Below are 124130 nucleotides of genomic sequence, written 5' to 3' on the forward strand. Positions count from 1 at the left end.
ACTATGAGTTGGTTCACAACCCGTTGCCCCTCTGAGGTCCTGTAGACTGCTGCTTGAGGTGGCAGTCCCAGGTCACCACATGGTAAGGGTGCCCCCGTGTGGCAGCAGAACTAGATGTTAGTGGTTACGTGACAAAGGGTCGGAGCAGCATTCCTAAAACTGCACCTTTACATGATGGGCTGCAATTCTGCTGTTGGAGACTTTGATACAACTTCTTAGGTGAGCGGACAATCCCTTTAACCCTCCTTCTGGTCCCGTCAGAGGGGATGGCTAATTACACTCAAAAAAGGAAAGTTGCAGGACATTATTCACATTTACATCACATCTTCTCACATGTGAGATAATCTGCTCAGCAAGTTCCAAAGCAGATATTTACTAATCCAGACATACCAAACATAGATCGGACATATTAATCAATTAGCCCGATATTGAGTTCTGCAAGGCTGAAGCCATGTTTTATGGTCCCTGAATTAGTGTGTGTGTGTGTGTGTGTGTGTGTGTGTGAGGGGGGGGGGGGGGGGTCACCAGGCCAGCAGTGTTATCTGTGCTAAAGATTTCTCATACTTCCCATTCACGTATGAATCCTCATGAAGAAGTTAGCCCCAAACTTTTGACACTTTTAATAGAGGGCTAAATTCTTCATGAGGATTCATGCGCGAATGGGAAGTATGAGAACTTTACACAGGCCTGGTGACCCTCTAAAACTAATTCAGGGACCATAAAACCTTCACTGTCATTTAAAGATGCTTGTATCTCTTTTGTAGTATTCTTTTAAGTGCAAATTATTCACATCCATGTCTGTGCCTTGTTAGAAGTATGTGTGTATATATATGTATGCCTCTTCGGATCTATTTCATTTGAGCCTGAAGCAGAACCCTGCATTGGTTTTAAAGCTCACATTAGCATCATGTATTTCTGTTGGCCATTAAAAGTTATCATATCTACAAAAAGCATGGTTTCTCTTGTTGAGAACAATCACAGTTGTTTTATGATAAACAGTGTTAGAAAACAGAAGTCAAGGGGAATATGGAGTGAGTAGGGAATGAGATCAGTCAGAGAGGAGCTGAGATGGACATGGAGGAAGCGGACAGCCATGTGAAGCCCTTCGTCCTCTCCTCTGTCCTGCTGTAATTAGAGATGCGTTATGTAAGCTTGAAAGCAATCCTGCATGCAGCAGCTAATAAATCACCGTGAGGCTGAGAAACGTCAAAAGAAAAAGTTTGTTCGAGTGAGCTTTGCTTTCTACCGGACGGCAAAACAGACACAAAGCTTCAGACAAGCAGTAGAGAATCTTCAGAGGAATTTTGTGAATACTAAAGAAAACTTAAGCACAGTGTTTCATGGTGGGCAATTTACTGTTAGTCAGAAGAAAGGGGTATTTTCTCATCAGTTTTCTCTGTATAGCTCTCGCTTATCTCAGATGCTGCCTGCTCAAAGTTTGTTTATCTGTGTAAAAAGTGTTAAACTGTATATATGTAATTTCTGATGCTTAATATTAAGGCAGACAACCACGTGCCTGAAAGAAAATGGTGTGCCTGTCATTTACCTACATACGTGTGTTAGTCTTATTTTGCTACCAAGTGCTTTTAATCCAGGCACTGGCGTCACAATCACCTAATTCCACTAGTCATTCAGATCCTGTTGTATAACTTAGATGGTGCACGAGATTACAAAGAGCGTGCTGCCCTAATCGCCACCATGACACGGCTCCTCAGCCACATCTTAGAAACCGCTCAGAGAGTGCAGGCCTCTTCCTGCTTGTCGCCCGTTGCACATCTCTTTATCTCTGTATCTCTTCCAAGTCATTTCTATATCTTTTCCCTGTCTTTTACTTCTAAGTCCTTTGTCCCATTCCTGCCTTTATCTTTCATGTCCCACCCATATAAGCTCAGACCCCCTTCCATTGTTCTGTTCCCAGCCACTTAGGCCGGGCTCACATGAGTATATGTGTAAAATGCTACATGTATAACACAATGTTTTACCGCTGCGTCAGTTGGCGTATTGTTGTGCAGGGCAGCGATTTTGCACTCTGCATGACAGGGTAACTCACACACGCCGTAATGCGCGGTCTGACTAGTTTCCTTTCTTTTTTTATTTCCTGATCTGTCGCTTAGCAACGTTCCGTATTAATGCCGCACATACAGCAAACTTGCATATGTACAGCGTTTATTACATGCCTATACAGAACAATAGGGCTCGAACTTGTGTAATACACAATAAAATAGAACATGAGGCCTTCTTTTTTTAACATGCGTATTCTATGCATTGTATATACGAATTACATTCAAATGTGAAATGAACAATGACAATCAATGTACTTTCATTGACTCCATTCACTGCGTAATATGCGATGAAATTAGGATCGTGTGAGCCTGCTCTAAATCACATAGCGCTGCTATAGTGTTATTACAGAGACACACATTGCTCTGCACTCCCCCTATCGCCCGGCATGCACCCCTCCTAGTCGCTAGCTTTCCTAACCTCCGCCCCAAACTATTCTAGTACATAAATAGTTCTTTGTAACACGTCTCACATGTGCAACTGTCTGACAGCCCGACTGTCCCCCCCTATGCATCCCCGGCAGCAGCACTAAGTTTATACTCTCTCTCTGCTTCATTCCTCCCTTCCATTCGCCGTGCTATACCCCATGGCTCTCTTTCCATAGGTGTCTTCCCTGTGGAGTTCCTATGCATGGCCAAGTATCCTCCTACAGCTAGGGTTGGTAAGTTGCTATTCTCCCAATCCTTTCACATATTGCCCTTCTGAACGCCCCCCTTACCCCCCCCACATATTTTCCCCATTTTTCCCATCAGTTCTGTACATTATAATATAATTTTGTTGCATTAGTCTCTGTTTCATTCACATTTCTAATTCTTGGAGCTTCGTACTGTTGTTTTCACTCACCACTATTATTATTGTCATGCGTTAAATGTTTATGGCCGGCTGCACACGAACGGGCCAGATACCACATGTGGGAACCGTCACCAAAATCCGTCCCTCACCATAGGTGGCGTCCGCGCATACCTATCACTTTTCTATCTGTACTGCGTTGAGCCGCCGCCAGTCATGCGCAGTACAGATTTTTTTAAAAATGTTTCTTTTTCCGTATTGTTGCTAGGCGATGGTGCGGGTACTCGCATCAACCAGGAATGTCATTTGCGGATGGGCCGCGGGTCGGATGACTTCCCTTGACTTCAATGGGAGCCGTCTGTGCGGAATCTGCACTGCAGTAGAACATGCTGCGATTTTTCCTCCTCTCGTGGAAATCGCATCAAGTCTTCTTTCTTTAGAATCCCTTTTCCTCTGTGTGGCGTTTTACATTTGTTTTCGCCAAACTCCACGAGTATCGGGCCATTTACATGGGACGAGTATCGCTCAAAATTCATTCACTTCTCAATGTAAAGACAAACTAAACCTCTAACTTTAACCCTTTGCAATCCAATTTTGGATTTAGGGTTTCCTAGGGGGCTTTCTCTTTCTGACATTATACAATGGCACCATCTGCTGGCTAGAGCCAGTAATGCGGTATGGGACATCCAGGAGAGGCCCCCAACAACAGAGTGGCCAGTAATCTACAGTAAGAATACCCTGCCGGACGTCTTCTGACATCGGAGCTGTACAGCCTTCAAATCAGAATGTCTTTAGATGTCAGACAGTGGATTGGAAAGGGTTTACTTCCCCCACAGCGCTATCGCCAGTACGCCGGACCTTTAGTCTTTATGCAAGTATCAAAACTCGATCAAAAGAGAAAGAACTTTAAATTCCCTGAATGAATTAGTCAGCCATGTTTGATGTAGTGTTAGGGCATTCAGTCCACCGCCACATATCTTATTAAATTTAGCAGGGCAACCTCGACCATGTACGTCAGTTCATATAAGAGGGTAACACTGTTTATTTCACGCAGCCAGGCAGTCTTAGGGTTTTTTTTGGGATGCTTCCAGTTGAGTAATATTACTTATTTGCGTAGAAAAGCAGTAGTTTGTATAGAGTGCGTGTTGATGCGTCAACCAGGATGTCCTCCACAAGGCCAAAGAGACAAACTTTAGGGTGCAAAATACGCGGGGTTCCCAAATTTTTTTCTAGAAACTCGAGAATATCACACCAGTAAGTCTGTAAGACATGACACTCCCAGAATATATGCATGATTCTGCCCACATCTGTCAGGCATCTTGGACAGACCACCTCAGGGGATAGCCCCATAGCATACAGCCACATAGGGGCTATTCCCTGAGTCCCTAGCACTAATCAGGAGGGGAAAGTCCAGAGGTGGCCAAGAGGCCACTCTGGTCATCCGAGTCCAGGTCTCGTATATCTGAGCCCCATTTCTCAAGAATCTTATCCTTCAGCGGAGTGAGGTTACGTGTCAGTTGCTTATAAAAACTAAAGAGAGGTTTCAGAAGGTGCCAGGAATTCCAGCCTGGTCAAAGGAAGGAGGATGTTCAAGCCCCCAAATTGGGCTCTAAGGGCATGTATCCACAGTTGTAAGAAGGAGCAGAGATCGTCCCCTTCCAATATATCCGAGAGGGTAGTGATTCCATGACGTCTCCAGAAGACGGTATCTGGTATGCACTGTAAGTGAGAAAGATTGGGATTGTTCCATAGGGGAGTGTGTGGTGACCATTTGGCTGCTTTATCAGGTATCAGATGGAGGGCAATATTCCAGACCTTGAGAGTAACATAGTTTGTAAGGCCGAATGAAGACAATGTCCATCTAGTCCAACCTGTTTATCCTCCTTTGTTGTTGATCCAGAGGAAGGCAAAAAAAAACCCAAAGAGGCAGGAGCCAATTAGACCTTTTGGGGAAAAAAATCCTTCCTGACTCCCTAATGGCAATCAGACTGTTCCCTGGATCAACCCCTAATAGTTCCTACCTGCCTGTATACCCGGATTAACAATTAACCTAAGATTTATATCCTGTAATATCCTTCAGCTGCAGAAAGACATCAAGTCCCCTTAAACTCTTCTATGGATTTTGCCATTACCACGTTCCCAGGCAGAGAGTTCCACAGTCTCACTGCTCTTACAGTAAAGAACCCTTTTCTGTGTTGGCGATGAAACCTGCTTTCTTCTAGACATAGCGGATGCCCTCTTGTTACCGTTGCAGTCCTGGGTATAAACAGATCATGGGAGAGATCCTTGTATTGTCCCCTCATGTATTTATACAGAGATATTTGATCACACCTTAGCCGTCTTTTTCTGGGGTAAATAATCCCAATTTGGGTAGCCTATCTGGGTATTCCAGTCCTTTCATTCCGTTTACTAGTTTAGTTGTCCTCCTTTGAACCCCCTCCAGAACTGTAACATCTTTCCTGGGCACCGAGTCCAGAACTGTACGCAGTATTCCATGTGAGGCCTGACAAGTGCCTTATATAGTGGGAGGATAATGTTCTCGCCCTTCGCCCCTATACCTCTTTTAATGCACCCCAGGACTTTATTAGCCTTTGCAGCAGCTGACTGGCATTGGTTACTCCAGTTTAATCTACAATCCTCTAGTACCCCCAGGTCTCTTTTAATATCACTTTTCCCTAGTAGAACCCCATTTAGTGTATATTGGTGACATCCGTTTCTCCTGCCCATGTGCAGAACCTTACATTTATCCACATTGACCTTCATTTGCCATTTTTCTGCCCAAGCCCCCACATAGGTGTAGGTAGAGTACTTACACACAAGGTAGGTCCCCTTAGCAGCAAGCCTCTCAGGCTTTGTTCAGGACCTATTATTCTGTGTTCAAGTCCTATCACTGGGGTATCATCAGTGAATGACAGCCAATACCCGGCGTACACCAACTGGCTAGCTAAGTAATAGTGAAAGTAGAGGAGAGACAGTCCCCCCTCTTCCGTGGATAAGCAGAGGATCTCCATTTTAATTTTTGGAGTGGAGCCTCGCCCCATATGCGAAGGAGTATCTTGTGCATTGTTGTGTAGAATCTTTTAGGGATTAAGATGCGGGTATTCTGGAATATGTACAAGAATTTGGGCAGTAGTTTCATTTTAATTAAATTTATACGACCCACTAGCATCAATGGGAGTGAAGTCCAACGCGTTTCCATATCTCCTGCCCATTCCAAAAGTGGAGCTAGATTGTCTGCGTAAAAGCAGTCAGTGGATCTCGGTACCACTATGCCCAAGTAGGTGACACTGTCTGTCCATCCCAGGGGGGCAGGGAGGGTTAGAGAGGCTGCAGGGCTGCCAACTGTCATCAGTCCAGTCTTATCCCAGTTAACCTTCACTCCGGAGTATACTTCAAAGGCATCGAAAATAGAAAGGACTGAGGTCTCTATTAATACGCATCGCCAATACTTTGGCTAGATTTTAATATCATTGTTGAGGAGAGAGATAGGGCAGTATGAGTCACAGTTCTCTGGGTCTTTCCCGGGCTTGGGAATTAAGACTATCAGACTTTCGGGGCTATGAATTCTACATTCTTCTTGTACCACTCCATTGGAAGCCCATCGGGTCCCGGGGATTTCCTGTTCGGGAAAGACTGAATAGCCTCCACAATCTCCTCCTGCTCCAAATCTCCATCTAGCATATCCGCACTACTTTGGGGGCAATTTTGGAAAAGTTGTATTGTCTAGATAAACAGCTAAGGCTCCCTCGGGACAAGTGAGTTTAGAAGTATACAGGTTTGTTTAAAAATTGGCAAATATATTGTTAATGAGCTCAGGGTCAGTACCCTTAGCTCCAGATACATCTCGAACTGTTACAATTGGAGGTTGAACACTGTCTTTGCTAGCAAGATCGGCCAGTAATTGACCATTTTTATCTCCGTTTACTTTATTTTGGGCGCACATTGGAAAAACTTTCGTTTTTTTTTAACCATTTAGGAGACGTACAAATGTAACATTACTTTTCAGCATTTTGAGGAACACTTTGTTTTCCTAGACCAAGCCAAGATTGGAAAGGCTCATAGGAGTCAAAATGATAGATACCCCCACAAGTGACCCTATTTTAAAAACTACACCCTTTAACGTATTCACTGAGGGGTGTCATGAGTATTTTAACCCCACAGTTTTTTCTCAGGAGTCAATGCAATTTAGAAGAGAAAAACAAAAATTTCATATTTTTGCAAATATGTCATTTTAAAGACAGGACTTTTTTCTATAGTACACATGAAAATTAGGATTTGCACCCCAGAATGGATACCCGTTTGTCCCGTGCTCAGAAACATACCCATTGTGGCCCTAATCTTACGTTTGGATGCACAATGGGGCCCAAAATGAAAGGAGCAACCGGTGGCTTTCGGAACAGAAATTTTGCTTGAAGGAGATTTAGGCCCCATTGCCCACTTGTAGAGCCATTGAGTGACCAAAACTATGGAGAACGCCCACAAGTGACCCCATTTTGAAAAGTAGACCCCTTAATGAATTTATCTAGGGGTACGATGACTTTTTTGACTTAACAGTTTTTGAATGAATCTAAGCCAAGCCGAAGGAAAAAAATTACGATTTTCATTTTTTTGGTAATTCTGTCATTTTAAAAGCAGTTTTTTTGTACAGCACATATATGAATGAAGACTTGCACCCCAAAATGGATACCCCTGTTTCTCCCGTGCTCAGAAACATACCCATTGTGGCCCTAATCATATGTCTGGATGCACAATGGGGCCCAAAATGAAAGGAGCAACCGGTGGCTTTCAGAACAGAAATTTTGCTTGAAGGAGATTTAGTCCCCATTGCCCGCTTGTAGAGCCCTTGAGTGACCAAAACGATGAAGAACGCCCACAAGTTACCCCATTTTGAAAAGTAGACCCCTTAACGAATTTATCTAGGGGTACGATGACTTTTTTGACTTCACAGTTTTTGAATGAATCTAAGCCAAGCCGAAGGAAAAAAAATACGATTTTCATTTTTTTGGTAATTTTGAAATGACAAGCAGTTTTTTTTGTACCGCACATATATGAATGAAGACTTGCACCAAAAATGGATACCCCTGTTTGTCCTGTGCTCAGAAACATACCCATTGTGGCCCTAGTATTACGTCTATGTGCACAATGGGGCCCAAAATGAAAGGAGCAACCGGTGGCTTTCGGAACAGAAATTTTGCTTGAAGGAGATTTAGTCCCCATTGCCCACTTGTAGAGCCATTGAGTGACCAAAACGATGGAGAAACCCCACAAGTAACCCCATTTTGAAAAGTAGACCCCTTAACGAATTTATCTAGGGGTAGGATGACTTTTTTGACTTCACAGTTTTTGAATGAATCTAAGCCAAGCAGAAGGAAAAAATTATGATTTTCATTTTTTTGGCAATTGTGTCAATTTAAAAACTGTTTTTTTTGGAAAGTGTAGATAGGAATGAAGATGTTCACCCCAAAATGGATACCCCCGTTTGTCCCGTGTTCAGAAACATACCCATTGTGGCCCTAATCTACTTAAAGGAAACATAGCTAGGCCTATAATGGAAGGAGCACCTGTTGGATTTCAGGGTACAACGGAATAAATTTCAGGCCCCATTGCCCACTTCTAGAGCCATTGAGCGTCCAAAACAAGAGAGAACCCCCACAAATGACCCCATTTTAAAAACTAGACCCCTTAACAAATCCATCTGGGGGTGTACTGCGTATTTTGACCCCAAAGTATTTGAATGAATCTAAGCAAAGCAAAAGGAAAAAATTACGATTTTCATTTGTTTGGCAATTTTGTCAATTTAAAAACTGTTTTTTTTGTACAGTGAACAAAGGAATGAAGACTTTCACCCCAAAATGGATACCCCTGTTTGTCCCGAGTTCAGAAACATACCCATTGTGGCCCTAATCTACTTACAGGACACATGGCTAGGCCCATAATGGAGGGAATGCCCGCTGGATTTCAGGGCAGAACTGAATAAATTCCAGGCCCCACTGCCCACTTATACAGAAAAAAATTTGACATCCTAAAAATAATCCCTCCCCCCCCCCGCCATCCCCATTTTTTGGCATTCCCTAAATATTAGATAAAGGTAATAATATAAACTGCGTTTTATGTCCGAAGACAGGGGTAATTACGGAGGCTGCTTGGGATGGGCACATGGGGCAAGAAAACCGGGTATCCCCCCCCTCCTCTCATGTATTTTGGGGGGTATTTCGTAACCTCAGCGGCGGGGATGGGGTGTAGAAAGTGGTGCTGTGAGGCTTTGTAATCTTGCTGCGGTGCAGCGGTCTCACAGAGAAGGCGCTCAACAAGCTGCTCCTGGAACTGCAGGAAGGCGAACGTTCCCGGGGCTTCTTGTAAATTACGGATTACTGGTAGCGGTCTGAATAATGCCGGGCTCACGCAGCCGTATGTGGAATCTGCTTGCGGAGGCGCGCAGCGGATTCCAGCTGTGAGCCCGGCTGTGACCCTGCGTACGGCCGTGTAATGTACTGCACATAACTGCCTACTCACACAGGCGGTTTTTTGTTTGCATTTCCCGCACCGTCGCTTAGAGATGACCCGGGTACCCGCAGCCCGTACACAATGTGTTTGTATATGGGCTGCGGGTATATCCGCGGTCATAGAGCACAATGGGCTCTAGGTCGCAGATATTCGTGGTAAAATATAGCATGCCGTGTTCTGTTTCTACGAGTGGATTACGTAATTCCGACCCGCTAATTGGGGGGAATTGTGTAATCCAATGCATGCGGTTGATCCGTGGATTACCGTTGATCAAGCGCATGCAGAACCCGTAATTTCTCTCCGGTCATGTGTGACCGGCCTAATGTTAGATCGCTACTTTATCACATGACCGGGGACCGCTCAACGAGGCCTCCGGTCACTGCTCCAAGCACTCAGCGACCGTTGGTCGCTGGGAGCAAGGAGATTTAAAATTTCCTGGGCTTCCCGGCTCCTGCAAATGTGTCCGGCATTTTGCCGGCGGGCGCATGCGCAGCAGCCGGAAGGGTCCATGGAGGATAATCGCATCTGGATTCAAATGCGGAAGCCTCCGAGAAGATGTTTCATCTTCCCCAACCGATCGCATCGGTGAGGGGAAATGAAACTGCCACTTTTTAAAGAACTTTTACGTGATCGCCATTATGCATTGGATAACGGCGATCACGTGACCAGTAACCGCCCCGTGACATCTCCAGGCTCTTGGCTACCTTTGGTAGCCAGCAGCAGGGAGATTTTATATTTCTTGGGCAATATTTCCCTTTTTTGCGCATGCGTCCGCCATCATGCTGACGGGCGCATGCGCCGAAGCTGGGGTAAGATCCACGGATCAACATCCCACCAGGGAACAAATCCGGGACCTTGGGTACGTAATTTCATCCCCCCTTACGGATACGATCCATAAGGGGAGATGAAACTTTAACTTTTTAAACTTTTTTTTACTTTTAACTTTTTTTTTTTTTTTTTTTACTTTTTAACTTTATATGATCACCGTTTTCCGATGGATAACGGTGATCATATGACTGGAAACCGCATACAGCGGTCCCTAGTCATATCTCCCTGCACTCGGCTATCTGTGACAGCCGGGTGCAGGGAGATTTTGAATTTGCCGGGCTCGCCGGCTTCTGCGCATGCGCGCCACATCGGCACATCGCAGAAGCCAGCGGGGGGTCCTGACACCGGCCGGAGGACATCGGCGAACCTGAGGTGAGTATTTTCACCTCCCCTCATGGATCCGATCCATGAGGGGAGGTGAAACTTTTCTTTTTTTACACTTTTTTTCACTTTTCCGCGATCGTCGTTATCCGCACGGTCCCCGCTGACATCTCCTGCCTCCTGGCTACCTATAAGTCTCCCGCACCGCCGAGCCTTCTGCGCATGCGGCTGACGTAATGCCGCCTGGCGCGCATGCGCAGAAGGACGGCTACGGCGCCCGGAGCATCGGGACAGCGGGGAGTCGTGCGGCGGACCTCGGTGAGTAATTTCAGCTGCTTCGATGGATCCGATCCATCGGAGCAGCTGAATCTTTAACTTTTATTGCACTTTTATTTACTTTTTTGCGATCGGCGCTATCCATTGCATAGCGCCGATCGCAATGCCGGGGGGGGGGCTCCGAACAGCCCGGGATGACAGCGCCATGCTGTCAGCTACCTGCGGACACCGACAGCATGGAGCTGACACATCCACAGCCTGAGGGGCTTTATTCTCTGCAGGACACATGTTTTTACGTCCTCAGAGAATAAAGCCCACTTCGGGAGGACGTAAAAAGGCTATGGGCTGGTCGTTAAGGGGTTAAAAGCAAAGAAGTGCCTGCGAGTAGAGATGAGCGAGCATACTCACTAAGGGCAATTACTCGATCGAGCATTGTCCTTAGCGAGTACCTGCCCGCTCGGGAGCAAAGATTCGGCTGCCGGCAGCGGGGAAGAGCGGGGAGGAACGGAGGGGAGATCTCTCTGCCCCTCTCTTCCCTCTGCTCAGTGCCGCAACTCACCTCTCACCCGCACCGGTAGCCGAACCTTCTCTGCCGAGCGGGCAGGTACTCGCTAAGGACAATGCTCAATTGAGTAATTGTCCTTAGCGTGTATGCTTGCTCATCTCTACCTGCGAGTGTTCGCCGAATTCCGGGGTCTCCATTAATGCCATATTTAGCATTAATGGAGACGCCTCCCGTGGCGTAAATCCGTGGCAAATAGACCATGCTGCGATTTATTTCCCGCTGCAGAAGTCCGAGGTAGAATTCCACATGTGGCAATCCCAACACCACCGGTGTAGGGAGAGACTCCATGACAAACAAAACTATTTTCTCCATATGAAATAATCAAAATTTTAAACGAACTTCAAAAACAAAAAAATGTTAAGACTTTTGGGACCGGTGGACGGAATCAATGGCTGACAAAGGTATCGGACAGTCCAAAGGTCGAAGATTAGGGCCAGACGTTTGGCCACCTAATAATGTGTTAAATTCATGGTAGCTCCACTATCAAAAACGACTGTTACCGGACAACTACGCCCAGTGAGAAGTATTTCTGTGGTCCCAGTTGTAATAGTGACCCTGTTAGTGGCCCAAGTACAGACAGCATCCCTGTTGGCCCCAGAAATAATTGGACCCCAGTAGTATTAGCCTCATAGTTGTCCTAGTACTAATATAGTTCATTCTATTGGCATCTTGCCCGGCAGCAACTTAACAGGCATTTCCCTCACCCAGCCCGCCACTCCGGGGCAGTGGCGGCAGCCGCTGCCGAGTCTGTGACAGATGACCTTTTCCCCCTTCCACCAGCGCCTGTGCTGTATACAGCATGTTGCATGCAGACACCAGTGAGTAGAGGTCAGACGAAACAGACCGAACAGCGGCTGCCACCACTGGTCCAAAATGTCAGGCTGGGTGAGTGAAATGCCTGTTGGGTTGGTGCCCGGCCGGCTCACAGCAGGCGGTTATTTTTTAGCGGCCATTAATGGCTGTAGGAAAAATAACTACCAGCTGGGTAGCAACCTGTTGCCCCTCTGAGGTCTGTAGACTGCTGCTTGAGGCGGCGGTCTCAGGTCACGGCATGGTAGGGGCACCCCATGTGGCAACACCTCTGGATGTAAGTGGTTACATGACAAGGGTTGGAGCAGCATTCCTAAAACTGCGCCTATAGATGACAGGCTGCAGTCCCGCCACTGGAGACTGTAAACAACTTCTTAGGTGAGAGTATAATCAGGCACGCATACAGCACGGACGCGCACTATCTCCATGGAGAATCCGTAGCGGGCCTGATTTTCCCCGTGGACATGAGGCCTTATTGGTTCATCAAGCGCTGCATTGATTGGCTGAGCACAGCACTTAAGAACCAATCACAGCCATTGCTTACAGGAGGCGGGATTTATGAATCCTGTCACCTGGAAGTGATGATATATATGAGTGGCTAGGACTGCGGGAACAGCATGGACCTCCAGAGAGTGTCATGAGGAACCTGGACCGTGCCTACTAGTTAATGTATTCCTTTTTTTATGTACTAGGGCTTATCTTTGGGGTAGGGCTTATATTTTAAGCCCAGCCTCAAATCCTGAAAAATCAGGTTAGGTCTAATTTTCAGGGGAAGGTCTTATTTTGGTGAAAACACAGTAACTGGGTTACTAAAACTTATGACACTGACCTGTGTCATGACAGCTGCCTACGGCTGACTGAGTTCCTTGCCATCTGCCGTCATTTATGGTCATTACCAAGGTCTTGGATACTGTCACCAGCTGGCTTGTCACTGCTGCCCTTAGGGTGTGTGTGCGTGGCTACCCCACCTCTTCACGAGGCAGCGTGTGCACCCAACTTTCCTGTCCCTGCCTTTCCGGACAATTGTTTTGGATATTGAAAGCACCCTTTCACACTGGAAGGAGCAATTGGTTCAATTTGGTATGCAAAGGTGCTTCTTGATTTGGACTCCCAGTTTGACCTGTGCCCTTAGCACTCAACTTTCCTGTCTTCTCCATTCCTGACCTCAGCTTGTTTTTGGACTTATGTATGTATATGTCTGCTGCCTACCCTGATCTTCGTCTAGTCGTCTTATCGTTAACAAAGAATTCCACCTGTTCTTTCTATCTTAACCATGTCCCTACCTGCTCTTACGATACTGCGCTACAGCTACCCTGACTAGCTTGCATAAGCTGCCACAGCGCTGAGACCACTCCTGGGGTAATGGCCTGGGGGTCCCTACAGCAAAGACTAGATCCCAATTCATGGTGTTTAAGGGTGAATATTGGTGGACTCCAGAGGCTGCCCATAGCAGTAGCCCCCAACCAAATCAGTGTGTGGTGCGGTAGGTATACACCTGCTATTATAACACCAGGTCTCGGACACCCAATACATGGTTTTGAAACCCAATACCTGACTCTGACACTAGCCATTGTTACATCTGCTCAGCGCACTAAAGTGTCGCACCTCCGTACGGACGCAAAATGGTGTCCTATGTAAAACCGCAAACACTCACACATAGTATTTGCACTGACAAACTACACCTTTCCAGGCACGATGGAAGGACCCCTGTCTCTTACTAATCAGAGAAAGTAGGCAACCCCCGTCTAAAAGCAGAAGAATCGTCCTGATTAGGCCGGCTCCACTGTCTTCATCTGGGACCTAGCTATTTCTGATCAGGAACCTGGAGAGATGCACAAAACACACAGAACAGGACACTGTTCACACACACAGTACACAGAACAGGAAGCACATAAAGCACATGTCTGACCACCTGCACAGACATACCACACACGTCACTGTTCACATCAGCATATATGGTTCTGCATACAACATCTAACAGGAACCCCACCAGAGCTCACATGCATACAGATGGTAAACCAGAGCCTGCCCAAGTGTCTTCACACCAGGGGAATAGAAAATCAGCCACCGTGCTGACATAGGGAGCAGTGTCAGGCATCACCCATCTGACACACACAGGGCATCAGACGTCTGCCATATTGTGTTTAACAAGGAGAAATGCAAAGTACTATATCTGGTCAAGAAAAATGAACAGTAAAGGCAAACACAATTCTGGGATCTACTCTTCCTTAGGGCGCATTCAGACGACCGTATATCGGCCGGGTATTCACGCCGAGCCTATATACGGCGTCTCTCTCTGCAGGGGGAGGAGGCTGGAAGAGCCGGAAGGAGTGCTCTGAGCTCCCGCCCCCTCTCTGCCTCCTCTCCACCCCCTCTCCGCCCCTCTGCACTATTTGCAATGAGGAGGCAGAGAGGGGGCGGGAGCTCAGAGCACTCCTTCCGGCTCTTCCAGCCTCCTCCCCCTGCAGAGAGAGACACTGTATATTGGCTCGGCGTGAAAACCCGGCCGATATATGGTTGTCTGAATGCGTCCTCAGTCTGACATCATCTGAAATACTGAATGGGAGGCATTAGGCTAAGAAGCAGCACATGTAAAAAAGACTAATAGGTCACTGACTAAGGGCTCTTTCACATGAGCCTATATCAGTCACCATTTTCACGGCCGGCCGATATACGCTGCAACATGATGCATTGGATTTCAATGCATCAAATCACAAGGCCGTATTGCCGCAATGTAAAAGTGCCCAGCCGGCCAATATAGCGACGGGAACTATCTTTTAGCCCAGAATATGTCAGACGCTAAACTGTCTCCCCCTACCCAACGGCATCGCGGGCTCAGTGTATATGCGCAGGCCAGGGCCATCTGAATGGGCGCACAAATGTTAGATTTGTGCTCACGTTCACGCATTTATACGTTGCCAGAGGGCGAACGTAAAAATGTTGACGCCCGTGTTAATGCAGCCTGAGCATGAGTCAACAATGTGATGCAGCAGCCAAAAAGGCAAATACAATTCTCGGATGTACTAAGAGAAGCATAGAGTCTAGATCACGTGAGGTCATTATCCCCTCTACTCTTCCTTATTCAGACCTCATCTGGAATACTGGGTCCAGTTCTGGGCACCCCACTTTAAAAAGACATAGAAAAACTGGAGCAAGTTCAGAGAAGAATTACCAAGATGGTGAGCGGTCTGCAAATCCTGTCCTATGAGGAACGGTTAAAGGATCTGGGAATGTTTAGCAGAAGAGAAGGCTAAGAGGAGACTTAATAGCGGTCTACAAATATCTGAAGGGCTGTCACAGTGCAGAGGGATCAGCCCTATTCTCATCTGCACAAGGAAAGACTAGAAGCAATGGGATGAGACTGAAAGGGAGGAGACACAGATTAGATATTAGACAATGAGTGGGATCAATGAGTGGAACAGGTTACCACGGGAGGTGGAGAGTTCTCCTTCAATGGAAGTGTTCAAAGAAAGGCTGGACTGACATCTGTCTAGGATGATTTAGTGATCCTGCACTGAGCAGGGGGTTGAACCCGATGACCCCGGAGGTCCCTTCCAACTTTTCGATTCTATGACTATGATGGATGTGATTGTGTTATGTTTGTCAGTCAGTGTTCTGTCTGTAATTATGGCTGTTGTAGTACAATTTGTTGTTTTCCAGGACTGTCTGTGGAGTGTACTTGTGGTATGGCATATCTGATTGTTTGTACTTGTCTACGAGCTCTTGTTGGATGGTATTTGATTATAATCAATAATAATAATTATCTCTGTGTACCTAATCTGTGCCAAGACCTGTGCCCGGGGGTGATGTGCTGTATCATCTCTGGCACCAGTTGGCATTTTCTGCACGTGTCATCAGTAAGTGTGATATCTTTCAGGATGTGTTTTCTATAGTTATTTTGTATTTATGACTTCATCCTGTACAGCAATCATGAGCCCTTCTGTTTCTCCAAAGAGCTTACCCCGAGTTGTTAGGGATTTTCCAGGGACCCCTATAATGTGTTGGCGGACTCTAAATTAATAGTGAATGGAGTTATTTTAGGCCTGGAGCAAAACAGTGACACAGACAGGTTGCTGTGTTCCAAAGAATTCTAAAGTTACAAGTAGCTGAGAGCCTGGAGCAATGACCGGAGGCCAGGAGAGCAGTATGCAGTCATGTGATCGCCGTTATCCAATAGCATAAAAAGATAGTGCTCTACCTTATTCAGATCACTACCTGTAATGCCTACATAGTTTGCAAGAAGTCCCAGGGAACGCTCACCCTCCTGCAGGAGCAGCTTGTTGAGCGCCTTCTGTTTGAAACGACCGCACCTCAGCCAGCTTAGGAGTCTGAGGAGGTGCGAACAGACCACTACTTTTTACACCCATTCCTACCACTGATGTCAAGAAATACCCCCCAAAAAAGTGTTGGGTTTGCAGCAAGCACCGGAGGAGGAGGGATACCCAGTTTTATTACCCCGTGTGCCCATCCCAACTAGGCTTCTGTAATCGCCCCTGTTTTGAGACATACCACACAGTTTACATTATTACTTGTATCTAAGATTTAGGGAACGCCAAAAAGGGCGGATTCTTTCTAGGAAGCCAATTTTTATTCTGCACAAGTGTACGATGGGTTGGGAATTTATTCAGTTGTGCCCTGAAAGCCAACGGGTGTTCCCTCCATTATAGGCCTAGCCATGTGTCCAGTAAGTAGATTAGGGCCACAATGGGGGTATTGCTGAACACAGAAGAACTAGTGCTATAGAATGTGGGGTGCGTCCCCCCAGGTTTTCCTGCTCGAAACAAAGAAAACTCTCATGAAAGTGACATATTTGTGAACAAAAATAGATGTTATTCATTTTTCACCTGCTTTATGATACTTTTTGCAAAAAACTGTGAGGTCAGAATGCTCAGTACACACTTAGATGAATGGGCTAAGGGGTCTAGATTTCAAAATGTTGTCATCTGTGGGGGGTGTTCTATCATTTTGGCAGCTTGATGGCTCTACAAGTGAGCAATGTGGTCTGAAGTTTATTCAGTTGTGCCCTGAAAGCCAAAGAATGTCCCCTCCATTACAGGCCTAGCCATGTGTCCAGCAAGCAGATTGGGATCAGGACAAACAGGGGGATCCATGTTGGGGTGCAAGTCTTCATTCACATGTATGTTGTACAAAAAAATTGTTTTAGAAATGACACAATTGCCAAAAAAACAAAAATCGTAATTTTTTTAACTTCTGCTTTGCTTAAATTTATTCAAAAACCGTGTGTTAAAAATGGGCAGCGCACCCTTAGATGAATTTGTTTTGGCCGCTCAAGGGCTCTACAAGTGGGCAATGGGACCTGAAACACCTTCAAGAAAATGTCTGCTCTGAAAGCCACCGGCTGCTCCTTTTGTTTTGGGCCCCGTTGTGCATAAGGACATATGATTAGGGCCACAATGGGTAGGTTTCTTAATACAGGACAAACGGAGGTATCCAATTTGGGGATGCAAATCCTTGTAGCATGTGGACTATAGAAAAAAACCTGTCTTTAAATGGACATATTTGCATTTACTCCTGAAAAACCTGTGGGGTCACATCGGATTTCCAAAATTTGACCCGGTCATTAAACTGCAAACAGGCTTGGTCACTAAATGTAGGTGTGTTGTGCAATGTCTACATTACAGGAATATAAACTTAGTGTTGTGTTTCTGTAGCTGGAGTTACTGCTTCATGTAGCTGTGAACTCTCACAGTGTCTGTATACTGTTTCTAGTGTAAGTATATTATGTCTCCCAGCCTCGTCCATCCTCTTTACAAGGGAGAATTGGCCTCTCTATCGCAGACTTTGGATGGTGCTGTTTATACTTTGTTACTGTTCTAGTTCTGTGCATCCCGGGAACAACTCGAAAGGTAAAAGGTGGGCACCGGGACGGCGTGTGTATTTATGGCTGTGATTGTGCTCTTAGAATGGAGTTTATTCTGTTGTTGTCGCTTCACATACAATCATTGTTTTCTTTGTGCGTTCTGTAAGTTTGGCCTGCTGGAATCCTGAAAACTTGCAGATCTCACCATCTTCCGTAGATTCCATAATGTCTCCATTCTGAAGTGTGAAGTCTTCCTCCTTTAGAATTCCTTTTGCTATGTGTTCTGTTTCACATTTGTCTCGGCCAAACCCCATGTGCATGTCATTGGAAACTGTGTAATACTGAAACGGTGATTGAGTTCTGCTTGTGTGGAAGCATAGAGTTTTATGTCCTCCATGTACATGAGGTGTGATAATGTGCATTCTGATGTCTAGTCATTGTTTCATCTGTTGGATAAGGGCTTTAAGAGCTTATTTGGACGACCGTATATCGGCTCGGTTTTCACGCTGAGCCGATATATGGTGTCCTTGTCTGCAGGGGGTGGAGGATGGAAGAGCCTGGAGCAGGAACTGCTCCCTATTTGCAATGGGAGGGGCGGAGCTAAGCGGCGATACTTAGCTCCGCCCCGTCTCACCCCCTCCTATTGCAAATAGTGGAGAGGGGCGGAGAGGGGGCGGGAGCTCAGTTCCTGCTCCTGGCTCTACCATCCTCCTCCCCCTGCTGACAAGGACACCGTATATCGGCTCGGCGTGAAAACCGAGCCGATATACGGTCGTCTGAAATAGCTCTAAGACTGAACAGAACACAGGGGCCTCCTTGGAAGATTCCTTGCCTAATGTGTATTTGGTTTGTTTTTATGGACATGTGAGAGTGTATTGAAGCAATGCGATGACGGTTGGATGTAGCGTATGTAGCAGCCAAGTGTGAGGGATGCTGTCAAGAGCTTCGTTGTAGTCTAGGTGTGCCATGTGGATGTTTCTGTGTGGTTTGTGTGATTGGCATAGAATAATCAGTAGTCGTTCTTTGCATCCCATGTGATTTCTTCAACCTTTTTGTTGCCCGGTCACGTTGTTTCTCGGTGTGCTGATATATTTTGTTAGTGAGGCAAGACATCGGAACTTTGTAGAGCGTTGGTAGACTTGTGGTTGGTCTATATTGTGTTGGGTCTTTGGCGGTGTTGTTTGGTTTCATGTATGTGCTGCCCCATGTGAGAAATTCTACCATGTCTTGAGGATTGTTGATGATGTGTGTTAGGTGTTTAGCCAGTTCTTGGTGTGGAGATGTGAATTTTTTGTACCAGAAGTTGTGAGGTTGCCTACACCAAGAGTCTGCCAGTTGGGTGTTTGCCATTTATTTGTGTTTCTAGTCTTCTTTGCCAGACAGGCTTCTGAAAAGTGTGCATTTTGCTTGGGTTTGTTTGTGGATGCACATTTTAAATCATGGTGGGTTACCACAATGATTACACTGGTGTAAACTAATATATGTATGTCTGAGAGGGGACAATCTGAATGAATGCAGTTTAGTAGAATGTGAGTGATGACATAGTGAAGGGTTTTTCCTATTAGTTTAGAGGTGTGTATTTTAGGTATTTGTGGCTTCTGTGTAGGGTCCAACCCTATTAATTATTATTATGTGTGTTAAAGGTTTAGAGCTCAGTTACATAATTTTATTTGAATTGCATAGTATGTTCGTATAGTACGTGGTACATGCGTGTTGCCTGTGTTTCAAAATATTATTGCCCCCCTCTTATGTTCTTACCAGTCTGTGTGGGGGCTACTTGGTATGCACGGATTCTATGTAAGTAAACTTTCCCCCTTACAAACTGTAAATCCACACTACACAAACAATGGGAACATCTATTCATTCACGCATAGACTGGTAAGCTGTTACGTGTGCTGCTGGGATCTATAGTTCTAAGCTTCCTAGCAGCACAACCCTCACAGGGTTAATTGATTGAGCTGGCTGGGTGTGGTACTTCCTGCTAGCCAGTCTCCTGGGTCTGTGCTCACATATAAACCCAGCTCCTGGTCAGTCTCTGTTCTGGTGTTCAGGGTGAGCAGTCATGAATCCTTGTCTGTTGAAGTTTGCTGTGTGACCTGCTATCTGTGTTTTGTTGTAGCTTGCTGTGTGATCTGTGCCTTGCGGTTCATGTCCGTTTGTATGTTTATTTTGTGTCAGTTTGGTCTGCTGAGTTTGTTTGCTATGTCTGCGCTAGGTTGGCCCCTAGGGCCCTCTAGTAGATGTGTCTTGCTAGTGTAGGAAATGCAAGATACGAGGGGCCTTGCAGCTTAAGTTCATTAGCCAACGTACGGACTAACACCTCGCATTTATATTCAGCTTATCATCTGCTATTAGTGTTTGCATTGTGGCTGCTGTATGCTGTGTATTCTGTCTCTGTGTGTCCTGTGGTTTAGTCCCTGTCATGTGGCATGTGAATGCGTCCTGTTCTTGTGCATGGCTCCTAGGATCAGCTAGGGCAGTGTTCCACCCCCCCCCCCCAACTCCAGTCCTCAGGGACCGCCAACAGGTCATGTTTTCAGGATTTCCCCAGTGTTGCACAGGTGATGTAATTATTGCCGGTCCCTCAGACATTGCCACAGGTGTTCTTACTATAGGATATCCTGAAAACATGACCTGTTGGTGGTCCCTGAGTACTGGAGTTGGGGACCCCTGAGCTAGGGCCCAGATCCGAAGACCGCTGGGCTGCCCTTACTGGGGCAATGTCCCGGTAGCACAGGGTCAGTTGAAATCCCTGATTTCAGTAGGGGCTAGGACACCGTGAAGTGCAGACATAGAGGTGTATGAGGTGTGCAGGGCTCATGCTGGAGACTGCAACTAGGCATAGACCTTACCAACTAGAGGGCGAGAATTCACGTCCAGAACTCTAACCAGAGAACACAGATTGCCCTAAAATGGAGAGAAATGTTATCTAAATCTCTCAGGGCTTTATCTGTGCTATTCTGAATATATAACCTGACGACCACCAGTCCTCTGAGCCAAAAGAAACGGAGCACTCTAACACTGCTATATTAAACAGTACGATCTCTAGCCTTTGGGCACTAATATGTCGGAGATGTGCATATAAGCATCAGACACCACATCACCAACACATCCTGTGCAAGTGCCAATATCGGCTTGAATCGCAAGGAGAGGGGGCATTTATGCATAATTGATTTATACCCCTATACCCTTATAACTACACCCTTACAAGTATCAGTAACACTTCAGGCAACCTTGTACCCAGGCAAATATACCACCAAGTTAAATGTTGTATAAATCAGTGGTCTCATCGGTCGCGGGCGTCGACCACCTATACCTCTAGGAGGGCAATATAATCAATTACGAACTAATTACATATAAGTGCTACAAGCCCTGTGAACCATCCTTCTTTTGGGGCGTTTGATAATAAAAGACAGAGGCTATTTGTCTCGTTCCTGATGAATCGGCTCATTCATTACATCAGGGCCAAAGAAACGATAAAAATATTATTTGTTCATCATTTTTAACCTTTGAGCAAAATAGAATTTATACCGTTATTACCACTGAATAAAAGGAATATAACTGTTTCTTATCTCTAACCTATTAAGGAAACCGTAACGGAAAAAATCGGTATAGTGGTTCACCTCGATAACGTAATATACCCATCCCCCTTTCTTGTATGTTCTCTGGGTGTTTTGTATGTTTTTGTTCGTCTAGTCTTCCAATGTGTGCTGGGCTATCTGGCGGTGTGTCATAGCTTATTTTAATGAAAATCTTATAATAAAAGTTATATTTTAATAACAGAACAGATAATCAAATTCATTATTTTGGGGTACCTTCTCAGTAAAACTGTATTTCATTTAAGGGACCCTCCTGTCCCAGTGACGATTTAATTACTCCCCAAGGAGAGCACCTTGCTATTCCCAATCATTGTTTTAAAAACTAGGTAAAAACTCACACTTTGATTAGAAGGAATGCTGCCATCCAATAGGTGGCGCTGCAGAGGTCTGAAGGAGAGTTTTCACATTCCTTGTCACTGGACTAATTATTTACTGTTATGCTCATTCCTCCCTGCTATTTATCTAAATGCTATTGATCCAAACATGTCTGTGCCCTCTTACCCTCTTGTATTTATCGAGTGCAACTTAAGTTCCCCATGTTCCTGCCCTCCCATGTGATCATGTGTATTTATTAAATACATCATTAGATTTGTTCCATTATTGCCTGAGGAAGGACCTGATGAGGTCAGAACGCTGCTGTAACATCATGGTGTCATATCTACAAGATTACTTGTTACTGAGAACAATCACGTTTTGCTCTACTGGCTAACACGGTACCAAACCCAATTCTTATCTTTTAAACTCATATCCGTCCCTGCAGTTCAGCACAGCGCCTCATTCAGTTGCTCAATTACTATGTGAGGGGGGGGGGGGGGGGAATCCATATCTCCCACTCACTGAGCAACTGAACTTTGTAGACACTTGGCTACTTTCATGTGTCCACAATAGGGACTTATTGGTCACCTGGGTAGGTATAAGCCAAGTAGGGAGTGCTGGCATTCCGCTTAGTCTGCAACTGACCGTAGAGCTCCCACCAGTGGGCCTGACTAATTATATGCAGCCTTGCACTTTATACAGAGGGCAGTTTGGGCTTCTTATACCTATCCTTATTTATCTGTGGACACATGCAGGCAAATGTTTGTCGCACCCCGTCCGTACTGCCAACAGCAGATGATATGGAGTCATAAAATGTATCTAGTGTGACCTGTTTTCAAATATATAAAAATGTATATTTTAAGGACCCACTGTAGAGTTTATTGCCTCAAATATATTTACAGGACATGAATTTAAAAACGTGCAATTAAAGCAACATTTATGGGAAGATTCTTCCAATTTTAATATGACTGTGGGTTAAATTATGTGAGCAGTACATGCTGCGATTGTGTAATAAACCAGGTTGGTAGTTCCTATCATAGAATGGTAGAGTGGGAAGGGACCTCCAGGGTCATCTGGTCCAACTCCCTGCTCAGTGCGAGATTCACTAAGTCATCCCAGACAGATATTTGTCCAGCCTTTGTTTGAAGACTTCCATTGAAGTATCCAGATGTAGGACTTTGCATTTCTCCTTGTTAAATACCATTTTGTTAGTTGCCGACCACTGTTCAATCTTTTCTAGATCTTTTTGAATACTCTCTCTCTTCCATAATGTTAGCCATCCCTCATAGCTTTGTGTTGTTGGCAAATTTGATCAGTTTCCCACAATTCCCTCCTCCGGATCATTTATAAAAATGTTCAACAACATTGGGCCTAGGACAGAGCCTTGTGGTCCCCACTTGATGCATTCTTCCACTTGGATGTGCAGCCATTTATGACCACTCCTTGAGTACGATCACTTAGCCAGTTGTGGATCCACCTAACAGTTGCCTTGTCAATCCCAGATTTGATCATTTTTTCAATAAGTATGGTATGAGATACTTTGTCAAATGCTTTACGAAAATCAAGATATACTATATCCACCACATTTCCCTGATCAACCCAGTTGGTGATTCTGTCATAGAAGGAAATTAGATTAGTCTGGCATGACTTGTTTGTTACAAACCCATTCTGGTTCTGGTTAATTACTCCATTTTTATGCAAGTACTTGCATACATGCTGTTTAATAATTTGTTCAAAGATCCTTCCCAGTACAGAAGTTAGGCTCACAGGCCTGTAGTTTCCTGGATCCACCTTCTTCCCTTTTTTTGAAGATAGGGACAACATTTGCCCTTTTCCTATCTTCTGGGACTTCTCCTGTTCTCCAGGAATTTTCCAGATTATGGCGAGTGGTTCAGCAATTACCTCCGCTGCTTCTTTTAGTATCCCAGGATGTAATTCATCTGGACCTTGAGACTTGAATTCATTATTTGGCCAATAGTACAGGGAAGATCAGCTGATGTTCCATCTACTGTCTGAAAGAAAACAGATACAAAATAAGAATTTAAAAGTTCGGTCTTCTCAACATTATTCTTAACCAATTCACCATTTTCATCTTGTAAGCATCCTAAGGCATCTTTGACTTTTCTTTTGCTTTTGACCCCCCAAATCTTTTTTTATTGCTTTTGGCCTCTGTTGCAAGCGTCAATTCATTATCTGCTTTAGCTTTTATGACACTTGCCCTATAGTTTCTGCAGACCCCATTATATTCTTCTTTAGATATTTCCCCCCTTTTTCCATTTGATAAACATATTTTTCTTCGTTTTTAACATGTGTGCAAGTTCTGCATTCATCCATCCGGGTCTCTTTAAATGCCTCCCATTCTTCCTTCTTTTAGGGATTGTTAATGATTGGGCTTTGAAAATCTCATTTCACAATATTTCCCAACCTTCTTGGACATTTCTGTCCTTAAGAACATCCAGCCATTGGATCCTTCCTACCTTCTTTCTGAGTTCATTAAATCTGCCTTTCTGAAATCTAAGCTTGAGGTCTGTTTTTTTTCTCAGGTCTTCCTTCCCTTTTTATCCAACATCCATTTCTATCCTGCTGGTAAAAATTAAGTCCAAGATAGCAGATCCCTTTGTTTTCTCTTCTACCTTTTGGAAGATAAAGTTGTCAGCAAGAGCGGATAAGAATCTGTTGGATCCATTACTTTTACCTGAGAGAAATTTCCAACAAATATCTGGATGGGTAAAATCTCCCATGATCACCATGTTGGGCTTCTTTGAGAGCTTGGCCATCTAATGCAGAAGGAGTTCTTCCATATCTTCTGATTGTCCAGGTGGCCTATAGTAAATGCCTACAATGGTGTCCTTTCTGTTGTTCTCTCCTTGTATTCTTACCCAAACACTTTCTACAGAACCCCCAGCTCTGAAGCTTGAATCTCTGTGGAGATGAATGTTTTCCTAACATACAACACAACACCTCCTCCCCTTTTATTAGGTCTGTTCCTTATAAATACGCTGAATCCTTCAAGCCTTGTATCTAGAGATGAGCGAACACGTTAGGCTCCGCCCATTTTTCGCCCGAACACCGAACTTTGCGAACACTTCAGTGTTCGGGCGAAAAAGTTCGGGGGCCGCCGTGGCAGCGCGGGGGGGTGCGGCGGGGAGTGGGGGGGAGAGGGAGAAAGAGAGGGCTCCCCCCTGTTCCCCGCTACTGCCGCCCGCGCCGCCGCGCATCTCCCCGCCCCCCGGCGGCACCCGGACACTTACGCGCGAACACTGCAGTGTTCGGCAAAGCCGGTGTCCGGGTGCGGATGTGTCCGTAACGGACACGTTCGCTCATCCCTACTTGTATCCAATCATGTGTATCATCCCACCAAGTTTCCGTGATGCCTATGACATCATATTCCTCTTCCTGTGTTCGGAGCTCCAATTCTCCTTGTTTGTTTCCCATGCTCTGTGCATTTGTGTAAAACACTTTAGTTTGTGATCAGGGTCTCTTGCTCCTCTACTTTCCTTCTGAATTTTTTGTTCCTGTTCTTTTTTTCCCACTTCTAATAGTGAGGTTCTCAAATGTATTAATTAGTTGTATATTTCGCTTCCCTTCCCATATTCTAGTTTAAAGCCCTCCTGATGAGTGAAGCAAAGCGCCCACCAAATATATGCTTACCTGTTTTTTTACGGGTCAACCCGTCTCTAGCAAGCAGTCCAGCATGTATGTAATTCACTCCATGGTCTAGAAATCCAAATCTTTGCTGATGGCACCATCGACGTAGCCAGTTGTTCTCAAGAATCCTGTTCCATCTTCTTATTCCATGGCCATCCACTGGGAGGATGGATGAGAAGACCACCTGAGCTCCTAGTTCCTTTACCTTCTTTCTGAGGTCTTCAAAGTTTCTTCAGATAGCTGCAAGATCCTTTTTTTGCAGTGTCATTTGTCCCCACATGTATTAGTAGGAATGGGTGGTGTTCTGTGGGACTGAAGAGACTTGACAGCCTATCAGACACATCTTTGATTTGTGCACCTGCAAACAGCACACCTCTCGATAGGGAATCCCCCACAGCCACCACTCTCCTTTTCTTCTTCACAACAGTACTTCTTTTTCTCCATTCAAGAGGACTATGTATGCTTACTACACAGTTCTTTGTGGGTGGAGTCATTTCTTGCTGTACCTCTTTCTCCTCTGCTCTGTTCTTTGTGGGTAGAGTCATTTCTTGCTGTACCTCTTTCTCCTCTGCTCTGTTCTCTGTGGGTAGAGTCATTTCTTGCTGTACCTCTTTCTCCTCTGCTCTGTTCTTTGTGGGTAGAGTCATTTCTTGCTGGACCTCTTTCTCCTCTGTTCTCTGTGGGTAGAGTCATTTCTTGCTGTACCTCTTTCTCCTCTGTTCTTTGTGGGTAGAGTCATTTCTTGCTGTACCTCTTTCTCCTCTGCTCTGTTCTTTGTGGGTAGAGTCATTTCTTGCTGGACCTCTTTCTCCTCTGTTCTCTGTGGGTAGAGTCATTTCTTGCTGTACCTCTTTCTCCTCTGTTCTTTGTGGGTGGAGTCATTTCTTGCAGTACCTCTTTCTCCTCTGCTCTGTTCTTTGTGGGTAGAGTCATTTCTTGCTGTACCTCTTTCTCCTCTCCTCTGCTCTTTGTGGGTAGAGTCATTTCTTGCAGTACCTCTTTCTCCTCTGCTCTGTTCTTTGTGGGTAGAGTCATTTATTGCTGTACCTCTTTCTCCTCTGCTCTGTTCTCTGTGGGTAGAGTCATTTCTTGCTGTACCTCTTTCTCCTCTGCTCTGTTCTTTGTGGGTAGAGTCATTTCTTGCTGGACCTCTTTCTCCTTTGTTCTCTGTGGGTAGAGTCATTTCTTGCTGTACCTCTTTCTCCTCTGTTCTTTGTGGGTAGAGTCATTTCTTGCTGTACCTCTTTCTCCTCTGCTCTGTTCTTTGTGGGTAGAGTCATTTCTTGCTGGACCTCTTTCTCCTCTGTTCTCTGTGGGTAGAGTCATTTCTTGCTGTACCTCTTTCTCCTCTGTTCTTTGTGGGTGGAGTCATTTCTTGCAGTACCTCTTTCTCCTCTGCTCTGTTCTTTGTGGGTAGAGTCATTTCTTGCTGTACCTCTTTCTCCTCTCCTCTGCTCTTTGTGGGTAGAGTCATTTCTTGCAGTACCTCTTTCTCCTCTGCTCTGTTCTTTGTGGGTAGAGTCATTTATTGCTGTACCTCTTTCTCCTCTGCTCTGTTCTTTGTGGGTAGAGTCATTTCTTGCTGTACCTCTTTCTCCTCTGCTCTGTTCTTTGTGGGTAGTCATTTCTTGTTGTACCTCTTTCTCCTCTGTTCTTTGTGGGTAGAGTCATTTCCTGCTGTACTTCTTTCTCCTCTGCTCTTTGTGGGTAGAGTCATTTCTTGCTGTACCTCTTTCTCCTCTGCTCTGTTCTTTGTGGGTAGAGTCATTTCTTGCTGTACCTCTTTCTCCTCTGCTCTGTTCTTTGTGGGTAGAGTCATCTCTTGCTGTACCTCTTTCTCCTTCTGCTCAGGAACCAGTACCAGGCCCCAGTTCTGGTTTGGACGGAGTTCCCGTACATGCGCCAACCACCTTATGAGGACGTAATGGCGATCCTAGTGAGACTAATCCCCGTGTTTGTACATATATAATCAGGAGTTCCCTTTTATTAATTATCCTTGAAAAAAGACATGGATTAGTGCAGAATCCCAGAAGTTTGCTTTGTATGCAGTTACTTTTACTCCAGATCACAATGGATGGACTCATCAGCTCAGGGGTTAAAGGGACACAATACTTACCTGCAGGATATATGGAGAGCAGCCAGGCTGTATGTAGATCACAGGGTGAAGCTTGGCTAAAGGGCCATTTATATGTGACTAGCTTACCCGTCGCGCGTTGCTGCGAAGACAGACATACATACATTTGTTTTTATATATCTAGATAACTACCAATCACAGCGCAGCTTTCAAGTTACCTCAGCGGTATAATATATAACAACCAATCACAGCCCAGCTATCATGTTACCTCAGTGGTATACTATATAACAACCAATCACAGCCCAGCTATCATGTTACCTCAGCGGTATAATATATAACAACCAATCACAGCGCAGCTTTCATGTTACCTCAGCAGTAAGAGAAATAACAACCAATCACAGCGCAACTTTTATATGCCTCAGCAATATAAAAAATAGCAACCAATCACAGCGCAGCATTCATTTTACCTCAGTGGTATAATATATAGCAACCAATCACAGCACAGCTTTCATGTAACCTCAGTAGTATAAGAAGTAGCAACCAATCACAGCACAGCTTTCATGTTACCTCAGCAGTATAAGAAATAGCAACCAATCACAGCACAGCTTTCATTTTACCTCAGCATTCTCAATATCCAGCAATTGTCTGGCGAAACGTTCGGCGGATGCATCATTTTCTGGTTGAACACTCATCCCGTTGCTGGTAATGCCTTTTGCTTTCGTGCTTGAGATGGAAATCAAATGATCTATGTCTGGGGGGCATAACTGCCACACGTGCCACCTATCGTAGGATAGTTGTACTATGCCAGTAATCTTCCCAGGAGTGTACTCAACAACTTCCCAAAGTTTCGTGGCGATCGGATGAATGGTGTAGTAATGCATAACGGAAAAACAGACAGACACACATATATTCATTTTTATATATATAGATGACATCAGGAAGTGAGAGAATTAGAAACCGTATGTAAAATTTGGACGCTAATTCTTTTGCACATAGAATTGAATAATTGAGTTGGGACCCATTAGATTTTCCTGTTTATGACATAATCAATGCTCGTGCCAAATCTCATCAGGAAGTAAGAGAATTAGATTCCGTACGTAAAATTTGGACGCTAATTGTTTTGTGCTTAAAATTGAAGAATCGAGTTGGGACCCATTAACTTTTCCTATTTATGACATAATCAATGCTCGTGCCAAATTTCATGTCTCTACGACATCGGGAAGTGAGAGAATTAGTGGCAATGATGGAGATCAAACGATCTACGTGGGGGGAGGGGAGGTGTAACTGTTGACGACGCTCGCACGCGCGCCATTTATCATAGGATAGATGTACTATGCCAGTGATTTTCCCAGGAGTGTACTCAACAACTTCCCAAAATTTCCTGGCGATCAGATGAATGGTGTAGTAGCGCATAAAGGACAAACAGACATACAGACAGACATACAGACAGACATACAGACAGACATACATTCAATTTTATATATATAGATGATGATTTGTGCGATAAGCGTTGTCTGAATGTACGGCCATTGTACAATATTCATTTATTGGTTACTTCCTTTCAACCAGCATAACAATCATCGCTGGATCACTGACTTCTCACTAAGTCTAAACTCTCCCTGCTCAGTGAGAATCCAGCAGTGATCTGTCTAAGCGATCTGTATGAGCGCTAACAACCAAGTGGGGTTGTCAGCGCTCATGCCATCGCTTAGCCCCTTAACGCTCCAGGGTGTAAGTTTACGTCCTGGCAGCGGGGTAATTCCCGCAACAGGGCGTAAACTTACGTCTTGGGGATAGCGTGAGATCACTTATGATCTCGCGCTATCCCGCCGCGGGAGCTGGCTGTCAGTCACAGCCGGCCTTCCGCTGCAACAGCGGGGGTGCATTGGAGAGTCGCCCCCCGCTGTTAACCCCTCCCCTGACGCGATCTATGTAGATCGCGGCAAGGGAAGTGTTCACAGAGGGAGCACGCTCCTTTTGTGATGTCACCGGGCTCTCGCGATATATGTGCAGAGAGCCCGGCCTGTTTCCATGGCAACAGGATGCCAGGCACTGGCGTCCTGTAGTGCCACAGCCTATGATCGCAGTATAAGCGATAAGGCATGGCAGGGCGATCATGTGCGATCATGAGTGCTGTACTGCAAGTCCCTCAGAGGGATCATATTGTGTGAAAATAAATAAATAAATAAAATTTAAAAAAAGAAAAACGTAAAAAAAAAAAGGAAAAAAACCCTTTTCTATGCTTTTTCTCATATTAGCATAAAAAGAGGTTAAAAAAAATATTAAAACCCCACATATTTGGTATTTTCGCGTCCGTAACGACGTGTACAATAAGTTGCACATGCTTTTGACTGTGCACAGAAAAAAAGCGTTAAAAAAATGCCAAAAAACTGAGGCAAAATGCTAATTTTTAGCATTTTGCCTTGCTAAAAACGCGATAAAAGTGACCAAAAAAGCCGTATGTACCCCAAAATGGTACCAATAAAAACTACAGCTCGTCTCACAAAAAATAAGCCCTCACAGAGCTCCGTACAGAAAAAAATAAAAAGTTACAGGACTTTGAATGCAGCGAGACAGAAAAAAAAAATTTCCAAAAAAGGGTTTTTATTGCAGAAAGGTGGAAAAACCTTAAAAAAGTAAGAATTTAGGTATCGTTTTAACCGGACCGACCCGCAGAAATAATGGATTGTGTCATTTTATGCTGCATGAGTAACACTGTAAAAAAAAAAACCTCAAAAATCTATGGCAGAATTGATGAGTTTTCTTTCCCTGCTATCATATAAAAAAACTATAAAAGTTTTACAATATAGTCCATGTACCCAAAAATGGTACCAATAAAAACTACAGTTCGCCACGCAAAAAACAAGCCCTTATATGGCCACGTCGACGGAAAAATAAAAAAGTTATGACTTTTGAAAAAGGGAGAAGAAAATCCGCCAAAAATCCTTGCATTCTTAAAGGGGTTGTCCCGCGCCGAAACAGGTTTTTTTTTTTTTTTAACCCCCCCCCGTTCGGCGCGAGACAACCCCGATGCAGGGGTTAAAAAAACAACCCGCACAGCGCTTACCTGAATCCCGGCGGTCCGGCGTCTTCATACTTACCTGCTGAAGATGGCCGCCGGGATCCTCTGTCTCCGTGGACCGCAGGGCTTCTGTGCGGTCCATTGCCGATTCCAGCCTCCTGATTGGCTGGAATCGGCACGTGACGGGGCGGAGCTACACGGAGCCGGCATTCTACACGAGCGGCCCCATAGAAGACTGCAGAAGACCCGGACTGCGCAAGCGCGGCTAATTTGGCCATCGGAGGGCGAAAATTAGTCGGCTCCATGGGAACGAGGACGCCAGCAACGGAGCAGGTAAGTAAAAAACTTTTTATAACTTCTGTATGGCTCATAATTAATGCACAATGTACATTACAAAGTGCATTAATATGGCCATACAGAAGTGTATAGACCCACTTGCTGCCGCGCGACAACCCCTTTAAGCTCAAAATAGGCCGTGTCATTAAGGGGTTAGACATCTGTTGTCTGATCTAATCGGAACATTACACTGCACCACTGACAGACCTGTAATTTAAACAGTTTTTTTTTTACATAGTAACCAGCGATTTATTATCAGTGACCTCAGAACACCTGATGTAGTAAAGACTGTGGAGCAGAAGAACAACTTCCAAACAGAGACAGCAGCGCACGGACATGGCGATTCTGCCGCACATTCTCCTCCTCGGACCCCTGGTTCTAACAGCAATCGGAACAGGTAAGAACTGGGGTGCAGTATCACAGAAGATTTTGGGAGTATAAATTTATGGCCATTTTTGATACCCTCATGAACTAAATGGACCTCGAAGCAGGATTCTTGGATTAGTGGAGAATATAAATGGTCTGAAGGAGGTGAAGCGGCATGTCCTCTTCCCAATCATTCTTTTTTAAAAACTTCATAAAGATTCATATATTGATTTGAAGGAATGCTGCCTTCCAATCTGTGGTGCTGGAGAGGTATGCGATCTCCTTTATGTGCAGGTCTGAAAGGGGATAACACACATTATAAAACTCACATTCCTTAGCTCAGTGGACTGATTAAGTATTTACTTCTCTGCTCAGCTTATATTCCCCATCTAAATCAGTTTCATTAAGCCTGACGAAGGGTCCATAGAGGATTCGAAATCTTGTAATAACATCATGTATTTTTGTTTGCCATTAAACGGAATCATATCTACAGATTTACTTGGTTTCTCTCACTGAGAACAATCACACTTTGCCTAAATTAATTAACATATTAACATTAAATAAAAAGTTTTTGTTTGTAGGTCATAATCATAAAAGGCCGTTAGTAACCACAAAATATGGACAACTACAGGGCGTTACAGTGCCCATAAAGGAAACCTCAAGAACTGTAAACGCATTCTATGGAATCCCTTTTGCGAAACCTCCAGTTGGACCACTGAGATTTGCTGACCCCAAACCTCCTGAACCCTGGAGCTCCGTTAGAGATGCCTCGGAGTATCCCCCCATGTGAGTCTCTTGTACTTGTGGTGCAGATGTGATGTACAGATGTAGAAAACATTAACTTGGCACTTATGATCACTACTATATAGTACAATGCTGTAAACTGAGTTCCCATGATGCTTCTGTCATGTTAATGATTGCTACATCTGTAAATCCTTTTTTAGGATGTATACATTTATGAGACTATTACATGCAGTGACACAGAAGATTATGTTGTTTTTACTGATCTCAGGTGTTTACAGGGAGATTTATTTCCTGGCATGATGGAAGGATCTTTCCAATCCTCCTTTAAGCTGCCGCCGTCCTCGGAAGACTGCCTGTACCTCAATGTGTTTACTCCATCCGACAGGGACCCGAAATCCAAACTACCGGTAAGTGTCCTGAAGCTGGAGGTTAGTACTTGGATGTTTATTCCAATCAGTATTGTAGATCTGCAATGTTTGGCTCTCCGGCTGTTGTGACACTAAAGCCCCGGGCATTGTCTAACTGCTGCCGGTGATCAGAGGATGTTGGGAGTTGTAGTGTTTGCATTTTCGTTTGCAAGAAATTGTATTGCTAGTAAATATAAATTTTAATCTTTTGCGCTTCCCCTTAGGTCATGACCTTTATACATGGTGGAGGGTTGGTCATCTGGTCAGCAAGCATGTTTGATGGCTCCGCACTTAGTGCTCTTGAGGACATAGTGGTTGTTTCCATTCAGTACAGGCTGGGGGTCCTGGGATTCTACAGGTAAAGTTGCTTCCAATGATATATGGTGTATACCCACCCAGGGTCATCATTGTACAGTTTACATACAGGGCTGCACTTAAAGTTCAGGCTGCCATAAGTATTTCCATTGCTCATGTTGCCTTTTGAGTCAGGTTAAAGCTCCTGCCTATATACTTTAGATATCTGTCAGCCAAACAGTCATACACATGTATGCTTGGCTTGCTACATGGAGAGGAGGAGGGGGAGGGGGAGGGGGAGAGGGAGAGAGAGAATGGACGGTTGAGCTGTGTTCGGCATCGTTGTGGGTAAACTCTGCTGTTGATAAATAATCACAATCATCCTGAAGAAGGTAAATGAAGCAGTGGAGATACTTTTCCAGAGTCTGGTTTGTTCTCTTGGTCTGGCCATTAGACTGAGGATGAAAGGCAGAGGAGAAAATCATAGTAGTTCCCAGGGCCGTGTGCAGAAGTGTTTCCAGAATTTTGACGTGAACTGAACACCTCTGTCAAAGACCGCATCCTTAGGAATTCCATATAGTTGGAAAACTTCCCAGATCATTAACTCCATAGTGTGCTTGGTGGTGGGAATTTTTTTGATGGGGATGAAGTGAGCCATCTTCGCAAGTCGGTCCACTACAACAAGAATGGTAGTCATTCCTTTCAAGGGGGCAGATCCACAATGAAGTCCATAGGTTTAGATCCCCATGGCCTGGATGGGACTGGAAGAGGTTGAAGGAAACAAAGCTGATGAGCCTGTGGCATTTTGTTTCGAGGACATGTGTCGCAAGAGGTGACATACCTCTTCACATCCCTCCTGCAGTTCGGCCACCGGAATGGAATGAAGCAACATTCCAAAGGCTTTGTGACCCATAGGTGACCGGCAAGCTTGGAATCGTGGACCAGTTTAAGGACTTTCAGTTGACCGGCCTTTTGGACATATATTTGGTCTTTTCGCATCCACAGTCCATTCTTAAAAAAAAGTTCAACGTCTTTATAGGGACCACTCAGAAAAGGGTCATTTTCATATCCTTCTTTAAACGTAGCTAGTAGGTGTTCTGAGCAAGAAATTCCTAAAAAGTTCTTGGTGACAGAATAGTGCAGTCCATGTTTGACCACCTTTCAGGTTCTGGGAAAATCCTTGCCATTGCCTTGCCACTTCAGGAACTGGGTCGGTTCCAAAGTACAGAGTATAGAAAAACAGAGCCCAGAGTGCTTGTATTGCTGATAACCTCTTGGCTGTACAGAGATAAATGGTCTGATGTCTGCACTCCGAGGAGGAGAACATAGAGCAATAAAGTGATAAAACAATAGTAGGTAGTGAGAGAGATGTACTCACCTGGTGTGGAGCCTGTCAGATGACAGAGCTCCACACCTATGGTCTACGTTAGCCTTTAATACTTCCTCCAGGTATATAATCCCATCTGGTATGGTCGCACAGGGAGAGCAGCAGTAGAAAGTATGTGGGGTCAGACAACCTCAGTAACAAGCAGTATACAGATAATCACGACAGTGAAAATAAAAAACTTTTTCTCTGCGCTACTTTAGTGCCTGAAGGTATAGGAAAGGTAAAGAATTACTTCAAAGAGGGGATTTGGAATTAACCAATTCCCCCCAGTTCCAGTGTGCAGATATGAGTTTGCTCAGGAGAATATTGGAGTCTTTCCAGCTGTTTTAATCCAAATTAAAAAAGTTTTATTTTTACAATCACAAAAAAGAGTACATACACATAGAGTGCAAAGTATAATAGATAAAATGTTCCAGGGTTGCAAGGACCGCTTTTTCAAGCCTGATTAGATCAAGAGATTGACTTACATATATAGGGGACCAAGTGTCGCTACCGGCCGGAGTTAAGGTGAGTAGCAATGATGTTGCTGATGGTACACACCCTCTGGGTTTCATCATCCGGAGTGCAGGAGTATCCAAGCATTCCATATGCGCTCCAAAGGATGGTGTGGAAGGACGTCAGGAGCATGCGATATATCGCTTTGAATGCAAGCTAAGCATTGCATTCCAAATGCTTTTCATCTGACGCCAGGGAGATTCCAATAATTATATGTGAAGGCAGCACTCCAAACAGCAGAATGATATAGTCGACAGACCTTTATTTCAGCTCATGACATGAGCCCAGATGCGACGTTTCGACGATGCCAGGGAGATAAATACAATATATTGACAATAAATGATCAAAAAATGTATAAAACAGCGAGTGTTCTATGGTATATAGTATATGAATAATGATTGGGGCAATAATAGATAAATGATTGTGTATTAATATTAATTAGAATTAATTTAGCTAGAATAAATATATTGATTAAAATTAATAGTTATAGCTCATTAAAAAAAACAAAAAAACAGATGTATAAAATTGTAAATATGCATTTAAAAAAGTATAAAAACTATTTGTGAATATGTATTTATACAAAAACAATAAAACAAACCATAAAAGAATGGGTCATAGGTTCAGGTATCTCTGTGTAGACTCTTATAAATAACAGTACCCCTGTGTTGCCGAGGGGTATTAATAGTATATTAATAGAATATAATTAAAATATTCAAAAGTTTTCCAGAACTTCATTCAGACCTCTAGGATGTAAGGTGTCTAAGCAATAGACAGAGAAATTCCAAATTTATGGTCAGTAAAGACTGTTACTATGTGATGGGCTCCTTCAAGGAGGTGCCTCCTATTCAGTGAAAGTGAACTTGATGGCCAGAAGCTCCTCGTTTCCGACGTCCTAGTTCTTCTCTGCAGGTGACAAGGCATACTACAGAAATACATGAGGAAGTAGTTGCATCCCATCTCCGACTTGTTGTGACAGGATAGTCCCTATTGCAGAGTCGGAGGCATCTATCTCAACAAAAAAAGACACTCCTGGTGATGGGATCAGCACTGGTGCCAAAGTGAACAGAGTCTTCAGTTTCTCTAAAACGACCTGTCCTCTCAGGCACCAGGAAAACATTTGTGCTTTCTTTGTGAGGTTGGTGATAGTAGAGATGACCTTTGAGAAGTCTTTAATAAATCTTCTATAGGCGTTTGCAAAGCTGATAAGGGGCTGTACCTTCTTTAAACTTCTTGGAATGGGCCAACCCATGATGGCTTTAATCTTGCTAAGGTCCATACTCTGGCCGTTTGGAGAGATACTGTATCCCAGGAATTGTATCCAGCTTTGTTCAAATTCGCACTTATCTAGTTTGATGAAGAGATGATTCTTTTGGAGTCATTTTAAAACCACTCGGATGTGCCTGCAATGTTCCTCCAAATTATCAGAGAAAATAAGGATGTTATCGAGATATGCCACCACAAATTGGTCCAAAAGGTCTCAGAATACGTTGTCGATAAAGTGCTGTAAGGTAGCAGGAACATTGCAAAGGCCAAAGGGCATTATCAGATATTCAAAATGACCATTCCTTGTTCTAAATGCAGTCTTCTGTTTCTTTCCCTGGGCGAATCCATACAACATTATAAGCCCCTCTTAGATCTAGTTTGGTGATTTTATCCAAGATTTTAGCCAAGCGGACCCTTTCTAGAAATTTCGGAATCAAGAGGATGAGGTAGTGATTTTTAATCGTAATCTTGTTTAACTCACTGTGATTGATACATGGTCACAGGGTTGAGTCACTATTTTCCACAAAGAATTTGGGCGCCCCAGCCGGGGAAGAAGAAGGTTGAACAAAACCCTTTTTCAAATTTTCGTCCAGGTATTCTAGGAGTACTTTCAACTCCGGTTCCAGAAGGTTGTAGATCTGCCAGAACGGAATAGAAGTTCTGGAAAACAACTCCACTGTGCAATCATAGAGCCAATGAGGTGGTGGTTGGTCAGCTTTATTCTTCCTGCAAACATCCCTGAACATTTGGTACTGAATTGGTAGCTTCTTAAAGTCCTTATTAGGCAAGCTTCCCAGACTTGCCTTCCCCCTGCTGTTTCTGGTAGATGCAGGCATTATCCTGCTTTCTCTTTTACACCAACTGCTGCACACTTCTTGCCAGCACATCAGGGGTTACCGACTCCTGTGCTCTCAACTCAGCTGTAGAGCATGGGCAATTATCTTCCTATTCAGCTAAGCTGAGAATCCTGTCTCATTGCCTCAGTGTTGGTGTGTGTTTGCCTCAGACACCTGGCATAGGTCCTGTCTCAGTCTTCATAGTTTGTGCTTCCTGTATTTTGATCTGTATTCATTTGTTTGCAGTCTCCCTGTCTTTGTTTGCATCCTGTCTCTGACCTCATAAGTCTGTCCTTATGTTGGTTGCCCTTATCTGTTTGCACTTGTTCATTGCCCTCCTATTCCTGCACAGCTCCCATCCCTGTGGTATGTACCGCTCTGTCCTGTTTCCTCTCAGAAAAGGAAGACTGTGGGGTCGTCCTTGTTAGAACACCTCCCCCCACTTTTAGGCAAGGGTACCCCCATCCTCCCTACTTGCAAAGGGTGAGATTTCCCCTCTGACCACCAAGAGTCAGCAGCCAAACACACTGGGACTAACCTAAGCCAAACCGATAGGTTGGCACAGTGGGTCCACACTCACAGCTCCTAACAGTCCTGTTGCCTATCCTCGGGGTCTTGTACTGGTTTAGGGGTGGGTGGTGCCATCTTGCAGTTCTCTTTACAGTACTCTGAAGGAAGGGCAATGGTCCTTGATTCCCAGTTGATAGAGGGGTTATGGGTAGAAAACCAAGGGATCCCAAGAATCTGTTGCGTCCTCTGGACGTGCAACCTCAATAACATAAATCAAAGGCACAACTGTGCAAAAGGAAACAAAAACTAAAGGGGAATGCTCTCCCTATCGCCTACTCGGCAGACCGACCGCGCTGATAAGTGCGAGCCTGCACTCGAACCTGGGCCACTGACCAGTCCCTCCCTGGAGGCCCTACCACAAAACAAAAGGAGAAACAAAACCAAACCAAACAGTAAAGAACTTAGCTTCAAATGAAGAGCTTCCACCACTCTGTGTTGCTCCAACGCTGTCCAACATAGGACTGAAGTGAATTGACCAGCACAGGAGTAACAGCACTGCTTAAATAGGAGCAGAGCTACTTAGCACCAGGTGCTGACTGACATTAATCTTGCAACCACCACACCTCTCAGCTCCAGGAGAGGTAGGAATGCTGCTAAACCCTGGTCTGGCCTGAAAACAAGGTGGAAACCTCAAAACGGCTGCAACAGAATCACTGGAAATTTAGGGGACAAGATAAGCTGGAAGCTGATCATTTCTTGATGGTCAAGTTTCATGTGGAGCTCAAGTTCAATTGTCTCCTGTGTGACAAGGGTGACCTATCCATGGTCTTCGGTCGGATTGGAATGTTTTTTTTCAAGAGTGAATCTTAAGTCCATGAAGTTTCCTCCTGCTTCTGACTCTAGCATGGCTGAGAATTGCATCTTCTGATTTCCCGATACGATCTCTACGGGGAGGACAAAACGGTGGTGCGGGGAAAGGGTCTTCACGCCATCTTAAATAACAGGTAAAAAAAGGCTTGCTTGGCGGCATCCCCCTTTCTCATGATAGTTGGGTCCATTGTGGTCTTGATATTGGTTAGGGTGAGAGTCCTTTGGAATTGCGGGGAAAGGGTCTTCACGCCATCTTAAATAACAGGTAAAAAAAGGCTTGCTTGGCGGCATCCCCCTTTCTCATGATAGTTGGGTCCATTGTGGTTTTGATATTGGTTAGGGTGAGAGTCCTTTGGAACTTATTTGGCCAGTTTAAGGCATAATGTCCTGGTTTTCCGCAATAAAGGCACAGGTTTTCCGTACAGTGCCTCTCCTTCTCAGTGGTGGACATCAACCTGCATTGGTTCAGGTGTGGTCTCAGACCTTGGCTGGAGAGTCAACATGGATTGACTGAAGGTGCATGTAGGGTTGTTACCCAAACTACACAGTTTCGCCATTTCAAAAGCCTCTTCTCTATTTGGATGCATTGCTGAATGAAATCTTCCAGGTTGCCTGGGGTCTCTACTCTGGCAAGCTCATCTAACTATCTCGGATAGTCCTCCACAAAATTGGCTTTGTTGTGCAGCTTGGTTCGGTTGTAGTATCAGTGACTCAAAAATGAAATTCTGCCGTGTATTCCACAATGGAATGTCACTCTTGTTGTAGGTTATGTAACCCGCCTTCCTCCGTGGCACAGCAATTCAGGTCATCAAAGATCTGGTTCATCATGGTTTTGAAGGCAGTAAGGCTATCAAGAAGATTACTATTGGTCTTTACGTATGGTGATGCCCAGGCAAGCGCCTCATCAGTGAGGAGGTTAATGATAAAGATTACCTTTTTCCTGTCACTGGTAAACAAGGTGGTCTGCATCTGAATAAAATTTTGGCGTTGATTTAGAAAACCTCAGTATTAGCAACAATCACCCGCAAATTTCGCTGGCAGTGACATGTGGACATCTGGCACTGAATTGCCTCTGTAATCCTTCAATCTCTTGTTGCATACCAGCAAATTTCTCCTAGTAGGAAGCGAAAAACTCCTGAAGCTCTGTAATCTGTTTTCTCAGAGTGGCCACTATGGAATCCATCTTTTGGGCGTGATTATTTCGTAGCTTTCAGGCACTGGATTTCTCCTAGTAGGAAGCGAAAAACTCCTGAAGCTCTGTAATCTGTTTTCTCAGAGTGGCCACTATGGAATCCATCTTTTGGGCGTGATTATTTCGTAGCTTTCAGGCACTGGATTGGAGCCGCAAGTGTGGTAGCCGCTGGTCTGGAGAGTAGTCGGGGAAAGCCGGCAGTCAGTATCCGTGGCTCTTGGTTCACAGTACAATGGAGAAGGTGGGTCAGATTGTCAGGAAGGGAAGCCAGAGGTCAGTATCAGAAGATCTGAAGTGACGGTAGAAGGCAGGAGGTGGGTATCATTGTCAGGAGGAAAGTCAGAGTTCGGTATTGGTAGATCTCAGTTAAGGTTGTAGAGGAGCAGACAGGAGAGGAGCTTGACTAAGGCTGTGCAGCACAATACTCACACGCTGGAGGAGAGACCAGGTTTATATAATGCCTCTAATCAGGAGCAAGGCGGAGCCAAGACAAGAAAGCAAATCAGAAACCACAGGAAACGCTGGTAGGTGGCTAGCAGAGGAACTGTTCAAGTCCTGGATGGCCCAGGGGAGACGGCTGCCGACTGGAGTGCAGGAGATCCTGTGTTTTGATCCTTGACAATGGCACATTGTCATACCACATCATGTTAAGGGTCCTTTTACATGGGATGACCTATCAAGTGCAGATACCTGATAGATCATCCCAGTAATGATAATTCTTGCGCTTGTTTCTGTGTAAAATCATTGCAGAGTGAATGGTGGTGGAGAAGGCCGGGGATTGTTCCTGACCGCCCACCCGCTTCCATTGCCGGTAAACAGGCAGTCCATAGATTGAGGATCGGCCCTTGTAAACAGGCACTCATAAGTCCTTTTTCATGTATACAGAAACTAAGCAATATGAATGAATTCTCGCTCGTCATTCAGTTGTTTATTTACACTGTACAACAATCATTCACATTCCTGCTGGATCACGGGAATCTGAATGATTTGTCAGCCCCTTAAAAGGGCCCTAAGAGTCAAACCAAAGAAAAACCAATCTGTAAATAAAATTATGGAACCAAGCTTATTAGAGAAATACCTTACTAGAACCAAGCTGTATAAACACAGGGGTGATACTCTTACTCTCTCTTCATATACATACATACTGCCAGGGATCAAACCCAGGACCTCCTGTACTCCAGTCAGCAGCTCTACCTGTTGAGCTATCCAACCTTCTGGACAGCTCTCTTGCTGGACCTTAGCCTGGTTCCCATATCCCTGATCCAGTTCCCTGGCCTTGATTAAGCAAACTATAAAACCTTCCCTGTCCCTCACTCCTTGTGTAATTATTGTGCTCCACAAGCCTTGATCAAGCTCCACTGCTATCAAACTGAGACCAAACTGATACTGACCCCTGGTTTGCTTTCTGACAACGCTACCGGCCTCCTCCATTTGTACTGTGACATGAGATCTTATACCGACCTCTGGCTTCCTTTCTGATAAGGTTACCTACCTCCTCCATTGTCCTATAAACTGAGACCTTCCATTGCTGACTCCTGGCTCTTCCCTGACTACTCTCCAGACCTGTGGCTACCACACCTGAGGCTCCAACCCAGTGCCTGAAACTACTACACATACATACCTACCTACTACACCATGGAGGCAGCATTTGGGTTGGAAAGGAGCTAGAGCAGTATAGTAAGGAAAAGCAGCTCAGTGGGAATAGAAGGATCACTTACCCGGGACACTCGTACCTCCTGCTTCTTCCCCACTTCAGAAGCTGTGGAGGAGCTGCGCAAGCGCCTGACGGCACTGCTAGCTATGAATCAGACTCCAGCTCCTGTGCAGTTTGGGTACGATCCCTGTGTGCCTCCTCCTTCCACTTTCTAATATTATATCCGCGAAGCGCCAGCCAGTGGCCTAAAATTCCTGCCCTTTTGGGCCCTGGCTGGTTTCCCTACCACCAAAATTAGTGGAGCCCTGCAGGGTAACCCTTCGCTACCCTACCACTGTATGTGCAACAAGAGGCAACGTTCACGAGAGGTGAACTTTTACACCCGGGCCCCTGAGCCTTTAGCTACGCCCCTGACTAAGGTTCAGTAAGGGATAATCTGAAGTACAGGCCTCTCATTAATGGAGATTGCCCCTAGTAAAAGATCTACAGGATATAACTCTATATCAGTAGAGGATAAGTAATGTACGTACACAGTGACTCCACCAGCAGTATAGTGAGTGCAGCTCTGAAGTATAATACAGGATGTAACTCAGGATCAGTAGAGGGTAAGTAATGTATGTACACAGTGACTCCAGCAGCAGAATAGTGAGTGCAGCTCTGGAGTATAATACAGGATGTAACTCAGGATCAGTACAGGATAAGTAATTTTCATATAGGCTAATTTGATATGTGAATTGGTGATCGGACATGGGCCTCAGGCTCTATCATCTTAAAAAATGTACCTTTTCCTTTTATTTCAGTACCACAGATAACCAATTTTCTGGCAATTACGGGCTTAAGGACCAAGTAGCTGCCCTCCAGTGGATACAGGAAAACATTGCAGCATTCGGTGGTGACCCCTCATCTGTCACTATATTTGGGGAATCCGCTGGAGCGATCAGCGTCTCGGCTCTGGTAAGTTCTGTCTGGTGTTTCCTCCCACACGGAGCGCCTATCACCTGTCTGCAGACAGACCTCATAAAGGAGCTTTCCTATCCACAGTATATAGTATAATAATGCCTGTAGAGTTAGTCCTTCATATAGTTCTATGATTGGAATCGGTCCCGTTGGTCTGTTCTGTCGCGGTTCGGGCCGTATGCAGAATACCGTACATTGTATCAAAACCAATAGTAAATGTGCCCAATCCAAGGGCTGTGATGAGTATAACCCGAATGTCTCCTCTTCTAGGTGCTTTCTCCCCTATCCAAAGGTTTATTTCACCGCGCCATCGCAGAGAGCGGAGCCATAACAATGCCCGACTTTGTGGTCAGCAAGCCTGAAGATCTCCTCTACAGCCAAAATGTAAGTGTATTCTATCTAGAAGGAGGACTACAACACCCATTGTTTATTCTCGGGGGGAGGAACAGTCGGGATTTTTCAGCTGGTGAAGGATAAAACTGTTTGATAAAGATGTAAGGGCGGCTAACGGTCCATTAAAGGGGTTTTCCTGGAGAATAGGGGTCCATTGGTCAAGACCCCTGCTGAACAGATAAGAGCTGCTGTCAGCGGGCCGGAAAGCTCATAAAACTGTCTGTTGGGCAGTGGTCTGGTTCAGTATTGCAGCTCTCTCCTATTCACTTCAATGACAGAGTGCTTCAATACCAAACCGGACCACTGCCGAATAGGCAGCATTAAGAACTGCTGTCAACCAGCTGGAATCAGCTGATCAACAGGGATCCTGAGCAACAGACCCTGTCCAACAGCTATTGATGACCTAAATAATCGAGTGGCAGCAGTTATGGATGCAAATAAAACAACAATGTATTCCTCCATAAAAACTTAAAGGGGTTGTCCCGCGCCGAAACGGGTTTTTTTTTTTTTTTAACCCCCCCCCCCGTTCGGCGCGAGACAACCCCGATGCAGGGGTTAAAAAAACAACCCGCACAGCGCTTACCTGAATCCCGGCGGTCCGGCGTCTTCATACTTACCTGCTGAAGATGGCCGCCGGGATCCTCTGTCTCCGTGGACCGCAGGGCTTCTGTGCGGTCCATTGCCGATTCCAGCCGCCTGATTGGCTGGAATCGGCACGTGACGGGGCGGAGCTACACGGAGCCGGCATTCTACACGAGCGGCCCCATAGAAGACAGGAGAAGACCCGGACTGCGCAAGCGCGGCTAATTTGGCCATCGGAGGCCGAAAATTAGTCGGCACCATGGAGACGAGGACGCCAGCAACGGAGCAGGTAAGTATAAAACTTTTTATAACTTCTGTATGGCTCATAATTAATGCACAATGTACATTACAAAGTGCATTAATATGGCCATACAGAAGTGTATAGACCCACTTGCTGCCGCGGGACAACCCCTTTAAGGAAAAACGTTTCCACCTAAAGATGGTCTTTTCAAGTTTCTTAGTAGACACTGAACAAACATACACTTATATAACCATCTAAAACATACATTAATGAGTGACAGGTGTGAGGTTGGAGGTATAGCCAATCACCACCATCTTCCACTATAGCCAGCAATATTTATGTATATTGTGCATATTATAGAATAGCATAAATTGGTATGGCCAAAATGACGAATAAATCCATGAAAAAACTCCCTAGTGCTATCTTTAGTAATGTATGTACACAGTGACTCCACCAGCAGAATAGTGAGTGCAGCTCTGGAGTATAATACAGGATGTAACTCAGGATCAGTACAGGATAAGGAATGTATGTACACAGTGACTCCACCAGCAGAATAGTGAGTGCAGCTCTGGAGTATAATACAGGATTTAACTCAGGATCAGTACAGGATAAGGAATGTATGTACACAGTGACTCCACCAGCAGAATAGTGAGTGCAGCTCTGGAGTATAATACAGGATTTAACTCAGGATCAGTACACGATAAGTAATGTATGTACACAGTGACTCCACCAGCAGAATAGTGAGTGCAGCTCTGGGGTATAATACAGGATGTAACTCTGGATCACTACAGGATAAGTAATGTATGTACACAGTGACTCCACCAGCAGAATACTGAGTGCAGCTCTGGGGTATAATACAGGATGTAACTCAGGATCAGTACAGGATAAGTAATGTATGTACACAGTGACTCCACCAGCAGAATAGTGAGTGCAGCTCTGGGGTATAATACAGGATGTAACTCAGGATCAATACAGGATACGTAATGTATGTACACAGTGACTCCACCAGCAGAATAGTGAGTGCAGCTCTGGAGTATAATATAGGATGTAACTCAGGAGCAGTACAGGATAAGTAATGTATGTACACAGTGACTCCACCAGCAGAATAGTGAGTGTAGCTCTGGGGAATAATACAGGATGTAACTCAGGATCAGTACAGGATAAGTAATGTATGTACACAGTGACTCCACCAGCAGAATAGTGAGTGTAGCTCTGGGGAATAATACAGGATGTAACTCAGGATCAGTACAGGATAAGTAATGTATGTACACAGTGACTCCACCAGCAGAATAGTGAGTGTAGCTCTGGAGTATAATACAGGATGTAACTCAGGAGCTAACACACTACAGATAGCACTAAAGATAGTATAGCCAATACCTATGCATTAATGAAAAATAAATCTAAAAACATTAAGACCTTTTGGAGTTAGCCTGTCTAAAGTATGAATCCATTTATGCTCCCTTTTCTTTAAGACTTTTTCACGGTCACCTCCTCTCATCAATGGCGGGACATGATCAATTATTTTAAATTTGAACTGACCAATAGAGTGGTTCATTTCTAGAAAACGCCTTGGGATAGGTAAATCTGTCTTCTTCGTTCTGATCGTGATCTTATGGCCAAACATTCGCGTACATGCCTGAATCGTCGTCTCTTCCACATATGCTAAGTCACAAGGGCATATAATGATATAGACCACATATGACATAGTGCAGGTGTATCTTGCATTGATGTGGAATATCTTGCCTGTAAGAGGATGTCTGAAAGTATTGCCCTTAAATAAATTGCCGCAACATGAGCAATTTTTAACAGGCAAAATTGCCGTGCTTCGATGCGGCCAGAAGGGGCTGTAATGGAGTACTTGGAGGGTCATACAAAGGGATAACTAATCTATTCCGTATGTTCCGACTTCTACGGAAAGACATAAGGGGATTATTCCTAAATTCCATAATATTGGGATTGCCCTGAGTGAGGATTAGCCAATGCCGTCTCAATATGCCCCCAATTCTCCCACTTAGATGGCCAAATGTGGAAACGAATGGGACTTTTTAAAATTCTTTTTTTGTCACTACGTGGTTTTAGTAAATCTTCGTGTTTTTTGGCCGCACCAGGCTCTTAGCACGATAAGCCAACATATCCTGATATCCTCTTTTTTTCAAGCTTGCTACACACTTGTGTAAGTCATAAGTCCACCATATCTTCCTCTACTATCCTCCTAACTCTCATCAATTGACTCACAGACAATGATTCCACATTTTTTTAGGATGGCTACTTGAGTACAAAAGAGATTATTTCTAACTGTCTTTTTAACAAAAAAAGATCTGTAGTGAGCCTATGGGAATTTTTACGGACCATAAAATCAAGAAATTGTATATGATCCCTTGAAAAGTTTAGTGTAAATTGAAGATCTTTGTCAATATCATTCAGATAATTGCTGAATTCCAAAAGCTCACTCTCAGAACCATCCCACAAAACAAAGACCTCATCTAGGTATCTAGGCCATGTTTTTATTTTATTATTACATCCCAAAGATTAGACGTGATATTCCTCGAATTGTCTCATAAATATGTTGGCGTATGTTGGCCCCACATGGGATCCCATTGCGGTTCCCTGCCGCTGCCAGGAGTACGCCCCCCAAAAAACAAAATCTGTATTGGTGAGGATGTACTCCAGCAGTGACGGGGCAAAGGCGAAGCATCCAGAGGACATGTCAGAATGTGATAGGTAATGATCAACAGTCTCCAAACCCAAGCTGTGTTTAATCAACCTGTATAGTGCTACCACATCGAATGTGACCAATAGCATGGGTTCATAAACCTTCAAAGTAGAAATAATATTTAAAAAATTGCTTGTATCTCTGACATATGATGTTGCATGTTAGTCGCATGTACACGTAAGATCTTCTCCAAAAAAATCGAAACGTGACTGAAAAGTGAGTCACACTCAGACAATTGGCCTACCAGGCGGATTCACCAGACTCCTATGTATTTTTGGCAAATTGTACATAGTTAGAATTCTGGGGAATTCAATATCAAGATATCTAGGCATCAATGACCCCTTCCTCTAAGGCCTCCTGAAACATGATCCTCAGTCCAGTCTGGAATCTGGTCGTCAGATCAGAGGTCAATCTCTCATATACATCTAAGTTGTTCATCTGTCTCATTACTTCTGTATTATAAGCTTTCTCACCAGGGACTATCACCCCTCCGCCTTTGTCGGTGGGTTTAATGACAATACTTCTATCTTCAGGTAGAGATTTCAAAGCTATTCTCTCATTTTGACTTTAATGTCCATGTCTTAGAGTTCTTCTAGATTAATTTGATATTCTAAATTTGCAAATATCTATTTTTACAAAGTCAATGTAAGTCTCCACAACATGGTGGTTGAAAAGAACTCCTGTTGTGCATTCCGACCCCCACCAAGGAAAAGCCCTGACAGTGGGTGGCCTGCGCACCAGGAGCATACACCTCTAATTTATCAAAAAACGTGGCCTTCAAAGAGAGGTTTCTAAAAAACCTCTCCAGGTCCAGGTCTAGTTGGAACCAATTAATGTCACTTGAGCAAAAGGATAGTCCCTTAGATAGCACCAGTGTCTCACTTGCAGACAGGGGTCTCGATGAGATGTTAACCACTGAGTTGTTTAATACCTCTATTTCCTCGTGAACATCAGTGGTAGCTGTCTGTTGGTGGATCTTGTCTTCATCACCGTTCCTCCTGCTTTTCCATTTTCTCTGCTCCTCTTAGGCCACGGCCATCTCCCATAGGAGGTTTCATTGTCATAGTCTGGCCTAAAAAAGAAGAGCCACTCGCAAAATTGTCCTTTACAGGATTCATCTGTTGAAAGAGAACCATTAGACAAATAAAATGTCCATTTCTGTCACCTGTTACGTTGATTTCTAGGGCGTTCTCTGCTTCTGGGACCACCCTGAGTGTTAGTAGAAATATTCCCAGGATTTTGCCAGTTAAAAACTGAGCAAGACTGTAGGCATTCAGTTCACGAACGACACCATTTGTACCGTTTCATGATTTCTAAATCTTCACGGTACCTTTTAAGGGTTTCCTCAGTCCGTGTATGGAAGAAATCCCACTCATCTTGTGGTGCCTTCTGCAGAATTTCAATTTTCAGTTTCTTTAAATCCTCAGTTTTAGTCTGGATCTCAAACGGCAAAAACTCAATATTGAGGAGAATCCTATCAAAACTATATTTGTTAGCAACGTTCTCAACATTTTTGCAGAATACTGCATCATGCGCCATCAATGTTGGTATAACATGAGGTCTAAGTCCTCTTGGGATGCGCCTTGCTTTATAATATTCTTTAAGTGTTATTGAATGCAATTTCAGTGAGATCAACTAGCTAGTTGTGTTGAAGAGTAATCCCCAAGGTGGTGAATTTAAAAAGGTTCATCACATGTCCTTCCCAAGATCCTTTCTGCGCCCTCATCAGTATAAGAAAATATGGAGTTTCCTGGAGCATCCTTATCTGGAAAAAAATTCAGTTGTTCACCTCTTGCAGATGCACCCTGTACCGAGTCCATTTCCAGCACAAAATGACCAAAAGGTTGGACAGCAGCAAAAAACAGCATAACAATCTAAAACAAGATGTGATACGGGAGATAGCCAGCGGTTCCGGACATGCGCAGTGACATGTCAGGACGCTGTAATTGAAGTATGTACATGGCGATGAATATCCCCTCCCCCTTCTTGGATTCATGCTGTTTTTTTTTGCTGTTGTCCAACTTTTTGGTGATTTTGTACTATTGATGACCGGTCATAAGGAGAGTGTTTGCCCAGAAAACCCCTTTAACCTCCATAGAAATGACAGTCATGTTTGGCTGAGCAGCGTGAACATCTTAATGGGGGGAGTCGAGGAAATAACGGATGGCTGAACCTTCACAACCTTTAAAGTGCAGCTTCCATACAGCCTTTTCCTGCTTGGATGTTTTAGCATAACTGAGGCTTACCTCCCATGCTGAGATATCAAAGCACTCACTGGGCTTCCTGGGGTGGCAGGACAGCACCCAAAATCTGAGACTGTCCTGCTGGATCCTAGATGGTTGGAGGTATCACTGAGGGAGTGAGAATTAATGACATGAACCCAACCACCAGTCCTGAAATGACTGCATGTAATATCTGAATATAATATCCGTTTTTCCCTGCAGGTAGTAGCGGAAATATCGGGCTGTGATTTGGCTTCCATAGCCGACTGTCTGAAGAAGAAGTCAGAGGAGGAACTTATGGTTATTGCTGAAGCAATGGTAGGTGTTGGATCATGATACTGTAGTTCCTCTCTTGGGAAACTTTTAAGCCTAAGCTCCATAGAGCAATTTTTGGCCTCCAAATGACAGAAATTGCTCAATTTCTTTTAGGCTACTTTTTCTCTTTTGAACCCTTTTCAATCCAGTGTCGGGCCTCGTTCAACATTGAGATTTCCCTGAATTGCGCCTATGTTGGGCGAGGTCTGACACATGTTCCTAACACTATGCAGAAGAGAGGTCTGTCATCGGAGCTCTCCATGGTATATGTATAGCACTCTATGCAGGAGGTCTGTCATCGGCGCTCTCCATGGTATATGTATATGACACTATGCAGGAGAGCGGTCCGATGTCAGAGCTCTCCATGGTATATGTATATGACACTATGCAGAAGAGAGGTCTGTCATTGGAGCTCTCCATGGTATATGTATATGACACTATGCAGGAGAGAGGTCTGTCATCGGAGCTCTCCATGGTATATGTATATGACACTATGCAGGAGAGCGGTCCGATGTCAGAGCTCTCCATGGTATATGTATATCACACTATGCAGAAGAGAGGTCTGTCATCGGAGCTCTCCATGGTATATGTATATCACACTATGCAGAAGAGAGGTCTGTCATTGGAGCTCTCCATGGTATATGTATATGACACTATGCAGGAGAGAGGTCCGATGTCAGAGCTCTCCATGGTATATGTATATCACACTATGCAGAAGAGAGGTCTGTCATCGGAGCTCTCCATGGTATATGTATATCACACTATGCAGAAGAGAGGTCTGTCATTGGAGCTCTCCATGGTATATGTATATGACACTATGCAGGAGAGAGGTCCGATGTCAGAGCTCTCCATGGTATATGTATATGACACTATGCAGAAGAGAGGTCTGTCATTGGAGCTCTCCATGGTATATGTATATGACACTATGCAGGAGAGAGGTCCGATGTCAGAGCTCTCCATGGTATATGTATATGACACTATGCAGGAGAGCGGTCCGATGTCAGAGCTCTCCATGGTATATGTATATGACACTATGCAGGAGAGAGGTCCGATGTCAGAGCTCTCCATGGTATATGTATATGACACTATGCAGGAGAGCGGTCCGATGTCAGAGCTCTCCATGGTATATGTATATGACACTATGCAGGAGAGCGGTCCGATGTCAGAGCTCTCCATGGTATATGTATATGACACTATGCAGGAGAGCGGTGCGATGTCAGAGCTCTCTTCTGCATAGTGTAACATACATACATAATATTGTATCCATACTAATATTATGAATGCCAGTAATTCTGTCTGTTTGTTACCTTTTCGCAACTAAACTGCTGAAACAATTTTGATGAAATTTGGCAGGGAGGTAGCTGGCATCTTGAGAAAGGATATAGGCTACATTTTATACCGAAAATTTATAGACTTCTCTAGGGAGCGCGACACGACAGATTTATTTGGTTATGCACAGGTGCACTTCCACTCAACCACTGGAGCAGGGGGGAGGGAGAGCTTTGCAGATGTGTCTTTTAGTAATCTCCCAACCTAGTTTCACAGAATGAGTTCCTTCTAAGCTGTTATGATCTGAAAGGGAAGCAAACACTCGAGAATATACATTAGTTAAGCGGTTTCTGAGAGCAATAACACAGTTTGTTAAGCTACCAGGCTGCATCTGGAGTTATCGTGTTAAATACAATCCTAGCCTTGGGGACGACCCAAAAAGTACCTCATATGGGTAGAGGCCTATTCTGTCTGCTGTGGAGAAGAATGCCAGGGGGAGACACTCAGTCCATGGTCTACTGAGCTCTGCCATGGCCTTCTGGATCATGGTTTCTAAGGTAGCATTTAAACCTTCTGCTTTGTGGATGGTATGGAGCATGAAAGGTCTGTTCTACCCCCAAAACTTTCATTACTTTCTGTAGCACTACTCCAACTGAGGGTGTACCTTGGTCACTCTCAGTTGTCTCTGGTACACCGTACCTGAATACCACCTCAAATATCAGTTTTGGCTGTGGCATTTGTGAGCGGGTAGGCCTGACGGGCTACCCTGAGAACAGGTCTAGGCAGACCAGAACAAACTCGTACCTGCCCACCCTTGGCAGTTGGAAGTAGTCTACTTGAAGACGCTGGAATGCGTAGTCAGGATGAGGGGTGCACTGCATGCGAGCCTATACAGACCTACCCACATTGTGCTATGCACAAATCAGACAGCCCTGTGCGTGTTTAGTTGCCATGATGCTAAATCCTGGTGCAGACCAGTGACTGGTGGTCACATCCGTTATAGCTGTTTTTGACAGGTGTGTATTTTAATGTAAGGCCGGAGCCATGGCGGGATAGGGGCCTGTGGATACCATCCATTTATCTCCAGGTGACTCTGCCCCTCTTGCTGGTTCCTACTGTTCCTTTTTCTTACCTGGTTGCCTGCTTTTGTAACTGCATCAGCAGGTCATACTCCACTGGGGGTGACGTCTGAGGAGGTACCTGTAACGCCGCAACCCCTTAAGAATCATGTCTGGGCTTCTATGTGGCTGTCTTCACAGCCTGATCAGCCGGTTGATTTACAATTGACTCTTTTGTGCCATTCTTGGAGTGGCCTTTTGTTGCGTTTTTAGGCTACTCTCTCAGGCAGCAAGAGGGCTTCCATCACTGCCTGTACACCTTTACTGTTTTTAATTGCTTTTTCATTTGCTTTTAAGAATGACCCTGCTCTCCAGATGGGTTCAAAGTCACGAGCAATGCTATATGCATAGTGTGAGTCTGTGTAGACATTAGCCATGTTCTCGTGAGCATGCTTGCATGCTGCTTCCAGAGCTCGCTATTTGGCTTCTGCAGCTGACATGCAAGATGGAAGAGGTTCGGCTTTGACCACATCATGTAAGGAAAGCACAACATAGCCTGTATAGAACCTGCCTTCTTGACCATAGCTCGATCCATCCACAAAGAGTGCAAAATCAGGGTCATCTAATGACTGATCAACATGACTGAATCCCCTGCCACCTGGGCCATTAACTTGTGCATAGTCATGTCTATCAATCTAAAAGGAAAAAACGATCACGTGATTATAACCATTTCCCTCCTTTTTCATATGTAGCAAGGTAGTGGAATTGAGGGTTTTGCAACGCTGACACATTGAGTGGCATGAGCAGGGCGCACAGTAGGTAAAAGTGATGTTCTGTGGAGCAAAGTCTGAGCGAAAAACCTATGACAGTGTTGATTGAGACATCATGGGGCCAAATACTGTCATAGGAAAATTGAAACTTATCTCAGAACTTTTGTCCTGCTGCAGTTACTGTTCCCAACACAAGAGAGCACAGCACATACAGGGTGAAGGCATGTTGAGTAATATGCTAAGGGGCATTGCCAACCAGCCTGAGCTGGAATGAGGACAGCGCAGTAAGTCCATAGTCCCGTACTCCAGAGATGAGGGAAAAAAACTAAACAATTTTATTTTTTTTTAATCAAAGCCTGGGCAGGCAAGGTGGAAAAGGTTTTACAGAGGAGGCAATATTTATTATTGCTTATCCTGAACTCCTGAGTTCATAAATAGAATGTCAGAGCTGCAGTGAATAATATGCAAAAAGTCAGGGTAGCGCTCCCAGAGGATATCGGTGACTTATATCATGGTTATATTAATAAAATAAAGCCTCACTCACCCGGTGCACAGTGAAGATCCTATATAATAGGATCCTCACTCACACCCCTTGTCTGGATCGTCTTATAAGCACTGTGCCTTTAATTCCCTGGTGTCCTGCAGTCAGCTGGGGAGCTGTGTTCGTCCTCCGTCTCTCAATCAGAGAGCCGCTCAGAAAAGTCCGTGTTTAGAAAAAAATGGATCCGCGCTCCGAGAATTGGCACTTACTAAAGTTTATTCACACACTACGTGTTTCGTCCCTCCGTGGGGACTTTTTCAAGTGTGGTGCAGTGAAGACTGACACTAACACATACAAAGGCATAAGAAAAAGGAAAACAAAAATGTGGATGAAATTCACATCCTATCCTGAGCGGTCATTCTTAGTCAAGTCTTTCTCTCTCCTATAAATATTAATAACCATATAATCCTTCACACACAATGTTTACTGCTGTTACGGATTTCAGGAAATTGTGGATCCACTGGACAAGCCAAGCTAAGAACAATCCCAGAGTGGTTGGTAGCCGACTCCTCAGATAGATGGACTGTAGACAGGGAAAAGGGAACTGACCCTTGGCTGTAGAGAGAATGCCAGACCCCTACCTATAAGCAAAGTGATCGCCCTCATAGGAACGGCCCTGCACTGGAACCTCGGGCCTGACCATCCCTAAAGGGGTGAAACTCAGAACCAGAAGGAACTGGCAGCAGACCCACAAAGACACAGAAGCATGGAACAGTTAACACAGAACGCAGTAGAATGACACTGTTCACACCAGGACATACAGGTATGCCAGAAACAGGCATATCACAGTGAGGCTGACTAGAGACATGTCAGACAGAGCTCAGAGAGTAGGGCAGATTGCCCAGAGAAGGCGGATGTCATAAACAAACAAACACAAATTGAAAAGCACTAAGAAGTGCATCAGTCTAGCTGAAATAGGGGATTAACGACTAATGAACCTTTCAAGTGAGCTGAGAAGGAGAGAGTTTGGTTACCCTCTCAGTGCTGGACAAAAGCAACCAGGTAAAGCAGAGGGATGCTAGCAACTGGCCATGGTAGCATAGCATAAAAATTCACACAAGTACTACTACTCTCCTCATCCACATACAAATACATTCAATTGCTACCATCTCCCTCTGGAATTCATGTTATCAGGGGGAGAAGGGATGGGAGAAGACAAAGCATCAAAACTTTAACTGTTTTTAACACTAGAGCTGTGCAACAGATTCCACAGCTAACGCCAGTATCACAAATATTTTCCCATAATAGGAACAACTTATTTCTCTTACACGACATTATCACACTGAAAACACAACTGTAACACCATTTAACAATTATACACACGTCCAATGAATCACAGAACTGACATTTGCACATGGATGTACCTTAAAATTCCTATATCTTTTCTTATGAAAATCTCCTATTTTTAAGACCGTGTAATTCACTTGATTATTATAAGTTTCTATTTCATTCACACAGGTTGAGTACCGCTGCCAGATTTTGCAAGGTCAAGCAGCAGACCCCTCTCACTGGGGGCAAAGAGGAGGGGGAACTGCGGCTGCTTTTCTCTCAGAACTTTGCAAGCACACATTCTTTAACCATTTATCTATTCCTATTCACTCTTGTGCCGTCTTAAGGCTATCAAATTATTATGTAATAATCTTTTCTCTCTCTCTGAAAGTTTTCGTACTGTTGTCTGCTATCTTCGGATTTTTGTACTGCTGTCTGCTATCTTCTGATCCGTATCAACGCTACTGTCACCCATAGTGACCTGTCCCCTCAGTATGGATGCTACCTAACACTTGTATGAAGGAGACTAAGACATACAACAAATAGCAGTGTTAACAGACAATGCAACATCAAGACATACAGGACAAACGGTGGTTACTTGCCCCATATGACAGACACCTGCTAATGGGAATTTGTCCACAGATTCTGCATGAACTTGCTTCATGTCATAGGAGGACACAGACTACATGAATGAGGGGGTAAGCGGATCCCCCCAATTTGGGAGTGGAAAATATCACTGAGATCTTTCCAGCTACACATATATGTGTGGGCAATTTAAGCACAATGCCAGGCAAAGTGACTTGAGGTGGGTGCTAATCACAGGCTGCAGGGCAGATAATCAGGTGGGGATGGGGGTTGTAGTCAGGATGGAGGGGTTTTGAATATTCCTATGCAATTCAGAGAAAGCACCCATCATTGCACTACCAACAGTGCAAACAGTGGTATGGCATGTAAAAGGTACATTGATGGGAGGTGAGAAGCCCATGCTTGCTGTGGAGCTAAGATGGTGCCTGGGCGGCAGCTGAAGGTATTGTTACAGCAGATTCTAAAATGGCTGCTGGGCCATGGCTGGCACTGAAATGGCCACCGAAGGCGTGGCCTGACTGAGTGATGATAATGGGCATGTCTAGAAATACTACATACTAAACACGTATCAAGGTATGCAGAGTGCTATTGGCCACAATAACAATACAGCCATCTAGGGGCAGGGCGATAGGGAGAAAACAACATCCGTGGCACGGCCATGGCAGAGCCCTCAGATGGTGAAGAAGGGCTGGCCTTCCTTTGTCTTTCACACAAAGCAAATGTAACGATCGCCATCTTGTAACTTTTTCACATAAACATTTTTCACTGGGTCTCTGCAAATGTCAGCAATCGTCTATCAGCCAAAATACCTCCATTATCATCGAACACATTTTTCCCAAAACTTCTCATTTAAACAACCGTTCCCCATTTCTATCAAGCTTTTTCTTTGTCTCTGTGCTTTCTACCTCCAACATGTTGCACTCTTTCTTCTCCTGTGAACATGCTATCTACATTTTTGGCAATTTTAAAGTGGGAGTAAAACCGTATGGATAAAAAGCTACATTTTATGATCCAACTTTTCACTGTTAACTACTTAGCAATATAATGCCTGAAGTGATTGAAATACCCTTGAGAATAAATGTTTCTTATCTAGAGAAAGAATCACCTTATCTCAAGAAGCCATCAAACCCTCATCAGGGTATACTGCACTTTTTTTTCTCCGGGGGTCTTGCTATTAGTTTCTCTTAAACACAATGATGCTGAACTGGTCATCTGCTCTTATATCCCATCGCCTGTTGGTTAGAACGATTCCTGACAACTCATCACCGAAAGGGGTCAGAGGAGGATGTGTCCACAGGATCCCCTTTCGCTGAATGTTTTTTCATGCCATTCTCTATATACACTGCACACCATTACGCAAGAGAACCCCATGTGGTTGGCAGTGAGACCCCCGCTAGTCCAGCACCGATGACCAGCCTCATTGGAAGTCGCTCTGATCGATGGATTTTCCCATCTAATGTGGATTCATACGGAAAGTGATTCACGGAAAAATCGCCACGTGACTTTATGCCGCACTCCGAGGTCACGGGGAGAGTTACCATCCAGGGGGCACCAATCATGAGAGGGCCGGGCTCTAATAAAGGTGTCGGGGGCAGTCAGTGTTTACTGTAATTCAAGGTTTTCTGATCAAACCTTCCCCATTTCCATCAATCAGTATGATAAAGCTAGTATGGATGATGGATGTATTCGGCGCTGGATGGAAGAATTTTGGTTCTCCTCTATCAAACCCGTCTAATAGTAACACAGTGTGCTGCCCAACCAATCACAGCGCAGTATAATATATAACAACCAATCACAGCGCAGCTTTCACTTTACATCAGCAGTGTAATATATAACAACCAATCACAGCGCAGCTTTCACTTTACCTCAGCAGTGTAAGAGCAGCTGTGATTGGTTGCCGTGGGGACCAGAGCGCCTCCCTGCTGGATGCTTCAGGTAAATGAGGCCTTCTGTCTCATCTTGAAGTCCGCGCTCTCTGCGCAGCACCGCGATGGTATGAACTGTGCGCAGACAGTAGTGCGGTGCGCCGAAACTAAATCAACCATTTTAGTGCGAAGAAATTACTGGCAAGTAGAGGAGAGGCGCCTGATGGAGAAACAATAAAACATGGTTCTGGAAGCTTCTCACGAGTCTAAGAGTTCAGTCACACCAGTTTACACTAATGGGCCTAATACACCTGTGTTTTTTTTGGGGGGGAAGGGGGTAGTTTTGTACGTGTAATAAAAAAAAAAGCAGTATGTCCTATTTTGATGCGTAATACGCACCAATATATGCTATAGGGATACAACATATGCAGTAATTACACGTTACATGTATATTTGTGTACTGCATCTTTTACATGATCACGGTGGCGTACGGATGAGGTTCCTCAATAACACTCAGACTGCTGGATTGAACATGAAGGACCAATGTGGTGGTCGCCCCGTTCGCCAGCTCTTACTCCACCAGTATACTTCCTCTGGGGTTACGTGAAGGACCGTGTATTCACGACTATAGTGAATGATTTGCCAGATTTGTGAGCCTGCCTCCATAGAACAGCAGACATGTTGGAAAGACCAGGCAGGATATTGTTCCTGCTACCAACGGGGGAAAACATCTAGAGGTTCTTTTTTTTAAATGTTTATTACTTTAATGGTGAAATGCAAAAATTTAAGGAAAAAAACATTAAGTGTGGCGACCCCGCACAGACGGGCGGTACTGCGGAGGGGTTCAGGTGTCAGGAACGGTAGCTCTGCTATTTTACCTCTCATGAACCGCATTTGCGGGGAAACATTGCAGTGGGAATGGGGTTCTAGTTTGGTGCTACCTGCGAAGTCGGGCAGTGTACGGTGGCAAGGTTGTCAAGTTTGTGACTCCAGTCCTTATACAGGCCAACATACGTTGACTACATAAGTTCTGCAGTGTACCTAATCCAAGACATTATATAAATAAAGTGCAGCATAAAGACTTCAAACATCAAGTACAACATATGATGTAACAGAACAACCGGTAAGTGAGCTACCGGTAAGGGTACAGGACCTTACACTATATGATGTATGTTTACATCCTGGGCAGCTGATACTCACTGCAACAGGATGTAAACTTATGTCCGGTGTATGGCACCAGCTCAAAAGCTGTGAGTGACAGCCAGCCTCCCGCTGCCACAGCGAGGATCAGAGCAAACACGAATGCCCTGCTGCCAACCCTTTATGTGCCACATTCAATGTTGAGTGCAGCATGTGAAGGGCTCCCAGAGGGAGCGAGGTCCCTTTGACATCTTTGGCCTGCCGCAATGTCCGATTCTGCCATGGCATATGATCAGTAGCAATAGCGATAATGCATTGCAGTACAGAGGGACTGCAATGTAATATTATAGCAATCATATGATTGTGGGTTCAAGACATCTACAGGGAGGTTAAAAAATCCTCACATCTGGTATCACTGTGGCCATAATGACCTGTGTAATAAATTGAACACTGTTTATCCTGCATGGCAAAAACCATAAGAAAAAAAAACAAACTAAAAAAATCAAGCCAAGATGCTTATTATATTAATTTTGACTCCCAAAAAGGCATATACGGTATGTGCCCCAAAGTGGTCCGAAAAAAAAATTGTGGAAAAACCTAAAAATGATATGGGGTCCATGTTCTATATAACTCATCTGCTGTCTCTGCAGGGCATGCTGCCTCTTCCTGCCCGTGTGGACGGCGTCTTCCTACCTAAACCAGTAGAGGAGATGTTGGCTGACCGGGAAATCAACAAGGTCCCGATTATCATTGGAATGAATACTCATGAGTTTGGCTGGATATTGCCATTGGTAGGTATTAAACTCGTAAATGACCCTTTAAGGGATGCCGTTCTCGGACTTGCATTGTACACATTGCTGCAGTGACTCGGTATGAATGGTGTCTGCAGGTATTGTAGTCAGCGGCATAAGATCTGCTTTGTGTATTGCACTACATTATAGTCCATTTAGCCTTTTCCTCATCCATTGAAATGAACGGAAACACAAGGAGGAGGAGTGTGCATCATTGGCTCCCCGAGTGCATGTGGGCTGCCATATGGATGTTTGTACCTGAGAAGCATCCACCACATTAATCCGAGCAGTTGCTGAATACTCAAAGGGAGTAACACTGGCCATACACATTAGTTGTTGGCCAAATGCTGATTTGGTTGACCGCTATTCTTCCCAGCTACTCCATCCACATGTACGCTCAGCTTGTCCGAATGTGCATCTGTAGTCATTAGCAAGAGGGGAGTCTGGCAGCCGTTATCACCCCTGGGAATGAAAGGATCGGACATGCTGAAATCCAGCTGCCCGATCCTTCTCTGCTCCACCATCTGCTATCAGTCCAGAGGTCCCCATACACATTGGATTATTGGTCCACTCTGCTGAAACTATCAGATTAATTAATCTAACAGTATGGTCAGTTTAACATACATAGGGGTAAAATTATCAGATAGGTCCAGCAGAGATTTTGGGCCCCACAAACTAAGGGGGTGCGAAGTTGGTGGTGACAGCATTTGATGGCAGTAGACAGTAAGAATGGCTTTACCCAGGACAACTATCCTCTGAATAGTCTACCAAAATAGTTTGTAACATTCCAGGTTCGGGTTCAGAGCCTCTTGTTGCAACCAGAGTTGGCAAGTAGCGTGGTGAAGGGAAGCCAGAGATTGGTACCCAGAACACCAATCATAGTGTAGAGTAGCAGGCAGGTGGTGGAGCTTGACATCCTAAATCCTAGATAGTGCAGCATGCTGCATTACTTCATCTGGTAAAACACCAGGGGGCAGGTTACAATCTGCATGGACCCCATTACAGTCAATAGAGCCTGTCCAGTGCCGTTCAGTTCCATCTTCAGATGAATCTGTTCCCAGCAGGGATTCCATTTTTCTGCTCCTAGGACGGAATCGTAAAGCAGAAACCCTGAGGGCAGATGTGAACAGAGCCTAAAACTGAATGCAGATCGCTGGGAGAGAGAGGAGGAAAAGATATGGGGAAAAGAGCGGGGAGCAAACATATCAACAGCCTGTCATGTTCTGAGCACACTGAGGGTGGTTATGGGTGAGTGGGGCCCCATTCCCATTCCGTAGGGCCCTATGGTCATTGTAAGCAGGTAGGTCACCAGGTGACAACTTTTAACACCATTCATTTTGCCCGAAAATGCCGGCAACTTCCTGCTTTCAGTTACAATGCGAAGAGCAGCTCTGGAGCACAAACCGCAGCTCCAATGATGAAATATTGCGCAGACTTAAAAAATAATAAACCTTCTCAGGGCTCAAGAGTGTTCTATGTGAGTAGAACGACATCTTCAGCAATATTACTGTGTAATAATGTTTATATCCACTTATGACTCTCTCTATTTAGATGTTTAATATAACAGGGATATCGGAAGGAATGATGCGGGAGGCCGCAGTATCTATCCTCCAAAATCTTCCTATCCTGGTGAGATATGGTGAACACATTTATGTTCTTTCATTTCCCGGTTAGTTTTCTATGAAGTCCTACTTATTGTCCTTAATGTTGATCTTACAGGGTCCAAAGCCCAAAGCCATTCCTTTTGCCATTGACGAGTATCTTGGTGACACCGATGATTCGCTGGAGATCCGTGACTGCTTCTTGGATTTGCTTGGCGATACAATATTTGCTATCCCGGCTCTACGGATTGCAAAAAGCCATCGAGGTACAATCTGTCCCATTGTAGATGATATGTAGAGGTGCTGACTGTCAGGGCATGCTGGGAGTTGTAGTATTCACATATAAGAACAGCTGTATGTTGCAGTCATGTGATGCCTGTATTATATATTATTAGCCAGGACCTTTGTACAGTGATGATGTCAAAACAATCTGTTTTACTCATGATGAGCCTATTTACATAGCATCGAAACCTGAATATCTAGATATTGGTTAGTGGTTTACCTGCTCTGGCTGGTGGTCTCTTTCCTGGCGATGTCTGGGCACTTGTTGGTTGGTAATGACAGCTTAAGTTTGCTTGGACAATCGGCAGATATCAATCTGTCATTACAACAGCTGGGTAGCACCACTCCAGGAACCTAAGTTGCACTTTCTCTGGTACAGGAAAAACCATTTTCCAACAGCACTGGGGCAGCTCACTCCTCACAAGGCTCTGTGCAAAAACTGCTGAGTCCCACCACAGCTCGGGAACAGCACCTGCTTTTTATACCTGGCAAATCAGCTAATCATTGGACAACTCAGGTCCTGTTATTCCACAGTAACAAAACTAGAATAAGTCATGTGAACTCTCTGAAGGTCCTTAAACTCATATACCTGTATTTATATGACTGAAGTGGTATATTAAAGGGTTGCACCACAATTATAAGTTATCTTCTTTCCACAGCAGATAAGGGGTAACTTGTAATTGTGGTATGAATTTCCACCCCACGTAACATTTATGTTCTCTATATAAGTCTTTAACCCAAAATGAAATCATCAGCTGCATCGCGCTGTGTACCTTCGATTGTGCTGATCTGCAGGGCCCCTCGTTGGGTGATTCTTCCCTGATTACAGCATTCTCTGGAGGGGCGACCTCTCTTTGCAGTAGTGTGTCGGCTTCTAGAGTTTTCTGAAGGCACAGGTATGGCCCACCATTTGTCAGCAGGTCTGATTTCTTCAAGTTGAATAGTCTTACTCTTCCCAAGAAGCGGGGTCTGCTCTGGAGTTAGAATGCATAACATATTGCGATGCAGAGTTCTTAAATTTCCTTTCCCATTCTTAGGTTTCACATCACACGCTTGCTCATGTGGAAGGACTCTTTGTACTTCAATGTACAGAATAGGCTTCCAATGGTCATCGAATTTTCCTCTTAGCCTCATGGCTCCGACTCGGACTAGATCTCTTGGTTTATGCATAGTCTCTTGTATGGGAGGCTTGCTAGCTCGGGTGTTTCTTTGCATTCATTGATTTACTATTCTGTGAACTGTTTGAAGTTTAGTTTGGTGTTCATGCACCCAGGAGGTAGCGGTTTGATTTTCAATTTCTACAGGGGGGTATAAACTCAGTCCATGTATTTCTCTTCCTGACTGACCAAACGTCATTAGATAGGGGGACTACCCCATGGTGGTGTGGACCCTGATATTTTAGGGGCCTGAGTGAGGCATCACGCTTATTTGAAGTCCACGGGGCAGATTTATAAAACTTTCTAAAACAAAAATGGTCTTAGTTGCCCCTAGCAACCAATCACAGCGCAGCTTTCATTTTACCAGAGCAGAATGCAAAATGAATGCTGCATTTTGATTGGTTGTTAAGAGCAATGAAGCGCATTTGTCTTTTAGACTGTTTTATAAACCTTCGCCATGTGTCTTAGTAGGACGTATGGATAGCGACTTCTGCCTTTGCACAACCCCTTTAATATTTCCAATTTCGCACATGGGCATGGCAATACTACAGGTCTCAGTGCCATCTTACCATTATGGTGTCTTCCTCTGTGGCTGTGCCAGTCTATAGCCTTATGTATAACAATGATCACTGATGACTCCGCAGCCATCGCCAACTAACATTCCGTCTTCTTATTATCTCATTAGATGCGGGGCTCCCAGTCTACTTCTATGAGTACCAGCACCCACCAAGTCTACTGGCTCATGTGAGACCTGATTACGTGAAGGCCGATCACACTGATGAGCTCCTCGTTGTCTTCGGAGGACCCTTCCTGAGGGACGGCGTCTTATTCGCTGGTGAGTCAATGACCAAAAAACTAGATGTCATATATTATCATTACTGTCCTGGTGGCCCCACCACCACTCTCTGCCCTCAGTCCAGAGCAAATTTCGCCATGAGTTGGACACCAAAGAGACTGATTGTAATGGTGGCAGAACACCTCTAGCAATGAGTTGGGTTGCTGGCAGTGTGTACCTAGCAACCAGAATGACTTAAATCCCATATCTTTTGGTACAATGCTGACAGAAGGGGAGAACGAGTAGCTGCAGACACACTATAGGGTTAAAGGGGATGTCCAGTTGAGAACTACTGATGGACTTTTTACAGTATAGATCATCAATAGTAGATCGATGTAAGTCCATTACCAGGAACCCCCATCAATCTGCTTCTTGTAGAAATTAGCTCAGTGCACAAGAACACTGGCCCAGCAAACAGCTGACTGCCTGCAATACCAAGTGTAGCCATTGCAGTGGAAAAGGAGCTGTATGCTTCCTGCAGAAATCAGCTCCTAATATGAAAATGTAAGGGGCTCAGATGATGTATCTTTGGATGGTATAAGAGTGACCTCTACTGGCCAGCATACATCACTGCATTTTGTGTATTGCTTAGTGGAGTGTTGTATACTTCACACTGGCTGCAGAGATCAGATAGGATGTCTAGAAGACTGGGGATAAGTGAGGTGCCCAGGATCGATGTGCTCAGACAGGAACTGTAGGAGCCGGACACCAAGAGTGAGAGCGACAAGCTAGAGAGGCATCTTATTGTGGGAAGAGAGCTACAGGATGAGTAAGGAGTCTGCTAAGGGACCTGTGTAAGACGTACCCTGTAGATTGTGTGCCTGCTAGAGAGGGACAGTGGCATGAGCAAGGAAGGAGCCCCTGTAACTGACAAGTACATCCCCATAACGAGGCAGAACCGACATTGCTGAGAGCACAAAGCTGCAGGGACTAGAGCTTTAGAGACTGTTACAGAGAGTCCTGCAGCTGTGCATCGGGACATCCCCCCACAAAAATTGCTGAACCTATGCTATGGTGACCCAACACACTGGAGATCCGTAAGTGAGGTTGACCCTCAGGGGAAAACGTGTGCACATGGATAACTGAAGTGCAGGCCTGCTAGTTAATAATACATCAGCTTGAGCCAACGCCAGGGAAATACATTCAGTGTCCATCACTTGTGGACCACATCTGCATTAGTTTCGGACGGTGCGGAGACCACCACTGCTGGGTTACAATGTTCATTGGGACTACCATGTGTCTTACAATTCAGGTGTATTGCTAATTTTTGTGATTTTATAAAAGATTGCTATAATATTCTGCGCACTTTAGCGTTGTGCGTATCCTTGGGTTATCCAACGTTCCTGTAATAACTGCATGCCGCCTACTCTACATTCCCTCCTGTGTTTTTGCCTTTCAGTCATAATAATTATCATATTCCATTTTCTGAGCCGAGAAATAGAATTAAAACTGAAATAAACGGATCTGATCTGTGTAAGCCCGGTGTCCACATCGTATTCCGGTTCCTGTGTTGTCCGCCTCTAGTGCGACAAACAATGACCCAACAAATGGCTGATCAGCGGAGGTCCCTGATGGTCAAAGACCCCCGCCGATTTATTATGGATGGCCTATCCTGCTGACAGGCCATCCGTTGTTTACAACTGGACAACCCCTTTAATCACTTTGTAGTTCCACCCCCCCCACCCCCTCCCGCAATGAGATCATAGGGTGCCGCTCTATTTTTGGGGCCTTTTTATCGCCCCCAGCGTGGCCATAGCTGATTATCTATCAAGCCATGACTGTGCTGTGGCTTGCTATAATGCCTGTCAGATCGCAGTATAAGGTAATACTGTGGTATTACATTATACAGCAGGACCGATCAAATGATCACAAGTTCAAGTCCCCCCTGTTTACAAAAAATGTGAGAATAAGTTTACATTTTTCTTTATTAATGGTTGGAAAAAAAAAAGGTAATTAATTTTTTTAAAACACTGTTTCTACATTTATAAGAAGAAAATATTTGTCATTGCTGCATCTGTAAAGGTCAGATCTATCGAAGGAACATCTTATTTACCCCCCACAGTGAATGTTATCCAGAAAAAAAATTGCACTTAAAGGGGTATTACGGGATTATTTTAGTTGGTGCATTTCAATAAACCGAGGAGGATTGTGGGTTTCAGAATGTATTTTCTGCGCCATTTTTCTAGTGTTCAGCCTCCTGCTGGCCATCACATGATCCAGCTGTATCACTGTCAGCTCTTCTGCTGACATCACACTGAACACACTGCTTCTTAGTCCCAAGATGGCCACTGGCCCTTCCCCACAGGCATTTTGGCCTTTTACTCCCCACTTCTACACAAGCCAACTTAAACAACCAACTCAAATAACCAATCACCGTGAATGAGTAAATCCAAACAACCGATTGGGTTGCGAATGGGTGTATTTGGGGAGTAATATAGATATATGCTCCACACAGAGCCACACTCTGAAAGCTTCTAGTGTAGTTCAATTAACTTCTATTAACAGCCAGTTTTTTGAGCTTTGTGGCTCCCTCTTGAGGCTAACTTTAATAGTTCAGCCTGTAACAATTCTATAGTTCCATTTTGGATGCTGCAAAGAGGCTGATAGTGGCAGCAGACAGGACTTCACCCTGGAGCTCAGTACATGGTGGCACTGTAATCCACAGGAGGGGAGCAGGGCACTGCTCACCCTCTTAGGGGAGGAGAATACTATACTGTCTGAGATGCAGCCAAAGGGATTATGGGAAATGTAGTAGAAGCAGGAGACAGGAAGTCTGTGAACAGGATGTAAATGGTGCATTGCTGATTCCTCAGACTGAAGGGCAGAAAATCAAGAGGAAAGGTAATGGATGGACGTCCTCTAGTATTGGGTGATGATTTATGACTATTTTGAAATCTGACTTTGGTCTCAGACGTCCCTTTAAAAGTCACCCTGATCTTCTGCAATTATATCCAGACCAGACAATCCTCTGTGAGCTAAACAGCCTGGCCTGATACATTGTAACAAACCATCAGTAGAGAGACTTATGCTGCCACTGTGTATAGCTGATAGAACTGGATGTTGGTCACTGATGATGATGTTTTCTCTCTCAGGACCTGCAACCGACGCTGAGAAAGCCCTGAGCAGGAATATGATGAGATACTGGGCTAACTTTGCTCGGACTGGGTAAGCCCATAGCACTGGACTAGAATGGCGGCACATTCACTGCGCCGCTGGTGTCACCTCATTAGTTATAACAATGCCACATTGTTTCCTGCAGGGACCCCAATTCTCCTGGTCTGACAACATGGCCGCCGTACGGCGCAGATGAACGTTATATGGGGATTAACCTAAAGCTGAAAGCGTCTTCAAAGCTGAAGGAGGAGAAGTTCAAGTTCTGGACCGAGATCCTTCCAGAGAAAATCCGGTCCCTGGCAGAGGATGGAAGTGATCACACCGAGCTGTAGATTATAACTACACAGCATGAACAGAGAGCGCAACATGCCGTGTAAATCATAGAGAGCGCAACATGCGGTGTAAATTACAAGGTGTTCTGGGATATTTTTCCACTTTTTAATAAAAGTTGCTTCTACAAAATTTTGTAGCATTTTTGTCTTGCAGCTGGGTCTCTGTCTGCTATAACAGAGCTGCCGGAGCGGACGGGTCACTGCCCCCATACTTCACTTCTGAAATGGTCTACTAGGACCTTCTCCTTCCACTATGAGTCTTGGTCAGTGACCTCCAATAAGTTTGCCACATTCATCTCCTGAAATCTTCTGTGCGCTGGGACCCTGCTCTTCCATAATACAAGTCTCAGTCTCCGACCTCCCACACAATCAGCACATTCGGAGTTGGATTAAAGGGGTATTTCCATCTTAGTGTTTCATGGCTGAGATGAGAAACCCAAGGCAGTTGGACGACCATCTCAGTGGGGGTTATGTAAAGAGCCGAGGCGGCAGTCTGGCACGGCTTCTTTAACTCCCACCGAAGAGAATAGAAGATATGAAGGGGTGGTGGGGTGGAGCTACTTTACTTATAGGGTTAATATTCCTTATAGGAAATGGAGTGAGGTGCTGCCTGTCCACTAATGCCAACCATATACATTGGGGTGTAGCATGTAGATTGGTAGGACATAAATGCTGAGATGGGAATACCCCTTTACAGCTGCCATGGGCCCGGAGTTGGATGAAGACTGTGGTTCCCCCACCACCAGTCTGTTCTGCCACTTACTACAAAGATACAATAGAACTGAGCTTACTACATAGATACGATAGCATAAGCATAAATACAGTACCAGAACTCTGCTTACTACATAAATGCAGTAGCAAAAGAGACTACTACATGGATACGGCATCAGAACAGACTCTACTCACTAGATATAGTACATACCGTATCCATGTAATAAGCTTGGTTAACAGAACCAAGCTCACTGTATTAATATAGATACACTGCTGGAACTAAAGCTTGCTACATATACAGTACCAGAACCCAGCTTACTATATGGGTACAGCACCAGAACAATTCCTCTCCTCTTTCCTGACTGGTTTTATAGAAGCTTCCTATATACCTCTATGCGGGCCATCTTCAGCCGCCGGGAGCAGCCGTAAAGCAGTGAGGACAGCCGAGGTGCACAGTGCTTGTATGAGCGCTTCCGCCTCCTTGTTCTGGTGATCGCAGGGGTTTCAGAATTCGGACCCCCACTGATCAAAACTTTTGACATTTCTCTCTGACATGCAATCACAGAACCCAAGTAATAAACCACCTTGGAGGGTAAATATATCTTGCCAACCAGTAAATTTGAATTGACCACAGATTATCTCACTGGTTGTCTTTGATTACAATTTACATTTATTCTAGATTGCTAAAAAGAGGGGATCGAAAAAACTATATTACAATTATGGAACCCTGATATGCAGAACCCACCCTGAAAAGAACAACCCTATGCTGGATCCTGACCCTAGAACATCTGAATAAACACCATATAAGAGACTGAAAAAGGGGCGGGGGAGAGGGGGATATTTATCATAGATTCCAATTAGGGAAAAAAAACTAATTATTGTGAATACGGCGTTCAGATTACAAATAGTTTCATTCAGATAAACCAATTTATAATCTGCACCATTATTACCCATTAGACTCCACTCCTAGTACAACATTACAAACAGATGCCATCCATCAATACAATCTGCAGTGTGTAATTCCCAGCAATTCATGGGCAAAATTCATGATACAGTTATATAATCCTGAAGGTGAAACAGATCTGATGCATAACACCAGAAATATTTTCAGGTCATCACGGAATGTGCAGTGTCACGGTCAGGCCTCATGTCCACGGCCATAACAGTATAACACTGTGGGTTTCCCCGCAGAGTTTTACCGATGTTTGTAATATGGGGTCTACCGGCAGAGAGCTGTAAGACGGCATATGGCTGCGACTGCACAGTCCAGCTCTGTTTCATTGCGGGGTTGTGTATGAAAATGCCACTATTATGCAATGTATTGTATAGGCAGTGTATGCAACACTGTCCATATGCACGTATATAGGGCTCACGCTGCGTGGTACGCATAGAAATAGAGCATGCTGCGATCTATTTCTTGTGCATATCAACAATGTTAGGGTGTGCTGCTGGGATCTGTTAATCCACCTGGGTTTCCAGCAGCACAGCCCCACAAGTGGGGGTTGATTGAGCAGGCTGAATGTATTTCCCAAGCCAGCCAGTTCCCGGGTCTTAGACCCCTGTGTGTTGGGTGCCTGTGTCTCCTCTTTAGGGGGGAGGTACTGTTAGGGTGTGCTGCTGGGATCTCTTGTTCCACATGGGTTTACAGCAGCGCAGCCCCACAGGTTGGGATTGATTGAGCTGGCTGGGTGTGGATTTCTCCAGCCAGCCAATCACCACCGACCTGCTGCTCATATATTCCAGTTCCTCTGCTAGAGGCTGCTGGGCTTTCTGCTCTTTGTTCAGTGGAACAGTGTCCTGATCCTGAGTGTCTGTGCAGGTGGCCAGACTTGGGGTGTGAACTGGCATGTTCAGTGTGTTTAGCTGTGAACAATGTAATGTTCCACAGGGACGGGTGGTGTGAACAGTCCTGTTGAGAGTGCATGGTGTTCTGTGTTGTATGCAAATCCAATGACGTGTTGGTGCGAGCTGCATTCAGTCCTGCTGGGTTTCATTTGTCATCTAGGTAGGTCCCTATGTTTCAGCACAGGGCCATCCTGACAAACGATAGCCATGCATGCAGGAAGTTGTCTTATTAGAGTAGGGACACACAAGACAATAAGGACCCCTGAAGCGGGCTCGCGGGCTTATGTATCTTGGCCAAAATATGAACTAATACCTCATACATTCTATCGTTATTCCATCTGGCTATGTGTGCAGGTATGAAGGTAAATATTTTGAGCATTTGTTTGTCATGAGTTATGTCTGTTTCTTAGTTATGTTCGCTGTCTCCGATTTCTTACGGAATTCCGCCAGTTCATGAGTAAGAATGACGTAACAAACTGTGTCTACATGCACATTTACTCCATGCACTGTGTATCACGTCATGAAAAAACAGTTGTGCACATGAGCCCTAAAAGAATTCTAAATCACAGGAAGATAGGGAAATGATAATCACGACCAAAGGTCTTATTTTCTATATCCCCCACAGTCCAATATGCGCTGTCTAAATGCCATTTTCGTCTTTCCCATGTAAGAATGAGGGCATGGACAAGTACATAAAAACTAAACCTCTTGTCACTCGGTCCATCCTGACAGCACACTTGGAGGTTGCCCTCCGACCCACTGGCACAGGAAGAGAAGAGTTCAAGAGTGAAAATGGCTAGCCGAAATGCGCTCGTGGGAAAATGCCCTCAAAGTGACGAGCTGAAAAGCAGCAAAAACAACCAAGGGGCACAGTGATCAGGTGAGTGCTGCAGCCCCCTCGTGCTAGCGATCAGCAGGGGTCTGAACAGCAGAATCCTCACTGATCAATACTTATGCCATGTCTCTGACATGTCAAAAGTTAGCTGAATGTGTTACTCTTTAACTGGGAGGTTGTATATATTAAGTTTGATCTCAGTAGTCCTGGCCCTAAGAGTCCATAATGTGTGTGCTTGACCACTGAATGTAGAGATGACTCCGGTGTACAGATCAGCCAAACGGCAGGTTCCAAAGTGGAGAGCAAGGGAATACGAAGGTCAGTACCCGTGAAAAAAAACCGCACTCCTGACCTCAATGATCTCAGCCCTATGAGCCTATAAACTTGGGGCCTTTATAAACAAGCGGGGTTCTCAGACAGATGTAATGAATGCTGAATACGTAAGACAAGAGTCTGCTTATGGGGACGATTGATTGTTAGTCTGATTGTTAGTCCCCATAGGTCAGTTGTACATATTCCTAAGGAAATGTACCATGATCAGCAAGCATCTTTATGTTCACTGAATCCAAAGAATTAGCCGATTGTTGGTCCCTTTACATGGCCTGCATATCGGGCGAATGAGAGTTTGGGGGAAAGTTCAGACCTGATAATCGGCACATATAAGGATCAATAGTTTATGGTGCTCTTATACCCTGACAGGTTCCCATGCTTTTTGTAATCTTGCGCTCCATTGAAGGTATACAACAGGATCTAGACAACTAATGGAATTAGGTCTTTGTGATGTCAGTGCCTGGATTAAAAGCTTTTGGTAGTAAAATAAGACTAACACTTGTTTGTAAGTAAATTACAAGCACACCATTTACTTTCAAGCACGTGGTTGTCTGCAATAATATTAAACACCAGAAATTGCATATACACAGTTTAACACTTTATACATAGATAAACAAGCTCTAGGGAGGCAGCATCTGAGCTAAAGGGAGGCTATAGAGAGAGAACTGACAAAATCTGAAAACCCCTTTCATCCAACTAACAGTAAATTGCCCACCATGAAATACTGTGCTCAAGTTTTCTCCAGTACCCACAAAATTCCTATGAAGATTCTCTGGTGCTTGTCTGGAGCTTGTGTCTGTGTTCTGGTAGAAAGCAGAGCTGCAAGGCTTTGAAGAACCAACAGTTTCTCTCAGCTTCGAGGTGATTTATTAGCTACTGCACACAGGATTTCTTGAAAGTTTACATAACGTGTCTCTAATTACAGCAGGACACCCCCATTGCCTGTCACTCTCCATCTCTCCCCACTCTGACTGAACTAACTGACTCACTACATACTTCCCCTTGACTTCTGTCTCCTAACACTGTTATAATGTCTAATTGCGCCACTCAAAATGATCTGAAAAGCCCCTCCTTCTGGGGCTTGTCACAGCTCGGCTCCAGCTATGTGATTTACGACTGTGAACTGCCTAATCACCATTAACTATTTAGTTCCCTATCCTGACTCCCTCCTTTTATTAAATTAAGTCCAACATAACTTTGTTAAATGAACTGGTAGCTGATAGAACAGTTGCTCTTAACTTGCAGGTAAAGTACTTCTATTCTTTAGTGCCAATTCAGGCCACTACAGATTTCCCCTTACTAAAACAACAGCTGTCCTTGGCATTTCCTCTGCGAGTCCGAAGGTTGGTTTTGGTTGACAGCTTGATCTGGTAGCTTGATATTAAAGAACGAATTTGATAATTTTCCCCTGGACAACAGATTGAGCTAGGGCGGAACGCTAGGCCTCAAATTGCTATGGGGTCTATACATTCTACTTCTCCTCAAAGGCTACATTATGCAATTAGATTTTCAGCATAAAACACAATACACATACTAAACAAACTGTCTGCTGTACAATCTGGAAAGAAAGGAAAATTAGTCAAGTCCTGAATCACAACTGAAATTACTGAGTGTCCATTATTGCTGGTGCTGAGGAAGCCTGAAAGAGATAATTAGTTAGGGCAATGAGCAAGCAAGAAGGATAATTAACAATTTAGTTGAAAAAGTTCTCCAAGTAGTCTCTTGGGGTGTGAACCTTATGTTATAATCTATGAATAATCTCTCAAGATAAAGTCTCGGTATTTATAAGCCCAAAGAGGAAACAAATTGTAATCTAGAGGAAGAAAAGGAAAAACATGCCAACAAAAAAAAAAACAAGAACAAATTCCACTAGAAAAAAAAAGTTACTTGTCATAACGAGCTAGAGGCTGTTCTCTAGTGATTCTGGTGGACTGTCTAGGAAACAGCACTGGAATTGCTAAGGATCTGCTCCAGGGTGTAGGATTACCAGAAATGGGTTGTGGGCATGGCTAGTGAAGTGGTACTGTAAAGCTGGGCATTAGATACCAGGTCCTCGGATCACCATGGTCAAAAACTGAAGGGACTGATTTGTTGGTATTCAGAGTAAGTTCCAGTTCTCCATGGGCAACATCAGGTTCACTTTCAGTCTTCTGAAGGTGGAGATTGTAAAGAACACAGTTTAAGTCTGTCCCGATGTACAATCTATGATGGCTGATTCTTCTGTCCAATATAATACAGTTCTTTATCCTTGTAGGGTTTGGACAAAACAGTGTAAGACTGCATTCCCACGAACGTATATCTGCTCGGTTTTCATGCTGAGCCGATATACGCCATCCTCATGTGCAGGGGGGGGGGAGTATGGAAGAGCCAGGAGCAGGAACTGAGCTCCCGCCCCCTCTCTGCCTCCTCTCCGCCCCTCTGCACTATTTGCAATGAAAGGAGGTGGGAAGTGGGCGGGGCTAAGTTTCGAGAATTAGCCCCGCCCCCATTCCACCTCTCCCCATTGCAAATAGTGCAGAGGGGCAGAGAGGAGACAGAGAAGGGCGGGAGCTCAGTTCCTGGCTCTTCCATCCTTCCCCCCCTGCACATGAGGACGACGTATATCGGCTCGGCATGAAAACCGATCCGATATACGTTCGTGGGAATGCAGCCTAAGGCTGTTTGTCAGGGTGTGCTGCTGGGATCTGTAGTAGTAAGGTTCCTAGCAGCACAGCTTCACAGGTTGGTGTTAATTGAGCTGGCTGGGTGTGGTATCCTCCAGCAGCCAATCCCCTTTAGTCTGCAGCACAAATAAACCCAGCTCCTGTCAGTCTGCGGCTGGTCTCCTACTGTGTGGATGTATCTAGTTTGTTCCCAGTCAGATCTGTGTTTGCATGTAGGTCTGTTGTCTCTCTGCTTCCCCAAGATGGTTTGGACACCTGTAGTCCTGGTCTGCAGCACTTGCAGCTCCCCTTTTTCTTCCCCCTTTACAGGTGCCGCCTCCAAACGTCTTATGTCTCGCTCTGTGTGTCAGTTGGTTGATCCCTGTCACAGTTCCCTATGCCAGCTTGCTGGCTGACTGTCTATCCCCCCTGTATGAGGACACATAGACTTGCTGTGAGCTTCATCTGTGTGAAGTGTGCTCTGGTTCATGTCCGTTTGTACGTTTATTTTCTTTCAGTTTTGTGTCAGCTTGCTGAGTGACCTGTAAACTGTGTCCTGTCCTGTGCAGCCTGCTGTGTGAACTGTATCTGGTTCTGTTGGACTCCTGGTTAGTGTAGGGACTAGCGGTATAACCAGGAGCAATGAAGTGGGGCGCTAGCTTCCATGTTTTGTACAAAATGTCAACTAATACCTGGTATTTTTATATAGCTTATTAACTGTTACTAGTGGTTGCATTTTGGCTGCTGTATGCTGTGTTCTCTGCTCTGTGTGTCTTGTTATTCTGTCCCTGTCATGTGGCATGGGTATGTATCCTGTTCTGTGGCATGGTTCTTAGGATCAGCTAGGGCCCAGTTCCGAAGACTGCTGAGCCGCCCTTTATTGGGGTGATGTCCCCGCTAAGGTAGGGCCGCGTCACCCTCTCCTGTAGCACAGGGCCAGTTGTTTGAAACCCGTGTGTATCAATAGTTTCGTCAGGATCGTGTGGGCCCCGTTCTTAGTTTACCCACACGATCGTAACACTTATTAAGTTCCCTAAAATCCAGTCATGGTCACAGACCCCATCTTTCCTCTCAACAAAAAAGAAACCGGCAGCTACTGGTGAATTGGATGGGCGTATGTGTCTTTTTCTTACACTGTCCGTGTTATACTCTTTGAGAGCCTGCCTCTCCGGACCTGAAACATTATACATGCGACTCTTGGGTCTCCTTCACACTGGCAAGGGCCACATCGGACCGTGATTTACAGCCCGATATCGCCCTCGCTATCCATGTGAAAGCCCCGTTGATTTGAGGTGTTTTCATGGGAAAAGAGCCTCGCATCACTCCGTGGATGAAGTTGACATTTTCTTCACATGTCTTCGGTGAATGTCGTGTCTTTCAGGATGTGTTTTCTGTAGTTTTTTGTGTTTATGACTTGATCCTGTATGGCGATCATGAATCCTGTTTTTTCCAAAGAGGTTCCCCCGAGACAGCCAGCAGTTTTATCAACATGATCTTGGCTGAGGTGAGAGGCGTGCCGACCAAGGAGCTCCTTCTTGGCAAGTAATTGCCTCATGGTGTCGGTGTGTTGTGCAATGTCTAGGTTACAGGACTGTAAGGTTAGTGTTGTGTTTCTGTCTCCTGGAGTTACGGCTTTATGTAGCTGTGATGTCTCTTGTGTTCTGTAAGAGAACCCTGGCAGTGTCTGTTTCTATTGTAAGTATATTATGTCTCCCAGCCTCGTCCGTCCTCTTTACGAGGGAGAATTGGCCTCTCTATCGCAGACTTTGGATGGTGCTGTTTATACTTTGTTAGTATTGTTCTAGTTCTGTGCGTCCCGGGAACAACGCCAAAGCAATAAGTGAGCACCGGGACGGCGTGTGTATTTATGGCTGTGATTGTGTTTGCTATTTATTATTAACAATAAGAATTCCTATATCAGAATGGAATACATTTCTCTGCCAACTTCGGTTCAATTGTTTCCTGTTCTCGTTTTGCTGTTCTCTGGGGAAAAAGCCAAAACCCATAGTAGTCCTAAAGGAAACTTAATCTTTTTGAAATCAGTGAAGAGGTGAACGTTCAGCACAGCGGGGCAACAGCCAACATTGCTGCCCTGCAGCGCTGAGGTGCCCGGTTTCAAATCCCACCAGGTCCGCATCTGCGTGGGGAAGAACATGAAGTAAAGCATGGATTCGCTCACACATGGTATTTATTACTTATGTTATTTAGTAGGTAATTTTATAAGAAAAGGATCGTATGGAATGAAAAAAATGTTAACTTGTGCTGTCAGGAGTGGGAAAAAAGAAACGTGGGAAATATGAACAAAATGAACTGCGATAGAATAATAATAATAATCTACCCCGTTTACAGATATTGTTTACAGAAAGGCTACAAATGAAAACCCCTCATTTAGTGTCTCATATGCTTTACCTCTTAGATTAAAAATCCACCTTGACTCCTCTAACAGCTCAGCGTCCGAATTCCCTTGATGAGGGCCAAGGAAGAGTTGTGTTCGCCCCCAAAATTTAAGCATATACGTTTTATGGTTCCTCCATGGATGTTACTCATCTGTCTGGCATTGGGTGTATCTGCATTAGTACGAATAGTACTCTGGTGCTTCCTAAATATATCACTGCCCTACTCCTACAGGTAATAGACTTACTGATCTCATAGATTGGGGGGTTTAAAAATTGGGAGGCATTCATAACTACTGAGCAACATGTACAGTTACCACATGAATAGCAGCCTAAAATCCGAGTAGGTGAGCTGGGAGACTGCTTATCGAGGGCCAAGTACCATAGCTATGGACTATAATGTCCATATCATGTTGGCCTTTTGTGTGTCTTATTTAAGTTTTTGGAAGCTAAGTACTTAGTTCCATTTTTTTGGCCTTATATGCTTTTCATAAACATGAAGAGGGAGAGCCGTGCTGGCTAAATCATTGGTGTAGGGTCGCACATTCAGACTCGAGGTGTGTGTTATATATATTAATTAGCTGACGTACCTGTCTTTTCCTGAGCTAATTTGGTACAGATGTTTAATTGGTTTTGGGGTCCTGTCTTCATCTGAACTGTTTTCTTGACTTGTTCTCATGTTCTAGCAGGTGGCGGCAGTCTTCCTCTGCTGCTCTTCTGGCCGGGGATTGAAACATCCCTGCCTCTGATTGGCTGAGTGCTGTAACCAATCAGAGGCAATGCTCAGCTGTCATTCAATGCTGAGCGCTGCCTCTGATTGGTCACAGCACTCTGCCAATCAATCAAAGGCAGCGCTCAGCATTGAATGACAGCTGAGTGCCGCCTCTGATTGGTCACAGCACTCAGCCAATCAGAGGCAGCGCTTCAGGAAGCAGGGATTTTTCAATCCCCGGCCAGAAGAGCAGCAGAAGAAGAGTGCCGGGACCTGAAAGAAGACGCGCCATAGATGACAGTGCTACTAAAGTGATGTATTCTTCTTTTTTATTTCTTTTTTCTACAGTTATTGATTATTTCCAGGGGGGTGGAGGGAGGGCTTATGTTTCAAGCCCCTTCCGCAAATTCTTTTTACGGAGAGTCCCCTGCCACTGCTAACCCAGCAGTGGCAGAGGATCGCGAGCATCTCCCATTGATTTCAATGTAGCTGGCACTGCTGCTAGGATGGGAGGCTGTTTCCCTGCGGAAACGCCTCGCATTCGGGGCTTCAAGAAGGATTGTGAGAGCGATATCGAGGCGTCAATTTCATCCCGATAACGCTCTCACCAGTGTGCAGGAGCCCTTAGAGGGGTTTTTTGTAATGGCGTCTCCAATACTGAAAATTACGGAAGATTTTGATATCGCCAATTTCTTGCTCTGATTTAATAGAGATAAGAGTTTGTGGCGGTTTTATCTATAACCCCGTTGTTACCCCTGAGGATGCCAATCTGTCTGGCCAAACATGTTGGGGTGGTTCTTCATCTTTCTAACTCATATCCATCCCTGCAGTTCAGCTTTTTAGCGCAGCGCCTCATTCAGTGGCGCGATTACTATGTGAGGTGGAATCCATATCTCCCACTCTGAACTTGTAGACACTTGGCTACTTTATATGTGTCCACATTATGGACTTGTTGGTGACCCGGGTCAGTATAAGCTGATTAGGCAGCAACTGAACACAGAGCCTTCACCAGTGGCCCTGACTAATTATATGCAGCCATGCACTTTATACGGAGGGCAGTGGTGGCTCCTTATACCTGTCCTTATTGATCTGTGGACACATACAGGCAAATGTTTGCCGCACCACATCTATACTGCCAACACTGGTTGGTATGGAATTCTAAAATGTATCCAGTGTGACCTATTTAGTCTATGATTTACATTTTAATGACTCACTTTACAGTTTACTGCCTCAAATATATTTACAGGACGTGAATCAAAAATCTGAAATCAAAGCAATATTTTAATGTGAGCGCTCGGGGTTAAATGTCTGCAGTACATGCTGCGATTGTGTAATAAACCGGGCTGACAGTTCTAGTTTGGATGGCGTTCCTGTACATGTGCCAACCACCTTACAAGTACACAATGGCTATCCTAGCGAGACTAACCCCTGTGTGTGTAAATATATATATATATCAGGGGTTCCCCTTTTAGTAATTCTTCTTGAAAAAGACATGGATGAATGTAATTGGTGCGGAATCCCAGAAGTTTGCCTTGTATGCAGTTACTTTTACTCCCGATCTCAGAGGTTAGAGACGCTAATAGTTACCTGTAGGCTATATGGACTGCAGCCAGGCTGTATGTAGATCACAGGGTGGAGCTTGGCTAAAGGACCGTTTACACGGGATGATTATTGCGCAAATTTCACTCACACTAGCAGATTTACGCAGTAAACATTGTCTACATGCACGGCCCTCGTACAATGCACGTTCAAAGGGTGCGTACTTACAACCAGCATAAAGGCCACCGCTGGATCACTGACCCCTCTCAGCGGGAGGCCAGCAGTGATCTGTCTAAGCGCTCTGTATAAGCCCTAGCAGTGACATCAGCACTTGTGTAGATGGTTTAGAAATCTGTCGTCCTGTCTAAATGCGATATTGCAAGGCCGCCCCTGACAGAGCTGTAATCACACTGTGATTTGTTACATAGTAACCAGCGATTTATTATCAGTGACCTCAGAACAGCCAGTAAAATAAAGACTGTGGAGCAGAAGAAGAACAGCTTCCACACGGAGACCGCAGCACACGGACATGGGGATTCTGCCGCACATTCTCCTCCTCGGCCCCGTGGTTCTAGCAGCGATCGTAAGAGGTAAGTACAGGGGTGCCAGATACCAGAAGACAGGATGTAATGGGAAGTATACAGGAACCAAGAAAGAGCAGCGCAAATACTGTCTTCATTTTGTACATAGGGGGCAGTATTATAGTAGTTATATTGTTGTACATAGGGGGCAGTATTATAGTAGTTATATTCTTGTACATAGGAAGCAGTATTATAGTAGTTATATTGTTGTACATAGGGGGCAGTATTATAGTAGTTATATTCTTGTACATAGGGGGCAGTATTATAGTAGTTATATTCTTGTACATAGGGGGCAGTATTATAGTAGTTATGTTCTTGTACATAGGAGCAGTATTATAATAGTTATATTCTTGTACATAGAAGCAGTATTATAGTAGTTATATTCTTGTATGCAGGAGGCAGTATTATAGTAGTTATAGTCTTGTACATAGGAGCAGTATTATAGAAGTTATATTCTTGTACATAGGAGGCAGTATTATAGTAGTTATATTGTTGTACATCGGGGGCAGTATTATAGTAGTTATATTCTTGTACACAGGGGGCAGTATTATAGTAGTTATATTCTTGTACATAGCAGCAGTATTATAGTAGTTATATTCTTGTACATAGTGGGCAGTATTATAGTAGTTATATTCTTGTACACAGGGGGCAGTATTATGGTAGTTATATTCTTGTACATAGCAGCAGTATTATAGTAGTTATATTCTTGTACATAGGGGGCAGTATTATAGTAGTTATATTCTTGCATATAGGGGGCAGTATTATAGTAGTTATATTCTTGTACATAGGAAGTAGTATTATAGTAGTTATATTCTTGTACATAGGAAGCAGTATTATAGTAGTTATATTCTTGTACATAGGAGGCAGTATTATAGTAGTTATATTCTTGTACATAGGGAGCAGTATTATAGTAGTTATATTCTTGTACATAGGGAGCAGTATTATAGTAGTTATATTCTTGCATATAGGGGGCAGTATTATAGTAGTTATATTCTTGTACATAGGGGGCAGTATTATAGTAGTTATATTCTTGTACATAGGGAGCAGTATTATAGTAGTTATATTCTTGTACATAGGGAGCAGTATTATAGTAGTTATATTCTTGTACATAGGGGGCAGTATTATAGTAGTTATATTCTTGCATATAGGGGGCAGTATTATAGTAGTTATATTCTTGTACATAGGAAGTAGTATTATAGTAGTTATATTCTTGTACATAGGAAGCAGTATTATAGTAGTTATATTCTTGTACATAGGAGGCAGTATTATAGTAGTTATATTCTTGTACATAGGGGGCAGAATTATAGTAGTTATATCCTTTATATAGGGGCAGTATTATAGTAGTTATATTGTACCTAGGGAGCAGTATTATAGTAGTTATATTCTTGTAAATAGAGGGCAGTATTATAGTAGTTATATTCTTGTACATAGGGGGCAGTATTATAGTAGTTATATTCTTGTACATAGGGGGCAGTATTATAGTAGTTATATTCTTGTACATAGGGGGCAGTATTATAGTAGTTATATTCTTGCACATAGGGGGCAGTATTATAGAAGTTATATTCTTGTACATAGGGGGCAGTATTATAGTAGTTATATTCCTTTATATAGGGGCAGTATTATAGTAGTTATATTCTTGTACACAGGAGGCAGTATTATAGTAGTTATATTCTTGTACATACGGGGCAGTATTATAGTAGTTATATTCTTGTACATAGGGGGCAGTATTATAGTAGTTATATTGAACATAGGGAGCAGTAATATAGCAGTTATATTCTTGTACATAAGGGGCAGTATTATAGTAGTTATATTCTTGTACATAGGAGGCAGTATTATAGTAGTTATATTCTTGCATATAGGGGGCAGTATTATAGTAGTTATATTCTTGTACATAGGAAGCAGTATTATAGTAGTTATATTCTTGCATATAGGGGGCAGTATTATAGTAGTTATATTCTTGTACATAGGAAGTAGTATTATAGTAGTTATATTCTTGTACATAGGAAGCAGTATTATAGTAGTTATATTCTTGTACATAGGAGGCAGTATTATAGTAGTTATATTCTTGTACATAGGGGGCAGTATTATAGTAGTTATATCCTTTATATAGGGGCAGTATTATAGTATTTATATTGTACCTAGGGAGCAGTATTATAGTAGTTATATTCTTGTACATAGAGGGCAGTATTATAGTAGTTATATTCTTGTACATAGGGGGCAGTATTATAGTAGTTATATTCTTGTACATAGGGGGCAGTATTATAGTAGTTATATTCTTGTACATAGGGGGCAGTATTATAGTAGTTATATTCTTGTACATAGGGGGCAGTATTATAGAAGTTATATTCTTGTACATAGGGGGCAGTATTATAGTAGTTATATTCCTTTATATAGGGGCAGTATTATAGTAGTTATATTCTTGTACACAGGAGGCAGTATTATAGTAGTTATATTCTTGTACATACGGGGCAGTATTATAGTAGTTATATTCTGGTACATAGGGCGCAGTATTATAGTAGTTATATTCTTGTACATAGGGGGCAGTATTATAGTAGTTATATTGAACATAGGGAGCAGTAATATAGCAGTTATATTCTTGTACATAAGGGGCAGTATTATAGTAGTTATATTCTTGTACATAGGAGGCAGTATTATAGTAGTTATATTCTTGTACATAGTGGGCAATATTATAGTAGTTATATTCTTTTACATAGGGAGCAGTATTATAGCAGTTATATTCTTGTACATAGGGGGCAGTATTTTAGTAGTTATATTCTTGTACACAGGAGACAGTATTATAGTAGTTATATTCTTGTACATACGGGGCAGTATTATAGTAGTTATATTCTTGTACAGAGGGGGGGCAGTATTATAGTAGTTATATTCTTGTACATAGGGGGCAGTATTATAGTAGTTATATTCTTGTACATAGGGGGCTGTATTATAGTAGTAATATTCTTGTACGTAGGGACAATATTATAGTAGTTATATTCTTGTACATAGGGGGCTGTATTATAGTAGTTATATTCTTGTACATAGGAGGCAGTATTATAGTAGTCATATTCTTGTACATAGCAGGCTGTATTATAGTAGTTATATTCTCATACATAGGGGCAGTATTATAATAGTTATATTCTTGTACATAGGGGGCTGTATTATAGTAGTTCTATTCTTATACATAGGGGCACTATTATAGTAGTTCTGTTCTTGTACAGAGGAGGCAGTATTATAGTAGGTATATTCTTATACATAGGGGGCAGTATTATATTATTTATATTCTTGTACAAAGGGGGCAGTATTATAGTAGTTATATGCTTGTACATAGGGGGCAGTATTATAGTAGTTATATGCTTGTACATAGGGGGCAGTATTATTGTAGTTATATTCCTGTACATAGGGGCAGTATTACAGTAGTTATATTCTTGTATATAGGAGGCAGTATTACAGTAGTTATATTCTTGTACATAGGGGGCAGTATTATAGTAGTTATTTTCCTGTACATAGGGCAGTATTATAGTAGTTATATTGTACATAGGGAGCAGTATTATAGTAGTTATATTCCTGTACATAGGAGGCAGTATTATAGTAGTTATATTTTTGTACATAGGAGCAGTATTATAGTAGTTATATTCATTTACATAGGGGTCAGTATTATAGTAGTAATACTCTTGTACATTGGAGCAGTATTATAATAGTTATATACTTGTACATAGGAGCAGTATTATAGTAGTTATATTCTTGCACATATGAGGCAGTATTATAGTAGTTATATTCTTGTACATAGCAGGCTGTATTATACTAGTTATATTCTTGTACATAGGGACAATAATATAGTAGTTATATTCTTGTACATAGGGGGCAGTATTATAGTATTATTATTGTACAAAGGGGGCAGTATTATTGTAGTTATATTCCTGTACATAGGGGCAGTATTACAGTAGTTATATTCTTGTATATAGGAGGCAGTATTACAGTAGTTATATTCTTGTACATAGGAGGCAGTATTACAGTAGTTATGTTCTTGTACATAGGGGGCAGTATTATAGCAGTTATATTCTTGTACATAGGAGGCAGTATTATAGTAGTTATATTGTACATAGGGGGCAGTATTATCGTAGTTATATTCTTGTACATAGGGGGCAGTATTATAGTAGTTATATTCTTGTACATAGGGGGTGGTATTATAGCAGTTATATTCTTGTACATAGGGGGCAGTATTATAGTAGTTATATTCTTGTACATACGCGCAGTATAATGGTAGTTATATTCTTGTACATAGGAGATAGTATTATAGAAGTTATATTCTTGTACATAGCAGGCTGTATTATACTAGTTATATTCTCATACATAGGGGCAGTATTATAGTAGTTATTTTCTTGTACATAGGGGGCTGTATTATAGTAGTTCTATTCTTATACATAGGGGCAGTACTATAGTAGATCTATTCTTGTACATAGGGGACAGTATTATAGTAGTTATATTCTTGTGCATGAGGGGGGCAGTATTATAGTAGTTATATTTTTGTACATAGGAGCAGTATTATAGTAGTTATATTCATGTACATAGGGAGCAGTATTATAGTAGCTATATTCATGTACATAGAGGGCAGTATTATAGTAGTTATATTTTTGTACATAGGGGCAGTATTAAAGTTGTTATATTCTTGTACATGGGGGGCAGTATTATAGTAGTTATATTCTTGTACATAGGAGGCTGTATTATAGTAGTTATATTCTTGCATATAGGAGCAGTATTATAGCAGTTATATTCTTGTACATAGCAGGCTGTATTATAGTAGTTATATTCTCATAGATAGTGGCAGTATTATACTAGTTATTTTCTTGTACATAGGGGGCTGTATTATAGTAGTTATATTCTTGTACATATGGGGGTAGAATTATAGTAGTTATATTCTTGTACATAGGGGGCTATATTATAGTAGTTATATTCTAGTACGTAGGAGCAATATTATAGTCGTTATATTCTCGTACATAGGCGGCTTTATTATAGTAGTTATATTCTTGCACATAGGGGACAATATTATAGTAGTTATATTCTTGTACATAGGAGGCTGTATTATAGTAATTATATTCTTGTACATAGGGGGGCAGTATTATAGTAGTTATATTCTTGTACATAGAGGCAATATTATAGTAGTTATATTCTTGCACATATGAGGCAGTATTATAGTAGTTATATTCTTGTACATAGCAGGCTGTATTATACTAGTTATATTCTTGTACATAGGGACAATAATATAGTAGTTATATTCTTGTACATAGGGGGCAGTATTATAGTAATATTATTGTACAAAGGGGGCAGTATTATAGTAGTTATATTCTTGTACATAGGAGGCAGTATTACAGTAGTTATGTTCTTGTACATAGGGGGCAGTATTATAGCAGTTATATTCTTGTACATAGGAGGCAGTATTATAGTAGTTATATTGTACATAGGGGGCAGTATTATCGTAGTTATATTCTTGTACATAGGGGGCAGTATTATAGTAGTTATATTCTTGTACATAGGGGGTGGTATTATAGCAGTTATATTCTTGTACATAGGGGGCAGTATTATAGTAGTTATATTCTTGTACATACGGGCAGTGTAATGGTAGTTATATTCTTGTACATAGGAGATAGTATTATAGAAGTTATATTCTTGTACATAGCAGGCTGTATTATACTAGTTATATTCTCATACATAGGGGCAGTATTATAGTAGTTATTTTCTTGTACATAGGGGGCTGTATTATAGTAGTTCTATTCTTATACATAGGGGCAGTACCATAGTAGATCTATTCTTGTACATAGGGGACAGTATTATAGTAGTTATATTCTTGTGCATGAGGGGGGCAGTATTATAGTAGTTATATTTTTGTACATAGGAGCAGTATTATAGTAGTTATATTCATGTACATAGGGAGCAGTATTATAGTAGCTATATTCATGTACATAGAGGGCAGTATTATAGTAGTTATATTTTTGTACATAGGGGCAGTATTAAAGTTGTTATATTCTTGTACATGGGCGGCAGTATTATAGTAGTTATATTCTTGTACATAGGAGGCTGTATTATAGTAGTTATATTCTTGCATATAGGAGCAGTATTATAGAAGTTATATTCTTGTACATAGCAGGCTGTATTATAGTAGTTATATTCTTGTACATAGGGGGCAGTATTATACTAGTTATTTTCTTGTACACAGGGGGCTGTATTATAGTAGTTATATTCTTGTACATATGGGGGTAGTATTATAGTAGTTATATTCTTGTACATAGGGGGCTATATTATAGTAGTTATATTCTAGTACGTAGGAGCAGTATTATAGTCGTTATATTCTCGTACATAGGCGGCTTTATTATAGTAGTTATATTCTTGTATATAGGGACAATATTATAGTAGTTATATTCTTGTACATAGGAGGCTGTATTATAGTAATTATATTCTTGTACATAGGGGGGCAGTATTATAGTAGTTATATTCTTGTACATAGAGGCAGTATTATAGTAGTGATATTCTTGTACATAGGAGACAGCTTTATAGTAGTTATATTCTTGTACATAGGGGGCAGTATTATAGTAGTTATATTCTTTTACATAGTGGCAGTATTATAGTAGCTATATTCTTGTACATAGAGGGCAGTATTATAGTAGTTATATTCTCGTACATAGGAGGCAGTATTATAGTAGTTATATTCTTGTACATAAAGGGCAGTATTGTAGTAGTTATATGCTTGTACATAGGGGGCAGTATTAGGGTTGTTATATGCTTGTACATAAGGGGCAGTATTATAGTAGTTATATTCTTGTACATAGGGGGCAGTATTATAGTAGTTATATTCTTGTACATAGGGGCAGTATTATAGTAGTTATATTCTTGTACATAGGGGGCAGTATTATAGTAGTTATATTCTTGTACATAGGGGGCATTTTTATAGTAGTTATATTCTTGTACATAGGAGGCAGTATTACAGTAGTTATATTCTTGTACATAGGCGGCACTATTATAGTAGTTATATTCTTGTGCATAGGGAGCAGTATTATAGTAGTTTTATTCATGTACATAGGGAGCAGTATTATAGTAGCTATATTGATGTACATAGAGGGCAGTATTATAGTAGTTATATTTTTCTACATAGGAGGCAGTATTATAGTAGGTACATTCTTGTACGTAGGGGGCAGCATTATAGTAGGTATATTCTTGTACATAAGGGCAGTTTTACAGTAGTTTTATTCTTGTACATAGGAGGCAGTATTATAGTAGTTATATTCTTGTACATAGGAGGCAGTATTACATTAGTTATATTCTTGTACATAGGAAGCCGTATTACAGTAGTTATATTCTTGTAGATAGGGGGCACCATTATAGTAGTTATATTGTACATAGGGAGCAGTATTATAGTAGTTATATTCCTGTACATAGGAGGCAGTAGTATAGTAGTTATATTCTTGTACATAGGGGGCAGTATTATAGTACTTATTTTCTTGTGCATGAGGGGGGGGGGGCAGTATTATAGTAACTATATTCATGTGCATAGAGGGCAGTATTATAGTAGTTATATTTTTCTACATAGGAGGCAGTATTATAGTAGTTATATCCTTGTACATAGGGGGCTGCATTATATTAGTTATATTCTTGTACATAGGGAGCAGTATTATAGTAGTTATATTCTTGTACATAGGGGCAGTACTATAGTAGTTATATTCTTGTACATAGGGGCAGTATTATAGCAGTGATATTCTTGTACATAGGGGACAGTATTATAGTAGTTATATTCTTGTACATAGGAGGGCAGTACTATAGTAGTTATCTTCTTGTACATAGGGGCAGTATTATAGCAGTGATATTCTTGTACATAGGGGACAGTATTATAGTACTTATATTCTTGTACATAGGGGGGCAGTATTATAGTAGTTATATTGTTGTACATAGGGGGGCAGTATTATAGTAGTTAGGGGGCAGTATTATAGTAGTTATATTCTTGTACATAAGAGGCAGTATTATAGTAGTTATATACTTTTACATAAGGGGCTTTATTAGAGTAGTTATATTCTTGTACATAGGGCGCGGTATTATAGTAGTACTTGTACATAGAAGGCAATATTATAGTAGTTATATTCTTGTATATAGGGAACAGTATTATAGTAGTTATATTCTTGTACATAGGGGCAGTATTATAGTAGTTATATTTTTGTACATAGGGGGGCAGTATTATAGTAGTTATATTCTTGTACATAGGGGGCAGTATTATAGTAGTTATATTCTTGTACATAGGGGGCAGTATTATAGTAGTTATATTCTTGTACATAGGGGGCAGTATTATAGTAGTTATATTCTTGTACATAGGGGGCAGTATTATAGTAGTTATATTCTTGTACATAGGGGGCAGTATTATAGTTGTTATATTCTTGTACATAGGGGGCAGTATTATAGTAGTTATATTCTTGTAGATAGGGGCAGTATTATAGTAGTTATATTGTTGTACATAGGGGTAGTATTATAGTAGTTATATTCTTGTACATAGGGGGCTATGTTGTAGTAGTTTAATTCTTGTACGTAGGGGAGCCGTATTGCTACGGAAATTAATGAACATGTTAACTTTAAATAATGAATTGCCCGAAAAAATGTTTTTCTCCATAGGTCAAAATGATGAAAGGCCATTAGTAACCACAAAATATGGACATCTACAAGGCATTACAGTGCCCGTTAAGGAAACCTCTAGAACCGTAAATGCATTTTTTGGCATCCCTTTCGCGAAACCTCCACTTGGACCACTGAGATTTGAGGACCCAATACCTCCTGAACCCTGGAGCTCCATTAGAGATGCCTCGGAGTATCCCTCCATGTGAGTCTCTTGTTTTTTTGGTGCAGCCATGATGTACAGATATAGCAAACATTATCTTGACATTTATGATCACTACAATGCTGTAAATTGACTTCCCATGATGCCTCTGTCATGTTAATGATTGCTACCTCAGTAAATCATCTTTAGCGAAGTATAAATTTACAAGACCATTACTTACAGCAACACGGAAGAAGATGCCATTTATCATTGATTTTAGGTGTTTGCAGGAAGATTTACTGGACGAGATGATGGTACAATATTACCAATCCTCCTTTAAGATGCCGCGGTCCTCGGAAGACTGCCTGTACCTCAATGTGTTTACTCCAGCCAAGAGGGACTCGAAATCCAAACTACCGGTAAGGGTCCTGAAGCTGGAGGTTAGTACTGTGATGCTTATTCTAATCAGTATTGTTGATCTGTAATGTTTAGCTCTCCGGCTGTTGTGACACTAAAGCCCTGAGCATTGCCTAACGGCTGCCGAGGATTAGAGGATGTTGGGAGTTGTAGTGTTTGTCTGCTTGTTACCAAGAAATGATATTGCTCATAAATCTAAATTTTAATCTTTTCCACTCTGCCTTAGGTCATGACCTTTATACATGGTGGAGCGCTGGTCATCGGGTCGGCAAGCTTGTATGATGGCTCCGCACTTAGTGCTCTTGAGGACGTAGTGGCTGTGTCCATTCAGTACAGGTTGGGGGTCCTAGGATTCTTACGGTAAAGATACTTCCAATGATATATGGTGTATATCCACCCAGGGTCATCATTGTACAGTTTACACACGGGGCCGTATTTAGAGCACAGTGCGCTCTAGGTATTTTCACTGCTCATGCCCCCGGTTGGTGCATCATCCGATAAACTGCAGGGCAGGCTCAATTACCATATTTCCTAGCAGGGTGCAGAAAGCCAGATTGCAATGTGAGGGAGCTAAATGTTTATGTACAGACTAATGAGCAACCAGTCGACTCAACCCAAATTAGGAGGGGAGAGACTGCTGACATGCATAGTCTGCACATATGAACTGATAGCAAGGATGCTAGCCATAGATAAGTGCGCCACAACATACAGAAGTGCAACCACTACTAGCAAAGAAGTGGATTGCCCTGTATCACCACAGTATGCCACATAGGCAGGGCATCCTGGGCTCCCCCAGCATCTATAGCACACTGCATGCAAAAATACACTGAAAAATGTGGGTGTTAGTTTGCATTTTGTCCAAAACACGTAAGCTGACTGGTCGTGTAAATGCCACCACGCATACATCAGAATCTATGCTATCTCACTAATGTCTAAATAAAATCAGAGGTGAGAGAAAGTATGTACAAAGACATAACTCACAGAAAAAGAAGCCAAATATGCATCACATGATAAACTTACGTGGCCTGTCAGCTTACGTGTTTTGGCCAAAATGCAAACTATCACCCACATTTATCATGTTTGTTTTTGCATGCAATGTGCTATAGATGCTCGGGGATCCCAGGATGTCATGCCAGTGTGGTGCACTATGTTGATACAGGGCAATCCACTGTTTTGCCAGTAGGGTTTGTACTCCATTATGGTGTGGCGCTCTTATCTGTGGCTGGCATCATTGCTATCAGTTCATACGTGCTGACTATGCCTGTCAGCAGTCACTCAACGCTAATTTGGGTTGAGTCGAATGGTTGCTCATTAGTCTGCACATGAACATTTAGCTTCCTCATATTGCAATCTGGCTTTCTACATGCTACAAGGGAATATGGTGATTAGCCGTCCTGGCAGTTTATCAGATGATGCATAATTGGCTTCTTTTTCTGTGAGTTATGTCTTTGGAGTTTAATACAGGATATAACTCAGGATCAGTACAGGATAAGTAATGTATGTACACAGTGACTCCACCAGCAGAATAGTGAGTGCAGCTCTGGAGTATAATACAGGATGTAACTCAGGATCAGTACAGGATAAGTAATGTATGTACACAGTGACTCCACCAGCAGAATAGTGAGTGCAGCTCTGGGGTATAATACAGGATGGAACTGAGGATAAGTACAGGATAAGTAATGTATGTACACAGTGACTCCACCAGCAGAATAGTGAGTGCAGCTCTGGGGTATAATACAGGATGTAACTCTGGATCAGTACAGGATAAGTAATGTATGTACACAGTGACTCCACCAGCAGAATAGTGAGTGCAGCTCTGGAGTATAATACAGGATGTAACTCAGGATCAGTACATGATAAGTAATGTATGTACACAGTGACTCCACCAGCAGAATAGTGAGTGCAGCTCTGGGGTATAATACAGGATGTAACGCTGGATCAGTACAGGATAAGTAATGTATGTACACAGTGACTCCACCAGCAGAATAGTGAGTGCAGCTCTGGAGTATAATACAGGATGTAACTCAGGATCAGTACAGGATAAGTAATGTATGTACACAGTGACTCCACCAGCAGAATAGTGAGTGCAGCTCTGGGGTATAATACACGATGTAACTCAGGATCAGTACAGGATAAGTAATGTATGTCCACAGTGACTCCACCAGCAGAATAGTGAGTGCAGCTCCTGAGTATAATACAGGGTATAACTCAGGATCTGTACAGGATAAGTAATGTATGTACACAGGGACTCCACCAGCAGAATAGTGAGTGCAGCTCTGGAGTATAATACAGGATGTAACTCAGGATCAGTACAGGATAAGTAATGTATGTACACAGTGACTCCCCCAGCAGAATATTGAGTGCAGCTCTGGACGATAATACATGGTCAGAATAAGTAATTTTTTTTATAGGTCAATTTGATATGTGAATTGGTGATCGGACATGGACGTGGGCTTCAGGCACCATCATTCTAAAAAACGAACCTTTTCCTCTTATTTAAGTACCACAGATAACCAATCGTCTGGCAATTACGGGCTTAAGGACCAAGTTGCTGCCCTCCATTGGATACAGGAAAATATTGCAGCATTCGGTGGTGACCCCTCATCTGTCACTATATTTGGGGAATCCGCTGGAGCGATCAGCGCCTCGGCTCTGGTAAGTTCTGTTTGGTGTTTTCTCACACGGAGCGCCTATCACCTGTGTCTGCTGACAGACCTCATAAAGGAGCTTTCCTATCCACAGTATATAGTATAATAATGCCTGTAGAGCAAGTCCTTCATGTAGTTCTATGATTGGAATCGGTCCTGTTGGTCTGTTCTGTCGCGGTTCGGGCCGTATGCAGAATATCATACCTTGTATCAAGACTAATAGTAAATGTAGCCAACCAAGGGCTGTGATGAGTATAACCCGAATGTCTCCTCTTTTAGGCGCTTTCTCCCCTATCCAAAGGTTTATTTCACCGCGCCATCGCACAGAGCGGAGCTGCAACAATGCCAGACTATATGACCAGCAAGTCTGAAGATCTCATCCACAACCAAAATGTAAGTGTGTTCTATCTAGGAGGAGGACTACTCCACCCATTGTTTTTCAGGAGGAGGAACAGTCGTGGGATTTTTCAGCTGGTGAAGGATAATACTGCTTGATAAAGATGTAAGGGCGGCTAATGGTCCATTAAAGGGGTTTTCTTGGGGAATAGAAGTCCATTGCTCGAGACTCCTGCCAAACAGATAAGAGCTGCTGTCAGCGGGCCGGAAAGCTCATAAAACTGTCTGTTGGGCAGTGGTTTGGTTCAGTATTGCAGCTCTCTCCCATTCATTTCAATGACAGAGCGCTTCAATACCAAACTGGACCCCTGCCAAGCATTAAGAACTGCTGTCAGCCAGCCAAAAAGCTCATATCAGCTGATCAGCAGGGATCCCGAGCAACGGATCCCTGTCTAACAGCTATTGATGACCTATTGTAAGGATAGGTTATCAAGAATGTTTGCCCTGAAAACCCCTTTAACCCCCATATAAATGACTACTGTTTGGCTGAGCAGCGTATACATATTAATGAGTAGAATTAAGGAAATAATGGATGGCTGAACAACCTTCACAAACTTTAAAGTGTAACTTCCCCACATCTTTTTGCTGCTTGGATGTTTTAGCATAACTGAGGCATATATAGTGGAAGCAGGACAGCACCTAAAATCTGGGACTTTCCCGCTGGATCCAGGCTGGTAGGGGGTATTACTGAGAGAGATGAAAAGATGTCAGGAGGAACCAGAGGTCGTTAGCAGGTAGTTACGTTTGAGGTACAAATGGATGAAGCGGAAAGAGTACTCAGATGGAAAGTCAGGAGTAGTTATCAGGAAATCTTGGTTGTAGTACAAATGGCTGAGGCAGAAAGCATATCCGGGAGGACAGCCAGGAGTCGTCAGCAGGTAGTTATAGCTTACAGGAGATGAGCAGGTTAAGAGATACAGCTTTACACAGGCATTGGAGCACAATAATCACACGCTGGTGCAGTGGCAGATTCAGGCTTTTACAATGAGCCTAATCAGGAAACAGAGGCGGGACCAGAACCAGGAGGCAGAGTCTAGGTTACTGGGATCAGGGAACAAGGCTGAGAATCATGCAAGAGAACTGTCCACAGCGCTGATAGCTCAATGAGAAGGCTACTGCTTGGCGTGCAGGAGGTTCCCTGTTCAAGTCCTGACAATCTGAGTATACTATCCGTTTTGCGCTGCAGGTAGTAGCGGAGATATCGGGCTGTGATTTGGCTTCAATAGTCGACTGTCTGAAGAAGAAGTCAGAGGAGGAGCTTATGGTTATTGCCAAAGCAATGGTAGGTGTTGTGTCATGTTACAGTAGTAAAACCTTTAAAACTAAGCTCCATAGAGCAATTTTTGGTTTTCAAATTACATAAATTGCTCAATTTCTTTTAGGCTAGTCTTCCTCTTTATTAACCCTTTCCAATTTAGTGTTGGACCTCGTCCGACATTGAGATTTCCCTGTAAAGCTCCTATGTTGGGCGAGGTCTGACACATGTTTCTAACACTATGCAGAAGAGAGGTCTGTCATCAGAGCTCTCTATGGTAGATGTATATCAAACTATGCAGGAGAGGGGTCCGATGTCAGACCCCTCTCCTGTATAGTGTAATATACATATAACAATACTATATGTGTGTAATATACATATTAACTCAAATTGCGTTTTCAAAAAATTGCTAATAAAATCATGACGGCGGGTCAACTTGTGTTTCTGTTGAGTAATTCCAAGGAATCCACAACGTGCTTTTCTAGCCAAAATAAATAACAACTGGCGAGTGTTTGGGTGACAGGGAAATTGGATTGGAAAGAGTTAATATGCCTCCCTCTGATTCCAGGTGCTGCAATAGATTCGTGTCATTGTTAAAAGGGAAACTTTAGTTGTTTTTTTGGGGGGGGATTCTTCATTCATTAAGTAGCTATCCCCCAGTTTTTATATAAGTAAGCTAATGTTGCCTTGGTTGATTTCATTCCTTTCTCTCTGAAGCTCCCGGCCTCTTCTCCCTCAGATGGTCATGTGATGCCAGTTCTGACAGCCTCAGATCTACTTGGGGTTAGGAATTCATTTTATAGTCAGTTTCACAGCCTATGTGATGTTGTAACATGGATCTACCACATTAACTGTGTTGAGGGGCAGACATGCACTTCTGTCACAGTTACTGGTGTTGAACACACATCTCCTGTCACAAAGTTATAATAGAGGAGATAACAACTCATCCTCCTGACTGGATACTTGTGGGCTCTAGCTTATCTAGGTGAATAGAGAAGGAAAAGTTGATTAAGCCTGCATCCATCATCCCTGCAGGTAGAATGCTATACCATTCTAATGCTGGGCTAATTGCATCTTGGCATAGAGATGGAACTAAAAGTAAATAAAATAAAAATCTAGATCTAGATGGTGAATAACAGGAGGGTTGCACGGCATGGAAGTGCCTAGAAAACAGTGGAGACTTCTATAGTGTGACAGGCAAGCGAGTGGACGGGGCATGGATGAAAAATGTGTTTACGCGAGAGTGGCCCTTTAAATATCAGCCATTTTCTGCTTCCCTATGTACAAGAATATAACTATTATAATACCACCTCCTATGTACAAGAATATAACTACTATAATACTGCCCCCTATGTACAAGAATGTAACTACTATAATACTGCTCCTATGTACAAGAATATAACTACTATAATACTGCCTCCTATGTACAAGAATATAACTACTATAATACTGCCTCCTATGTACAAGAATATAACTACTATAATACTGCTCCTATGTACAAGTATATAACTACTATAATACTGCTCCTATGTACAAGAATATAACTACTATAATACAGCCCCCTATGTACAATAATATAACTACTATAATACTGCCCCCTATGTACAAGAATATAACTACTATAATACTGTCCCCTATGTACCAGAATATAACTACTATAATACTGCCCCCTATATACAAGAATATAACTACTATAATACTGCCCCCTATGTACAAGAATATAACTACTATAATACTGCCCCTATGTACAATAATATAACTACTATAATCCTGTCCCCTATGTACAAGAATATAACTACTATAATACTGCCCCCTATGTACAAGAATATAACTACTATAATACTGCCCCCTATGTACAAGAATATAACTACTATAATACTGCCCCTATGTACAATAATATAACTACTATAATACTGCCCCCTATGTACAAGAATATAACTACTATAATACTGCCCCTATGTACAAGAATATAACTACTATAATACTGCCTTATATGTACAAGAATATAACTACTATAATACTGCCCCTATGTACAATAATATAACTACTATAATACTGCCCCTATGTACAATAATATAACTACTATAATACTGCCCCCTATGTACAAGAATATAACTACTATAATACTGCCCCTATGTACAAGAATATAACTACTATAATACTGCCTCCTATGAAGAAGAATATAACTACTATAATACTGCTCCTATGTACAAGAATATAACTACTATAATACTGCCTCCTATGAACAAGAATATAACTACTATAATACTGCTCCTATGTACAAGAATATAACTACTATAATATTGCCCCTTATGTACAAGAATAGAACTACTATAATACTGTCCCCTATGTACAAGAATATAACTACTATAATACTGCCCCCTATGTACAAGAATATAACTACTATAATACTGCTCCTATGTACAAGAATATAACTACTATAATACTGCCCCCTATGTACAAGAATATAACTACTATAATACTGCTCCTATGTACAAGAATATAACTACTATAATACTGCCCCCTATGTACAAGAATATAACTACTATAATACTGCCCCCTATGTACAAGAATATAACTACTATAATACTGCCCCCTATGTACAAGAATATAACTACTATAATACTGCCCCTATGTACAAGAATATAACTACTATAATACTGCCTCCTATGTACAAGAATATAACTACTATAATACTGCTCCTATGTACAAGAATATAACTACTATAATACTGCCTCCTATGTACAAGAATGTAACTACTATAATACTGCCTCCTATGTACAAGAATATAACTACTATAATACTACCTCCTATGTACAAGAATATAACTACTATAATACTGACCCCTATGTACAAGAATATAACTACTATAATACTGACCCCTATGTACAAGAATATAACTATTATAATACTGCTCCTATGTACAAGAATATAACTACTATAATATTGCCCCTTATGTACAAGAATATAACTACTATAATACTGCTCCTATGTACAAGAATATAACTACTATAATACTGCTCCTATGTACAAGAATATAACTACTATAATACTGCTCCTATGTACAAGAATATACCTACTATAATACTGCTCCTATGTACAAGAATATAACTACTATAATACTGCTCCTATGTACAAGAATATAACTACTATAATACTGCTCCTATGTACAAGAATATAACTACTATAATACTGCTACCGTGTACAAGAATATAACTACTATAATACTGCCCCCTATGTACAAGAATATAACTACTATAATACTGCCCCCTATGTACAAGTATATAACAACCATAATACTGCCTCCTATATCCATACTTTAACTGTACTGAGGAACGTTTAAAGGATCTGGGAATGTTTAGCAGAAGAGAAGGCTTAGAGGAGACTTAATAGCGGTCTACATATATGTGAAGGGCTGTCACAGTGCAGAGGGATCAGCCCTATTCTCATCTGCACAAGAAAAGACTAGAAGCAATGGGATGAAACTGAAAGGGAGGAGACACAGATTGGATATTAGACAGTGAGGGGGATCAATGAGTGGAACAGGCTTCACAGAAGGGGGTGAGTTCTCCTTTAATGGAAGTGTTCAAACAAAGGCTGTACAAATATCTGTCTGGGATAATTTAGTGAATCCTGCACTGAGTAGGGGGTCGGACCCGATGACCCTGGAGGACCATTCCAACTCTACTATTCTATGATTCTAATCTCATTTTACAATATTTCTCAACCTTCTTGGACATTTCTGTCCTTAAGAACATCCAGCCATTGGATTCTTCCTCTCCTCTTTCTGGGTTCATTAAAATCGGCCTTTCCAAAATCCAACCTTGAGGTCTGAGTTTTCTCAGGTGTTCCTCCCCTTTTTATTACTGTAATTCAGGGTTTCCCAATCAAACCTTCCCCATTTCCATCAATCAGTATGATAAAACTAGTATGGATGATGGATGTAATCAGCGCTGGATGGAAGAATTTTGGGCCTCATCTATCAAACCCGTCTAATAGTAACACAGTGTGCCAACCAATCACAGCGCAGCTTTCATGTTACCTCAGTATTGTAATATACAACAACCAATCACAGAGCAGCTTTCATGTTACCTCAGCAGTATAATGTATAACAACCAATCACAGCGCAGCTTTCATGTTACCTCAGTATTGTAATATATAACAACCAATCACAGTGCAGCTTTCATGTTACCTCAGCAGTATAATATATAACAACCAATCACAGGGCAGCTTTCACTTTACCTCAGCAGTGTAAGAGCAGCTGTGATTGGTTAACCCAGCGCCGGCTTTCATTGGCTGACACCGTGCTGAGTTAGCCAATTAGAGCTAGAGCATTAGCTTTCTGGAGGCTGGTCATTTAAGCCCCGCTTTCAGAAAGCAATGCTCTGTTGGCATGAAGGAGGGAGCGACAGCCTGCAGCAGCCCCGCGGGAGGCGAATATTGATTTCTTTCTTTCGACAGCATATTCCTGGCATATAAGTCAACAGTTGGGGGGGTCGTCTTATACACCGGAAAATACGCTATGGGGTCTATGCTTTGTATATCTCATCTCCTGTTTCTGCAGGGCCTGACACCTCTACCTGCCTGTGTGGACGGCGTCTTCATACCTAAACCAGTAGAGGAGATGTTGGCTGACAAGGAAATCCACAAGGTCCCGTTTATCATTGGAATCAATAATCAGGAGTTTGGTTGGCTGATACCATTGGTAGGTATAAAACTCGTAAATTACCCTTTAAGGGATGCCGTTGGTTGGCCAAATGCTGATTTGGTTGACCGCTATTCTTCCCAGCTACTCCATCCACATGTACGCTCAGCTTGTCTGAATGTGCATCTGTTCTCATTAGCAAAAGAGGAGTCTGGCAGGCGTTATCACCCCTGAGAATAAAAGGATCAGGCATATTGAAATCAAGCTGCTCAATCCTTCTCTCGTCCAACATCTGCTATCTGGGAACAATCTGGAGATCCCCATACACATGGGATAATTGGTCCACCTTGCTGAAACTAGCAGATTCATTAATCTAATAGTATGGCTAGCTTAACATGCATAGGGGCACTGGCGTAACTATAAGGTATGCATGGGATATGGTTGCACCCGGACCCAGGAACCTTACGGGGCCCATAAGGCTTCTCTTCTCCATATAGGGAGCCTAGTACTATGAATAAAGCATTATAGCTGGAGGCACTGTTACAGGTTTTGCTTTGGGGCTCAGGAGCTTCAAGTTACGCTTCTGCATTAAGGGGTTAAGAGAAGTTGGGGGCCCCAAGACACCCTTTCAACAAATGCACACCTCCCCGCAAAGTTATTGGCTGGTCATTGCAAGCCAACGATTACCTGCTGATACCAAACAATAATCAACCAGCAACTACTTTTCAGTGTACTGAAATGAAGCAAACTAGTGAATGAATTCTTGCTCATCACCCAGTTGGTGGCCGTGTTTACACAGGTGACACTTTGGACAATAGTTAACCCTTGTAAAGCCTCCCTAAGGTTGTGTTTGGAGCCTCAGATGCAGATCCATCCTACATTCTCAAACTATATAGTGCAGCACGCGGCGCCACTTCATCTGGTAAATTGCCAGAGAGCAGAACGTAAGCCGGATTACAGTCAATGGGGCTGTCCAGGGCCGTTCAGTTCCATCTTCAGATGAATCCGTTCCCTGCAGGGATTCCATTTTTCTGCTCCTAGGATGGAATCGTAAAGCAGAAACCCTGAAGGCAGATGTGAACAGAGCCTAAAACTAAATGCAGATCGCTGGGAGAGCAAGGAGAGGAGGACAGGATATGGGATAAAGACCGGGGAGCAAACCTATCAACAGCCTGTCATGTTCTGTACACACTGCTGAGGGTGGTTATGGGTGAGCGGGGCCCCATTCCCATTCCAGAGGGCCCTATGGTCATTCTGCAGCGTCCGAGGAGCAGGCCCTCAGCTGAGGAGACAGCGGAGTAGAGAAATAACCTTGTCACAGGGCTCTATTATCTCCTCACTATGGGTGGCTAGGAACCCGAGCTTGTTACTACAGGGGGAGACCAACGATTAGTAACCAGGGTTACCTGAAGTCCTGTTTGTCATTCGTGATGCCAACGTTCCATCCTCTGCAGCGGATCATCCAGATTGAATAAAGTCGTCCACACGCAGAGTACCGTATTCTCTGAATAAGAACGTTCGATCCTGTCCGTTTACTTAAACTCTTAAGGCAGGATCAAGAAAACAGTCTTTGTACGAAACAAGTTGTAGTGTTGAAGCGATAAGCATTCTCGGCATTTATATACCTGTCTAAGTTATCTGTAGGATCTCTCACCCGGTAAAACTCTCCACTGCCCAACACTCACTTTTTTCTCACTAAGCAGCATTTTTTTCATTTCTCCAGACACATGCGGTAATTGCGCTGTACTCCCACGGATTTCCATCATGTCCGGGCTTTCCCTTTCTTTAAGGTTAGCAGCTATATGGAGGGTTCCTGGAATGGCTGGGCCCAAGCATGAGCAACAGACCATCTCTCAGCTACTTCCACCTCTCCACTCAGCAACCGACTAGTAATCCTTCCTCACTCAACTCTTATTCCCCTCATTCTCCTAACTAACTTTCTCTACATATATCCATCACGTGGACACAGACCAATCAAAAGTTAGACAAATGGATACATTTTCCAGACAACACCAGACATTAAGGCCTAATGTCCACGGGGAAAAGAAGAATTAAAATCCGCAGCGGATTTTACCTCTTCTCCCGCACGCGGATCCTCACCCCATAGGGATGCATTGACCACCCGCGGGTAGATAAATACCCGCGGATGGTCAATAAAAGTGAATTAAAAAAATCATGGAGCATGAAAAAAAATGGACATGCTCCATTTTAGTGCGGGTCTCCCGCGGGGACGGCTCCCGCAGGCTTCTATTGAAGCCTATGGAAGCCGTCCGGGTCTGCGGGAGACCTGCGCCTGAATTACACTCACCTGCTCCAGGCGATGCAGATTTTCCTTCCTTCGCGGCCTGATCTTCCTTCTTCGCAGCCGGATCTTCTTTCTTTGGCCGGGCGGATGTGCCCGGCGCATGCGCGCGGCACGCAGCCGGCGTGCCGAGCACATCCACCAGACTGAAGAAAGAAGATCCGGCCGCGACGGAGAGAAGATCAAGCCGCGAAAAAGGGAAGATCTGGAGCTTGCGGAGAGGTGAGTAAGTGTTATTTTAATGCCTCATGTCCGCGGGGCAGGAGGCACCCGCTACGGATTCTCCATGGAGAATCCGTAGCGGGCCTGATTTTCCCCGTGGACATGAGGCCTTACTCTTTCATGCCTGCAGGTGCTAATACACATATCTGATGCATTCCACAAACAAGTCGATAACACAAGACAGACATAAAACAGATATTCTGAGGTGCTAGAGGGAACCCCAAACGCTGGGCCACTACAGTTGTATGCAGGTAGGTGACGGCTTTCCACAACATTCATTTTGACTACAAATGCCGGCAAATGCCTGCTTTCAGTTACAGTGAGAAGAGAAGCTCTGGAGCACAAACTGCTGCTCCAATGATGAAATACTGTACAGATCAAAAAAATTGAACAATCGTGAGCCCTGAGAAGGTTTATTTGAGTGGAGCGGCATCTTCAGCAATCTTAGGCCGCCTGCAGACGAGCGGGTCGGATCCGGCAGCGAGAATTCTCGCCGCGCGATCCGACCCGAGCGCCTGCAGGGACGAGCGCGTACTCACCCGCGCCTGGCGGCCCCGGCTCTTTCATGTGCCGGCTGCCGCGCAGCCGGCGCATGCGCAGACCGGAGCCGGCGGTCGGGTGAGTGCGTGCCCTGCAGAAAATTAGGACATGCCGCGGTTTGTTTGCCGCGCGAGATTTTGCGCGGCCAAACCGCGGCCGTCTGCATAGGAGTGCGTATTTTAATGCACTCCTATGCAAACTTTCAGCGGCGGAAATCCCGCGGCGGGATTTCCGCTCGTGTGCAGGCGGCCTTATACTGTGTAATAATGTTATACTCAACTCATTATCATCTGTATTTAGTTGTCTAATATAACAGGGATATCGGAAGGAATGACACGGGAGGCTGCAACACTGATTGTCCGAGATCTTCCTCTCATGGTGAGATACGGTGAACACATTTATGTTCTCTCATTACCCGTTAGTTTTCTATAAAGCCTTGCTTACTGTCCTTAATGTTGATCTTACAGGCTCCAAACCGTAAAGTCATCCCTTTCATCATTGACGAGTATCTTGGTGACACCGATGATCCGCTGGAGATCCGTGACCGCTTCTTGGATTTGCTTGGCGATACAATATTTGCTATCCCGGTTCTACAGACTGCAAAACTCCATCGAGGTACAATCTGTTCCCATTGTAGCGGATTTGTAGAGGTGCTGACTATCAGGGCATGCTGGGAGTTGTAGTATTCACAGCTTACCAATGCAATGGACTTAAGAATAGTGTCCTGGGCCCTCATCATCCATAGTGTCTAGCAGCATACAATAAAAGAACAGCTGATTGATGCGGTCATGTGATGCTTGTATGTGTGACCGGTGCAGAATATGACGCCGGTGGTGGAGAGGATTTGCACCACTTGAAAAAAAAATGTATTGAATGTATATTAAAGAACAATATGGTAATAATATACAACAGGATTATTTGGGTACAATACAAGCAGCTTACTAACAGTGAATTAACACTATAATTCTGTCCTCAGTCTACCACTAGGGTGTCCTTAATATTGGGCACGCAATACAGAATATTCACAGCCAATGAATGGTTTGCCCCAGGCCGGGGTCAATATCTCTACAGTTGCTGGATGAAAATAATCTCCACCTGAAGTGACTTAGTCCAGCAGGAACTTGGGTTAACCAAATGACTAAATCTGCTGACTGAAATCTGCAGTCGTGGTCCCATCACCATATTATTAGCCGGGGATTTTGTACAGTGATGTTAAAATAATCCTTTTTACTGACGGGGAGCCTGGATAAAGATACTTATGATTACGTACAACCGAAACCTGAATATCCAGATACCGGCTATTGGTCTATCTGCTCTGATTTGTGGTCTCTTTCCTGATGATGTCTAGGCAAAGAAGGTTGGTATTTGCAGCTTAAAGCGGTTGTCCCGCGCCGAAACGGGGTTTTTTTTTTTTAAACCCCCCCCCCGTTCGGCGCGAGACAACCCCGATGCAGGGGTTAAAAAAACCACCCGCACAGCGCTTACCTGAATCCCGGCGGTCCGGCGTCTTCATACTCACCTGCTGAAGATGGCCGCCGGGATCCTCTGTCTTCATGGACCGCAGGGCTTCTGTGCGGTCCATTGCCGATTCCAGCCTCCTGATTGGCTGGAATCGGCACGTGACGGGGCGGAGCTACACGGAGCTACACGGAGCCCCATAGAGAACAGGAGAAGACCCGGACTGCGCAAGCGCGGCTAATTTGGCCATCGGAGGGCGAAAATTAGTCGGCACCATGGAGACGAGGACGCTAGCAACGGAGCAGGTAAGTATAAAACTTTTTATAACTTCTGTATGGCTCATAATTAATGCACAATGTACATTACAAAGTGCATTATTATGGCCATACAGAAGTGTATAGACCCACTTGCTGCCTCGGGACAACCCCTTTAAGTTTGATTGGGCAATAGGCAGATCTCTATCTGGCACTTGTATTATAACAGCTGGGTAGCATCACTGCAGGAATCCAAGTTGCATTCTCCCTGGTACAGGAAAACTCAGCTTTCCAACAGCACTGGGGCAGCTCACTCCCCACAAGGCTCTATGCAAAAACTGCTGAGTCTCACCACAGCCAGGAACAGCACCTATCTTTTATACCTGGCAAATCAGCCAATCAATGGAGAACTCAGGTCCTGTTATTCCACAGTAACAAAACTAGAAAGTCATTTGACTACTCTTAAACGCCTAAACCAGTTCTGACATGTAAAAACAGGTATTTTAAAAGGTTGTACCACAATTACAAGTTATCAGCTATCTACAGCAAATAAGGGATAACTTGTAATTATGGTACAAATTTTCACCCCACCTAACATTTTTATTCTCTACATAAGACTTAAAGCCACAATGAAATCATCAGCTGCATAGTACTGTGGTGGAACCCTTATGTTTAAGTGTGCTGATTTACAGGGCCCCTTCTGGGGTGATTCTTCCCTGATTACAGCATTCTCTGAAGGGGTTACCTCTCTTTGCAGTAGTGTGTCGGCTTCTAGAGTTTTCTGAAGGCACAGGTATGACTCAGCATTCGTCAGCAGGTCTGATTTCTTCAAGTTGAATAGTCTTACTCTTCCCAAGAAGCGGGGTCTACTCTGGAGTTACAAGGCATAACATATTTCGATGCAGAGTTCTCAAATGTCCTTCCACATTCTTGGGTTTCACATCACACACTTGCCGATGTGGAAGGACTCTTAGTACCTCAATGTACAGAATAGGCTCCCAATGGTCAACTAGTTTTGTGCATTGTGATCCCTGGATGGAGTGCTCCTCTATCTGGCTGATTTCAAAGTTAAGGTTGCCCAGACATCTCTCCATTAGTCACTAGAAGATACTAGGGGCATCGGTTAACCCAAATGGCGGCTGCTGGAATTCAATCCGGTCAATAGGTAGGATGAAAGATGCTTTTGGCTTGTCTTTCAGCCACCAGCACTTGCACCCACTAGCCAGGTCTAATGTAAAAATAAATGTTGCTTTTCCTAGTGCCATTCAGAGTTCTTCAAACCAGGGAAAGAGTTTCTGAAGTTACAAACATTAATCTTTTGGTAGTCCACAAAGAATCTGAGCGAGCCATCTTTTTTTTGCACCAACACTACCAGGGCTGCCCAAGTGCTGTGGCTCTCTTTAATTACTTCGTCATTCAGCATTTCAGTAATCAACATGTTTTTTTTACTTCCTAGTACAGCTATATGGGAATCTAGCGGTATCACTCTCAGATTGGAAACTTTTTCCCAGTCCAGATTTCATGCTCAACTGTATTGATACATCTGAAATCCCCGTGCTCTGAAAAGACTGCTTGGTGTTCCCAAATCAGGTGTCACGTTGCTGATAATGTTGTCATGTTTCTGGCACACGCATGAGTCCCATGTGAGACCTGTCATGGTCTACTCCAATTTCATGAAAATGCAAACTGTGTATTTACTACCAGGAAAAGAACTCTCTCTCAATAAAGTGTTCCATTGTTTTCAAAATTGAAGTCTGGTTCCTGGAGTAACTTCCCACTAATGACAACACCTGCACTAAGGTACTACACTATACACTCCAGAGGGCAGGAAACTAACCCCATTTTTATTTAGTTCTCCAAATTTTTATATTTTATTCTTTTGCTTGGAACGGGTCCTGTACATGAGCTGGCGTCACGACAAACAACACCTTCCCCTACGTAACTCTGCACACAATAAGAACTGCCAATAAATGTTACAACTGCAGTTACATCAGTCCCAGATCTCCTTTACATCTTGTCAGAGGGAGCAGCAGAGCCACCGTGACTACCATCTCAATTTACCCTTGCTGCTTACACCTCTCCTAGGCCTGGAGCGCTGCATATATTCCAGTGCCTTTGCACAGGGGATGCTGGCAATACATTTGAATACAGTTCCTTAGTAATTTTGTAGTTTCTGAGCTTGTGCTGCGGTATTTGTTTTTCTGTGTGACTTTTGGACTACTGACTGCCTTTTTGCTCCTTCCTCTTGTATCGACTATATTCTTGCTTGGACTCAAACCTTGGACTTGGTTTTTGGCTACTCATTCGTCATCTCCCTTTTTTACTGCGCTTCCACCTTTCTGCTCTGTTCCTTTGCATTCCCACTTTGCAGACACACTTTTTTTGAATTTTACCGATGTGGTGGTTTTACTGCCCTACTTATTCTTTTTTTTCAGCTGCCAAAATTATTGTTGCTGCATTTTTTTGTGACACATAAAGCGATTTTTAAAAAAAAATAAAAATCTTTTATCACTTCCCCCCCCCCCCTTTTTTTTGTTTTATTGGGGTTAAAAAGCTAATTGTTTTTCAATTTTTAAATGTTATAATTTGCTTATAAAATTATATTTAAGCTAAAATCAGGTATGAGATGGATTCCTCATTTTGTTTTGGACTTTTTAATGTATAATTTATATCGTTTTGGATTACAGGGAGCACATGGCGACTGTTTTGGTTGTTGTTGGGGCATTTTCTTTGTTTTATGTATATATTTTTATTTTATTCTGTAATTATTTTACTTACTCTATGACCTCCATGACTTCATATAAGACTTCTAAGTATCATTCACACTGTATTTTTTTCAGAACTTTCTACTGTAGCTGGGGCATCCATAGAAGCCCCAGTTACAGGAGAAAACATCCCCTTGTAGTGACAATAGTTACTACCAGAGCTGATCAGGGTCTGCTAGGACCCTGCAGCTCTGCTGTGACAGAGGACACCCTGCGGTTATGTGATCACCGGGTCACATAGTAGAAGTCTTTTTTCCTTTTTCTGAAATCCAGTCCCTGTCTTAGCTCCACCCTGTTCCTGATTGGACATGCTATAAAAGCCTGGCCTTGCCACTCCCTCAGTGCGAGATTACTGTGCTCTTTGCCTTGATCAAGCGGCACCTCCTAAACCTGCTCCTCTCCTGCAAACGTGACTACCTGGTAACAACTTCTGGCTACCTCCTGACTACTCTCCAGTCCCATGCGGCGGTTCCTATCCAGTGCCAGTAAGAAGTTTCAAAATAATCTCGCACAAACATGGAGCCCGTAGTGACCACTCTGCGGAAGCAATTTACAGAGCTCCATGAATTTTGCGCCTCCTACCAAGAGAAGTTTTCTGGATTACAGACACTGGTGCTAGATCAACAAAAGGAAATCATCAGTTTACAGAAGCAACTTCTGAAGTTGCATCACTCAGGCTCTGATGTCCACATGACACTGCCTGCAAAGTTCGGTGAGGATCATCAGTATAGAGGCTTCCTTAATCAATGCTGAATTTATTTCCATAAGCCGCCCACCTTGCTTGATGAGGCGCTTGCATGGACCTTACCGTACATAGAGACCAATAGTAATATCCTTGACAGCTTCGATGCCTTCACCACCGCTATGGGTCAAATCGTTGATGATCTGAATTGTTGTGCCACGGCTGAAGGGAAGCTACATAGCTTACAACAAGGACAATGTTACGTTGCAGAATACACGGCGGAATTTCAGCGCTGGGCGAATGATACCACTAGAAACTCAGCCGCACAACAGAGCCAATTTGGTCGGATCTGAGTGGGTAAAAGATGAACTTGCTAGAGTGGAGACCCCTGGTAACCTACAAGATTTTATCCAGGTGTGCATCTGAATTGACCATAGACTTTATGAGGGGCGAAAGGGACTGCGGGGTTCGGACACCAACACTCCTTACTCTTTCAGTCAATTCACATTGAGTCTCCAGCCGAGGACCAAAGCCGCACCAGAACCAATGCAGGTTGACTTAATCCGCAAACCCCTCTCCACTACTGAAAAAGAAAGGCGCCGTACTGAAAATCTGTGCCTTTTACTGTATAAGCTTGGGCCATTATGCCTTAAACTGTCCAAATAAGCCCCAAAAGACTCTTGCCCTAGCCAATGTGAAGACCACGACCAATCTAGTAGTGTTGAGCGATTATTGAAATCTTCAGGTCTGGAGTGACCATGGAGCGTTAAAGGGTCAAAGAGATTCAATTATGTCATAGAGGTTCAGGGTTTGTATGCAGAGGGATTGGAGGCCAATCCCACTCCATACAATGTGGGTCTTTGAGAGCCAACAGCCACGATCGTCTGGGGTAAGGTGGGAACGGCTGTCCCTTTGGATCCTGCTCTTGGCCTGGTAAGCCACACATTTCAGTAAGGAAGATGTAGTTTTACAGGACTGCCATCCATTCTGGCCATAGACCAGGTTCCTGAGTGGGGCATCCATTTATAAGGTCCATGGGGCAGATTTATGAAACTGTCTAAAAGAAAAAGGGTCTTTGTTGCGCCTAGCAACCAATCACAGCGCAGTGTTCATTTTATAAGAGCAGAATACAAAATGAAAGCTGCGCTGTGATTGGTTGCTAGGGGCAACAAAGACCATTTTTCTTAAAGTTTTATAAATCTGCTCCACGTGTCTTAGTAGGGTGTATGGACAGTGGCTTCTGCCTTTGCACAAACCCCTTTACCATTTTCATCCTCACATTAAGCACATGGGCATGACACTACCACAAGTCCCAGTCTCTGTGCCATCTTACACAATTATTGCGTCTTCCTCTGTTGCTGTGCCAATGTGTAGCGCTATATATAACAATAATCACTGATGACTCCGCAGCCATCGCCAACTAACGCTCAGTCTTCTTACCCTCATTAGATGCGGGGCTCCCAGTCTACGTGTACGAATACCAGCACGTGTCAAGCCTTCTGGCTCGCGTGAGACCTGACTTCGTGAAGGCCGATCACACTAATGAGCTCCTCGTTGTTTTCGGAGGACCCTTCCTGAGGGACGGCGTCTTATTCGCTGGTGAGTCAATTACCAAAAAACTAGGTGTCCAATATTGTTATTATTGTCCTGGCGACCCCTCACCCTTCTCTACCCTCAGTCCAGTGCAAATTTTGCCATGAGTTGGAGTCCCAGGGGCATAACTACAGGCTCAGGGGCCCAGGAGCAATAGTTCAGCTCGGGGCTCCCCCACACCTGCACAAACTGCAAAGCACGTAATACAGCTGCAAAACAAATTTCCATACATGATCTAGCTCCTTTGCATAAGCTTTCCAAACATGACTCATTTCCTGGACCACATGAAAATTTGTTTGTAGCCCTTAAGGCTAACTTCACACGGGTGAGTGCGATATAGGGCCATGAATAACAGCCCGATATCATGTTCACCAACATGCAGTTTGTCTGCTGATACAAGCTATTTTTGTAGCAAAAACGTTTTGCGTCACTCTGTGGAAGTGCAGCGTTTTAGGAGCGAGCCCTCAGCCTAGGAGACAGCGGGGTAGAGTTTGCGCCTTTGGCATGTGGCTCTACCATCTCCCACCCTTAGGGTAGCAGAGGACCCGTCCTGATAACTGAGCCTAGGCCTTTCAAAGGGGTAACCCAATACGTTGTTTACCTTAGCAGTCTGTTGTCACGGGTGACGCCATTGTTCCTCCCTCTGTGGTGAATCCGGAGGGTAAAATAAATGGTCCACACGGGGAATGTTTAAATAGCAAATCTGGGAACGGTCGGCAGCGCTCCTTTACTTGGAGAAACTTACAGGTCAATAACGATCTAAACTCATGCCAGCAGGAAAATCAGTGCCGGAATCACAAAGTGGTGCAACAGGGAGGAAATCACAGGTTCACAGAGGAATCCACAGTCCTAGTTATCTGCAGGGTTCTGTTCCCGGTACAAACTCCTTTTACTCTCGCCAGCACTCACGTTTGGCAGACACTCTACACTGCAATGGCAGTTCCACTCTCTCCTTATTCATCAGTGGCATCTCCTGGGTAGGGAAGGCCCAGGGAAGGCTGGGGTTACCTCTCAGCCTCCTCCATTCCAGCCCACAGAGAACTGAATCTGTGTGGATTACTTGCAGCTCCGCAAACACTCCTCTCACTTGCAAGCCCAGAACAGAACTGCTTCCAAAACTATCTTGCATTCACATATATGAAGCACGGTCACGTGACAAACAACAAGATACATTTCTCAGACATTCTCATATACCAGACAGTTAACTCCTTTATTGCTGCAGAAGTGCAATACACATCATATTCATGCAACATGAAAGACACTAACAATACAAAGCACGAGACAAATGCATTCATACATTATGGAGGCGCCCCGTTAACTCCAGGCCACTACAGAAGTAGCGTTCCAATGGGGAAACCTCGCATCGCACTACATGCACCTAGCGCATGGTCTGATGCTGCCGCTGGCCGCATTGAAAAAAAATGGGAGATGCGATGCAAGGGCACACCCAAACATATCTCCTGTATATAATTAGATATGTATAGTTGGTATAAGTTACACATCTCATGTATATTTCTCAGCAGGATAATGCTCGGCCGCGCACACAAGGGGGTCACAGGAAGCCCCCACAACGCTGTCACACTTCTGTGGCTGCCTGGTCACCAGATTTATATATGGGATCATCTAGGACATCAACTGCGACAGCTAATGAGTTTGGACGAGCTCAGAGGCTCAGTTACAGCCAATGTGGATGCCTCCATTCCTGCTCGTATCACATCTTGTATCCAAGCTAGAGGTGGTACAACAGGGTACTAGAGCCTCCATGCCCACCCGTATCACATCTTGTATCCAAGCTAGAGACGGTCCAACAGGGTACTAGAGCCTCCATGCCAGCCTGTATCACATCTTGTATTCTAGCTAGAGGTGGTACAACAGGGTACTAGAGCCTCCATGCCCAACTGTATCACGCCTTGTATCCAAGCTTGGAGGTGGTACAACAGGGTACTAGAGCCACACTGTGAGGAAAGCAGGGCATGCAGGATGATGACATCATCATCCGGCTATGCTCTGCTGCATGCACTGCATTGGCATCCCCTCCTCCAACAGCCACACCCTGTCTGCTGCACCAATCACACGTCCAGCAGTGCGACCGGCTGGCGATGCAGTCAGAATGTATTTTGTATATGGTGGGGGCCTTTAGGCCCCATTAGTGCAGGGGCCAGGTTGAAATTGCAACCCCCTAGTGGTACACCTATGAGTTGGACACCTGACAGAGTGATTGTAATGGTGGCAGCACACTTCTAGTAATCAGTTGGGATGCTAGGCAGTGTGTACCTAGCAACTAGAATGTCAGACATGACTTAATTCACAGATCTGGTGGCACTATGCTGACAGCAGAGAAGGGGAGAACGAACATCTACAGTCACATTATAGGGTTAAAGTGGCTGTCCAGTTGAGAACTACTGTTAGCCCTTCTGCAGGATAGGTCATCAATAGTGGATCAATGAAGGTTCCTTGCCAGAAATCATCTAAGTACATAAGAACACAGGCCCAGCAAACAGCTGACAGCTCTATTCTTACTGCAGTGGCCAGGCTTAGTATTGCAGGTCAAGTTCCTACTGAAATGAATGGGAACTTGACCTGAACTGCAGTAGAAATAGATCTGTCTGCTTACCTGAAGAAATCAGCTCTATATTTAAAAATATAAGGCATTCAGACAGGATGCCGTCGCACCTGGGCCCAGCAGCCCTAGGGGGCCCCCATTAAGTCTTTCTTCCCCATAATGCAAACCAATGCTATCAATGGAGCTTTATATTTAGGGGCCCAGTTCCAGATTTTGCACTGGGGCCCAGCAGCTTCAAGTTACGCCTCTGGGCTCAGATGATTTCTCTTCGAGTGATGTAAGGGTGACCTCTACTGGCCATCATACATCACTACATTTTGTATATTGCTCTATGGAGTGTACTACTTCCCACTGGCTGCAGAGATCAGGTAGGATGTCTAGAGGACTGAGGATGATAGAGAGGTGCACAGGATTGATGTGCTCAGATAGGAACTATAGGAGCCGGACACCAAGAGTGAGAGTGACAAGCTGGTGAGAGATCCCAGTTGTACTCGGCTTGGAGAGACTGCACTGCAGGAAGAGAGCTACAGGATGAGTAAGGAGTCGGCTGAGGGAGCCGTGTAAGATGTGTCCTGGAGATTATGTGCCTCCTGGAGAGGGACAGTGGCATGAGAAAAGAAGGAGCCCCTGTAACTGACAAGTACATCCCCATAACGAGTCAGAACCGACATTGCTGAGAGCACAAAGCTGCGGGGACTAGAGCTTTAGAGACTGTTAGAGTCCTGCAGCTCTGCATCGGGACATCCCCAACCGAACAACAAATATGCTGAACCTATGCTATGATACCAAACACAGTGGAGATCCGTAAGTGAGGTTGGCCCTCAGGGGAAAAGCGTGTGTACATGGATAGTAACTGAAGTGCAGGCCTGCTAGTTAATAATACATCAGCTCGAGCCAACGCCAGGGAAATACATTCAGTGTCCGTCACTTGTGGACCACATCTGCGTTAGTCTCGGACTGTGTGCGGGCGACCACCACTGCTGGGTTACAATGTTCATTGGGACTAACACGTGTTTTACAATTGGGGTGTTGATGATTTTTGTGATTTATAAAAGATTGCTATAATATTCTGCGCACTTTAGTGTTGTGCGTATCCTTTGGTTATCTAACGTTCCTGTAATAGCTGCATACCGCCTACTCTACGTTCACTCCTGTGTTTTGCCTTTCAGTCATAATTCCATCTTTCTTCCATTTTCTGAGCCGAGAAACAGAGTTAAAATAAATAAATAGATCTGATTTCTGTAAGCCCGGTGTCCACACCGTTTTCCGGTTTCTGTGTTGTCCGCCTCTTGCACGGCAAACACTGACCCAACAAACTGCTGATCAGTGGGGGTCCCTGGTGGTCGACACCCCTCACCAATCCAGTAAGCCCGGTGTCCATATCGAATTCCGGTTCCTCTGTTGTCCTCCTCTAGCGCGACAAGCACTGACCCAACAAAAGGTTGATCAGTGGGGGTCCCGGGTGGTAGACCCCCGCCAATCTATTATGGATGGCCTATTCTGCTGACAGGCCATCAGTTGTTTACAACTGGACAATCCCTTTAATCACTGTATAATGAGAAGTTTCTAATAGACTTCTTTTCTTCAAGATCTCTGCTTGTTGTCAGTGAATGACGGCGGTCTCAGTTGCATTCAGGGGCTTCACTGAATAATGACACATGGCATACATTTATGTTTTGTGGTTTGTATGGAAGGGGATCCTGAGCCATACAATGCAGGCAATAGCCGTTTCTCACAGCTGACAATCTCTGGCAACAGTCCTACAGGGTCCTGATTGACCCCCCAATGAGATCATGTGGTGCAGGTTCCGTTCCCATGGCAGCATGGGGCCTTTTTAACGCCCCCAGCATGACCATGGCTGATAATCTATCAGCCATGCCTGTGACTCGGCTTGCTATAATGCCTGTCAGATCGCAGTAATAAAAAGTTAATGGGTTAAAACATTCCTCCTCTGTTCATAATAAAAATATTTGGTGCTGCTTCACCTGTCAAAGTCCGATTTATCAAAGTAACAGATTTATCCCACACGGTGAATGCGGGCCAGAAAAAGAGTGCGCTTGTTGGCCACCATATCTAAAAAAAAAGGTAATAAAGATCAAAGAGTCATATGCACTCCGAAAACAAAACTACAGGACGTCCCGTAAAAAAGGCAGCCCTCATATGAATATGTCGCTGGGGGAAAAAGTTCTGGCTGCCAGAAGATCGGGGTAGAAAATTTAGAGTTTTCAAAAACCTTTACTGTTATTATATTTTAGAATTAGTACAGCAAAAAACTAAAGTCATAACTTTACCAAAGGTCAGTTGGTATGAATATCAGTTTTTGCTGCAGTGTTTGTACGCCATGAAAACAAGGACAACCTTCCCCTAAAGATGGCAGGGTTTAGTTTTTTTTGTTTTTTCCCCCATTTCAGTACCCTGAGAAAGGGTTTTCCGTAAATTTAAATAGCACCATTTCAAAAGCACAACTCGTCTCACAAACAGAAGCGCCCTCAAACAGCTGCGTCGATGGGTAAATCAAAGTTATGGGCAGGAAAAACAGAAAAAAGGGGAAAAAATAGCAGCGTCCTTTAAGGGGTGTTACGGGATTATTTTAGTTGACGCATTTTAATAAACCGAAGAGGATTGTGTCTTTCATAATGTATTTTCTGTAGCATTTTTCTAATGTTCAGCCTCCCGCCGGCCATCACATGGTCCAGCTGTATCACTGTCTCTTCTGCTGACATCACACTCAACACCCTGTTTCTTAGTCCCAAGATGGCCACGGGCCCTTCCCCATAGAGCCCCATTCCGGAAGCTTCTAGTATAGTTCAATTAACTTCTATTAGCAGCCATTTTTATGAGCTTTAGACTCCCTCTTGTGGACAACTTTAATATGCAGCCTGTAACAATTCTATAGCTCAGTCTTCAATGCCACAGAGTGGCTGATAGTGGCAGAAGACAGGACTTCGCCCTGGAGCTCAGTACATGGTGGCAGAGCCACTGTAATCCATAGGAGGGGAGCAGGGCACTGCTCACCCTCTTAGGGGAGGAGAATACTATACTGACTGAGATGCAGATAAGGGGATTATGGGAAATGTAGTAGAAGTAGGCGACAGGAAGTCTGTGAACAGGATGTAAACAAATGGTGCATAGTAGATTTTTTGCTCTTCAGTCTGAGGAATCAAGAGGAAAGGTAATGGATGGACGTCCTCTAGTATTGTGTGATGATATATGACTGTTTTGAAATCTGACTTTGGTCTCGGACGTCCCTTTAAAAGCCACCCTGATTTGCTGCAATTATGTCCAGTCCAGTCAGTCCTCTGTGAGCTAAAGAGCCTGGACTGATAAATTGTAACAAACCATCAGTAGAGAGACTTATGCTGCCGCTGTGTGTAGCTGATAGAACTGGATGTCGGTCACTGATGATGATGTTTTCTCTCCCAGGACCTGCAACCGATGCCGAGAAAGCCCTGAGCAGGAATATGATGAGATACTGGGCTAACTTTGCTCGGACTGGGTAAGCCCATAGCACTGGACTAGAATGGCGGCACATTCACTGCGCTGCTGGTGTCACCTCATTGGTTATAACAATGTCACATTGTTTTCTTCCAGGGACCCCAATTGTCCTGGTCTGACAACATGGCCGCTGTATGGCGCAGATGAACGCTATCTGGAGATCAACCTACAGCAGAAAGCGTCTTCAAAGCTGAAGGAGGAGAAGTTCAAGTTCTGGACTGAGATACTTCCAGAAAAAATCCTGTCTCTGGCAGAGGATGGAAGTGATCACACCGAGCTGTAGATTATAACTACACAGCATGAACAGAGAGCGCAACATGCAGTGTAAATCACAAGGTGTTCTGGGATATTTTTCCACTTTTTAATAAAAGGTTCTTCTACAAAATCTTGTAGCATTTTTGTCTTGCAGCTGGGTCTCTGTCCGCTATAACAGAACTGCCGGAGCGGACGGGTCACTGCCCCCACATATCACTCCTGAGATGGTCTACTGGGACCTTCTCCTTCCACTATGAGTCTCAGTTAGTAACCTCCCACAAGTTTGCCACATTCATCTTCTGAAATCTTCTGTGCGCTGGGACTCTGCTCTTCCATAATACAAGTCTCTGACCTCCCACACAATCAGCACATTCGGAGCTGTATTCAAGGAGTATTCCCATCTTGGAGTTTCATGACTGAGATGAGAAACCCAGGGCTGTTTGCCGACCATCTCTCTGGGGGTTATGTAAAGAGCTGAGGCGGCAGCCTGGCATGACTTATTTAACTCCCACCAAAGAGCATAGAAGATAAGGGGTGAGGGGTGGGGGCTCTTTTACTTATAGGGTTAATTTTCCTTATAAGATATGGAGTGAGGTGCTGCCTGTCCACTAACGCCAACCATATACATTGGAGCGTACAGTGCAGACTGAGAATACCCCTTTACAGCTGCTATGAGTCTGGAGTTGGATGTGCCCCCACCACCACCATTCTAAAGTTTTAAGATGTTCTGCCACTTACTTCTCTCAGTTCTATTATCATATCTTTGTAGTATTACATCCATACCTCATATTAAGCTGCCCACTTTTGGAAAGTGACAGGTGCCATGCCCCCTTCCCATGACCTTTGACCCTCCCCCTTCAGCGCACCAGCTGGCCGCCATCTGGCAGATGGTGGGGGCCCCTTCCGCATTCCAGGGTTGGGACATGCATCAAGGCCCCTCCATCTGCATTTCAGGCCTGTGACGTATCATGAGACACACTTTAGAATAAAGTGAGTCTCATGATAATCAAGGGCCTTATTATATTTATAGTCTGACTTGATGTTATATACCATTCAAGTCGCCTTATGAGTATAAGGGTTAATATATAGAATGCATTTCCATCTCCTAATAGCCTCCCCCCCTCCCCCTCCTAATAAGCTTTTATGTATAGGCTAACAGTGACAGTGCTATAGAGAACACACAGTAGACAAAATGCAAAGTTTTATAAAGTTTTATTGAGCGCACGGAATATATAACCAATGTATGATAAAAAAAATACAGAATATAAAGTTATTACAAAAAGAATGCATAAGAATTATTACATAGATGTGTATAACAGTGTATAATGTTAACAGATATATAGTTACATTTTTACAAGCCTTTACAAGCTTAACCACGTCATGGGAAACAGTGGTGTTGATCGCTTTTTAGGCAGCAAGCTCCCCTGTGCTATTCAGGGTGGGGTAGGGGAGAAAGATCAGATTTTGTTTTTTTGGGGGGGTACCATGTGCCAAACTGGAGTCCGAACCTGTATTCAAACCCTGGAGAATTTCTCTAGTACTGTGGCTGCCAATGACCGTAGAATGCATATTAATTTCGGCCAACGAGCACATAAAAATGTCCCATCCCAGAGGGTGATTTTTCTTGGTAGCGCTATGGCTCTGCGTAGCATGACGGATCAAGTCCAAAATGTTTGATCCATAAACAGTCTCCCCCTTATAAACAAACTCATCACGCGTATTCCATGATGTAATATCACCATTCTGTGACACTTTGTTTAGCAAAAGCTCCGCATTTTTTTTTGAACCGTGGATTGACATGACTTACAATTTTGTGAACAGTATTTCTATTATCAGGAGAGGTATTTGACAATTGCTGACGACCAGTTTCACCCGCGGTTACGAGGTTTAAAGTTGATAGCTCTTTCGCTTCCTTTTTAGCATGTACCAAGTATCTTTGTAAAACATCTGTGTATTTTTTAATTTTCACATCATCAGGCATGTCACTATGCTGTAAAATTGCGCTAATTTCATCATCAAGGCGATGAATAGTCGTCTGTCGTATGCTCGGTGTCATTGTACCGGATTGCCTTATCTTGTTAAGATCATGTTTAGGCACCAAGTACATTTTCTTCGCATGCTCCATTATCGATTGGCAAGCAGACTCGTAATTATCGGGATTGCATATCCGAAGAGCGTTCCTATAAAATCGCCGGCCTGATTCACTATACGCTTCTTTATCTTCGCGGGCAATGTTTTATCACCCAGAAAACTAATAGCACACCGCCATTTGTTTAGTATCTTTTTCTGATGAGCTTTTAGAGGTATCCTACCTTTTAAAATATTTAAAGCGATCTCAGCTATGGCTGTAATTAGAACTAAGTCTACTAGCAGATATCCGTAAGGAGCACTCGTGGCATCCTCCAAATCTTCTAAGAAGAAGCGCATCTTCCCAGGGTACATCTGTCTAGCTAGCGTAACAATTTGGAGCTTATCACGAGGAGATTTAAATAAAACCCTGTAATTGGTATTTAAATTTATTGTACGGCTTTTTTTACCTTGACAAAATATATTCTACACAAGGTACAAAATGCTCAGACTTCTGTGGTGTACATACTTGGTAAACGCTTTCTCTATTTCGCTGCTCTTGCTGGCACTCTCCATGAGATCAACAACAATGGTCAAATTTACCTTATCGGGGGGAATAAGTCATCTATAAAAGTCTGAGGCAGGCCTTCTATAAATCTGATGTTACAAAAAGAGGCGGAAAGTTCGTCATAAAGCGGCTGCCAACACGAATAAAAATAGACGACGTCGCTGGGAATATGAGATATATGCTTTTCAGAGTTATATAACAATTGCTTCACAAAGCAACTTTGATGGGCCTGCTAAAATACATGAGAAGGGGTGTTGCAAACATGTGTCCATCATAGCGGCGTTAACATCCGTGAGGTTATATTGTGAATTCATCTAATAGCCGCCTCCTCACAGGATTTTGCGAATTTCGTAGCGTTGATGAACCACCAATCTGATAGTTCGTATTCCTTAGAAATCCTGGTTAGAAGAAGCAGTTACCCCCGACATATCATTACGCCAACACGCCCCAAAATCAAACAATATTACGGGTTTGCATTTTTGGATGTGTTGTCACACTAGCTGAATTAATAACCATAAGGCAGAGTTGTAAAATCATCAAGTAGATGCCTCTTTGTATAAACACACCTCTGTGTTTTGTGTAGCGGCCTTGTTTCGATGTCCCAATACTTCTTATTTCTTACAAATCCTGGCTGCGCTATGCTGATAATTTTTTGTGTTTCAGGGTTTGTGTTACGAGGGAATTCCATCCAAGAAGGATTGTGGTACTGATGGGTGTCTTTGTGGCTTATGTTTATAAAGCTTACTTTTATTATTTGCCTAAGATCCATAAACCCTCCAGGATGACTAATAACAACGAGTATGGGGTCACTCACAAGCAACTTGTGTGAGTACATTGCTTTACAACTGCAGAGATTTGCCTCCTATCTCCGAGCTTACCTGAGGGACACTGAACATTTATTGGGACTAGTTTGGGGGATAAATTGTGAAGATACGTATATCTAGGCATCTTTGGATGTAAAAGCGTTATATACAAATATCCCCCACAACAAAGGATTACAAGCGGCTGATTTCCTAAACTTTGACCCTCCCTTACCCAGTCATCAAAAATCTTACATACTTAATGCCATTCAATTAATCTTAACCCATAATTATTTCACCCATAACAATGAATTCTATCAAAAAAAGAGGGACAGCAATGGGTACTAAATTCGTCCCTTGCTACGCAAATCTCTATATGGGGTAGTTTAAAGATTCCTGTTTGAAGCACCCCATATAATTTACAAACATAGTGTGTTAGGCTGAAGGGAAACAATGTCCATCTAGTTCAGTGTGTGCCCCCCCCCCTTGTTGATCCAGAGGAAGGCAAAAAATCCCAATGAGATATAAGCCAATTGGCCCATTTGGGGGGAAAAATTCCTATCCAACTTCATAATGGCAGTGAGAATAGTCCCTGGATCAACATTTGAAAGTTCCTACCTAACTCTAAGACTCAGATCAACAACCCCGCTGGTTATTTAATGTCTATATCCTGTAATATCATAGCGCTCTAGAAAAGCATCTAGTCCTCACTTAAACTCTATCAATTTTGCCATCACCACGTCCTCAGGCAGAGAGTTCCACAGTCTCACTGCTCTTACACCCCCTCCTATATTGGTGATGATGAAACCTTCGTTCCTCTAAATGTAGCTGGGTATAAACCGATCATTGGAGAAATAATTGTATTGTCCTCTCATGTATTTATACATAGTTATTTGGTTGCCCCTGAATCGTCTTTTTTCCGGGGTAAATAATCCCAATTTTGATGCCTCTCTGGGTATTCCAATCCTCCCATTCCATTTATTAATTTTGTTCCCCTTTTTTGAACCCCCTCCAGCACTGCAACATCTTTCCTGAGCACCGGTGACCAGAACTGTACGCAGTATTCCATGTGGGGCCTGACAAGTGCCTTATACGAGGGGGTGCTCATAAGTCTTTGGCTTTGTGTTCTTATTTTATTTCTATGGTAACGAATGTTACATCACATAAAAGCCTTTTGTGTCTAATATATGTTTTCAAAATTTTGTGTTTGCAGCTTATGGCAACAGTGATCTCGGCACGCAGGAAAACAAAATGGCGGAGTCTAAGGCAATATTCACAGCAAATGAGAGCAGAGGAGTGATAAAATTCTTGTTTCTGCAAGGAAAGTTGGCGAAGGATATTCATGGTGATATGTCGCAGACATTGGGGGAATCAATGCCCTTCATATTCTACAGTTAAGAACTGGGTTGCCAAATTTAAAGCGGGCCACTTCAGCACCAATGATGATGAGCGTCCTGGATGACCAAGAGAGGTTGTTGTTCCGGAGATCGTTGATGCTGCGCACAACCTCATACTGGAGAATCTGCGAATTTCAGCTACAGGAATAGCCGACATGATGGGGATTTCTCATGAACGTGTTTGTGTCATTATCCATGAACATTTGAACATTAAGAAGCTATCTGCAAAGTGGGTCCCCAAATGTCTCACAACAGATCAGAAAAGCATCGAGTGACAACTTCCTGGTCCATTTGTCAACGTTTTCCGGACTGATAAGACCTTCCTGGATGGGCCGGTCACTATGGATGAGACCTGGATTTATTTGTATGACCCTGAAACCAAAGAGCAGTCAGAAGAGTGGAGGCCCAGTGGTTCTCAGCCACTAAGGTGATGGTGTCTGTGTTCTGGGATAAGGAGGGCGTGCTGCTAGTGGACTACCTTCAAAATGGTTCCACCATCAATGCAAGGTATTACATTGAACTTTTGGACCAACTGAAGGCAGTTCTGAAGGTCAAAAGGTGCGGCAAGCTGTCCAAAGGAATCTTGTTCCTGCAAGACGCCTCCGCTCACACTGCACAAGCGACCACGGCAAAACTGGTGGACCTAAGCTTCCAGGTAGTTGACCACCCACCTTCTTCACCAGATCTAGCTCCCTCCAACTATCATCTGTTTCCAAACCTGAAGAAACACCTCAGGGGTACCAAATTTCACACCATTTCTGATGCCATGGCTGCTACGGATGACTGGTTTGAGGCACAACTGAAATCCTTTTTTTTGCAAGGTTTACAGAACTTGGAATACCAATGTAAGAAGTGTGTTGACATCAGTGGAGAGTATGTGGAATAAATGTAAAGTTTCATCTTCCTATTTTGTTTCTTTCTGGGTAAAGACAAAGACTTATCAGCAGCCCCTCGTATAGTGGAAGAATAATGTTCTTGTCCCTCGCCGCTCTACCTCTTTAAATGCACTCCAAGATTTTATTTGCTTTTGCAGCAGCTGACTGGCATTGATTGCTCCAGTTAAGTCTACAATCCACTAGTACCCCCAGGTGTTTTTCCATCTCACTTTTCCCTAGCAGTACCCCATTTAGTGTGTATTGGTCACATTCATTTCTCCTGCCCATGTGCATAACCTTACATTTATCAATATAGAACATAATCAGCCATGATATGTTTTTTTTTGGATCTTGAATTATTTGACCATGACAACTGTGTCCAGACCAAAACCCATTTTCAGAAAGTAGACTCCAATAGCTACCTAGACGTCAAAAGCTGCCATAACAAAGTTAAATATCCCTTTCAGCCAATTCTGTAGATTAAGAAGGAATTGCTCTAGAGAATCAGACTACGAAAAGCACTCCAACTTCCTAAAAGATCGATTTAAACAAAAGGGATACCCGGAAAACATGCTGAGGACAGCAATAAGAAAGGCCAAAAATCAGACTATGGATCTCCACACTATAGAAAATGCAAAGGGAGGAAGGGAAACAAAAACTGTAATCAGAACCAAGAATTTACAAAACCCTTTTGTTACGTGTTACAACTGGGTAAACACTGGGATGCCCTACTTGGAGACCCACTTTTATCTAAAGTCTTGCTAGATAAGCCACACATGATTTTTAGACAAAAGAAAACCTTAGGGAATATGTTAGCACCCTCCCTTCTGAAAAAACAAAAAATAGAACAATCTATGGGAGGGTAATATAGATGGAGCCTTCAAATGTGGTATTACTAACTGCAAATGTTGTACCAATATCTGTCATGAAAGGAAAGAAATTCCTATTGATACTGCTACTACAGACAAGAAACACCATAAAAAATTTTAAGATGTGGATCTAAATATATTATTTATTAGAGATGAGCGAGTATACTTGCTAAGGCACATTACTCGAGCGAGTAGTGCCTTAGCCGAGTATCTCCCGGCTCGTCTCTAAAAATCCAGGGGCCGGCGGCGGCCGGGGAGCGGCGGGGGAGAGCGGGGAGGAACAGAGGGGCTCTCTCTCCCTCTCCCCCCCCCCGTTCCCTCCCGCTCCCCGCCGCAACTCACCTGTCACCCGCGCCGCCCCCCGAATCTTTACTCGAGCGAGTAGTGCCTTAGCCGAGTATCTCCCGGCTCGTCTCTAAAAATTCAGGGGCCGGCGGCTGCTGGGGAGCTGCGGGGGAGAGTGGGGAGAAACGGAGGGGAGATCCCTCTCTCCCTCTCCCCCCCGCTCCCCGCCGCAACTCACCTGTCACCTGCGCCGCCCCCCGAATCTTTACTCAAGCGAGTAGGGCCTGAGCTGAGTATCTCCCCGCTCGTCTCTAATGTGCCTTAGCGAGTATACTCGCTCATCTCTATTATTTATCTCTTAGAATGCCTGCGTGGCTTATGTTATGTAGGCTGCACAATTAATACTTTATGAACCAGGGCTAATAAACAAAGATGGAATATCATGTCCGGATTTATGAAACATGGGGTTTCTAAACATTTCGCCACTCATCACAATAAAATATACACAGATGGGAGCGGCACTCAGGAACTCAATTCCACTTTCAGTTTTGAAGAGAAAAGTCCACCAGGTTTATTACAGCTCCATAAAAAGCTCCATAAAAATCCGGCGTTTCAACACAAGTTATCTTTGTCAAGCATGACAGACAATTTGTGTCGAAACGTGGCATTTTTATGGAGCTGTAATAAACAGGATGGACTTTTCTCTTCAAAACTGAAAGTGGAATGGAGTTCCTGAGTGCCGCTCCCGTCTGTGTATATTTTATTGTATCTCTGAGACCGGGGAGTCGGCGGTCATTCTCGGTTGCTGGCACCACCCGTTACATTACTTCCCCCACTGTGTTGGGATACACAATGTGCTGCTGACCTCTCTATTGTGTACTGGGACTCATTACAATAAAGATGCTTCATTGATGCGCCTTACCCCAATTAAGCAAGTCCTTGAGGGCCGGTTTAATAACTAGCGGAAAAAAAGAAATGGATTGAATATTCCATTTAGACACTTTACATCCAAAAGGGTTGAATGAGGTGCTAGAAAATTTCTAAGTCTGATGTTAGGGGAGCGCCCTATACACCAGGGGAGATTTGACATTTATTGTTATTTACAATGAATATAGATATGACCTGGGTTTATATATAAAGTTTATTATTCATTTTAGTATCTATTTTTGAAATTGTGCTTTGGTATTTCCAGTATTTTTAATGTGCATTTAGTATATTGAAAATGTATGAAAAAAACCTTTTAATAGAATATTAAGATATTTGAATTGATTAACAATTTTATATCTAATAATTTGACACAGACGTTTGATGGTGGTACTTCCTTCTTCCCCCCCCATTCTATATTTTATATTATTCTTCCCGTTATAAGATTTTCAGATGGATTTCCTATCTATTTAATAATCTATTCTTTTTAGGTAGCCTCTTATTAAATTCTAATCGTCTTCAAGGTAAATTATTCATATTCATCTATATCTATCTATCTATCTATCTATCTATCTATATGATATATTCATAGTAAGCTTTTAAACAAATTATTCCTATATGATTAGATCTATAATGACCCTCCCCAAGTCAGCATGGGATTATACACACTGCTAACAGAACAGACATCACATACTCTGCGCCAATGCAAGAGTTCTCTACAAGTAACCTACATTAGTGGATAGACTATCCCCATCTACCAATGGGCTTCCTCTCTACCAAATTATTGGCTGCGTTTAGATACTCTTCCCCCTCCCTTATCCTTCCCTCTCCCCTCCTTTCTCCGGTCCCACTTTTTTCTATAGTCAATTTGCTACTGTTCTATAAACCTCACATATCGTTCTATTATTCTTGAAAAAGAAGGTTTTATCCTTCACAATGCGATGCCCTGTCTCTTGGCATTTGTTACGTCTGTCCATCCGACTACTGGTCTGGAAAGAAAGTATTGAAAACAAGACCCACAGCACCTGATATTATACTCTGACTGCTGGCCAGGAAGGGGGGGACTTTTGGATCTTTAAGTTCCCCCGGTGAAGTAAGTTCCTATGTATACATGCTATTACTATTCCACACAGCATATAGATAAACTGTCATTTTTTTTCACCCTGTAATTACTCTACTAAGAGCTGAACTCTGACTGTCTGGCTCCTCCCACATTCCCAGGGGTTGCCCTGCAAAACCGATAGAATTTGGTTTTGCTAAGGGCTCAGTCACACGGGCGCATCGGCACCCGTACACCGACGCGCCCGTGTGACTGACAGTTAGAAGACGGCCGTACCTGAAGACGGCCGTCTCTCCCCAGCGCTGATGAAAGAACACATGACCGGCAATGGAGCTGGTCACATGTTCTTCCTCCCGATGCGCCCATGCGCCCGTGTGACTGAGCCCTAAAACTGATGCAACTCTGCAAAATTTGCTGAAGGATGTATCCGATAACCAACATCATAATTCAGTGCAATTTAACCCTTATATCTCTGTATAGCCGGTCCTTCTGCAAGGTACAAAGAACATATGTTATTATTCATGCAAACCACATAACAACTTTGCACTGAGGTGTAACAGGGACTCTGCTTCTGGGACGCTACACATATCATTGTGTTGTACGCATTAAGAATGTATACACACTCATTTGCTTTCTCTTTGCTAGACTGGTTTGTATTAAAGGGGTTGTCCTGCGTCAAAATCAAAAATTCTTTTTTTTCAACAGACCATTATGCACAGTTAAAAAGAATCCATTTGTTATTTTTTTTTTTTTTAATTCGCTTACCTGCATCCCCGTTCTGCAGCTTTGAAGATTCTTCTTTTCTTCTTTCAAAGATGGCGCCGCTGGTCTTCTCCCATGGTGCACCGCGGGTCTTCTCCCATGGTGCACCGTGGATTTTCTTCTCCAGTCTTGCGTTCCACTGCCGATTACAGCCACCTCATTGGCTGATCGGCACCACGTGACAGAGGCGGAGCTACGATGACGCGGAGAAGAGGGAGGAGCCAGGACGCCGCTCGTGAGCCCGGACACAGCCAGCAGAGGATTCTTATCTGTGCAAGCGCCGACTGTTGCGGCGACCAGAGAAGAAGGCTTCAGTCATCGCCATGGAGACGGGGACGCTAGCACTGGAGGGGGTAAGTGTATAACTTCTGTATGGCTCCTATTTAATGCACGATGTATATTACAAAGTGCATTAATATGGCCATACAGAAGTGTATAGACCCACTTGCTGCCGCGGGACAACCCCTTTAAGGAAGGACAAAACCATTGCATACTCTTCTTTCCTCCCTTTCCTTACATCATCTAGCTTCACCCAGCTTCACCCCTTGGAGGCAGGCTAACTGTTTAACCCCTTCCCGCAACAGGGCGTAAACTTACATCCTGGGGATAGCGCGAGATCATCACTTATGATCTCGCGCTATCGCGCAGTGGGAGTCGGCTGTCAGTCATAGCTGGCCTCCCGCTGCAACAGCGGGGGTGCATCTATGTAGATCGCGGCAGGGAAGGGTTCACAGAGGGAGCACACTCCCTCTGTGAAGTTGCAGAAAGCCCGGCCTGTTGCCATGGCAACAGGACGCCAGACACTGGTGTATTGTAGTGCCATAGCCTATGATCGCTGTATAAGCAATAAGGCATGACAGGGCAGTAGCCCTGCCATGCCTTATCACAGCGATCATTAGTGCTGTGCTGCAAGTCCCTCAGAGGGACTCAAATTGTGTAAAAAAAAAAAAAAGATTAAAAAAATGAATAAAAAAGACAAATGTAAAAAAAAACAAACCTTTTTTTAAATGCTTTCTCATATAAGCATAAAAAATAGAAAAAAAATTAAAACCCCACATATTTGGTATTGTTGCGTCCGTAACGACACGTACAATAAGTTGCACATGCTTTTGACTATGCACGGAAAAAAGCGTAAAAAAAACGCTAAAAGACTGAGGCAAAATGCTAATTTTTAGCATTTTGCCTCCCTAAAAATGCAATAAAAGTGATCAAAAAAGCCGTATGTACTCCAAAATGGTAGCAATAAAAACTACAGCTCATCTCCCAAAAAATAAGCCCTCATAGAGCTCTGTACATAAAAAAATTAAAAAGTTACAGGACTTTGAATGCAGTGATTTAGAAATTTTTTTTTTCCAACAAAAGGGTTTTTATTGCAGAAAAGTGGAAAAACCTAAAAGAAATGTAAGAATTTTGGTATCGTTGTAACCGTACCGACCCGCAGAAAAAATGGTTTGTGTCATTTATGCTGCATGAGTAACGCTGTAAAAAAAAGAAAAACTATAGCAGAATTGATGCGTTTTCTCTCCCTGCTATCATTAAAAAAAAAAGTTTTACAATATAGTCCATGTACCCAAAAGTGGCATTGATAAAAACTACAGCTCGCCACGCAAAAAACAAGCCCTTATATGGCCGTGGCGACGGAAAAATAAAAAAGTTATGACTTTTGAAAAATGGAGAAGAAAATCCGCCAAAAATCGTTGTGTCCTTAAACCCAAAATAGGCCGTGTCCTTAAGGGGTTAAACATATCTTTCACACGCAAATTAAAATCACAGAAAAGGGAAAAATAATCAGACAAAATCAGAGAAGCAGCCATATAACTACTGATATACTGATACAAGAGGGAAAGAGAAGGCAACACATATTTCTTAACATGCAGACAACCAGACGACCAAATGGAGGAGCCACTGCACATGTGTAAGGCACTTATGAACAGCCACTCACACACCTTCCCTATATTGAAGGGGGGTGGCTGCTTAGTACCTGTTCCTGCACAAAAAATAGCCAATACAGTGCAACGGCTGAACTGAGCGCGCCAAAGTTTGGAGACCACAGGGTTTGTAGGAAGGTTGTTCTCTTGAAAATAGCGATAATGCCCTGCTCAGCTGTTGCATAGTGGCCATGAATAACGTACCATGGTACGCTTAACAGGAAGGCCTGTTTTGTCACGGGTGACACCAGTACTCCAACCTGGACCCTCGGGATGGAATGCCGATGAAATAATTGAGACGAGTCCGGTAACTTGTGGTAGTAATCTGGGAGTATGCGGATTTACTAAGCTGGTATTTGTAACAGTTGTATATACAAAACTTCCAAATGCAATACTTGGTGATGGTACAAGTAGGTATAGGAATATGCAGGGAATTGAACACAATGAAGATAACAGCAATATTGATTTGAATAGCTATTGACTGCAACGCTCTCTCCTTTCCATTCACTGAAGCGGATTTAAGACAACTCCACACTTGTTTAATCAACTGAAGGGATGATTAGGATTTAACAAAGTGTAGGTGAAGCAGAGTGTAAGGTGGTCACTAAACTAATCCTGGCTTTGAGTTCACCGGGTCGCTTTAGACTCACTCTTTTAGTGGAAGACCGACCTCGGATAGATTCTCCTCTTCTCTGCTGTGGAACACCAAGGGAGCAGAATGAGACCTCGCTCATCCTCGGGAAGACTGTGAAGATACTGCTTTCTTTCCTTCACTTCCCCCTCACCCAAACTTCCCTCTATCCTCCAACGCCTAACTAACTGGACACCCTCCTCTAACTGCTTCCAGCTTCCACTCCCACTCACTCACCTCCCTCTTTTATCTCTTTTTCAGTTCCCGCACTTTTCCTCTCTCCTCCCACTCTGCATAGGGTGTCTAATTGAATTCTTCCTGCCCTGAACTCTGCTCCAATCAGTGTCAACTTGACAATTAGCCAATGAGCAGCCAGCTAACATCAGAACTAAGCTCTAGGCTTCGAAGAGGGGAAAAACAGGGTTTCTCCGACATATGGCACCTTCTATGCCCAAGGCAGGCACATAGACTGGTGAGATAGGACAGGTGTTGATGTGAATGTTCTGGAGGACCCACTGGGGCACTACAACAGGGTGTCTGAATATTAACCAATACCTCATATTTATTAGTATTTATCAGTAACATGCAAGACCCATTCAGCACCTAATTCAGCCTCTCAATTTCTACCGGTATGTGAGGGGGTAATCCATATCTCCCACTCGCTGAATGACTGAAATTGTAGACATTTGGCTACTTTAATGTGTCAATACATTACAATAAGGGACTTATTGGTGACCTGAGTCAGTATAAGCTAAGCAGGGAGCGCTGGCATCCCGCTTGAGTAGCAAATAATGGTAGAGCTCTCACCAGTGGGCCTGACTAATTATATGCAGCCATGCACTTTATACGGAGGGCAGTTTTGGCTCTTTATACCTGTCCTTATTGATCTGTGGACACATGCAGACAAATGTTTGTCGCACCACATCTATACTGCCAACACTGGTTGGTATGGAATTCTAAAATATATCCAGTGTGACCTATTTAGCCTATAATAAATTATATTTTAAGGCCCTACTTTAGGGATTATTGCCACAAATATATTTACATGAGACATAAATTAAAAATCTGCAAATAAAGCGACA

The 124130-nt window shown here is 43.5% G+C and overlaps 2 protein-coding genes across 3 annotated transcripts; both read left to right on the plus strand.

The window, feature by feature from the left end:
* The first annotated feature begins 2583 nt into the window (after window positions 1-2583).
* LOC136582014 (fatty acyl-CoA hydrolase precursor, medium chain-like) lies at window positions 2584-65149 on the plus strand. The gene is made up of 14 exons (XM_066582747.1): window positions 2584-2722; window positions 31208-31366; window positions 31917-32121; window positions 32348-32486; window positions 32711-32844; window positions 41788-41941; window positions 42215-42328; window positions 48318-48413; window positions 57558-57698; window positions 59250-59327; window positions 59418-59565; window positions 61424-61573; window positions 64666-64738; window positions 64833-65149. Exons 2-14 carry the CDS (start codon window positions 31306-31308, stop codon window positions 65017-65019), a joined length of 1680 nt encoding a protein of 559 aa, XP_066438844.1. The 5' UTR covers window positions 2584-2722; window positions 31208-31305; the 3' UTR covers window positions 65020-65149.
* Window positions 65150-72979: 7830 nt separating this feature from the next.
* On the plus strand, window positions 72980-111012 carry LOC136582012 (fatty acyl-CoA hydrolase precursor, medium chain-like). 2 transcript variants are annotated; one of them, XM_066582743.1, is made up of 14 exons: window positions 72980-73077; window positions 76476-76616; window positions 85251-85455; window positions 85673-85811; window positions 86036-86169; window positions 88311-88464; window positions 88737-88850; window positions 90040-90135; window positions 94673-94813; window positions 98118-98195; window positions 98285-98432; window positions 104426-104575; window positions 110556-110628; window positions 110724-111012. In XM_066582743.1, the coding sequence occupies exons 2-14, from the start codon at window positions 76556-76558 to the stop codon at window positions 110908-110910; spliced, it is 1680 nt and encodes a 559-aa protein (XP_066438840.1). In that variant the 5' UTR covers window positions 72980-73077; window positions 76476-76555; the 3' UTR covers window positions 110911-111012. The 2 variants fall into 2 exon arrangements, with proteins under 2 accessions (XP_066438840.1, XP_066438841.1); XM_066582744.1 differs by having other exon boundaries at window positions 72992-73077; window positions 76455-76616.
* The last annotated feature ends 13118 nt before the right edge of the window (window positions 111013-124130 follow it).

This window comes from Eleutherodactylus coqui, chromosome 11, assembly GCF_035609145.1.
Source record: "Eleutherodactylus coqui strain aEleCoq1 chromosome 11, aEleCoq1.hap1, whole genome shotgun sequence".
NCBI lineage: Eukaryota > Metazoa > Chordata > Amphibia > Anura > Eleutherodactylidae > Eleutherodactylus > Eleutherodactylus coqui.

Coding starts and splice junctions, on each gene's coding strand:
- LOC136582014 (XM_066582747.1), top strand. CDS start 31,306: ATGGCGATTCTGCCGCACATTCTCCTCCTCGGACCCCTGGTTCTAACA. Junction 32,845..41,787: donor GGGGTCCTGGGATTCTACAG/GTAAAGTTGCTT, acceptor CTTTTATTTCAG/TACCACAGATAACCAATTTT. Junction 59,328..59,417: donor TCCAAAATCTTCCTATCCTG/GTGAGATATGGT, acceptor TTGATCTTACAG/GGTCCAAAGCCCAAAGCCAT.
- LOC136582012 (XM_066582743.1), top strand. CDS start 76,556: ATGGGGATTCTGCCGCACATTCTCCTCCTCGGCCCCGTGGTTCTAGCA. Junction 98,196..98,284: donor TCCGAGATCTTCCTCTCATG/GTGAGATACGGT, acceptor TTGATCTTACAG/GCTCCAAACCGTAAAGTCAT. Junction 104,576..110,555: donor GGACGGCGTCTTATTCGCTG/GTGAGTCAATTA, acceptor TTTCTCTCCCAG/GACCTGCAACCGATGCCGAG.